The following is a 144179-nucleotide window of genomic DNA, read 5'->3' on the forward strand; positions in this document are numbered from 1 at the left end:
TTATATCACCAAATCACAGCTAATCATCTCAAGGGAATTTACTAAGAAAATTGATTCAGTCTAATCATCCATTCTAAAAGATTCTACTTATTAAACAATGCAATCAAGTTCGGTTTATTGTTCTTATTGGTCAAAATAAATAAATAACGTCTGAGTAAAGCCCACAGATTGCTAGTCAGTAGTGATGTTACGTGATGAGCCGAGGCTTCGAGGCGTGTGTCGAGTAATGGAGGGGGCGTTTCCGTAAAGCGCGTATCGAGGCTTGCTTCATTTAGGGGAGGAGCCGAAAACGATGACGTCCGAAGCCTCGCTGCCCGGCTGTACCACGTGACTGCTTCGGGAAGTGGCTCAGATTTTGGCGCGGGGTTTATAAACCCCACAGGCTCCATTCAAAATGTGGGTTGTTGTAGTCGAGTTGCGGAGAGTGGATAGAGTTTTGATAGTTTGGATTGTGGTTATTTAGTTTGAGACAGGTAGGGAGAATAAATAAATAAACACTACAACTTCCCCCACCCAATAGGGCAGTTTCACTAGGAAGTCATAGGAAAGCACGGGCCGCCGCACGTCGTCCACAACTCCTCGTCCTCTGAGAGAGAGATAGAGAGAGAGAGAGAGAGAGACAGAAACAGACAGAGAGACACAGATACAGAAAGGGGGAGAGAAAAAAGACACAGGCAAAGAGAGAGAGAAAGATATATAGATCTAGAGATAGAGAGAAACAGAAAAATAAAAAATAGATATTTACAGAGAGAAAGAGATAGATACATACAGACAGATAAAGAGAGAGAAAGAGAGAGAAAGATATATAGAGATAGAGAGAAAAAAATATATATATACAGAGAGAGAGGGAGACACAGAGAAAGGAAAAAAGAGAAAATCCTATCCTGTCCCACAGCTATCCTATTTTTAATTTTAATTTTAATTCTAATATTAAGGATACGTGAGTTTTCACCACTTGATTTAACTTGAGTTACCTTGAACTCCAATACCATCATCACACAAATCATAAGCAGATTTGCTCTGGAATAAGCAAGGTATTGATCTAAATGAATTTTTCCCCCCTTCCCCCTTTATTTATTTTTCTGGGATTAATATTTAATGTTTTTAGACTTTATTATTTCAGGACTTATAATTGGGTTATTTATTTAATTTGAGCTTTTTACTAATAATCTCACTATTATAAATAGGATTGGTTAGTTAGTTTTAAAGTTCTTAATTTTTATATTAGGATTTTTAAGATAGCTGTGGGACAGGAAAGGATTGTTTTGTATATATATTTCTCTCTATCTCTATCTCTATACATCTCTTTCTCTCTCTCTTTGTCTCTTTTTTTCTTCACCTTTTGTGAAGTCATTCCCAAGAGCCATAATAGACAAAAATTCAATTCATCACACGTGTTAAGATACAGCTGGTTGTGATTATACACCTGGCCAGTAGGTGGTTTCGTGTGCACATGAAGCCTCAAGAAATGAACCCTTTCTCGAACCAGTTGGCTCAAGTGGTTCAATGCCTCATGAGGCTTCATCTCACCATCACTACTAGTCAGGATATCTGTAGCAACATTTGAAAATCATTGTATAAATGGTGGTGCACATGCACAAAAACTAAACCAAACTTGTTTACTGACAATATCAAACTACATCACATCAAAACTCACCTAAATATTGTTCAGCAATTGACACGTTTCCAGTTATTTAGACCCCCGTCGACAACTTAATGCATGGGGTTCAGGAGTGAGGGCCTTGTTCGCTACAGTTTTAGGTTTTTCAGGTTTGATGTTCGTTTGCCCAGGGAATTATGCGATTAGAAATAAGTCATTGCTGTAGTCGATTAGCTACCAGGTAGATTAAATACCACAATCTTCCACTGCTGTGGTAGATTTGTTGATTTAAATACCTTCACCTCTGCAGCGATCGGCTGCTGCTCAGTTCTCCTGAAGAATGAGACCAAGAGAAGTACAGGAGAAGAAGAGCAACTGGTTTTTATCTATTCCTGAGCTGCTCCCTCTAAGGAGTTTCCTTGTGTGTGTGTCTGTGTGTGTGTCTGTGTGTATGTCTGTGTGTGCATGCGTGCGTGTGTGTCCTTCTTATCTATGTGTGGCTCCAAGGACTTAGTGGTGTGTGGGTAAGTTGCAGCAATTTGTGTGCTGAGCAAGAGAAGAAAGTAAAGGATCTAAACAGAACAAGCAAGCATGCAAGGTCGTTTAATGTATGTTTGGAAATTAATAGACCTTTGTGAATTGAAAGCATTTCCATTCCATAAAAGTGAAACTTTGAGGAGAAGTATTTGTTTTCCAGGCATGTAGTGCCATCCTACAGCATAATCTAGAAACTATGCTAACCTTACATAGAAAAATTATGTATACGTCAAATATGACTTGAAAGAAAATTGACTTCCTAATTTAATGCCTTGAAATTGGGCATCTGTCTCTTTAAAAACTCCTACTCTTTCTGAAACTCCGCCGGTGTTGCAGAGTAGCTGCTATACAGCTCAGATGATGTTTCACCAGGTGTTTGCTAATTGCTGCTGGCTAGTCTGAAGGAGCTGAGTGGGAGAGTCGTAGTGGAGGACTAATCTGTGAGGCCGAAGCACTGAAGACTTCAAGCTCTGGGAAGGAGCTGGGTCTCGAAGGTGGTGCAAGGTCCAGCCGGGTGTTTTGGACCGCTATTAAGATTAAAGCATTTTTACAAACATGCATAAAAGAATAAAGGCAAAACTCCAGGCATGTTACTGATAAGGGAATCACATTATAGCTCGATGTAGAGCTCAAAAAGTTGACTTTGCACAATACTAACCCTTTAAAATGTAATTCTTAAAACTCTTGACTCTGGGGCTTGGATACTTTTACACACCACACTTTTCAGTTTTTTTGTTTTATTTTTATTTGCAAAAAATGTTTTGAATCATGTATAATTGTCTTTCTACTTCACAATTGCATAGCACTCTGTGTTGTTCTTCCACATTCGATTCCAATGAAACAGATTTATATGTCTGCGGTTGTAATGTGGCAAAACATGGGAAAGTTCAAGCGGTGTGAAAACTGTCTGCTGATCATCAAGGAGAGTAAACCACTCAGAGCTGGATGAATGGACTTAGCCTCTATATGGTCTATTAAGTTTGTTTTTGCATCTATATTTAGCACACTAGAACAAACAGGTGGAAACTGGCATGCAAAAATGCTTCACTATAGGATGAGAAGGATACACAAGAGAGTCTGCTTCTCAAAATATTTGGAGCATTTACAAAGTATTTATTTAAAAAAAAAAAAGATGAGAAATATCCTCCAGTAATGCCAATTTTAAGCTGCAGATTATTTGATTCCAGTGCGCTTATGGCCCAACACTGTTGTCTGGATCCCTATAAGGTCATGCAGATTATGTTTGCTGCATGTTTAAAAAAAAAAAGTGCAGGCAAAATAATGTTTGCATAAAACAGATTAACGCAGCCGGACTGCTGATAATCTTTATGCAGTTAAGTCAAAAATGAAAAACACCTTGATTAAACTTAAATATTTTGCCATGTAATTTAGAAACAGAATACAAAATGGATCATTGGCAGTCAGCAGTAACAGGAAACTGTCACTGGCTAAAAGGATACGGAAGATAAAACCATTTAAAGAAAAACTGTCCTGTGCTCCTTATTCATTCACGTTGCAGTAAAATATTAACAGCATTTAAATCATTACACTATAAATCAGAATTTAAGTTTAAATTTACCAAAGGAGAATCGAGAGGAAACATTTCAGGTCAGAAGGAAAAAATAAATGCTTTCCCTTTTTTTCCCCACTAAATCAGGCTGTTTGTAATTTTCAACAAGTCATTCTACGGTCCTATTTTTGGCTGAAGGAAAAATATAAATATTTGCTCATCCTTTTGGATATGTTGAAACCGTACTATGCCAGTTGACGAGCTGCCCAGACAAAGAGCTTATTTCTGCAACATTTAACAGCAGCTGAAAATGAAAGCAGACCCTTTTCTCCTCGACTGAAGGAGGACAAAAACAACCGTCTTTATTCTCCAACGTTCAAGACTCTGTTTGCTTGAATTTCTTGCATATAATTCAGGACATTTATTTAAAAAAAAAAAAAAAAAAAAAAAAATATTATTATTAAATACATAAGTGTGTTTTGTGAAGCAACATCGTGTGGGGCAGATGGGGGGCTGGGGTTGCAGAAAGGGACTCCCCCCCTCACACACTCAGCCCCCTTCCACCTCCTTATCTCATGCCGACAGTTGTCAGGAATCGCAAGCAGAGGCCTGAGTTAGAGAGGCAGGCCTGGGGATATGGATCAAAGAGACAGAACTGGAAAACCAAAGCAGCTCTGATCCCCTACAACACTATCCTCGCTCACTGGTTCCCACTCTCACACCAGCATTATGCAGGAAGTGCAAAAGCTCGACTCCACAGATGTAGACTAAACTGTCCTCTCACAACATTCCACGGTGAAGGCGTGACTGTGACAGGAGTACCACGTCTTTTTATTATTCTGTGATTAGCTGAGGTCATATATGGGATAATAGTAATTCATAGTTATAGATTTGCTGGCTGTGTGATTGAGGAGAGATGGGGGGATTTTTTCCCCAGTGAGATGGATGCGGTGTAGGTTGTTGTCGGTGGAGGGAGTTGCTTTAAGCTAAAGGCTTTAAGTGAATTTATCCAAATAAGTTCACTTTGCATCTTTAAAGAGCACAGCGAGAACTTTAAATGCAAAGCTTAAGCTGCTCTATTTGTAACAAAAATACATTGGCAGGGGCAACATTTAAGACTCTGTCCCTCTGGCAGTGAAACTCCAAACAATTTATTAGTGAGAAGTCGAACTATGACTAAACTTTGGTACACATGTCCAGGGTTATAGTGATGTCTGTGTCAGGATCTTTGCTTGTTTGAGTTTGTTTTTGGGTTTTGTTATTATTTATGCTCCAGTTTCTTCTCCCTTTTAATTCTGCCTGGCTTCTGTTTTCACTCCAGCTCCTTCTCAGAGATTGTAGTTATGTTTATTTATCGTGTCTAGTCCTTTCTTAGTTACTCTGGTTATGTTTCTTTGTCTAGTTAACTGCTCCAACAACAAGCCCTACACTGAACAGCTGCTGAGAACAAGTGGATAACCACAGAGTTGCAGTGAACATTTAAATAAGCATTCCTGTTGAGAGAATTTCTATTTCAAGTTACAATTAAATAATTTGTTGCTATACGACCAGGCCTGGCGACCTTTGCCTCATGTCTTCCCCTTCTCTCATTGCTCTACTTCCTGTCAATTTACTCTTAAATAAAGGCCACCAGAGCCAATAAAACCTTTAAAAAAACTGCATGCACACACTGACACCTAAGGAGAAAGAGTTAAGCCAAAAGAACATCTCTTCTGCGTTCAGGTCTTCAACAGACTGACAGAAGAAAATATGCTGCCATCTAGTGAAGGTATGGTGCAATTGAAAATATTGACCAGACACAAGTAAAATGCTCGTTGCCCCTAAAAATATTTGGCAGGGCTTTGAAATATGCATTTAAAAATGCATAAATCACAATAAAATTTTATTCATTTATTATTCCTCCATGTTTATTAATTATTCTTTTCGACTTAAAACTGTAGAATCTACCTAAAGTGCATGAGTGTCACATATAACTAAACTTTTAATTATGTTAAATCTTAGTTTAACTAAGTGGTCTTAGTTAATACCATGCAAAAATATTTAAAAAAAAATTTAAATGCCTGTAAAAGAAGATCATCTAACATTCATGAAACAGAAGTTTACATATTGCAAAATTGAACAACATCATTACAATAAATCTAAATTTCATAATTAAAACAGCAAAGCCGGTTAAATAATCCATCCATCCATTTTCTAACACCCTTTGTCCCTAATGGGTTCAGGAGGCGCTGGTTCCTATCTCCAGCTAACGTTCCGGACGAGAGGAGGGATCACCCTGGACAGGTCGCCAGTCTGTCGCAGGGCAACACGGAAACACACACACACACACACACACACACACACACACACACACACACATACACACAGGGAGAATTTAGAGAGACTAATTAACTTTATGTTTTTGTCATGTGGGAGGAAGCCACCATGCACAGGGAGAACATGCAAACTCCATGCAGAAAGACCCCGAGTTCAAATTTGTATTTGATCCCCCGCTGACGTTAACATTTTTTATACTGTACAAAAAAAAAGAAACATCTCATAATTTTGTGCCTGCTTTATTTTAACAGTGGCACTAAAGGAAAACTGAAAAAATTACGAAAAATAAGAGAGAAATAAATTTTTTATTTCATAGAAGGAAATAAGTATTTGCGGTGCCCTGACCGAGGCGGGGAAGTTTTCATCCAGGATGTTGCCGCACATGGCTCCGTTCATCTTCCTGTTGATGCGGTGAAGTTACATTTTTGGGCAAATCCAATAAAAAGAATAAAATGACAAGAAAAGCAGAGAATGTGGGAAATCATCTGCAATGTTGATATCAATACATTTAAAGATATATTTTGTGATATCATTCACTGACAACATTGCTCAGCCCTACTCTCTGCAGTAGGTTAGCATGGCTGGTTAGCATGGCCACCGATGGCAGCAGAGGAGAAATGTTCCTGTAACAGTAAGTTGTCTCTCTGTCATTGGCAAATCGAGCGGCGCTAAGATCTTTCTCCCGGTTCTGATTGGTTGATATAGATATATATATATATATATATATATATATATATATATATATATATATATATATATATATATATATATAACAGATATACACTGCAGCTCTAAAGCTGTTCTTTTCCACTTCTACATGATATACTGGAGTCACCATTTAACAAAATCAACTTCAATTCTAATCTTTGGATGAATCTGACTGAATGTGATTGAGGCCCGTTTCATTTTGTGTAAACTGAAGGCTCTTTGTAATTCAGGTCAATATAAAAATTGTAAGTAAAGGCTTCATTTTGTTACCCTAATCTTTTACTGGTGTTAAAAAAAAAGAGAGACAATTAGAATTCAGTTTGTGTAATAAGTGGTCTTAGTTAATACAACCACCAACCATTAATTAAAGCATAAAACATATGGTCGCGCCAACAAACAATAAGAAAATCAAATAAAAGCAATGACTTTGAATCCAAAACATGTATAGTTTGGACAAGACTTCAACATCTAGACAACAGGAGGGACACTGTGCTGCCGTCTGCTGCTGTCGGCTCCTCTGAACAGAAATGGGAGTAAGACGTCAGCCACTTCACTGGGCAGTCTCTGAAAACACAAAGTGTGAAAGAGGTGTGACGAATTCTACAAGGTTGCAACGTATTCCAGTAAACTGCAAAAGAAATCCTGCAATATTTTTACCGGTGATATTTTTGCCCCTTCCTTCTCTGGTACTCTGTTTCATCCACCGTCCACACAGCTCCCTTTTCCCCTTCCACTCGCACAAAGCACTTGTGAAGGCTGAGATTGTGACGTATTGCATTCTGGGAAGATAAGCAAGGAAAAGGGCCTTTTTTTTTATTTTTTATTTTGGCTATAGATAACATTTTGATTCTGTTAGGGAGATGAAAAGTGTGCAGAAAGAATACACTTAAATTGTTTAAACCTTCCATGTTGCTGTGTTGTGTCTGAAGTAGAAGAACATGGTAGTGAACCAGTTGTAAATCTCATTTAGATTCCTCTGTTTGTCTGGAGACTCCAAGATCGACTACAAAATAAAGGTCACAGATAAGAGCAACTTGTTACCAGAAAGTATCGACTGTCCTCACACTCATACTAAGCCAACAACTGACTTGCACTTGCAATAAAACTGCAGCGTTCTCAACCTTGAGGTCATAAAAAAAAAAAAAAATAAAAAAAAATAATAATAATAATAATAATAATAATAATAATAATAATAATAATAATAATAATAATAATAATAATAATAATCTATTTGCAAATCTTATGTAAACTTGGATGTACTTACCCATCTTATCAGGTAAGCATAGGTGTATGGAGGCCTGATGTTGTTGTATTTGTAGCATTCAATACCTGGAAACAAATCTGCAAAATAACCAACAAGCTGGTGAAGAAATACAAAGGCAAATCAAATAATTTGTTAAACTTTGGTGACAAGTTAGGAAACAGAACAGTCCACAGCAACACAATGGTGACCAGCATCTGAATCTGAATCATGAGCAGGTTGTCAGCTAGGAGGGAGCAAAGGGAAACTTACACCGTCACACACGTATACAAGTACAAGCGAATACGCTCAGGGGTCATATCGATATGCAAACAGCTGCTGGCATAATGACTATGACAGCTTCTAAAATAACTTTGAAACTTTTTTCTCTTGTAAAAAGTAGCTAACTGAGTTTTTTTTCTTCACCAAACGCCAATGGTTTGAAGAGCACACAGCTCTCTGTGATAAGTGGCTAAACAAAGACAACTTTCTCTCTCTAATATCACACCTGAGCATATATGTGTGGGTGTGTGTGTGTGTCTGTGTGCGTGTGTGGGTGTGTGCGTGTGTGTGTGGTCAATGTGTTCACCAGGTTACCTGGCAGAAGGTGTGTGGAGGCTTTAGCTGTCCAGTCCTGTTGGAGTGTCTGATTTTTGAGTTCCCCCAGTTGGATTCTGTCTCCGTTGATTACCTGAGCCTGGAGCAGCAACAGAAAATAAACTAATCACTCCATGTTCTTATTCTACAAGACAGAAATTAAGATTTAACAGTGACATCCTGATTTATTTTGTTTTTTATTTTATTTTAACTTTTTCAGGTTTTGTCAACTCTAGTGGCCTTCAATCAATAATGGAAAAGGAAAGTGGGTTGTGATGTAGAGGGAAGAGATGCAGCAAAGACCCCCAAGCCAGGACCTGAACCCTCTATGGCCGCGCCACATGGGCCGGGCCCCACTCCTGCCCCACGGCCACTCGCCCTTCTTCGATTTTAAGATTTTTATTTAGACTTTCCACTGATTGTGGTTACAGAGCAAATGTAAACAAGCAAACATTCTCTTTAGTGTTCAAACATACAACGACGAAACATCTTGCTGTCTACAAAACGATCTTACATACCAGGTTAGAGTAACTGTTCTCTGACAGATGAAGCTGCATTGCGAGAAGTTTTTGTTTTTCCAGGACAAGCTGAAAAATACAGAACATGTCGGGTCACATCAGGTTGTGATCAAGTTGGTCATGTTCTGCAGCATTCCAAAGTGACAGAAGAGTGATGTGTGGAGTTCAGACTCTGCAGTCGATTAAGGAAAGATGCTACGATGTTTTGCATTTGGTTTCTCCAGCAGACTTGTGAAGTGTAAATGTTGCATTGTAAAACCAGTCTGCTTAGCGACTGAAAATGTAAAACATGACGAAGGGACACTCATGTTAGTGGAAAAACTCAGCCTCTCTCAGTATTCTTTCATTTTCCCTTCTAGCTGCGCTGCTCTTAAACCTCGACTGGTGCCTCTGCGTTACACTACAAGCACTATGTAGAGGCAAAAAGACATTTTCCAATGAGTTATAGGTCCATGCATTACAGTCTGTGACGCCACATGCCTGAATACTTTTATATTTAAAATATCTCAAGCATCTTAGAACTTAAAAAATGTGAATTCGGTTTTGGTTAAGGTTAGGAATGTACTAGCAATGATTAGAGTCAGGGAAAATATCTGAGTTAAGCATGAACGTAGTTACTGAATTGAATGGAAGTCAATACAAAGTCCTAATATGGACAGAAATACAAAACTGTGTGGGAGAGAAAAAGACACAGAGAGAAAGAGAGAGAGAAAAAAAAACGTTCCAGTAAACCAAAATTAAAGATTTATGGACATGAGAAAATTAATTTGTTTAACCTAAAACAACCTGCCACGTCGGACATCACCAACAAATATATTATTTTGTGAAGAACCTAAGATTAAGTCTCACCTGACGTTCCATGTACTGGACGATATCCTGCTGCACCCTCCACTGAGCAATGCTTTTGTCGTTGTGTCTGTGTTCAGAGTGGAGGTGCCTGAAACACAAAATAATTCAGAGTTTTCTAAGCATTTCCTCAGCATCCTAAAAACTTTATTTTTGAAATACAGCTTCGGCCTACTCCTTGTGAAGCTCCCCTGAATTCCTGAATGGATTTTGCTTGGCAAAAGGTTGTAAGATATGACTCTGATGTAAAGTCAGATTTCTTATCTTATTTTGCATGTATAACATTTTCATAACAACAGAAGGTAATATAATAGCTATATTACGCTTAATAGTCTTAGTAGTGGGTCAGAAAAATATCTGCTCGGGGCTGTCAACATCTACGTTGGCCAGCGGCATTATGGGATGTTGTTAGGATTCTGTTTAGGAACTGACTTACTTTAAGAAAGTGGAGAAATTTTCCGATACGACTCCACAGCCTGGCCAGCGGCAAAGACCACTCACAAACAGTGCACTCATCCCTTCTGGGACCCTGGGAGAAATAGAAAGGTCTCTTGTCATTCTCAGTGTTGACCAACAGCAGAAAATCTCTTCTCATCAAAGAAGTTATTACATTTTGTTTCTTCCTTGCTTTTCTGACAACCACAAGAACCAACTTGAAAAACATGGCCACCATACAAGAAGCACCAAAGTGGTGTATTGAAAGTACACCAGTGAGTCATTATGTTTTCACACCTGACAGACGAAAATTGCTGCGTTTGTTACGTTTTCAGCTGGTGTGGTTCGTGTCCACACTGCGCTGTGTCAGACGATCCAAACCTGTTCATCTTCTCGCCTGTGATGAGGCTGCACCAACGACTGCTGAAGGAAACGACACAAAAACCTCCCAAGAAGACCAGCGCAGCTTCCTTCTTCACAAAACGTAAGCAGAACCGGAGTGGCATCAGATTTTAGCGGTTGTAGGATTTCTCTTTTGTCTCTAGTAAAAGACCACAAACCATTTCCCCCGGTGGTGCTAGACTCACACATTTGTTGCAGATGTATGTGCCCAGAATGTGCTGTGCTATAGTTCGCTTCCTGCTTTTGGAGAGGACTCCGGCCCACTTGCATCCACACACAACCGCACCTGAGTTCGCTTCGACCGAACCGAGACCGAGAGGATGTTAGGCGGACTCAGAGTTGGATTATTTTGGTCCGCAGTGAGAGTTCAGTTGCACAATCACGCCTCCACAAATGGACCAGACTTTCTAGACAAATGATTAACAGTTTGACTAAACAGTACTGGTGTGGATGCATTTCATTCTAAATCTTTTTAGAAACCAACTTGTTGGTTGATGGAAACCTTATATGAACCTGACGAGTATATTTTTAATTAGCTCCCTGAATCTCTGTGAGGTTGTGCTCAACACTTCTTCTTTTTTTTATCTGTTGCTTTCAAGGGACCCACATAAACTTGATTTTCTGTCAAGGATTATGAGTTGTTCTCTTCTTTTCCTAAGTGGCTCCTTTCAGCAGGGCATTTCCTAACCATCCCTCCTATAGACCAAGAAGAAGAAATAAAGCCCGTTGTAAGATGTCACAGGTATGGCTGAAGTTTAGATCCTTTTCTACTGTTATAGAGAAGCAACACAGTTTGTATTTGTGTTCATGTTCTTGTGTTCAAAGTGTCTGAATGATGGACACCACTGCAAAGCTGCTAAAATCTGTCATAAGTCTCATCTCAGCTTCCTGCAGTATCACACTGTAGTTCACAAAATGGTAAATTATTGCACAAAGCTCATTACCTGGTCCCTTCTTTGTCGTGACTCTTCTCTGTCTAATTCAAGTCTAAACCTCTGAGAACCTTCATTCCTCTTCTTCAAGATTCAGTGAAAAAAACCCACAAAAGTCATCTGCTAAGTTTTTCCACCAGTCAGCCTTTTTCATGTTTGCTCTACCACAGTAGTGGATGTGTTTAACCAGATTGTGTACAGAAATGGTCATTAGAAAATCCCTGTTTTTGTTTTTAATTAGAGAAGTAACATCTAAAGTAGGTTGACATGTTAAAGCTTTGCATATTACTGTTTGGTATTTTGTTAAAGGTTTTGGGCAGAGCTTGTGTTCTGAATCTTGTGTGAGATTTGCTTATTACAGCACTGTGACTTAATAACATTTCCACCAATCCGGATTTTATTAAATCATTAATCTAAAGTGTTTTGCTTTATGACCTTTACTGACATGTATTGCTTTAGTCAGTCAACTACTGGACACTGAATGATCCTGCTCTGTCGTAACAGTTGTAGTAAATACATTAGGTTTGCATTTACTCACCCGTTGTTCAGGCCCATCTTGACTGAAGGTTGCTTTGGATTGTCTCCGCTCGGTGGCAGAAGATAAAGGTTTGGGTTTGGCAGCATCAGAGAGGAATTTGACCAGGAAAGATGATCTGTATCCACCTCCTCTTTACAGAGAGACCCAGATCTACTACTGTCTGAATTTTACAGCAAAAAAAAAAAAAACTTTGTTGGACTGTTATGTACAAATCGAGGCAATATGGACAGTAATATAGTACTTGAAAGACAAAACCAAAATCTGCCATTTCAAAAGACCTTGCATATCTTTTGGAACAACTCTGACGACTGATCTAAAGTCAGCACTAGATGGCATAATTGCCATGGATGCGCATTTTTGACTGGAGCAAGTCACAAAAACATTTTCCTACCTTGTTGTTGTCTGGAAGCTGCTTGTGGAACGTGACGCAGCACAGATGGCCTCCTCTGTTTATGCTTTTGTATCTCATCCATTCTGCCCCTAAACTAAAAAAAAAAAAAAAAAAAAAAAGATATGTGGCACAATAAAAATTTGAGAACCACCAAATCTGAGCATCCACGTTTCCATGGCACATCCGCAAACTACTTTATAGAGCACAGCTCTCAGGCAAAAAAAAAAAAACAAAAACAAAAAAAACAGATTTTTAAATAACTGCTAAGAAGGAGCAAGGCGGCACTTAAATCTTTTAGACATTTAAAAGATCTTTACAAATTTCCAAAGAAATATGAATTAAGTCAAAATAATTAGGCTGTATATCTTTTAAAGTAAGCTTGATTTTTCCAGTTTGTGTGCAGTTATTTAATTTACAGCATAGAAGTACTTTTAAGTGATCTGTTTACAGAACTGATACAACACATACCATGACCAGGCGAACGTGTGCAGCTACAAAATAAAAAAATGCCTGGACGAAAAATGATATTGTTCTGCCATCAATAGTTAATATTAAGTGCGATGGGAAGGAGACACTTTCAGATAGTTTGAAGTTCACATCCGGAGATCACATACAAGTTGCGTATATTTGGAAATGTGAACGACCACTTAAAAAAATGTCTGTTATGACAACTTGACATTAAACAAGAAATCATGATCTGACATTAATTTGTTGTAAAAGTATTACTGATTAAAACTTTAAAACTATGTAGCTCTATGTTATTAAAGCTAAAGTTTAATTTGGATTTAATAAAAAATAAAAAAAATCTGAATTTAGCATTAAAGTCTGCAGTGTTTGCTAATTTAATTAAAATCTAATAAACCATTCACCAACAAATCATAAGTCAATTTGTTGTTTCCATCCCTTGTACAGGATTCTATCCTTTCACTGCTGTGAGGTTAGTAATTTGCATAACTAATTGTCTGATTTAGAAGCAAATTTGTAATCACAATTTAGTTCACCTTTGAGGAGAAACACGCAATGATCCATTTGCAGCACGGCTGACTTTGCAGCACCTTGATTTACCGAGTGTGCAACAATAAACTGTGTCTGTGTGTTTTCAGTCAGGCACTCATTGGTTTTGGTGAACCAGTAGATGTGTTTTATCAGTCTCTCTGGGTGATTTCAGCAGCATTTGTGCTTTGAAAAGCTGAGAAAATGACAGAATGATTTGTTTTGTTTTAAAGGTGTATATGTGTTTAGGTTTTGTTGTTGCAGTGTTTCTACCAGCTGGGCAAATACGTTGCCCAAAGATGGGACTATGGGAAGTTTGTTGTAGGGTGTCCCCTACATCTTGCTCATTGACAACCTGTGAAGTGCAACAGCTCATCCTAGAACTTGCGTTTTGAAAAAGTGTTTTTGCTAAATTCTTATAAATAGTACATCTGTATCTGGATGCGAATGTGTGGAATATTAAAGAAACCTGTAGGGAACGTTCAGTTTGATGAAAGACAAAGGCAGGTAGTAGTACTTATTACCAAGTATATTATGCTTAAGGAGAAGAAATGGATTCAAACCTGAAAAATATAAATTCCATGAATCACAAAATCGGATGCATCTACAAATCAGCAACATGAAAGATTGTATAACACAAATAAGCCAGCAGCTGCTGGTGCCTGAGTCATGATACTGAGTGAAAGCGGCAGGAGTAGTATTTGACAGGTTCGATTTTATTGTTGCTAAGTATGGCAAGGAGTTGAAAGTGTCAAGTTAGGTGCAGGTCTAAGAGCAAGACATCACAAAATTAAATTTTATTGATCAAAAGCATCCATCATAGTTCCAGAAGCAATGACTAACTTAGAAAAAAATGTCAGCTTTATACAAACATAAGATGATCAGCACTTTTTCAAGAAGACCCTGAAGTACTTCACACCACATTCAGCCATTCACGCATTCACACACACACACACACACACACACACGGTGTCAAGGTACACTACACTGTAGCCACAGCTGCCCTGGGGCAGAAGTTTATATATTCATACCTGATGTCTGTATGTTGGAAGAGCCTGAAAACTAAAGTCAAGGTTTGATATCATACAAATTTCCACTCAGGTTTTTTTTATTCTGTGTTTTTATTCTACATAGAAAAAAATTTCCATCCTGTTTTTGCCACTAGAATACAGAGAATTGGTTCTAACTTGTGCTTAGGAAGTGGTAAAGTTTGTTCCTGCATTGTTGGGTGAAGATACATGTTGCACACCTGACTTCCTGACGTATGCGGTGAAACCACTTGCCTGATTTGAGGTGGGGGATGGTAGCACGTCTCTCAGCCTTGAACAAAAACAGTATTTTTGACTGATGTATATGTTATTTATACATGTTTATTTCATTACTTTTACACAAAAAGATATAATTCTACACTGTAAAGCAAAGAAGGGTAAAAACAGCTTTTCACCTAAAACAATGTTTACTACTCTTATATTTTCAATTTCATTTCATTTGAGGAAAGACTAAATGAAATACTTTTCCATTTAAAAATTATAAAAATTTTAAATTCAAATAAAAAAAAAAAGAAATTCTCAAATGTATTTGCAAATATTTGAGTTTGCAATATATTGTAAAATATAATACTACATTTCATGTGAGAGAATAATTTGTGCGCTGCACTGAAATGTTTTTTCTCTAATATACTGCAATATATTATTGTTTCATAAGGGCTACTAAGAACATCCATCCATCTGCATCAGCTAAAACGATCTTACATACCAGGTTAGAGTAACTGTTCTCTGACAGATGAAGCTGCATTGCGAGAAGTTTTTGTTTTTCCAGGACAAGCTGAAAAATACAGAACATGTCGGGTCACATCAGGTTGTGATCAAGTTGGTCATGTTCTGCAGCGTTCCAACGTGACAGAAGAGTGATGTGTGGAGTTCAGACTCTGCAGTCGATTAAGGAAAGATGCTACGATGTTTTGCATTTGGTTTCTCCAGCAGACTTGTGAAGTGTAAATGTTGCATTGTAAAACCAGTCTGCTTAGCGACTGAAAATGTAAAACATGATCAAGGAACACTCGTGTTGTGCGCTGCACTGAAATATTTTTCTCTAATATGCTGCAATATATTTTTGTTTCATAAGGGTTACTAAGAACATCCATCAGGATGAGCATGAGGACATGTAGTCGTTATTACGGTACTACTGTGGACGATGTTGTCCTCAGATCTGCCTCTGCTTTCACCTGTTCACCTTCGTCGTCTGCGCCGTCGCCTGGATCCTCTCTAGTCTGACGTCCTTCATATTGATGTCCATTTCCTTCAGCATAGGCGGTGTTTCTTCCATTATGGTAAATGTCTTCATTCCTGTGTCCAGAAACACTTTGAGCTGGCCATTTTTCGTCTTCAGCTGTTTGATGACTTCCCTCACCTTCTCCCTTTTCTTTTGCACCACCTAATAAATTGCACTATGAAATAAATTGTGTTCTTTTTTCCACCCTTTCTGCCATGGATATTGTTGTGCCTCTTCCTTGACTCCAAGCCATTACATTTCTCTGAGAGTTTCATAGATTCTCAGAGTAGGAATTTCACAGTCCATTCTATCCGTATTATCTTGTCTCCAGTATTCGCCACTCTTTTCTCCTTGTGAGCTCCCTTCTGACGGTTCAACAGAGTAATGACTCCGCGTAAGTTTGGCAATTAAGAAGAAACCTAGGATTATGTTCCTCTATTGATGACGACAAACACAATGTTCTGGCTTGGCAAAGGATCTCCTTTAAACAGGAATTTTCATTAACTTGAGAAAGGCTGGAAATTGGAGTATTCTGTGTGCGTGTGTGTGTGTGTGTGCGTGTGTGCGTGTGTGTGTGTGTGTTTGTTTGTTTGTTTTTCCAACCACTACTGCCAAACAATTTCCCTCTAAATGGAGTCATTAAAGGTTTTGACTGAACAGAACTGAGGGTGTTAGATAATTGTATCCAGAAATAACAAAGATTTCATGAATGATAGAACCCAATGGAGAAAATGCTAATATGTTTGTTTTACCAAAAGAATGTGATGTTTCTATGTTATTCTTAAATCAAACTTTGTGAAAATTCTATTTTGTGATAATTCATTAAATTGATCAATAAGCAACATTGGAATTTAGTTAACTACAGAATAACCCAAATCACCTAAATGCTAACACCTTTGGATCATCTAAGAAGATGAAACTTTAGCTCAGTTTTAGATTTCACAAAGTCTTGAGCACCGTATATGTGTAATGAAATTTTGCTTTGAATAGACAAAGATGCATATTTTCAATGTATGTCTAACGTGCTATTAGTCATTTTTAAGTAATTAGACAAATTTCCTGGGTATTCCTTGAAACATTCTCCTGGTGTTTACATTTATAGACACCTGCAGCATGTAAATATTTGAAATTAAAGGATAGAGTTATCTCTCTTTTGCTTATCTGAAAGCCGCATCAGGAATACAGCGTGCATTTATACAGCAACCCAAACAGCAGATACGTATCTGCAGATGCACACCCACAGACACAGGAATTCAGTAGAAAGTGAGAGCTCTCAAATGTTGTGGTTTCTCAGTGTGATTTCTTATTCTGGCTTTCATTTTTTACTTTGTGCTACAACCGAAAAAAGAGTGGAGCTTCAGTCCTGACCCTCCCGTCTCAGAGTAGTGAGCTGATCGGTTAATCTTAGTCATTGTAATCTTGTGCTCTCACATGTGTCTGCAGCACACTGATATTCTATATTGAAACTCAATATTTCCATGTGGGGATGTAGCCGGAGGCCACAGTACAGTTTGGAAAACTGCCTCACACTGGCACGACTATGAATGTGTGGGTTTACTACTCATTTCAAGTGACACGTCACGTCAACGTAAACGCGTAGAACACTCTTGTTTTCAATTATCACTAAGAAATGAGTCTTGATAGTCAGACAGTGTTAGTGTTGTCTATTTGTTGTAATGTAACTTGAACATAGATTTGTGTTACTTCTACTCAGTTAATTATACAAAAGTGAACGGTTATTGTATGTTTAAATCTTAATTTTCCTCACCACTATTACACGTTTTATCTTGTGTAATAGTAGTAGTAAACAGAGGTGGTGGTGGATGAAGAGGATGGCCGCCTAATATGAGTTTACATGAAGAAAACCTTCAAAGCCAAAAGAAGAAAATGGAAACTTGATGCAGGAAAGCCACAACCAAGTTTGAAACTGGAATCACTCTCACTGCAAAGGATTAGAAATTGGCTATTTTGGTGCATGATTTTTAGCTGATTTCTTTATTTTTATGTATTACAATCACTTTTGACAATCCATACTACAAAAACTATCTGAAGGAGCATCAGCAAAAGAATTGCTGTTGCCTGTGGAGGACAGTACAGGCACCAGCACTCCACCCAACCCTACTGGGGATGAGGATGTGAGCTGACGGACGGACGGATGGATGGACAGATAAACGGATGGATGTTGCACATAATTTTCTCCTTGTAGGTTGAGTGTGAGTCAAAGCTGAAGGATGAAGACACAATCAAAACCACAACGTACACCACCAAGCTAATTTAACTGCCTAATGATTCAGTGGAATCAAATTCACTTACACTGACATTTATCAAGAATTTGCTTAGATCTATTTTATTTCCACATTAAGGATAAAACAGACGCCAGATCATCGTTGTGTACATAATACAGGTGCATCTTGAAATCTATAAAATCCTATTTCTATCTTTCTAATATTGGTCTGAGCTTTATTTCCTGGTGGACACAGTTGACTACAATATTCTCTGAGACATGTAGATATTAAGGGAACATCACTGGGCTGGTTTAAATCTCATCTCTCTGACAGTTTCCAGTTTGTCAGTGTGAATGATAAATCTTCTTCACAATCCAGTGTGACTTGTGGAGTACCACCGGGCTCTGCGCTACTCTGTATCAGGCAGCATCAGACCAATTTTCACTCTTATGCTAATGGTATTCAGCTATATGGATCCATAAATCCTGATGAATCCAATCTATTAGGTAGATTCCAGACATGTCTTGATGACTCTAAACAACTGAATTGACTTTTAATTTATTTTATAACTTTTAACTTCTAATTCATCTTCTTTTAAATTATGTCTTGTCAGAAGTTATGGCTTTTGGACCAGAACCTTTGAAAAAGAAGCTGTTCAGTCAATCATTTGATCTGGACAGCATTAAATTTGGTTAAAAAGTAAAGAACCTGAATGTTACTTTTGACCAGGTTATGTCATTTCAATCCAATATTAATCATGTTTCTAGAAGTTACTTCTTTCATCTCCGAAACCTTCAGCTGATCCAAAACGTTGCAGCGAGAGTTCAGATGACATTTAAAAAGACACATCATATTTTTCCTGTTGTCGCTTCTCTTCAGAATTTAGGATTCTCTCCTCACATATAAAAGCTCTTAATAATCAAGCTCCACCATACATCAGAGATTGGATTGTTCCATCTGTTCCAAACGCAGCTCTTCACTGTCGGGCTGCAGGTTTACTGCTGGTTCCTAGAATTTCAAAACACAGAATGGGCCAGATCCTTCCTCGATAAATGGAGCCAGATCGGTTTGAGTGAGAAACCCGACTGCCCAAGTTCTTGATATGTTTTGTCAAAAACTTTCCATTTTGATAAAACATGTAGTTAGACTGGTTTAGGTTATCCTGTGTTATCTCTGTAGTTACGCTGCCGTAGAATTAGACGACTGCAGGACAAAACTGGCCACCTTTTCTCACTTTCTTCTTTTACTCCTCTCAGATTCGCATGATTTTCTGGTATTTTAACTGTTAACATTTTGTTTTCTCTCAGCTGTTTTTCTCTCCATAGGAGCTACACCTGGTCTGGCAGCCTGTTTGGCTGTGACTCCTTCCTGGAGGAGGGCAGCAGCTGAGGTAATGCTCCTGCCAACTAATCGTCTTTCCTCTCTTGCTATTAACTTTTTTACTTTCATGAGCATCAAAAACAATTCTGCATTCAGTTCATCAGTTTCTCCTCGCGCATTCTGCTCCGTCTTCTCGGTTGTGGCAGCTGGTGGATTGTGCTGAGCCCGGTTCTGGTTCTGCTGGAGATTACTTCCTGTTAGAGCAAAGTTTTTCCTTTCTGCTGTTAATCAGAACCAAGCCTTTTCTGTTGACTGTACATGCATGCTGCTGTACAGTCAACAACTATGAGCAGTTTTCTGCTGTCTTTGGTGCCACTTCAATCAGTTCAACAACTGACTGAAGTGGCACCAAAGACAGGGAAGCCCAAGCTAATGTTTATCTAATAATTTCATTTTCCCTTAGGATCTAAATTATTGTACAAGCTGCAGCTCTAGCCGATTATGTATAAAGCACGAGACTAATTTTATACATGTATAGACAGAGCAACATGTTGTAATGTACTTATATGTATGTGTACATGCACATTGTATATATGTGTATAGGTAACACATAAACCACATTCAGGATTAAACTTTATATTTCCCAAAATGTGCTTTATTCTCATATAAATTCTCATAAAAAGCAGATTGAATTAATACAGTTTTCTTATTACTTCACTGTTCCTTTATCAAAGTGTAATCATACCAACCCTAAGAGCTGCTGAAATCCAAAATCTCCACAGGAGACAAACTGTGTTGCGTTATCCCACCTACGTTAGAAACACACAACAGTGACGGCAATAATTCAGAATGCACGCTGTTTAAGAGACGCTATCACAGATCCCAATTTGAGACTGTTTTTAACCACATGCTGAATGACAAAATGGAGGTAAAAGGTTTACTAGAAAGAAAGAATTAGTTATTCATACATAACTACTGATAAAATGTAGAAAGTGTGGAACAGAAAAGGCTTGGTTCTGATTAACAGACTCCAGCAGGTCTGTGAAGCATTTGGAAACATGGAACCAAGTGGCCAGAATAATGGGACCATCCATGCATTTATCTTCAGTCGTATTGATTACTGTAACGGCGTCTTCACAGGTCTGTCCAACAAATCAATCAAACAGCTGCAGCTGATCCAGAATGCTGCTGCTCGTGTTCTCACTAAAACCAGGAAGATAGAGCAGATAATACCAGTTTTAAAGTCTCTCCACTGGCTCCCTGTAGCTCAAAGAATAGACTTTAAAATACTGTTGTTAGTTTATCAATCACTGAATGGTTTAGCACCACAATACATTAAAGATCTGCTATTGTTTTATCAACCTTCCAGATCTCTCAGGTCTTCTGGTTCTGGTTCTGCTCTGCATCCCCAGAACCAGAACCAAACGAGGAGAAGCAACATTTAGCATCTATGCACCAAAAATCTGGAACAAACTTCCAGAAAACTGTAAAACAGCTGAAACACTGACTTCCTTTAAATCTCAACTAAAAACCCATTTGTTTAGAGTTGTATTCGAAACGTAATCAATTGCAAATTTATTAACGGAATTTGACTTGATGTTGTGTTTTTATTGTTGATTCTATGTTGCATTATATTTTTGTGTTTGATTTGATGTAAAGCACTTTGAAATGCCTTGCTGCTGAAATGTGCTATACAAATAAAGTTTGATTGATTGATTGATTGTTCAGCTCATCTGGAGTTCTGTGACAAAGATGGTGGTAGGCCAAAGTAAAGCACAGCAGCTGCAGAAAAACAATTTATAACACTGGACAACAACCCGAAAACCTTTGTCAGGACAACAAACTCAAGCACCAGAAGCCACAGCAGCAGATGGAGGAACGATCATCCACTGACATCACATGGAGAACAAAAGCAGGCAGATGGGTCACCGGATGACACGCTAGAAATCATCAGACTATTCTAAAACCTCAAGTTACTCTTAAAGGATTTAAGTGTTTTAAAAGTAATTAGAAATTACTTAAAATTTTAAAATTGCTCCCAGTTTTTAGTAAATATTTCATTTAAATATATGTCTTTAGATATTTAAGTCAGATATTTAAGACATATTTCACTTAATCCTTCAAGTTTAAAAAGGGGGGAAAATTAAACTGAGAAAATACATTAAAGACTTTTATTCATTTGTAATTTAAAAAAAGCTGAAAAAGGTCTCATATGGTCACATTGTTAATGACTGCTATTTAGTTTTCTAAACACAGCTGAGAAAATAAGTTCAATTAATGCTTATCTGACCGAGTCAGATTAAAATGACAGTGATTTCAGTCCTGGTTTACATTACAACTGGTTGCAGTAACTTCTATCTTCAACAACATGTCAGTTTTACTTTGTGAAAGTTTTCCTTGAAAATATCCAATTGAAAAGAGAGTCTGTGTATGAACTAAACCTCACTTAACAGTAAAGTCACTTTGAATCAGGGAGCATCTTTTTGCCACTCATTAAAATGTGCTGCCTCACCTGTTAACGCATGAATGTTGTCACGTCTTGGATGTGAACGCAGCAATGCTCTCACTAACTAGCGTACTTTCTCAGTTGCCCACTGTTCTCTTCGTTTTCGACATTGTCTAAGAGTTTTAACTTTTAAAGTCAAGCAGTGAGGTTTGCTCTTACCGTGCGCAGAATCTCCCGCCTGCCACTGCCTTCGTTTTCTGCCCTGACAGAAAGCAGATTGAAGACGTATTCCACAGGAAATCTATTTTTACCTGAAGAAGAATCCACAATGTGTGTGTTAAGAAGACGACCAGAAGGCTTGTCTAAATAAAACAACCCTAGTCAGAGTTTAAGTTGTGTAATATAGTTTTCTATCTACATTTATTAGACAATGAAACCTTCAGACGTGGATAGGTTACATTTTACTGACATCACAATAAAACGAGAAAAGAATACACAAAAGAAACAAACCTCACTGCAGTCTGAAGAGGAAAAGGCAGCTTTGACATCTACCCTCTGTATTTATGCAAATGGCCGATTGTCAAAGGTGTTGGTCTCATCCGCGCACAGACTTAACAAACCATTCAATACTCATTTATTCTTGTTTTGTTGCTGGCATTTTGGGTTCACATTCTGAACAGTTTATTTACATCTGTTATGTTTTATGTTTTTCATTTGTTGTAAATTGGTGGTCCTGTTTTTTTTACACCTTTAGATCACGAGATGAAAAGAGCATTATAAATGAAATGCATTGTAAGTAAAATTTTGTTGCTGGGGCTCTCAGGCTTTAGGCGTGTTATTTGTACATGTATATTAATACAATTGATGTATTTGTGTCAGCATTGTTGTGATGAATGAAATTATATTTTGACTTTGTGGCTTAAAAGACCAGGAAACTCACAGAATCACAGGGACTGGAGGGTATTGAGGATGTAAAATTCAGAAACACTCGATTCAGTCAGTCTGATTAAAGAATACTTTATTACTCCCAAAGGAAAATGAAAGATGTCAGAAAGTCATTGTGACTTTTTCCGCCTTGACGGGACCATCATTATGTGGTCCTTGAGGTCTTTAGTAAGACATTAAGATACCAGTGGAAAAACAAAACATGAAACAGCTAAAGACTTACTAAATATATTACTTTTAAGATGCATATGTGTAAATAGCCAAAGCATTAAGTTGGATGATGAAAACTATCTAATTTCTAAGTTAGATATTATTTTATTTTATAGTATTTTTGCGGTGCTACTTTGATAAGATAATGAATATTGTTAAATCAAAAACTCACAGTAAGTATGTAATGACTTTTCTTCATGTGTGACAGTTGCATATAAAACGTCTTAAACGTTCGGTGTAAGAATATAAAGAACATGCAGTAAATTAGCTGATAAGTTGCTCCATTATTACAAAGATCACGAATAAGTAAGACTGTGTGAACTCTTTGTGAAAACTAATCAGTCAGCTGTTTTTAATACAAGATCCACATGGGACCAATTGAAGTCTACGTGTCTGAATCTCTGCCTTGATGTCTTGTTTCTGTTGCATTTTGCCATCTCATGTTGATTTGGGTGAGGAACGGAGGCAGCTGCCTCAAAACTGTTTCTCTTTAAAACATGCCTGCAAAATCAGGTGAGAACAATGTTTTGAAACTTGCTGACAAGGTTGCTGAGGAGCTGGAAAGATGCGTTGTCCTTTCAGTGTGTGAATCACAAAACACTGAAAAGGCACAGTTTGTGTTCTGGTTCAGACAATGATTCATCTTTTCCGTCTCAGAGATGCTGGATGTCAAATCTTACTCAGCTAATTCAGTCCAGATTAGAGACGTTGCATTTGTTTCGTGTTCAGTGTGAAGGTTATGAATTATCAAATGATGTTGTCTTTATTACCAGCTTTATTTAAAGGTACAAAGAGTCATTTAGATGGAGCGCAGTCATTCCACTTCTGTCCTAAGGAAGCTTCCAGGAACTTCTTTTGCGTTCGAGGTGCTCAGAGGCGACGTTATTGTGTAAACACCGATGGGTCACATGTTAGACTTTCTCCCTGTACAGGATTTCGTCATCATCATCATCATTTTTGTAAATCCTTACCTTTTGGTCAGCAGATCTTGTACGGCGATTGTGTTGTGGATGAACACGTTGTTCAGGGTGTGTTGGGTAAACAGGGTTGGGCTGAGCACGAAACTCAGCAGTCGTTATTATGCAGAACTTTTTCAGAGATGTAAGGTCTCCTTGGAAGAAAGATGGTTGGTCTGAGAGTGATAGTGTGGTAGTTTAATGATACGTTTTGGGGGTTCTAACCTAGAAAAGAGTGTTAATGTTTGTATTTGGTGGTTCTAGTTGAGCCACGGCCACTTGAATTCTTGTGCAGATGGATCCTTATGTAGACCTTCCTCAATAAGCAGTCTGGCGGCAGCTCAGACTGTGCTACATAATCCTCTCCAAACACACTAATCACAGGGATAAGAACAGCTAGATGACAGCAGTTATTTAGGCAAGTGATGTTTTAGAAACATTGTCGCTTACAGTCGTGGTTGCTGCTTTGGTGATGTTGACTGCCGTCAAGATTTACCTCATTGGAGAATAAAGTTGTTCAAAACCTAAAGAGGAGTCCCTTTGGCTTACAATCATCCTCATGAACTGTCAAGGTTTAGCAAAGGATGTGCCAAGCTACTCTCATGATTTAGTTTTCATTACTTTTCACGTGCTTTACTATCAGTGAGGGTTGCATGAATGATCCTTTTGTCAAGCCTCTCTTTCTGCAAAATAACTCACTGTCGATATAGGGTCTAAAAATACTTTCTATAGTTGGAAATTAAGATACAAGTAAAAAAAAAAAAGTCTCACTTTGTAATACAGCTGGCAGTAATGTGTTTCCATAAATATAAGACACGTTTGGTAAAAAAAAAAAAAAAATACAAAATTCTTCTACATGTAAAAATCTTTAAAGTACCTGTTAACACGTACTAATATTAAAATATACATTTAAGACCAAAGTTATTCACAACCCCTAGCAGGTAATGTCATCTTTAAGCTCACCAACAGGTAAAATTCTGTTGAGGAAGCAAAATGGCTAGGGGTGGAAAATACTGCCAAAAATAAATCACCAAATACCAGAGGAAATGAGCAAAACGCTGCTCAGCAATTATCAAAAGAGTTTGATTGTTGCGATGTTAAAGAGGGCACTTCCACTGGTTGTGTATCATTTTTAACATGTCATTTGATATTAAAATATAAATACAAACATCTACTTTTGTTTTCACAATGAATACTTCACTGTCATTGTTTTCCTGCCTTTTTAGAGATGTCTCATTACATGTTTCAAATCTTATCATGGACAAATGTTGTGGGATGAAGATCATTTTAAATCCAGACATGCCCTAGGTATAAATATTTTCAGTCTCGTCTCTAAATCAGTATCTTTTGTCTTTGTCAGACAACCGTGTTATAAACAGAAGCACACAATTAGATGCAAACGTGCTAATACATTTGATATTTAACAAGCATAAAAGTGCTAAACGTTCAAATTAAAAACCAAGCTTTTAGCAACTGAACTACCTAAATATTTCACTGCAACATTATCAACCTATTACAATTACTTTTTATGATGTGTTACTGCAGAGAGATACAAGGCACTCTGTCAGCAATTAGCTAAACAGTTTAGATCAATTAGCACACTGCAATATAAAACTAATGTTTTTACAAGATTTTGAACATTGCTATATTTTAAGGGGGTAATACATTCATGTCAAGAACACCTTTGTTTGGTTATTGTTCATACTTGTTCACCTAAAACCTCCTACAAATCCTGCAGTGATGATGAATTTTCACCTAAAGCTGTGCTAAGCTAACAGTTCACACTGATTAGCAACAGGCCTGTTCCTTCCCTTTAGGAAATATCTTAGAAATGAATAGAAACATCAAATGGATGGCTCTAGCTTTAAAGCTAGAGCCATCCATTGATTTGAAAGAAAAAAATTTAACTACATCTGATATCTCCAATTATCAAAATCATAATTACTCGAGGAATCTGCCTTTCCTACTGAACTAAAATCTGCCATTGTGACCCCATTTTACAAATTAGGAGATAAACATTAGTTGTTTAGAATAACTACATTTGTCTGTAGCTTTTCAAAGAAAAATGGTTGCTAAACAGCATATCCTGAAAACGAGGCTTGTTACAACCCAGGCAATTTGACTTCTGAACTAATTTTACTGGAACTGCACGTTGTTATTTTATGTAGTCAGTAAAAATGAATGTTGATACAGAAAAGAAGATGTTTTCAGACATTTTACAGTTAAACTTTGGGCTTTTGACATGTTTAATCACGTGGTGCCGTTGTCTAAATTAAAACAATAGGGTACAACTTACCAATTAATGAGATTCATCTAACTGGACGCTTCCGGTGTGCGTGAGTAAATGGTGTAAAACCATGGAGAACCCCAGAGATTGATCCTGGGGCCACTGTTGTCCAGGTTACATGCCAACGACCTCACCTTCACGTAGACTACAATGTACTGGCGACCTGTCCAGGGCGACCCCACCTCTCACCCGTTGCCCACTGGAGATAGTAACCAGGAGCCCCACGAGGGATAAGAGTGTAAGATGATGGATGGATGGAGTAAGTTATAAGAAAAATTTTAAACTAAGTATGAAACATATCTAAAAAAAATACAATGCCACACATAGAAAATGTCATAATTAGTTATATAAAAAAAGAGGAAAGATTTATCTATTTTTCCTCTTCTTGTTATTTTCCTGACATTAAAAAGCTAAACGAAGCACATCTTTTGCATTTTCTGTAACAAATCTACGTTTTTTACACCATGTCTATGTTGGAAACTGCATTTCTTCAGCCAAAGCAGTTTTTTTTTGTAAGCTCAGTTATCAGTGTAAAATGTCACACCGCTTTTTTTGAAGAGGAAACATTAACAGCAGTAAGCGCTGGGGAAGCCCATTTACATACTTTGACATTCTAACAGGTGTCAGCAGCAATTTCTGAGGTTATTTTTTCTGTAGGCAAAGGTCATCTCACCTAAGAATGCCACTGAGACAAAACTGAAGCACAACTTATTTCAAAGCTTGGGGTTTTTTTTAAAGAAAAAAAAAAAAGTTTCCTAATAAATAGGTTTAAGAACTTTAGCAGTTGTCTCAACTTCTTGTCTTCTGTAGAAAACCTAAAAACGGGACTTTGTTGAAAATGTTTAAGTGAATAACTTTTGCCAGAGAGCAGCAGGAAGAACAAACCATTTATTTATCAACAATGCAGTGCAGAGCAATTTATAAGCTTCATGTTACAACTGCATGGAGGTTCTGTGTATCACAACTTAATTTAGTTTTCTACATAAACTTAGTCTGGCTTTAATTAAGCTCAGAATGCCAAAGAGACTTTGATATTGTGAGGCTGTTCTTATAACTCGTTCATCAGTGTTTTTATCTTCTACATATTTTTGCAGTCTAAGCAAATGAAGATGAAAGAGGAAGCCAGGGATCAGGAATTAGAAAACCTAAAGACTGTCCTGTCTCAGAAGAGGCTCTGGTTCCACCAGATCACCAACCAGTTCTGAGGATGAAGCTCCACATCGTCTCCATGGTGGAAAGCTTGTTGTTTTCCCCTTAAACTGAACAGCTGGCCACATTTTTAACAGCAAAAACTGGTGTGTTACCAACGCCACTAAGTACTTAATAAACATGACTTGATTAAAAAAATTACTGGACAGTATTTATTTCCCTTGTTAATCTATCATTTCTCTTTCATACATTCCATTCATTGCTAGCTTTTACCCTGCAATGGACTGGTGACCTGTTCAGGGTGAACCCGCCTCTCACCAGTTGACTGCTGGAGATGGACACCTATATTGCTGACTGTTTTTCTACTTCTCCCATATACACATGCAGACAAAGGAGACAATCTGAAATGATTTTTTTAACCACAGGTTAAAAAAATCCCAATCATCATCACACTAGTTCTGTGTGTCAACCCCAGAAAGTCAGCAGGACCTGACAGTGTTCCTGTGTGCTGAGCAGCTGGCCGGGGTCTTTCTGTTTCCAGTCAAAGGCTGAAATCCGGCCTGAAATCCTCCATCGTTCCAGTTTATAAAAAAAATTTTTTTAAATCCATCACCTGCCTGAAGGACTACCAACCAGTGGCTCTCACCCCATTGGTAATGAAATGTTTTGAGAGGCTGGTTCAGAGTCCTGTCTTGGTGTACAATCATCTTTGATACACTGGTTTACTTATAGAGCTGTTGCCACGGTCCTGCATGCTGTCTTGTCTCACCTTGAGCAAAGAGAGAGCTACCCACACACCCTCTTCATTGATTTCAGTTCTGCATTAAATACCACCCTCCTGACAAACTGCTATGCAAACTGTCAGATCAGAGGATCCCCTCTTCCACCTATTGCTGGATTAAGGACTTTCTGACGGATCACAGACGGTCATTATGGGTCCCCATAGCTCCTCAACTATCAGTATCAGTACTGGCTCTCCTCTGGGCTGCATGCTGAGCCCTCTGCTCTTCACTCTGTACACACATGATTGTGTTTCAGTCCGTTAATGAAATGTTGCTAAATTTGCAGACAGCACAACTGTAGTGGGTCTCACCTCAGGGGGAATGAGTCTGTCTACAGGAATGAGGTGGAGCGACTGACAGCGTGGTGCACAGACAACCTGATCCTAAACAGTCAAGACCAAGGAGCTCATGGTGGAGGTCAGGTGGAAAGGATGTCAAACTTCAGTTTCCTGGGAGTTCATAACCTGATCTGGGACGTAAACACAGCAGAACTGGCAAAGGAAACCCAACAGAGACTCTATTTCCTGAGAGTCCTCAGGAGAAACAATCTTTCTGAAAAACTGCTGGAGTCCTTCTATGGATGCTCTATTGAAAGCATCGTCTGCTATCGTCTCTGTGGTTCTCCGGCTGCACAGCAGCACAGAGGAAGACTCTCCAGAGAATCAGACAATCTGCCCAGAGGACCATCAGCTGCTCTCTGCTTTCTCTTGAAGACCTGCACAGATCCCACTGCCTCAGGAAACCAGGAAGGTTTTAAAAGACTCCTCACACCCTGATCACGATTTGTTCCAACTGCTGCCATCTGGCTGCAGAAACAGGAGCATAAAAGCAACGACAAACAGACTGAAGAACCGTTTATACCTGGTAGCCATGAGGGCATTAAATGCCACCTAGTATTATTTATCAACCAATTTCATTATTGTTTATGCTATACTACGATAAAGATTTTGTCATTATTGAATATTGATTCTGATTCCACATACAAGTACTTTCTCTGTTTAACTGCTCTATTGTTCTTTTCTGTAGGTTTTTGCAAACTGCAGTAAATGGGAGTTTTCCTTCATTGTTCCTCATTGCTCTTAGAAAGGAGAAATGTCAATTAGTCTAAAGTAATACCGTGACACTGGATTAAAACAATATTCCATCCTTGGTGAAATATTTGTCATATTTCCTCTAAAGTGTACCTATTTTTATAAAAATGTTGCTAATTTTTGTTAACATATTGTCTGTAAACTTTCGACATATGCACAGTTTGCACACTTCTGTATTGGCAATCCAATCTTAAAATGTGAATATATTAAATACACTTTATTATTTTTCACGTGGAAGGTGTGTTGAAGAGGCCCTTATGCAATTCAATATTAGTAGCACAATATTTTTCCAGCATTGTAGTGAAGTATATAATGTAAAGAGTAATAAAGAACCAGAAGTGAACATCATTGGCAATAATAAACCAAAAGTATAATGGAGCATGTTGTCGTCACAATACTAGGATTTCAAAAGTATGTTTACGAATTTCTAATCTATTCAAAATACAACTTAAGTTTAATTATTTCACAATTAAACCCATTAATTGTTTCAGCCCTAATGAATATAATCCAACATGAAAAAATCAATTTTAGACAAATTTGATACGGAAACAGTCTTTCTTAAATATGCTCTTTTTTTTTTTCTTACATCCAAGCACACAGTCTCATCTTTACTACAAATATGTACAAAAGATACAAAAATATTGGATTTTCCACATCATTCTGCAAGCCAGTGTGTCTTTGACAGACATCACTGTACTTGCAACACAGCACTGGCAACATGGGCACCAACATAATAAAAATATACAATATGCATGACACGGTAAAGTTAAGGGATCCGACAACTCATTAAAAATAAACAACACACGGGTCATGAACTGAAGTTCAAACATTCATAGACTCGAGTTGTAGAAGACTATAACAACAGAACATAATGCAGCTGACAAAATAGATGAATAGTTTTTCATCATTAGTCTAGAAAAAGATAGTCCAAAGCTGTCAGAGCTCACAGGACCATCAAACCTGTGAGAGCACTATAAAAATCAAAACCCTTTCATTTATGCCTCAAATTTACCTCAATCTAAAGTCCAAGCACAAATATAAGAGCTCGTGAATTTGCACTTGAGCAAATCTGTTGACAAATGCCAAAATCAAAAACAGCTACAGCTGTTTGTCGCTGCTCTCAGAAGAACATTTATAAATGCTGCTCAGACCGACAGTCTGTAAAATTGCATTTTAATGTCGGGTTAAAGACACTCGGGTGTAATGGCAGACTAAAGTAGAAGCAAAAATTTAACCATGAACTGCAGAAGCTGCAGTTCATGGTAGAAAACAACAACACCGTATGTATTAAAACATTGCCATGGGAAAATATAAGAAGTTTTTTAAAAAACTTATATTTAAAAAAGAAAAAAAGAAAAGAAAAAAAAAAACTTCAACTCCAGCTGTCATTTCTTTTTTTTTTTAGGGCAACATTCTTTGCAGACCTCTGTCAAAACAGGTACTTTCGACAGGATTCTGATCCACAGCGACACTCCACTCGAATCCTTTTCTTTGGTGAGGTAGGGAGTCCTGCTAGACTGAAACTGGAGTCCATTTTGGTACTTTCTGTGTCCACTGGATCAACTAGAAACAAAGAAAGCAAGTCGGAGGGTTTGGGTTTTTTTTCCCAAAAGCAGACTTCAATAATCTATAATAGAACATACAAAAGTGGGTAATAATTACTTTGCATCTTGTAGTCGAATGTCAGCTCTTCTCCAGCACGAATCGCCCGTGTTGAAAATAAAGCAATTCTGGGAAGCCTCTCGTCAATGTTATCAATGAACACATTGAAGACCTGCAGGTTTGGGTTACACTACAAAAAAGAAAAGATTTTCAGGGTCAGATATAACAAGAATAAAAAGAAATGCTTTTACGTATTTTAAGAAAACCGCACTGCAGCACCCTTTTTATATATATATTTTAAAAAATAGCATATTTTTATGTAAATGGCTATTAAAATTGAACTGCAAGTTGCCCTTCACATTGAGCAGCAAAAACTATAAAATAACCACTAAAAGGGTTTAAGACTAATGAAAATGAAAATCTCAAAGCAGCCATGAACAGGCAAGCAATAATAAGTGTGATTTATTGAGCATCGCTCCAGATTTAATGAGTTGATTTGTCATTAAATCTGCTACGTATAATCCTTACAAGCACAAAGAGTACATGTGGAGCAACACAGATGCTTACAATGAGGAGAGAAAATCCCTTTGTCCACTTTTATATAAATTAGGGTTGTTGTTTTTTTTTTTATTGGTCGTACTATTTTTTTTTTTTTTTTAATGAAAATTGCTGAATTCACGCATTGCCTAAAGAAGACTGGGTTGAGGCAGTGCTGTGACAGTACTCACACAGCAGGGTTACCCCAGTGTATTACAGGCGTGGCAGCCACCATGCTTCACTAGCCCCACCGCCAGGCTGAGCCGTTCTTGTTTATGTTTTTATGAAAACAAAATAAAAACATTGCTTCTTTTTTTTTTTTTTTTTTTTTTTTAAGCCAGATTGCAAGAGTTTCTGTTGCCCTGAGCGTTTCACTGGCAGAGCAGATTTATTCCTAGAAGATGTTTACAGAACAACATCTTAGGAACCCAGACAGAGCCGAGCCCAGATTTAAATGTTAAACAATTTAAATCTTTTAATTTATTTATGGTGAAACTATTAAATCAAATTCAGCAGCATTGATGATCTGAATAAACAAATGACACATTTATGTATCTGTGTTCTGTGTTAAGATTTTAGCATTTATGGGCCCCTGAAGCCCTGGGGGGCCGTATGGAGCTGCTGACTGAATTTGGATTAAACAGAAGTGCAAACAATTGACATTCATTTTAATCGTCTTTTTTTATTTGATTTTTAAAACTAGTTGTGGGTTTAAATATCGTTTCACTGGCGATGTGGCGATCTCTGGAGAAGCATCACCAGAGATCCCTCACCCCCCGACCACCACCTCTTCTTAACCCCCAACCACCATTTCAGGGCAATAAAGACAAGAACAAACAGACTAAATAACTGTCTCTACCCGAGAGCTGTTGCTGCCCTGAGCACCACAAATTCATCCAAACCCTGAGCAATCATAATTTTCCAGCTCACAAACATCCCGAGTGTTTTTACTGCAGTTTTATATTATATTGTCGATATACTTATATGTTCTTTGCTGCACTGCCTTCAGGAGTTGACATTTTTAGGCTTTGTTCTTCTTTCTTGTACAATGACAGGAGGAATTCTAATTCAAATCAGGTAATGTCCCGACGTAGTAATTTTGATCTCATTTACTAATTTTGTTAATTATGCCCTTTGCTCTCACTTATAGTTATTCATTTGGCAGACAGAAGTACTAAAAGATGTTTGGACTCTGCGGACACTTACGCTGTGATTGACGAAGTGGGAAATGTTTCCTAAGTGAGCTGCATCCACAGTGTAAACATCTTCCACATAGTCCAGGTCAAACAGGTACGTAGAGCCCTGGCAGTCATAGAAATGGCCCCTCTTCTCTGCTTCATCTGTTGTAATGATCTGAGGAAACGATGGAACATGTAACACAACGCATAAATGCATGCCTCAACATTCACATACGTGTAAACAAGTTTCTGAAATTTACACGTTCAAAAGTGCACAAGAATAATACAGTGGGCCAGTCCCCAAAATGTGCGTGCCCGAATCACCAGCTGCAGATGCATCGCTCAACATGAGCTCATGGGTCAGCTGGCCTGCGCGTTCGACGTGCGGGATTTGCAACTGAGACGATGCGTTCAAGCCTGGTGAAAAGGTCAGATATCAGAGTATTTCCAGGTCCAGTAGCACAAAACCACTATATTAAAGACATGCACTCATATTAAAGTTAGTGGATTCTACAACTATTAGCTTTGTAGGCTGCAGTGCTGAAATATACCAATTTAAATGGGAAGGTTGTTTTTTTTTTTATAACATTTTGTGAACAAAGAATTATGTTTAGCAGTTGCTTGGTTCTGTGTCTGCGCTGCAGCTTGATAAAGTTTGTTTGTCTTCCCTGATTGGTTGGAGCGTTAGTACGCAAACGAGCACTAAAGGGCCAGCCAGCTGACAACAGCAGAGATCTGGAAAAACTTGTCATAATCAGCCTACAAATCAAATAGCCTCAACAGTCAGGAAAATGGAAGAGCTTGGTCCCTACCATCTCTCTACGGTGCTGGTCCCTAGTGCCACATAAATTAAATCTCCCCATTTGTCGCTCCAAGCTCAGTGTCGCCTCAACCCTGCACGACTCTTGCGTGTCATACAGGGCTGATCCAAGGTTGAATGGGGTCTTGAGCAGAATTTGAATAATGGGCCCCTCTTCCTGCTAAGAATATCAACATCACTAACAGTAGTATAGATTTAGTGGAATCTAGGAGAGAGGATCTAATTTAATTGACTAAGCTTAAAAGCAGTAGGTTGTAATTGTAATTTGCTGAACCAACTGAGTTCAAACACAAAGATTAAACTCATAGACTCAAATTGTAGCTATGGTAACCAAGGTTTCCCCCAGAAAACCTGCTAAGCCTGTTGGTTGGGTGGTAGGGCAGCTCACCATGTTTTTGAGTTAAAAATTATTTAAAGTTCAGAGAAGATTTTAAAATATCACTTGATAATTATGTTTTTTACAGGAAGATTAGTTGGTGTTTATAGTTGAACACCAACTGTAAAATCTTACACAATGCAAAAAAAAAACAAAAAACTCTAAGCCTGGTGGGGGCACAAGTGAAGCCTGGTGGCCCGCCAGGCTGATAATACACTGGGGAAAACCCTGGTAACAAAAGACTAACTATAGAGACTGTTCTTTGCACTTTTACAAGTTAAACTTGCCAGCTCTTTCAAATCTTAAATTCCAAAGCTAAATAATTTTAAATCTTAATTTATATTTGCTGAAACAACTAAATCAAATTTAACAGAATTGTCATTCTCAATAAACAAATGTTAACATTCTAGACCAATGGTCTGTGTTCAAATGTTAGCATTCATGTGGGCCCCTGAAAATCCGGGGGGCCTTCAGCGGCTGCTTAGTTCATTTATGGTTTGGCTTAGCTCAGAATGTGACCCGCATGTTTTAAGACCCACTGGCTGGTTACTTCATTGGAACTTAACAGAAGTGCAAAAAAGGTATTTATTATTTTAACTGTATTTTTTGTTTGTGTTATTAAGACTCTATAGTTGTGTCTTTAAGTACTGTCAATGTCTTCCAGTAACATAATAACCCAGTAATATTTTTACATTTCCTGTCAACTTACAAGTTTAAAAATAAAAAAAAATAGAAACATGGCGGGCAGCTGGTGGATCGCCCTGGCAAACCTACCACTGGGCATAGCGGCTTAGCACATTTTCTGAGGGAAACATTGAGTTTGATGACTATAGAGTATTGTTGGTTGTTATATGCTCTCACTCTCAGAAAATAAAAATCAATTACTTAAACTTTGGCTCTCTGTGGAAGCCCCAGGCCATGAGTGACACAGAACGCCAGGCAGTGACATTCATGGCATCTTTTCAGCGATCTCATAATTATGAGATCTTATTTTGTAATTATGACACATAGAGCCAGTAAAACCTTACACAAAAACTATCATGCAGAAGATGGACCACGTTATGGGTAATCTGACCCATGATGGAGGCTAAACCGTTTGCGCTGAAGATTGTGCTGCTGCTCTCGTTTAGTTTTCACTGAGTTTTTATTTTTCCAGGAAAAGAAGAACATTTTCATATAAATTGGTATATTTCAGGAGCGCAGCCTACAAAGTTAACATTTGTAGAGTCCAGTCACTTTGACGGAAGTGCATGTCGGTACTATAGTGGTTTTGTCCCACTGGGCCAAGCCAAAAATACGGAACTATTACCATTAAATCTGATAACGCTCAGATATCCAAGCCTTTCAACTGCCTTCAACGCAGCATTACAATTTCTGTTCTCAGATATCGCAGGTCTTCAACAGCCTTGACCGTGTCATCTCATTTGTGTCGTGGATTTGTATGCGCAGCTTGAAAGCTGTAAATTTGACCACAGCTGGTGATCAGAGGACTCAGTGGCACCAGTGGATGGCAGCCTCTCCTCTGTGTGTAAATGTGTGTGTGAATGGGTGAATGTAGCGTAAAGCACTTTGGGGGTCCTCTGGATTTGATGAATCGTTATACAGGCCATTTAAATTTGAGGAACTGCAGCACATATGTGGTTCTTGAGGTGCACACTTTATGAATCGCTATACACATTTGTGAATTATGATGTGCACTTACAAACGTTGTTGTAGCCCTGTGAATCTTATTGCATACATATATCTTTGAGACTAATTTAGTTCCATAGGCTTCACATACATTTGATTGATTTTAAAGATCTTTTGGTTTTAAGGCTCTGCAGGGCTTTGCTTCTTTCTGAGCTGCTGCACCATTATCCGTCCTCCTGCTCCCTGCTGATCAGCTGTTCCTCAGTCTAACACAAAACAGAAGCTTAGGAAGGATCTGCCTTTGCTATGACAGGTCTTAAAATGTGGGATAAGTTACCAGAGAACTGATTTTTAATCCCTTCTTAAAACTCTTTTCTTTGTCCTAGCCTTTTGACACCGCGCAAGATTTTGATATTATCTTCTGTGTATTTTTGTAGGCTTTTATTGCATTGATGGGAATGCATTTTTAGACTATTTTCTATTTCTCTGTTTTATGTTTCTGTGTCTTTATAATGGCATTTGCATTGTTTTTATGTATTCTGTACAGCACTTTGGTCCTTTTGGGGCACAGTGTCCTGCATGTTGTAGATCAGGGGTGGCCAAAGTGGGTCCTGGAGGGCCGGCATCCTGCATGTTTCAGTTCTCCCCCTGGTGGTAGGAACAACCTCTTCAGCAGGTCAATGTTCTTCTTAGGCCTTCTAACGAGCCGTCATTGGATCCAGGTGCGTTAAACCACGGAGAGAACTAAAACATGCAGGATGCCGGCCCTCCAGGACCCACTTTGGGCACCCCTGCTGTAGATGTTTCTTCGTTTTAAACACGTGATTCAGTGCAGTACTGTTGTGTGGAAGCAGGGAAACACCTACAACATGCAAGGCAGTGTGCCTTGATGACCAGGGTTGGGAAACACTGACCTTACATAAATAAGCATTCCATATTGCGCAGAACACTGCAGGTCTCTTCACCGCAACACGAACAGGAAACTAAACACCAACCTAGTTTTGTTGAGCTACATCTGTTGACAAAACAGCTCTTTTTAGAATACCTTAATTTCATCACATCAAGAATATAATTATTAGCTGAGCTGTACTTAGTGAGCCACACACAGGGCACAGATTTACCTAAAAAAAAAAATTTTTTTTTTTTTTAAAATAGACCCCAGTTTACTAAAAGACTATAACAACATTTGAGCAGGTCTCACCTCTCCAACATACTCCATGACAAATGTGTTCTTCTTGATGTGCTGCAGCGTGCGGACGCCCCAGCCACGGCCGTTCTCCGTCTTAAAGATGCACAGGTCGAACTGGATTCCTTTCTGCACCACTCTGTTGGCGCAGTCGGGGCCACAGTTGCATCTGGAGTTGCACTCGTAGATGGGCTGTCCTGGCCGGATCCGTACTTGACCCTTGTCGTTGTAGGCCATTCGATGGAGCGAGGCCCCCGGGCAGCAGCCATTCACCGGCTCGTTCACGCAGTCCGTGCATTCGCAGCCGACAGCCATTTCGTTGATCACAATACCTGGCCCGACTTTGTAATTGTTAATGTAGGTGAAGTGTTTCGGAGGGCCATCTAGGTCCACTTCGTTTATGACAAAAATGCGACCCGGGTGATTGCGAGTCTTGTTTAAATGGATTTCCCACTGGTGCAGACTCTGACGAAGTTTGGCTTTCTGAATCAGGATCAAGACAGTTTCTTTATCCAACCTCTTGGGGAGGCCACGCCCCTTTTGGCGCTTCAGTATTTGATCCAGGTCCAGGTGGAATAGTTTCATTAGTTTTGGACATTTGAGGTTCCTTTTGGGTTCCCACGTATTGACAGATTCAGGGAAACCTTTCCACTTAACAAAGTAGAACTCTTCTCCCTGAAACACATAAAAACTTTAGTCCTCCCAAAGACTGATCTACACATCCTTCACCAAGTTAAAGAGAGATGACTCAATTAAATGTTTCAGTATATTTATATGCTGCCAGTTCACAACAAATGTCTTGAAGCACTTTACATAAACACAGATTGAGCTGTGCCCATCATAGCAGCTGTTTTGTTTGCTTTTTTTTTTTTAACTCATAGTGGCCAACTTTTTATTATCCCCATCTCGATTTGAACCACCACGGTGGGATTATTCCTCCAGTGACGATAATGTTTGCAGTCTTGTTGACTTCTGATCACTTCAATTGGTGAAATGTTAACTTTCAAAACTTTGTCACTCCAGAGAGAACGTTAAATGTGTTCAGCTTGATGATGGATTGTCTGTTCAGCTGTCGTTTTAAAATGTATGTAAAAAAAAGATTAGGATTACATTTTGTTTGGCAGTCAAAATGATGGACACCAGAAATGCCTAGTGCCACCTCTGCTCCAAACTATTGACATTTTCACCCCCTCCTGCCATCAGATTTCTCATTTCTTCTTCTTTATTTAGGAGGATCAACAAATAACTTATTGTTTTACCACCATAACCTGGTATGCGGTGTGGTTTAGTGAGCTGCACTGCAGTGTAAAGTGGTATCAGGTCGGAGTATGATTACTTAATGCTGGTAGCGTGACACCGCAAATGTTTGCTCATGAAAAGTATAAGGTGTAGGGCCATTTTACTTTCCAATGCCGACAAGAAAACTATAAACATATTTGACAAGTTGAAACTTTGGAAAGGGTCTAAAATAATATGAAAGGAGTTGTTTTATCCAATTAGAATGTGTTTCTATCATTCTAAAGGATATTTTAAAAGCAGTCCTCTGATAAAAACAGATCTTACAAAGTGAAATCAACAGTATTTTTTTAGCCTACTTGCATGCAAACATAGACGTTGTGGAATTTCAGCACTGCTCAATTATTTATTGTTCCAATAGCTTGTTTTTTGAAACTGCTGCTTTACAGCATAGCTAAGCTCAGTCAAAGTGTACTGTTGTAATAACTGACAGTATGCTTTTCTACACTGGTTTCAAAATAAAAGGTGTGGAAAAGATAACAGACAGATCTTCAGAAAATAAACTGAAGTCGTTATTTCCATGCACACTTCTAAATTACCCGTTGTTGTGTTTTTTTTCCCCAAGACACTTTAGCAATAAGCCTGGTGAAACTTGAGACAATATTTGCAGTTTCATGTGTTGGTTTTCTGGGAAATAAAAAAGGGAACGCATGCATAAGCAAAACCTGGCTAAACTATTTCTTCTGTAAATCAGTTAATGAAAAAATATATATATTAAGAGAATGCATCTTATTTCTCGACATAAAAAAACTGAAAATTTTACAGAACCAGTTATATTCATTGCTAAAATAATAAGACCTTACCTCCTTGGTCCTCTTGTAATCACAGAGAAACTCCACTTCGTAGTCATTGACATTGGCTCTGTTGACATTAAGCTCTTGACAGTACAGCCTCTCCCCACGGCAAAGCGTCTCTAGCTCATCCAAAGTTATCTTGCAAGGTACGCAGCAATCTGGCCATGCAAAAATCAAAAAGATGTACTTAAATGCAGACGGCAACGCAAAATGCAAGGTTTTAGTCTAATTCAAAAGCGCAAATTAGAACAATCACAGAACCCTTGGGACATAATTTATTGATGTTTTTGAACATGTGTCCGCATAAACCAAGAAACTGCTGGCTTTTAGGGGGGGGAAAACAACACATCGCTCATTATTTAGAAAAGGATTGGGAGAAATATTTGCTCTTACTGTTCTGGCAGCGCTAACTTGACTAATTTTCAAACACAGATCAAAATGCAACTTCTCGTAAGTCTAAATGTGAAGCCGGATACGTCTAAGTACAGATCCACAGACATTTAATCGTTTTCAAGGCGCTGCTTCCCGCGTGGAGCTCTCCGTTCTCTCAGGCCGTTCTGTCCCTCTTCCTTTCACATCAGTCTTCCACACTAACATTCCACACACAAGGCAACATGCTTCTCTAAACACACACCTTAAATTGTATTAAAACTTGACAACCGAATTCATGAAGAAGCGCAAGTAATTTGAATTGTCCAGCAGTCGCGATAAAGAAGATACTCTGCATAGCAAAAACAAAGTTGACAGTAAAGTTCTGTCACAAAGTTGACCCGTGGATTAGCAGAATAACAATAATTCTCATGTTGCAACTTCCTAACGAAGGATACCCCGAAAACACAGTTAAACAACACTCTCGATACAGTACCTTTCAAAATTTGCGCCATGTTTTCCGCATAACCGCCAAAATACATTAAAACGCCAGCGGCTAAGACCGCCCTCCACCTCGGATCTTAGCAGTTGCTGATTGGATGAGCTGCATCTCTTAGCCAAATCATTGGTGCAAAAGCAGAGGGACAGGAAAGACGCTCTGCTATTGGCTCGTTCGAGATAAACGAAGGAAAAGGTAGGTTGAGAGCAAGCCAGTGGAAATGTATTGGTCGTACCGAAGCGACCTCGTAGCTCAGCAGAGGAAGACATATATCAGTCAGTAGCAAGCCATTTTAACATAAATTCGGTTTCGTCTGACTATCCGTAATTACTTTCTAGATATCTAAAAATGCATCTTGACTAGACAAAATTACAGTTTGACTATTCGGAATGGTAATGTAAGATATTTGCATTTACATTCTGACTAGTAAGAATAATAATCCAAGATATCTTCAATTACATTTTGACGAGTAAAAATTCCTCTCAAGACATCTCAAATTACGACACTGGATCCGTCATTTGACGGGACACATCCGTAATTACAATTTAAGATATCTTGAACTTAATTATGACAAGTCAAAATTAGAATTTTGGATTTCTGAATTAAGAATTGCGCGGAAGCCCCTTTACGCTGTCCAAACAGTTGCCTGCAGAATTTTATGTTTCCTGCATAAAATTGTCAGGAAATGCCACACCGTAGAACAGGGGTGTCAAACTCCAGTCCTCAAGGGCCGCTGTCCTGCAGTTTTTAGATGTGCCACAGGTACAAAACACCCGAATGAAATGGCTTAATTACCTCCTCCTTGAGTAGATCAGTTCTCCAGAGCCTTGCTAATTACCTAATTATTCTATACAGGTGTGGTGCAGCAGAGGCACATCTAAATGTTGCAGGACACCGGCCCTTGAGGACTGGAGTTTGACACCCCTGCCGTAGAAAGAGCTCGGCAATGTTGGATATGCACAGAACGGAAAACCTCATCAACTATAAGACTGCTTCTCAGATATGCAAAGAATTTCCTGTTAATTCATTTACGACAAACCAAATGCACTTAAAAACAGCTATGAAAAGCTAAAATTGCTGTTGTCAAAGCATTTTCAACAGGAAAATTGTGCATTTTCAAACATCTTTTTGTCGTTCTTTTTATTTTTCATTGTTTTTTTTTTACTTTCAAATTGCCACGTAAGTCAGGGACGTTTTGACTATACATAATACATATTCAAGATATCAGTAATGTCATTCTGACTAGTGAGAATGTTAATTTAAGATATCTTAAAAAGAAAAGCTGTATGGCAAGCCTTTTAACATAAATTCGGTTTCCCCTTTCAACTCTGTGGTAAATCTGACGTAATTTCGACTAGTCAGAATGTAGAGATATCTGAAATAGGTATTTTATCTAGTCAAGATATAATTAGAGATATCTTAAATCGCTAAAAACGTCTAGTCATAAAACAATTTGAGATATCTGGAACCTAAACCGAATTTAGGTTAAAACGGCTTGCCACAGTGGCATACATAAAAGCAGAAAAGTTTCTCCATTATTTCCTTCACTCTGTAAAATATGCTGGGTGGAGCACATTGCTGGACAGTGACAGACTCTTTGTCAAAATACAAAATGAGTTTGTATTTTACATTGCTTCATTGGGCATTAAATCTCTTTATACATAACTAATAATCTGCTTATTTCTTAATGAACGAGTGAATAGAACTTGTTTCTGGTCTCACCTGGAATAAATTCTTCGGCTTATGCTGAATAAAACACAACAGACTTGACTATTGAAAATGTGTCTATATTTTTCTTAGATTTTTATAAGCATCCTATTCTGTTGAACATACATTTATGTCTAATACATTTACTAATTTGGGATCTGGAGATGTTGTTCTTTGCTGGAAACTCATTCTTACTCAGAATTTGACATGGCATAATACTCCTGCATAAACTATGGTAAACGGTACATTCTGAGTGATAGAAAATCTATTTTTACTGACGAGTGGTACTCAAATAATTGTGGGCTGTTGCCCATTTTATGGACAGCAAAAATAAAAACCTTTGACAACATCAGGATTTCTATAAAAAAAAATCAAATCCATGAAAAAATATAACCAAATTTTAAACACTATCCCATTACTTTAGCAGGATATGATTAGTCAAGACATATACTCTGATATTACTGACAATTTAAAACAACTTGAGATACTATCTAGTGAGCACCGAATACTTTCTTGTGCACATGAGAAAGCATCTTGGCACAAGTTGGTATGTAGTGAGTATTGCAGCAGAAAGTTCTTTTTCCTTTTTCCTTCATTGTCCCTTTGGGTTCTCCATAGATTATACTTGACTTTCAGATGTGGATTCATCCCAAAGGGATCCAACTACCTGCTTTCAGTTCAAGATAAATCCAATTTAGTGAGTTTGATAATAGCAAATATGGTGTAAATTTTCTGATTATATTAGGTAAAAACTATTTACATACATGCCGGGTCTTTAAATATGACACACTGGAAAAATGTGCTACTCTTATGCAAAATATATATGGTTTGTAACAGAAATAAAACTTTGGTCAATTTCTTACTTTTTTAAGTCAATTCTAAGTGTTAGAGAAGAATTGATACCTTTTTGTACTGTAATTTGTTGAGAATTTTGGGGAGAAATTGCAGTATCTCAGAGTACCTATCTCATTATGATGATTAAAAAAAATTAATCAGTGGCAGAAATGGGCTTCCATACACTACGTATCTTCAAATTATTACTCAAGACCTACCTGTTTAACCTTGTCTATCCACCACCACCGTGTGTTTAGTTATTTTTCTCTTGTAAACCATCTTTTAGTGTCCTAAAAGCGCTCTAAAAATTGCATATATGTATTGTTATTATTATTATTATTAATAAATGACTCTATATGAATAATGTTAACTAAAGAGCAAAAAAAGAATGTGAACACTTTCACAGGACACTTTTATTGTTTACATTTTGTTCAAAGACTGAACATTTACAGAAATACTTATGGACTAAAACTTACAACAACAACAAAAAGTAAACATAATATGCAAAATATAATAAAAGAAACATGCAAATATAGTGACCAGGTCCAGTTTAAGAAAATAAACTGACGACATGATGAAGGATTTGCAAGTTTAGCCCATTACTATTTACAGTAGTTTTAAAAACTTAACATATCTGTATGTTAAGTTTTTGTGTAGTTTAGATGTGAACAACACAATTCATTACAGAACCATGTTTTTATTGTTTATTTCAGTCACATGGATGCATGTTGATACAAAAAAAAACAATCAAACTTCAAGGAAATATTTTGTGTAAAAAAAGTTTTAATGACGGACATTTTTTTTTAAATCTACTACAACAAGTTCACTGAATTAAACGATAGAAAACCCAGCAAGCAAAAACGATCCAGTGGCTCGCCCAGTTCAGTTCAGACCACCTCTGAATGGTATGGATCGCTGCGTAACCCTTAAACAGAAATAACAAAGATTACGGTTTTATTCAGATCTCAACCTTTTTCTCCAAGGGGTAGAAAACTCTTGTGTTTTCATTCTGTGTACAAATCAACTACGTCTGAAAAAGAGTAAATACACTTGATTGACCTGGTGTTCCATGTAGATCTCACATAGTACGAGTTTGTATTAAAAAAAATGACCTTGTGTTTTTTTTCCCTCAGCAATTCTAAAGTATGTTAACAAAAAGCTGACTTGTCACCATCATCAAGATCCCATGCAAATCTAATAGAATTGTTTACCTCTTCCACTTCCTGTTCGTCAGATCCAGGATCAAACATGGAGCCCAAGTAGGTGAGATGGAAGACGACTAGCAAGCTGAACACTAGATTCAGCAACAGCACCCACACTTTCTAAAGAGGAGAGCAAAAACTGGAAATAAGAATCACTGATCAAAATTCAGCAGTAAAAATCCAAATAGCTACAGCCAGCGCCCAAAGTGGGCCAGTGCACTGAATCTATGTTTAATACCAGCATCTTAATTCATGAACAACGGAAATATCACCAACTGTAAACTAAGTCTAAGTGCTATAAATAATATATACTTCTGTGTGTGCATGCCGCTGAAACCAGAAATAAAACAAGTTTTTTATACTCTTTCTTCTCTTCCACAGATCAAACGTCTCTTGTTTTACGTTAGTTAGAAACACTAAAATTATTTCTAATTGCTAAACGCCAGAAAACTTAACAATAGATGTTTTTTTAAGATTATTTTTGTACCTTCAATTTCAGAAATTTACGTACATTTGGTCAGTTTAAAAAGATTAACTGTTGTGCTTTCATTCTGTGTACACAAAAGCTTTTCACAATAAGTGTTTCTCACACTGTGAATAAAAAGTGTTGCTGTGAATACAGAATGAAAGCACAATAGTCCATCTTTAAATCATGTAAGTGGTTTTATCGTGTCAGTGACACTTCAAACATTCATTTTGTTGTCCTTAAGCCGCATTATAGCCACTCTGGCTGTATGCTTACTTGACGATTTATCCAGATTATCTAAATCGTTTAATTATATTATGGAGCGCAGATGATGAAATCCCATAATTACTTGCAATTGTACACTGAGAAATGCTGTTCCTAAACTATTCCTAAACAGAACTACATCAATTCTAAAAAGCAAAAGTCACAACCTAATAAACTGACTTCAGGAAAATACCTTAACGTTTGGTAAAATTGTCTCTCACCCCCGCTAATCATCTTCTGTCATCTCCTGATCATCTTCTCTCAGGTATCGTCTCGCTTTATGAGCTAAATTTATTCCTACACCCCTACTAGCTGTGAAGTGGAAATGTTTAAAGCATTGTCCATTTCAGGCACTTCAGCTGTCAGTGTTTATTATTCAATTGTCAAATAAACCATGGTAACTTTCTGAAAATGTAAAACTCCTGAACACAAGATAATTTTATAATCTTTTTAAGGAAAAATGATGCTGCTTAAAAGGCAGCATCAGTATAATGTACCAATATTGTATTCTTCCCGTTTAGGTTATCTAGTAAAGAAGGAAGGATAGCACTGCATGTTGATAAATGGAACTGCTTTCTTTAGTCAATTTAACAGCAATAATAAAAACAATAGGGCCGCACCTTCTTGTGTCGATGGCTGCAGTCAGATGCACAGGGCCTGGACAGAATGCAGGCACTAAGGATGTGTGCAAGCTTCTTTCTCAGAACTGACGACAGGCAAAAAAGGTAATCGTTAATTAATCAATTAGCTAAAAAGAAATGACATTTTATTTATGCAAAAGAATGTGCTGGACTTTAGGAAAAGGAAAAACGTGTAATATCAGAATACATAGAAGTAATTATTACATTTAATACTAATTTGAGTATAGAAAGGTGATGAATGTTGAAGTGGCAGAGAGGTAGAGGAAGCGAGTGGTGATGAAAGTTTAAGAAAAATGCTTAACAAAAACTTACAAAAATCGCAGGGAAAGCAGGGAGCCAGAGCAGAACAAAACAACAAAAAATGCTAGCAGGGTGAAAAGGGAAGTAATGGGATTAAACAGGAGGATCAATCAAGGAGGAATGAGAGAACAATGAATCAATACTGGGAGTGTGAATACTGGAACAAAGGATTAACTGGCTAACAGGTTGTAGGTGTGAGGGGAAAGGGCAGATGGCAGGCTGAGGAGAGAGAGAAAAATGGCACCAAAATAGAAAAAGGCTTATCTAATCAAAATAAAGAGACTAAGGAACAAAAAAATAATAAACAAGCCCCAAAACAACTCAACAACCCCAAATCCAGACAGTGTCTTTGTGTCATAAGTATTTCTTCCTGTACGCAGAAGTTCATTTCAGATGAAGACGATTAGTGTTTCCTGCATTCATGAGGCTGTCAAAGTCACCTACTGCACAGGCAGAGATGATTACATACCATGTTCAACATATGTGATGAATCCCAGTGTGAGCAGAACAGCTCCCAGGTGAAAACTCAGGCCCTGAAGAAAACAGCAGCACAAAACAGCCTCAACTATTCAGCAATTTCCTTGAAGAAACAAATAGACTAAAGTTTTATTATGCTTCTTTATTTTTGTCATTCTTATATGTGCTTTTTTTTTTCAATTGACAACAAAAAAGGACTAGCCAGCATATTTACTTCCTTCTCGTAACTAAGTTACTAACTCTCGTAGCTAATTTGTTGTTGGAATTAAGATAGTTTTTGGTTTCTTTTGACTGCTGGAGATAGGCACCTGCCACTTCCAAAATCCCTGCAAGGACAGGACGGCATGTCCGTACTTACATACGTACAGACGGACGGACCTAAACTTTAAAATACATGAAACTGGAATGAAATTGACTAAACAGAAGATTCTGGTCTGCTAACATACAAAAATAAAAAATACATTCGAAGAAAGGTTCAGTTTTTAACCATTTAATCCAAAAGGAATCCATGAGCAAACTGGAGTTAAAAATTATGTACTGTTTCAGAAATTATTTAATGTTTCACATTCTAATTCGGAGTGAAGGCTCCTGCTAATCCCAGTAAAATTAGCCAGTCCAGTAAAACGACAAAAAACTAAAGTATGGGAATTACAGTACAGTCCAGACATATACACACACACACACGCACACACACACAGAGACACAAACATCCATAGTTTTATGTTTTCACAAATTTGAAGTTTCGCCCATCTCGTACACCAGAGACTTGTGAACAAAGAAAAATGACTGACATGCAGGAGGGCGCTGGCTGTATATGTCACAAGGATTGCAGGGAAGGTTCCTAGTTTCATGGAGGTTTTAAACACATCTGAAAAAGACAGAGAAAAGAACACGTTCAAACCAATTATTTAACATGCACAGCTCTTTGTTTGCCTTCCAAGAGATGTGGATTCTAACTCTGAGACAAACGAGAAGCTATTAAGCGATTCAGCAGTATAAGAGCCATCTTAATCCTTGGTCAAGATAGTTGATCAAAGATTAGCTATCTTGATTAACTATCGAAATCAAGATAGTTAAACCATGAAGCCAAACATATTCACCATTGTATTGGTTTGAAAAATGTTGGGTGTATTTGACTACAATAATATCTAGTAATAGTGAATGAGGGAGGCCAGGACCCACAGGTTTTTAACCACTGAGACATTGGGATGTTCCAGGATATCACGACCAGCACCATGGAGCGAGGCATTTCCACACTCAGGGGCTTCACTATCCTCATATTCCTGCACAAAAAATACAAAGAGTGATTAGAAATAAACATATTCTACATTTACCCAGTTTGCCTTTTCACAAATACTCCACTATAAATTAGATAAGTCCAGTAGCTAAGCTCAGTGAAAGTTACCATTGGATGTTGTCTTTTTCTTCTGTGAAACCCACTCCGGCCAACATGCTGGTGCCTTCACTGAGATGACCCACGAAGTAATTACTGAAGTGGAAGGACACTGCATTCTCATAAGCACGCAGCCACCTGTACGGCACACATACATTCAGCTGGCCTTCTTCTTCCTCAACGTCAAACACTTGACACTTTGAACTGAAAATAAACTTAATGAAGCACAGAAAATCTTACAATACTTTCATTTCAAACAATGTTTCGGCAGAAGTAAAATAGTTAAGAAAAACACTAAGGTCATCTATTCTAAAAAAAAAAAGAAAAGAAGAAAAATAGCCAAAAAATAGTGCTAATGTAATCCCCAGCACCAATAATGTTTTTTTTAACTTGCTTTTAATAATCTGGTTTGTTTTTGTAGTTGTTGTGAAGAGGACAAAAAATCCAGGAGTAAAAAGAGGGAGGAAAACACAGAAATCTGGAATGGATTAAGAAGATAAATGCTTGATTTTTAATAAAAGAAAGGTTTCTCTTTTTATATATTGTCATGTTGTAGGTCCTGGTGGACGACCCAAATGCAGTGAGGCAGAGACGGCAAGATGATAAAGTATTTAAAAAAATAATGAAGACAGAAAACGTACAAAAAATCACAGGGAACGCAGCGAGCCGCAGCAGAGCAAAGAAATATAAATATTGGAGAGCAGAAACAAAACAAAAAAAACTTTCCCAACCAGGGTGGGCGGAAGGAACCTCCAAAGGAAAAAACTAGAACTCCATTAAGTTCACAATGCCCACAGCAAGCTCCCCGCCAATAAAGGAGCAGAGAGGCTGGAGGCCGGCAACGAGGGAGCAAGAACCCTGGAGGAACCCATGAAGAGAACCTCGGGGTTGACCTTTCGGCCAGTGGAACCCCGAGGTTTGAAGATCCAACAGCGCAGGAGTTTGGGAGCAACAGAAATTTGGGGCCTGCAGGACTGTGGCACTCAAGGAGCTTGATGCCCACAGAACCGTGGCAGAGCCAATTCTCTGAAGGTTGGCATCGGAGGAGCTTGAAGCTTGCAGGCCGGCGTCAGCTAAAGGTTCTTGAAGTCCCGTTGAATCCTGGGGAGTACAGCTCAGCTGACTTTAACACACATAGAGGCTAGGGAGCTGGGGAAGACGACCCACATAGAGGCGCTGGGGACCCACGGAGTGACACTGGAGTCAAGAGAGACCCACGGAGGGTCTCTGAAAATGAGGAAGCCCCACACAGGAGCTTTGACTGTGGGGAAGAAGACCCACATCCCAACAACTAACCACCTCAACATATCAAGGGATAGGGGAATGTGAAACTACCAAAATACAAAATGAAGGGAAACCAAAAAGTACCACAATGTGCATCCACAACTCCAGTAAGCACAAGAAACTTTACCCTTAATATAAAATTAACATCACAAGGAAAACGTTAGCTTGGCGCTACAGGCTATACAGAGTGAACAATTAAAAGAAGAAATTAAAGAAGACATAAACTCTGCGTTGAAGGAAATACAAAGTGAAATCTACCGGAATATATCCACTAACACTGAGAAAATCAAAAAAAGCCAATGGGAGTCAAAGCACAGGGAGCCAAGACAGAGATACTGAGGTTAGCAATGAAGGATGCTCTGGTAAAAGTAATGGAAAGCCATAAGGAGATACAAAGAAGGTTAACATTTCTAGAAGGAACAACATGGTGTCTTTTATGACTTTGTGTTTTTATGATGTAAATACCTCTGAACTGCTTTGTTGCTGAAATTTGCTACACAGATAAGCTTGATTGACTGCTTGCTTACTGGATTGGTCAGCGAGTTCAGGCGCCATTCCTATGCATTGTTCATAAAACCATCCCATTCTGATGCAGGGCGAGCATGACTCTGTCACAAAAATGGTTGTAGTGTCCTTATTTCTTATCTGACTTCTGTCAAATATGGCTCAAAATAAGGCTGAGAAAATTGCCAATACTTGGATTCGTAAAGTGTGTTTTCTCCCTTGATAGAAATCTATAAACACATTGGTCCTGTTCACTTCTATGAAAATGTGAGTCAGGACTAAATACATTTCTTTTTTCATATTGGAGATGTCGTTTGTTAACTGCTTTATGATAATTTTTCCTATTTGATGGTTGTTATACCCTGATGTTCAACAAATCAAAGAGGCAGTGCAGTTTAATGAACCGTCAGAAATTAAAGTGCACCACGGCAAAGGGAACATAATGCTGACAAACAGGTGAAGAACAACTAATAACCACTTATATTATTTTCTCTATCTCCGCATGTCGCCTTTATTCCACACACACACGCACACACACACACACACAGCCGTTGTCATGGCAACCAACACTTGTCTTTGTTAAGAATGTTTCACTGAACTGCGAAATGAGATTCCTTTGGACAATGATGTCTTGTCGTCATAGTGTCAAACTGAACGAAAATTAAAAGCAATTGAATATGTCATGTTGGAGCCTTACCCTGTTCAATTGCATCTTGGAAGCAGAAAGAGACAGACAGAGTGTTCCTTAAAAAATAGAGATTTTTAAGGCTATTGCTTTGGACAAGGCCAACAGGATTTGTATAAATCCATTACTTACTTTTGTGTGACAGAGTTCCCATATAATGGCAGGAACAAAGGGAAAAGATATGGAGCGATGCAGGTTGACACCAGCAGACAAATCTGACTTTTTACGAGGCTGACGAGGGAACCGGACAGCCACAAGTAGCTCTGAGAGATGAACCATTCAGTCGTCACCAAATATGACAATTAATAACATAAACGGAGATGTAAAGAAGAATAAGAAAAAAAAACTCACCAGTTTCGGACCATCAAGTGCATTTTTGTAACTTGACAAGCTGATCCATGGGCCAAACACAACAGTACCCACAAAGAAGACATAGCCAAGGAACTCAGCAGGGCCTGGCAGGTTATTGTCTTTTCTTCTGTCGAGCTCGAAGGCCAGCGAGATGACCTTCATGGCCACCACCATCTGAGAACCTGACACAAACACACTCTCAGAATTACTCTCCTTTCGCACCAGAATGAACTGTTTTACAAACTGGCTTTTCCACAATTTAGCAAAAACTGATAGAGATGGGAACCTGTACTCTGGTAGTGGAGGTTTCCTATGTAACTTAATTATGTCAAAAAGATTTACTTAGGATTTGGATGTTTGCTGGCTTAATGTAAACAGTAAAAGTGGCCCGAGATCTGGACTTATCTGGACCTAACACCTACTTTGGATTATTAGGCTGATGAAATAATTAGAGCCGAGCCATCAGACAAATGTGACTCTAGAAAGACTTTGTTAAACAGAAGATCAAATGGTCCATCAATGAAAGCAAGGCCACAGTGTCGCTTTCATTGAACATCTGTAAATTGTTCCCAAAGATAAACCAGACTTGTGCAGCAACACCACATTCTTCCTGATGTCTTGGCTGATTTCTTTGGACCTTCTTATCATGTCAAATAAGATATTATATATATATATATATATATATATATATATATATATATATATATATATATATATATATATATATATATATATATATATATATATATAGACAGCTATCCCGACACTGACCACATTTATGTAAACTTTTGAATTCAAGGAAAAATTTATTCTAAAATAATCTTTTGAAACGTTTTCTGGCATTTAGGAAATAATTTGGGTAATTCTAACTACCATAAAACAAGAGATGTTTGATCAGATTTAACTTCAGACGAGGAGGAAAAAATGTATACGTGTCTTTTTAATCAGTGTATATAAATATCTTGTTTCAACTGTCTACTTATAATGAAACATTATAATAAAAGAAAGTCAGGTTCAAATTAGAATTGTACTTACAGGTTAATGACAAATATAGTGTAAAAATTTTTATTATTTTACTTTGAGATTGGAAGGCCTCATTGCCATCACCGTAAACTGAAGTTTCTCACCCGTTCTCTGTGAGATTCAGTTCTGGACTGTGGCTCTGTGTTTCACTGGATCAGTCAGAAGAAACATTGACAAATCACTTTGAACCTACAGTTCTCACGGATATGAGTAATTTGGTACTTACCTCGTATTTTATTCCAGGTTCCCATGTCAAAAAAATGCAACTCTCTGAAATAAATCAAGAAGACAATTCTTACAAACTTTCAAGGTAATCTCTATTCTACATATTGCACTTTAAACTTCAGACAATTTATTTCTGAAGTTTAAAGAAACTTCAGAAATAAAGTTTCTAAAGGCTAAGTAGCCTTTAGAAAAGTATGCAAGTTGAAAGCTTAATTTGTAATATCTCATAAACGAAAAGCTGCCCAAAAGACAATTTTAATGGTAACTTAGCTGATTAACATCTGGATGACTTAAAAAAAATTTTTTTTAATATCTCAGATACCAAAGCAGCACAAACGGAGCACTAACCACTCAGTCTATTTGCTGAAACCCTTCACATGGGTGGGCTGTCAGCTTCACTCAGCTACAGACAGAGAGACCACAGAAAAACAGTTGCAATATTGGCTATATAATTATTCATAGCCAAAATTGGACTCCTACTAAAGCACAAAGAGGTCAAGCAGTGCTTTAACCAAAAAAAAGCCGTGTTGTTTTGTGCACTGTTCTCTCACCCAATGAGAAGGTAGATGAGGATAATGCCTGAGAGGAAGAGGCCTTTGTTGCTAGAGTGTCTGCAGAGCAGGAGACCGAGGTAACAGATAATACTGAGCAGCAGCACCCACACCATGTGCAGCTCCAGGAACAGGAACAGGCCATACATTCCGATCAACGTGGACGCGACGTGCTTCACCGCTGATCCGACTCCTGGGTGATGGAAACAGCAAAGCAATAACACAAGACTTCATTCTAAGTAACCCATAGAGATTCCAGATATTAGATTTGTTACATAATTAAAATGCAAAGAATTGTACAATGCTGCTCAAATAAAGGCAAGATGTACTGGTTGAGCATCTTTCCTTTCATTGTTTTCAGTCTTGACAGAAACAAGACAAATCAAGACGATAAATATGGAATTTCAAAGGATCCTTGTTTATGTGTTACACAGAGGGGCAAAGAAGGAACAGGTGTGGAAAAGGCAAATTAAAAGCAAAATGTGTGTAATTACACAAACATTGACATAGGAACCAGTAATACCAACCTAGCCTGAAGCAGACTCTGCAGATGAGACAGAGAAGAAGCAGCCTCCACACCTGCTGCAGGCTCTGATGTAACGTAGTGAAGCCACAGCTCACAGCCAGCTCCTGCCACATCATTACCCTGGTGCTTAAGTCCATCCTTTACCCAAACACACACACACACATATTAACATTCTATCTTCACAAAGATTTTGCATTGACTTTTCCAAACCCTGAACCTGACCTGAAATTCACCTAATCAAGATCATCATAATTAGGTCAAGTGGGTCAGAGATGGAGTCTGTGACTCTTTTCTCACAGCGTTGAGGTTTAGATGATGTCACCATATGACCACAAAATGTCAAATTTATTAAGATTCACCAAAGTGCTGTACAGAAATAAATAAATAAATAAACTATTTCTTAAAAAAATAATCAATTTTAAAAAATCATTATAAAAGACTCATATTTATTATTCTAGATCTTTATGTAAATGTGTATGCTATTATGGAACTAAAACAGTGTCAATATTCACAAATGCGCAGAAAGAGATTCACAGAAGACCTACCATCATTAATTGACACATGCTGCCCAAAGGTTTGCAACCAGCTCCTATTGCCCTGACCGTGAGAAAGTAGTGACCTCCTCCCAGTGTCAGAATCTCACTGAAAAAAGAATTGCATTTTTTTTCTGTCGCTTCAATATGTCTGCTGTAACTGATGCATATAAAATAAGTCAATAGAGTTTCATTTATATCTTTGTGTCATGCGATTTTCTCTCGGGCAGCTGGTGAGAGAAAAAGTAGCTCTTGGTCTCAGAAAGTTTGAGAGTTTTAAAGGAATAGCTTTTCTAAGCTATTCCTTAAAAAAAAAAAAAAAAAAAAAAAAGACTTTATTTTAGTATTTTTTGTTATACATTTTATCCTATTTCTACTTAGCCTCCATTTCTATCCTATTTCTTCACAAATGCATTCTTAGGTTTTCAGAATTTCTTCTAACTTATAAGACTTTGAATTTCACGTACAAAATGATATCATCTTCAAAGAATTGGAAAGTGTTGCTGGCAGTGAATTTTTGTAGGCTCCCGTGTTCAAGATAGTGGTTTTGTACAACCTGTTAAACCTTTTTTCCTGTTATAATCTTCAATAATTGTCACGTATCTACCCTTATTTCTCCTATGTTTTGTGCCCTTGTCAGATCTGTCTCGACTGTTTAGTAATTCGCTGATGTTAACAATATAGTGTTCGTTACAAATAAAGTTCGGAGGTGAAAAAAGAACAAGACTCGCCTCTCTTCTCTGGAAGGGAAACTCCAAGGTTTCCCCTAAAGCACGGGATAACTCTCGACCATAAGGTCAAACCAGATGTTCCCAGCGGTCTCGATGAAACCTACGAAGTTAGATATTCCTCTGCGCTCACACTTATAAGAGTTTTGCATAAGCCTCCTTTTCGGAGCATCCCGAATGGCTGCGGCGGGACGAACAACTCAATGTTTCGTGGGTTCATGGATCCGCACCAAATCATGGTGCGAATCTTCACCGGAAATAACGTGATTTTCCATCACAGGAAAGACGTCATCTATGTTTTGGGAGAAGAGATGTCATGAAAATTCACCCATTCGGTATGTGCCGGACAGCGCAGGAGAAAGTGTAGCGATGGCCTCCGGGCAGGGTGTGAAAAGCCGCATTCTGTTAGCGCCAGAGTATTCTGCATTGTGCCTCACTAGTTTTGTTGACGCTGTCTATGCGTCAACGCGAGCGCCATATTGTGAGTGGCAATGGCCGCCTTTGAAACAATACAACGTGCCAATAGAAGGGGTTTTCTGAAAAAAATGAAACTAAAATACATTTTCTTATCGAGTTTTTCTCGGTTGTTTACACACAATTACTGGTTCTTGAGACACATTGACCACAGAATACAACTCATACAACTATCCCCTGAAGTTCTGCTAAACTTCAAGGACTATTTCTGCTTTATATTGAAATTGCAGTTCTAAAACACTTTTTTTCCCTAATACACACAACTTTCTGCATTTAGACCAATGTTCATGAGGAAAATCTTTTGTTTTCACAAGGAACACACTGCCAGATTCTCAGTGATCTACTCTGCACACTGATCCATCACATGGACTAGCTGTCACAAACGCATGCCCCTTCTCCAAGCTGTGGAAGATGCATGTGGAGTTAGAGCAGATGATGCTTTTCATGGCTGGATTGGCTCCTAAATGTGCTAAAAATATAACACATTTGTTTTAAGAGTGTATAGACCGTAGACTCTACATACCTGGACTAGATAATTCCCAACTAAAAGCTGAATATTTAAAACCAAGTTTGTGATTTGTGAAACCTTTATTTGATTTGTGAGACTTCAATAAAGAGCGATTTCAGCCCATTTTATGCATCTGCACCACATGTGAACTGAACTCCTTCTCTGAAGTTTACACTTTTTGCTGTTAGTTCCACTTTTAACATTCTATTTTTTCTTTTTCTTTTATCTTCAGTGTAGCGAGATTTGGTCTTCTGTTCTGGTTTTTTCTCTGATACCTTCATGAAGGGGGGCATCAATTGAGATAATGCTTCCAACAGCTTAATGTTCTCTTCATTCTGGTTCATATTGAGATTTTATCTAATTATAATGACATTTTCTACTTATAATGAGATAGCTATCTCATTATATTGCCATACTATCCCATTATATTGATATACTATCTCATTTTATTGCCCTATAGTGGTGACCGGCAGAACTCCATCTCCGCCAACCAGTCGCCATCATCATGTTCTTGAGCCGTTCCTGCACCAGTCCATTAGGACCCTATAGCCACCAGCCAGCGTTGAGAAAAGGATTAGTCTCATATTTTTCTATGTCAATAAACACAGGCGTAGATCTGTATGAATTGTAGAGCTAAAGGAAGAGAACCAGCAGGCTTCCTGTTCAAAGAAGGCGAGGCTAAGGTGATGTCATGAACTGACCATGTGAATATGATGAGTGCTGGTCAGCTAAGACAGAGCTAAAGTCTCAGGCAGGTTGGAGCTTGTGTGTGCAAGTCATTTCACCTTGATGTTTTATGGCAAAGGGTTCAAGATTCAAGGTTTGGCCATGCCAACATGCTTTTATGTACTCAAAGGAATTTGATAACTTTTGACCTTTTTAGTGATTATGAAGCCTGCATCTCAAAAGATGTTGGAAGAGTTTGCTGATAGACAACATTTAAAAGAGACAAAATGGTTGCTTTGATTCAAAATGGATGATTCTTGTGGGGTTTGGACCATGATGTAAGGCAAAATGTTCTCAAAAACTGCACACCGCCGTCAACGTAGTTTTCTCAGCCGGACCCCATCCGCCCAGTGCTGGATGGCTCTTTAAATACTGACATGACGTCACAGACTGGGCAGGGGAAGTCCCAACCACGCCAGTCCTGCATCTTTCCTATCCGCCTGCAGGGGGCAGTAGAATCAGCCCTCTGTCCGTGGTGCTGAAAGCAGAATCGGCTCTGTCCAGGGTGCTGGAAGGCTCATGGGGCCTGGACCTCATCCGTGGACACCACTGGAGAATTCAAAGTTTTGTGCTGTGTTCAGGTGCTTTGCTTTTGTAGGGTTTTTTTGTTGTTGTTGTTGCGTGGAACATCGTTACCGAGGGCGACAGTCCGCCTCCCTAGATATGTCAAGGCGGAGGGGGAGGGGAGGATTGTAGTGTGAGTAAGGTAAGGCTTTGGTTCACCAACAAAGAGCTCTTTTATTCTCTGTTCTTATCTGCACTCTAACAGTAGAGATGATGTTGGATTTCATAACGCGCAGGGCGGAGGTGACACTAAACGGAATCATGCGTTTTCCGCCCAGTTTTGTTTTTGAGAGCCGACAAGGCTCGATCCAAATATGCGTACGGTCATTGCTTTCAAAAGCGTTTTACTATTGGATGGTCTTTATACTCTGCTTACTGTTTTGGTCTACCGCTAACACAAAACGTGGGGGGGGGAAAAAAACAAAAAACTGTAAAATGCCGCGATTGAAATATTTGTTCAGAATGACAGATTAGCAGAGGGAAAGGCCTGAGCAGGCCTTCACGTCTCTGTTGTCAACGCGCTGAACGCCTTCACTCTGCATGTGCGTTTCTCATGTTTCCTTTTGTGTCACAGCGCATCAGGCAGCAGGCTACCCGCAGTCAGGTGCCGTCAAGCAGCCGCTTTTCATCCAACTGCATTTAGAATGTGTTTTTTTTTGTTTTTGTTTTGTTTGTTTGCTTGTTTGTTTTTTCATCTATTATCGATTCTGGGAAAATTCAGCTTGGTTTATTCGTCATGGTTTTTTAAATTATTATAGATATATTATTATTTTTATGCTTTTACATTTTCTTCACCTTTGATTTGATTACATAATAATTGTTGAGCTGCTTATCAACCCAGTTTCCTGTCGCAGTTCTTTACTCCTCCGTTTTGTCCCAGTCACTTTTTTTTTAATTCGTAAACAAACCATTTCACATCGTTGTACTTTAAACACGATGTTCTCCCATATAATTTACCGTATGTAATTTACTAAATACTTAAAATCATGCCATACTGTCTAGCGGGTGCTTGTTACTTCAGCTCTAACTTTGCACTTTTACCGTTTTGTAGCCGACTTTTTAATACAAAGAGCTTGCCCCTCAAAGTTACGTTGATATATCAGATGTCATAAAAGTTCGCCTCCACAAAGCTGCAGACAGCAGAAGTAAGACACGAGTCGAAGACATGAAATAAGATTTTTATTTTGTTGTGTATATATATATATATATATATGTGTGTGTGTGTGTGTGTGTGTGTGTGTGTGTGTGTGTGTGTGTGTGTTCTGTATTCTTTAGTTTCTTCTTAGATCCCTCTAACAAAGACATCACTTATTTCTGTTTTACTTTAGTTCAGTCCTTCCTTAGTAATTCTAGTTTATTATGTTTATTTCTTGTGAAGTTAATCTTTGTTACTCTAGTTTAATCATGTTTCTTATTACTAGTTATTCTTTAGTGTTAAATTCATTTCCTAGTCCTTGTGTACTCTCCCACGCTCCCTGCACCACTTTATCACACTCTCTTTCTCCTCAGTCTGTCTTCTGCTCTCTCCCCTCACACACCTGCAGTCAGTTAGCTAATCAGGCCAGGTCCATCCATCCATCCATCCATCCATCCATCCATCCATCCATCCATCCATCCATCCATCCATCCATCCATCCATCCATCCATCCATCCATCCATTATCTTACACGCTTATCCCTAGTGGGGTCCTGAGGTGTCCAGAGGTCAACAGGAGAGAGGCGGGATCACCCTACAGGTCACCAGTCCATCGCAGGGCAATGGACACAGACAGACAGGACAAACAACCATGCACACACGCCCACACCTGAGGAGAATTTAGAGAGACCATTTAACCTGACAGTCATGTTTTTGGACTGTGGGAAGAAGCTGGAGAACCCGGAGAGAACCCACCATGCACAGGGAGAACAAACAGAAAGACCCCGGGCCGGGAATCGAATCCAGAACCTTCTTGCTGCAAGGCCACAGTTCCCATCCAGGACCATTGTATTCACTCTCCCAGTGCTTATATGCCTCCTTTCACTCCTTGCCAGTTCCTCTCATCTACTCCCATCGTATCCTGTTGTTCTTCCCCTCTGTTCTCTGCTGTCTTTCCCTTGGATTTTTGGTTTTTGTCTTTCTCTGGATTCAATGCTTTATTTTGATTTTTGTGAGATTTCTTTAATTTTCCTTAGATCTTCAGCATAGCTTGACGTTTCTAGCCTGCTGCACTTCGGTCCATCCACTAACCCTTATGACAATAGGGGAGTTTCAATTGCATCTCTATAGAAGTTCTTGAGCAACTGAGCAGGGAGTTCAACCATTTTCAGTTTCCTGAGGATAAAGAGTCCATGTTGAGCCTTCATCACCAAGAAAGGCTTGTTCACCAACCAGGTCAGATCCGAGGTGTTGCAGATGCCCAAGAATTTGAATTGTGCACACACTCCACCACATAATCCTTGAATTGTAATAGGTGGGTACACTGTCCTCCTGCATCTCCTGTAGACCACTATGACCTTGTTGGTTTTGCTGGTGTTGAGTACCAGGTTGTTCAGTGAACATCACTGGGACAGGTTCTGGGTCTGGTCATTGTTTGTTATTAGACCCACTACAGTAGCATCGTCTGAACCCTGTTGGAGCAGTGGAGAGCTGCACAATGTTGGGTGAATAGTGTCAAAAGAACTGGGCTAAGCACACAGCCCTGTGGTGAGTCTGTATTCAGGGCCAGGATGGAGGATGTTCGACCCCCTGTTGTCACCACCTGAGACCGGTTGTTGAGAAATTCCCTGATCCAAAGACAAATTGCTGTTTGAAGTTCCAGATTATGGAGCTTCGCTATCAGTTTTCTCAGGATGGTGGGATTAAATGATGAACTGAAGTTCAGCATACGTGTCAGGATGCTGCAAGTCTCTAAGGGCTGTGTGTAGTGCAATGGAGGTGCCCCATTCTGTGGCATCCCTAATGTGTGATCCTCTTACATCGTTTTGTAATGACTGGGGTTAACTTGATCGGGCGGTAGACATTCATGCAGGTCACAACATATTCTACTGGCACAACCACAAAGATGGAGCAATGGAGGAAGACCGGGACAGCTGAAAACTGCAGATTGAAAATGTCAACGGGTCACCACATGATCTCAGAGTCCTCCCCAACACTTTGTCAGCCCCTGGGACTTTGTTGGGGTTAATGCTCTTCAGAGAAGAAGTCACCTGGTTGAGCTGCAGGGTCAGAGGCTGATGCTGCTCCAGGAGGAAGGGAGCATTGTGTTAGTTTGAATGAAGGAGTTTGATCTGTAGGTCAGTGGCCTTTATGCCTACACAGAGCTATCAGCATACCTATTGATAGGCATTGATAGGTATGCCTGTACCTGTATGCCGTTTTGAAATATTTAATTATCACCATGACTTACCAGAAACTTCAAAGACAATTATACTGATACATATGTTTGTAGAAATATTTTAATTTATTTCCAAATATTTCCTAAATACTAACTTGGCGTTAACAACTGCCGTTTCCCAGTGTTGAAACTAACAGTGTAATCTGTGATTATTTTTAGTTGATGGTCCAATGAGAAAGAAAAGAAACAAGTCAAACGCGTAACATTTCTTGAGGTTTAATAGAAAATGTTGCTTTTTAGAGGCAGCAAATCAGAGTCTGCTCTTTAGCATGTTTCTGTTTGTATCTGTTATGTTTAAAGTTACCTGTGAGATCAAATAGCCAAACTTGTTCTTTTTTTTCTGGATCACTCTGATCTCATAGAACCCAGTAAAGTTAGCATTTTCGTTCAGGAAGGCAGAATGTAGATTTGCTCTTCTTAAGAGCAAACTCAAAGCTTTATCCGAGCTGATTTCCTATTTTGTGTCCAGCTCTAGGCATAAATGAGTTCAAAGATAGATGAAAGTAAGTGACAAAGATTTTTTTGTTGTTTTTTCCCTCCCTGTCTGCTTTCTCTGTCTGTCTGTCTGTCTGGCCATCTCTCCTGTGTCTGTTTCACCCAACCCTCTGTCACATAGATGAGTCAAGACACAGAGACAAGAACACGAGCTCGCTCCAAAGCCATCCGGGGTGAGTGTGAGCACTGACAAGCCTGCATGCAGAAACGAGAACAGAAAGTGAGACTTGATTCCCAAAGATCTGCTCTCCTCACTCTGTCTCACTTCTCATTCATGTTCTAAAAAACCCAGTCCAGTCACATCAAGAGTGACCAGCACATTGCATCAGATATTTTCTTCTGTTCATTTTTGGTTTATTAAATCAATCATTTGTCCTTCCAGCCAATCAGAAATTATAAATAAGTGGATTGCTGACACCAAAAAAGCTCCAAAAAGGATAAAATTGTGATAAAGTTCAAATTTTCTTTTGACTCATTTCCGAAAGTGAAACTTATGTGATTCATTACACAGAGAAAAATATTGAAATCCTTTATATCTCAGAATTTTGATGATTGTGGTTTACAGACTATTACAGATTTGAATGTTAACATCAGACCAATGAACAGGATGTTTTAATCATAAGTGTCAGGCTTTTGAAGAGCGTGTTTACCTCTACGCTCTCAGTATTTGGTTGGGACTGTGTTCGCCCTGTTGGAAAATAAAAATCAGCATCTTCATAGAGCTTGTGAGCAGATTGAAGTACAAAATTTACTGATGTATGACTACATTTATCATAAATCTTTCCATGTACTTCAGAAAACAGTGAATGAGCACCGACAGATGACAGGGCACCCCAGATTATCACCCACTGGAACCTTCACTCTGGATTTGGATTCTGTTATAAAACCCATTTCACATCAGCTAAGGAAGTTGGGGAAAATAAAGCCAGTTGGTTTTAGTAAGCAATTTGACATCTTCATGCTTTCATTAATGCTTGACCAGATTCTTGAAATGCACTTTGTATGGGGTGCAGTGGTTCCAGCTACAGAAAATTCAAACTGCTGTGGCAGGTCTTCAATCTGGAGGAAACAGCTACAACCACATTTTCCACATTCTTGTCTTACTCCTCTGGCTTCCCATATATTTAAGGATTATTTTCACTTCTCAAAACTCTTTTGACACCAGGTGAAATAGGGATTTTAGTTTGTGCTTCTCCTATACATTTTCATTGTATGTCTAATTTTTAAGGTATTTTCTATTTTAGTATTCTATGTTTTGGGGGGGGGGGGGGTTGTTTACAAATGAAATGAAAAATCTTCTTGTATTCTCATTCTACTTCTGTGAATCTCCTTCAAATTCTTGAATGGATTTTACTTGGCAGTCATCATATAGTTGTGATTATCCCTGTTAGGTGGTGCACCTTTTGGTATAACACATTTTCCTTCCACTCAACTTTCTATGAATGTAATAGGATTTCTTTTAGCGTACACTAATTATATGAGACACAGAATTTTGGGTTTTGTTTTCTGTAACACATACTCATCAAAATTAGAATAAATAAAAACTTGGATTTATCTCATTCAATGTAAATTGAATTATTTTACTTTCTGAAATGAGAAAAAAAAAATCTAAAATTTTTAACATCAAAAAATTGTTTAGCTTGAAAGAAAAGTCCCCCCATTGGTTTTCAGTCATATACATAATAAAAGTGTATCTTGACAAAATCAGACGCATGGATTTAATTTTGCAAAGTTATTTGATTTAAATCTAGTTGGAACAGTTGTTTTTGTAAAACATTACAATTAGGTTTGAAGTTTGAAAATATATCCAGAAACTTTTCCTTTCTTAAATGCTAATTCATTTGCAACATCAAACCCACTCTGTTACATTGTTGTCATCACGCAGTTTAAGCTTTTAAGGTTATGATCCAAACGTACACTGGCTCTTTTCATCAGAAAAGTTACTCCATTTGGAACATCCACTAAGTCCTGTGATCAGTCATTAAAAAAAAATAAAATAAAAAATGAGTGTAAGGTATTTTTAAGATGAACCAGAACAGTGACCTCTATTCTGTCCCCATATATGGACAGCTAGCAGGTAGTAGATGGCTTTTTGCTGTGGACATCAGAAAACACAGTGGACTAATTTCTGATGAGTCAAAACTTTAGTTATTTTGACTAATCAAAATAAAACAAATTGAAACATGTTTTGCAAGATTTCAACTTTTTAAAATCATTGATGGTAAATGGTAATAATGTGGTTTGAATTGACTGCTGGCTGCTGGTAGTTGTGGAGCTGTTCTCTCTTTTTGCTAATCGGATTGCTCGCGAAGAACGGCAGCTTTGAATCACGCAACCCCATGAATGCATATTTGTGAAAAGACAGACATGAAGACATTCAACAGAACTGAAGATGACGAATTAATAACTGTTCTTTCTATTCTGTTACAAGACGTGTAACGTGAGATATTTGTTTGTGTTCTCGGGTAACGCGGTGAACTCTACTCTCTGTCAGCGGAACAAGTTGGACAAGCGATGAAGCTGGAAATGAGGTGAAGTATTCTTGTCCTGAACGGCTCTCAAATCAAGCAGTGCGATGTGTTTGAAATGTCGGTTTTTCTTGGTTTCTGCCAGCAGCAGCTGTCCCACCCCTGGATGTGATGGCAAAGGTCACGTCAGTGGAAGATATTCGAGACACAGAAGGTGGGAACCAGCAGAAATGATGAGTAATCATTTGAGAGCAGGACTTATCATCAACAATGTAAATGTGTCATAGTATTCAAAATCTGCCTGACGATTCACTTCTGTAGATGATGGACTTTCTGTTTTTGTAGGGCAAACAGAGACGTCCATGTTATGAATTTTGGTCGCTAAAATATTTATTGACTTAAAAGTTTCCTGTATTCAAGAGGAAACCATTTTGTTTTTCCTTGGCTCCTTTTAGGGTGACATTGTTTTGCTGATGAATAGCCCACAGGTTCCCAGCTGTTGGCCTATTTCATGAGGCAGACAAAGTCATCCCTCCAGCGTCTCTGAAGCTTTCCTAAACAGCATCATTTAACAGATCGTATTTACAAGAGAGATTTGGAAATTTAATTTGCTTCATCGTATGCAGAAAGCACCTCCTTCAGGTCTTCATCCGTTTGTTTTCTTTGTCCCATGAATTCCTACAAACCCCACTGGGCGAATTACAGCTCTAAAATATGGAGACAATAATAGAGAACTTTTATCAGATTTGTTGTGAAAGCAACTTTCTACACGGTTGTGATACTGCTCCGTTATCAGTGTGCTTGCATCATTTCGACTTTAACCACATAATTTATTTGACTAAGCATTCATTTCTAGTCAAATTAACGCATGATATAGTTCTGCTGCCCGAGTGTGATGCAACATAACAGTTCTTTTGTTTTGTCCATCTGGATCTCAGCGCGCTCGGGTGCCCAATTGTAAAGAAAAGGAAGCTCCAGGAGGCTGAGATCGAAGAGAACCCGCTGTCGCCCAGGAAGAGGACCCCGCCTACCAAGCAGGCCGATGAGGACAGCGACATGGCAGAAGAGGAGGAGCAGAATGAGGAAGATGGAGAGGAAAAAGATGGGATCAAAGACAAAAAGAAAAAAGAAACAAAGAGCGAGACTGGAAAAGGTGTGTAACTCAATCTTTCACACATTTCTCGGATTTCTTTCAGCTCAAAAATGTGAATGTGAGCGTAAATGTGAACAATTTTCGTTGTTGCTTAGACCAACCACACAAATCTGTTGCCGATCTTTTTACTGATGGATGCAGACAAGATTACAAATGAGCAACATAGCAGCTCTGACGTTTTTGTGCACTTCGGTTCCACAGTTGAACGTACCTCGGTGACCACAGACAGCCCAGAACAACCTTGCCCTTCACCTGATGATAAGAGCAGAAGTATCAAATCAGAGACTGAGAACAAAGTAGAGACAGAAAACTTTAGTGAGGAGGTAACATGTGTGATAATCACAGAGGAAGAGGAGGTTCCGTCGGCCTCCGCGTGCCTCCCACGACAGCTCCCAGCAGAAGAAACAACTGTCCCTTGGCATGGAGAGACAAAAGATGAGGAAGAAGGTAAAGCAAAAAAAGCAAACCTGGAGGAGGAGGAACTGGAAAGTCAGAGGAATGTTGCAGAAGAGATGGAGATAAGAAGACAGATGATCAGGCAGGAAAATTCTGATCACCAGTATTCAAGTGGAGATTACAAAAATCAGGCCAAAGAGTCAAAACCGATAGAGAATAATGAGACTGAAGAAGAGGAGGAGGACGAGGAGGACGCAGAGGAGGAAGATGAGGAGGAAGAGGAAGAGGACGAAGACTATGGAGCTGTGAGGCAAGTTGAGACATTTTTCATTCAGTAATCTGAAGCGACTGTGTCACTCAGGGAAGAGCAGGACACCCTCAGGGCCGAGGAAGAAGCAGCAGAGGAGAAGCAAAGCAGCAAAGCTGGTGAAGTAGAGCAAGAAGAAGAAGAAGAAGACGAGGAAGAAGAAGATGAAGAAGATGATGAGGAAGAAGAAGGACACTCAAGCAAAGCCTCTCCGAGCACAGTCATCATCGAAGTTCACGCAGAGGAGGAGGAACACGAGGAGGACGAGGAGGAAGAGGAGGAAGAGGAAGACGACGAGGAACTGGAGGAGGAGGAAGAAGAGGAGGAAGAGGAGGAGGACAGGGGAGAGGAATTGGATCGCGTCTCCGAGGGATCGGGCGTCACGGACGACTCTGAAAACTGGGACATGACTCGAGGGAATCTGGGGCTGCTGGAGCAGGCCATCGCTCTGAAGGCAGAGGAGGTCCAGGGAGGTCAGGAGAGCAGCAGTTCTGTTGACTACCAACCCAGCAACGCCTCCATGAAGAACTCTGACGGTTCTGCTGGAGCCCGCCGCTCCACCCACTGTAGCAAAGGTACACAGTCTGCCAATGACATAGAGTTGTGGGTGTCAAACTCAAGGCCCTGAGGGCCAAATCTATGGCTATCCGCCAAAGCTTTTTACGCGGGCCTAGAACCGTCAAAAAAGATAACGGTTATTTTTTCAATCAAATCAAAGCAGTTTTTATCTATTCACTGCTAAATCACATCAATCAGTCTCACCACTTTTCTGCAAATTATTGTGTAAATTCTCGTAAAATCAACAAAGCCCTGCATTTTTTTATTTTTTTTATTTTTGCACTGAACCATAATTGTGAGTTTATTGTAGATTTTTGGCAAAAATGGTGAAAAATATTGGATCTAAGGCACTGTTTATTCCCACCTCCATGTGTCTCTTACTTCTACTAAACATCTGCCTCAGCCTTACTTTATGTATAATCCATAACAATACAGCGAGTAATAAAATGTCCTATTTCCCATCATGCAAAAGTGCAAGTATTTCAAATTTAGAGCCACAAACATGTCAATTTTTATTGCAAAAAATCCCAAAGACAGTTGCAAAATCCTGGAGGGACTGAAAAGATGTTCAGGATTATTTAATTTTAAGAATTTGTTTATGTTTCAACAATTCATTGACGGGTTTTAGCAATAGATTCTGGCACAACTGGCCCTTTAAGAACATTCATGATCTTGATTTGGTCCAAAACTAAATTGAGTTTGACATAGAGCAACACGTCTAACTTTAAGCCCTGCTGTCTTCTTATTGCAATTAATGTGACCAAGATTTGACGTTTTGATCATAATGTTTAATGTTGAAGAAATTAAGTTTGTGTCAAACTGAAAAAAAAAAAATGCAATATGTATGGATTGTTTGGTGTCTCCCATGTTGGACTTCAGAAAAAAATAATTTTCCCGTAATCAGTTAAAATACAAGCAAAATTTACTTTTTTTTTCCATAAGGCTCTTGTGTTTTGATGACATTTAATTAAGCTTCTTCACAACTTTTCAGAAAAGAAGGAAGTAAAGTGTCCAACTCCAGGTTGTGACGGAACAGGCCACATCACTGGGTTGTATCCTCACCACCGCAGTCTTTCTGGATGTCCACACAAAGACAGAATACCTCCAGAGAGTGAGTACATCGCCCAGTGGTACCCAAACTTTTCACCCTACGACTGGTGTCGGTGGAAGTTAAACAATTTCCCTCATAGAACAATAAAAGGAGGGAATGAAAACACAGACGGATCGACCAAACAGCTGTGTCATGCTATTTTTAAAAGTATATATATATATATTATCACTTCAAAAATGTATTGAATTCAGTGTGACAATGTAAAAGTACCGACTTGACATTTCACCACCCTCAATGTATCTGATCACAACTTTGGGAACGACTGCAATGAGTGAAAGGTGGTGCAGGCATTTTAGATGAGAAGAAAAACTGTTTCTGTCATCTTTCTGTCTAGAAGTCTTCACTAGCACTTGTAACAAAATCAGTTCAACTAACACTACTACTGAAGCCTGACTAATACTGTTGTAGCAAGTGCTTTCTTTAGCTCACAGTCACTGTGTGTGCTCAGAGTACACATCCTATTCTAAACATGCTGACCTTAGTGTACTTCTGCTGTCTGTAGTTTTGGCCATGCACGAAAATGTCTTGAAGTGTCCCACTCCCGGCTGCACCGGCCAAGGTCATGTGAACAGTAACCGCAACACACACCGCAGGTTGTTAAAACACACACACACACACACACACACACACACACACACACAGAAAAAGGCATGCACACAGCAGGTCATTTCATGCTTTAGTATAATCTCTCTTTATTATTTATTTCAAAATATAGCATGAGGACTGATTTTAAAGATACATTTAGAAAATAAGCAGCAGAAAATTAAGACAAATTAATGTCCTCTAATAGAACTAACACATGTTTGATCAAATCACCTAAGATAAAAAATCTCGATGTTTGCTTTGCTAATTAAAAATTCGTGTTTGGATCTTCCACCCCTTTCAGCCTGTCCGGTTGCCCCATAGCAGCAGCAGCTAAGCTGAACAAGAGCCAGGACAAGCAGGTTCATCTGCAAGCTTCATCCAGTGAGCCAACTTCAAACTCTGACAGAGTGCTGAGGCAAGACAAGAAACAAACGTTTTGTTTCCTCTTCACCCCTATGGAAGTCCATGTCTGCTGATGCATTTTGGTCGAACCTATGGTTTTTCTTGCAGGCCAATGTGTTTTGTGAAACAGCTGGAGATCCCTCAGTACGGCAGCTACCGGCCCAACACAGTGACAACCACACCTCGAGCTAACCTTGCCAAGGAGCTGGAGAAATACTCCAAGGTTTCTTTTGACTATGCAAGCTTTGATGTCCAAGTGTTTGGAAAGCGTATGATCGTTCCAAAGACGCCCGACACTACTGACACATCCACTAAAGTTTTCAAATGTAAGTCTAACTCCTGTTCTAGATTTAGCCACAAAGCTAATCTTGCATGTTTACAGCGGGTTCTGTGGTGGCACAGCGTGAAGGACTAAGCACTAAGGGGCCCTTCGTGCTTGACGCGGCCCTCACAGGTTTGAGTCCCGGCCCGATGACCTTTGCTGCATAAAGCATCATGTTTTTTTCACGCAACTCTGTATCAGCTGGAGAAACGATATTGCACACAAAACAATAAACACCCATTTGAGCTTGATGTAATTTGATTCACAATTCAAAAAAAACTTTATTCTACCCAGCAAGTGAACATAAAATCAAAAAAAGTCAGAAAATTAAGTCCACTTACATTCAGGTAAGAAGAGTAAACATCTAAAGTGGGCAAAGTTCAGATGCTTAGATTGTCATACTGCAAGTAATGTACAAATTATTGCACGAAAACGATGTTAATTAATTAATTAAACAGATCCCTTTCGATCCCTTCTGTTTAATGAACTATCATGCTGACGCCAGTGTCACCAGTGTCCTCATGAACCCACTCACCTGATTGTTTTGGTGGTGACAGTTAAAGGGTTGATAAAATGATCATTTGTTAGTCAAAATAAACAATATTTATAAATGTTGAATTCATTACAAAACTAAAAGCCCTCTTTTGCTGGTGTGATTACATTCAGAAATGCTATGAAAATCAGTAATGCAATTTCTGGTGTGGCAGTGAGCAAGAGCTGAGGTGTTGGTAGGCATAAACTCTCAGGCCGCCTTTCTCCCCAGTCCTCCCAGTCCGCCTCACCTGAGCCAGATCCTCCGACCAGCTGATAAACATAGTCCCTCCTGCATGTCCCTGGGTCTCCTTCCCCCAGACACCTCCACTAACCACTCCTGATGTGGAGGAGTTCCTGCTGGAAAACTGACCTTCTCAGTTTTGTTGCCTCAAAGGGAGAGCCCAGAAAACCCTGGAGGAAACTCATTAAAGCCACCGGACTTTACAGTCTCGTTTTTTAGGTCACTACCTAGAGCTTGTGAGCACAGATGAGGGTGGAACATAAATGAATTGGTAAATGAGAGCTCACATAATCGAAGACGCCATATCAGTCAATCTATTAACCTAAGTGTTTATTTTTGTGCCATTTGCACACAGCTAAACCATTTTCCAAGGCGTCCTCCCCAAGCCATGGTACATCAGGAGGTTTCGCCAAGAACACCCCGTCCTCTAGTGGTTATGACTACAGCCAGGATGCAGAGGCAGCCCATATGGCAGCAACAGCAATCCTCAACCTGTCCACCCGCTGCTGGGAGAGACCGGAAACCTGCAGCACTAAACTCCGGGAGCCTTGCACCAAGGTATGCAGATCTACTGCGATGGATACTAAAGAATACAAGAATGCTTTAGCTAAAGCCGCTTACTGTACAATTGCACCTGAGGACAACGTCAGTGACGCTGATATGTCTGTCGTGTGGCTCACAGCCAGTTTAGGATGTGAACATTGGCTTTTCCAGTTACGTCCAACATCCATCCCATACTTCACTTTCACCATTTATTTTAACACTGCAGGAGGTCGCGATTGAGGTGGATGAGAATGGCACCTTAGACCTCAGCATGAAAAAGACCAAGAGAGAGGACATACAGTCTGCAGAGACTGCATGTTCTTTGCCTTCCTCCTCTCAACTTGTGGATGCCACGTTGTCTCAGGACCATCCTCAGTCAGATTGGGACGGTCCACTAGATTTCACCAAACCCAGTGAAGACAAGGAGGAAGACCATGAAGAGGTAATGAATTTTTCCACTGACAGGACATTTTGGGACAAAACAAAAGCTCAAGGAAAAGAAGAAATATCAGTGTCCCGTGCCTGTAGCAACTGTATATGCATTAAAACAATTTTAAAGTTGGAAACAGACTTTGATTAGATAAACTTTTTCGAAAGTATCTTAGCCATTTATGCTCCATTTTTACTTCTGACTAGATGGAATACACAGCTCCTTCATATACATCATCTGATGATGAGGAAGAGAACCAAGAAAACTCAGAAGACCGGAAATACCCCGGTGAAGTCACTACCGGCAGTTTTAAAGTCAAGTTTCAGCCCAAAGACAACAAAAAAGAAGTCATTGTGTAAGTTTAAGACCTTCCCATTTTAAAACTTGTGAAAATAGGGCTTGTGACGCAACAGGTGATCTTCAGTTCACTGTTTGATAATAGCTAGAAGTGTCAGATCTAAATCAAGAGTTAACTGCAAATATTGTATTTCTTATCAAACGGCTGTGTGAAAACAAAATGCTGAATCCATTTGCTGGTTTGCGGGAGAATCTTAAGAGATGGAGAAAGACGTGTTGATAAATTAAAACTAGCTGAAATATTAAAATACAGTGTTTAATTAAATCTATCAAAGATTTGCAGCAGTAGAATGTCAAGTAGCAGAATCTACAGTGAGAATTGTAGCTGTAAAGCTTAAAGTGAACCAGGATTAGGTGAACATGTTGAGCTAAATATGTTGTAATCTTTGTTTTAACTGAGAAATTGCTGTTTCCGATACAGTTTTGGGGGTTTTGGCGATTATGAAACCACCAAAACTCATTATTACTTCAAAAATGTGCATCTTGTGTTAGAACTTCCACCGACGGAGGTCTCCAATTTTAAACCTGCTGGGTTTTGGTCCATCCTGTACTGGAGTTTATAGAGTAAACACATGAAGGCCAACTTTACCTGAGTAGTTGTTTATCATATTGCGTTTGACTGGTGTAATTTTTGATAATGCCACACTGTGTTACAATTGGCTGTAATAAAAAAAATAAAATAAAAAAAACAGTGAGGGGAATCTGGATAATTTCCCACATGAAAAAAAGGAGAGCACAGTGGGAGAGAGCCGGAGCATAACACAACTTCTGCAGGACCTATATAATTTGTGCCCTCAACATTTCTCTCCAGAGGACTTTGTAGGAGCAAAACCCACCAAGGCTCTGACAGGTGATCTTTACCTTCGCGAGCTAAAAATAAATGCCGCGCTGCCAGTGTTGAGACGGTCAGAACTGGAAGCTCTTTGAAGTGCTAACGGAGCTGTACTGCCGGCAGTACTGAATATGAAACCGTGGATCTGACTGGACCAATACCAGACTCTAAACAGCTGTTACTGGAATGGACACAGAGCTACAGACGCTGGGAGAAACATCAGAGACAAGCAGTGCTACTTGAAATGCTAACAGAGCTACATTACTGGCAATACTGAATGTGAAACCACCAATCCGACCAGCAGCAAAACACCAGCTTCTTTAGCCAATGCTGTCTCTTCCTCTGTTTGGTCCTCCTCATCTTCATTACCTCTTGTGACTTCATCACTGTTTTGGCTGGACGGAGCTAGCACAGTTGGACCTTTAGATGTCATTTACTCCAGAAAGCGCTTCAGAGTGAACAACATGGCGACTTTCATGTGACTATATTGTATTAAAATTTATAGAAACTAAACAACCTACATTATTATTACTGTAATGTTTTTACATATAAAATAAATACTTCTAAGATAAAGTCTGTTGTTACAACTAATCATAATAGTTGTAACTAATACAATTAATTACAGCTATCACAATAGTTGTAACTAATTACGGTACTATTATCCCTTTAAGAGTAATTTCTGGTGCAATGCAGTTTTATGCCAAAAGATGGCGGTAGTGGCGCACAAGAGAGACTGACTTCCAAGCCTTATACAGAAGAAGCTCAGTGTAAACAAATCTACTGGCGGAACAGTCGTCAGTATCACAGCAAAGCCACTATTAAAGCATCTGGTTTCTGGTTTCACAGAATAGAGACTGTTTTACCCACAAACCAGTGCGTCTGCCGTCACACGTGCAACGTAATTGTTATACACGTAACTCTACCTTATGATAGATGCTGGCTGTAAGAAATCTTTTGAAGATTTTGTTTTGTGTAATTTCATTTCAGTTCATTTTGGTTCATTTAGATAGTATGTAGTCACAACACGTCATCTTTCAACACCGGCAGCCCACGACACTTCTCAACTTGCTTTACAAAAGAGAAGAGAAAATCAAGTCAATCAAATTATACATCCATCTCAACCGACGCTTGATATCAAAAAGTTTAGCTTGTGATTTAAACCTAGCTGCTATCATAGAGTCGCTGACTCGCAGCCTTGTTGCAACAGAAAGAAACCCACAGCAGAACCTGACTCAGGTCTAATCCATGATTATTATTTTCTGTGATTTAGATGTCCAACACCAGGCTGTGATGGCAGTGGGCATATCACTGGCAATTATGCATCACATCGAAGGTAAGAACTTGAGTGTGTATTACGAAAGTGTTTATTATTATTATTATTATTATTATTATTATTATTATTATTATTATTATTATTATTATTATTATTATCATCATCATCATGTTAAGCCATTAATTTTTGTCAGTATATTTGTTAATTTAACTGACAAATAAATGACTGAACACTGAGGCTATAGTTATGAACTTACCTTTAGTAATTTTTAACAGTCCTACGTTTTCCTCATAAGTTACTTATGACCATGAATATAAATATATAATAGCCTACATCAGTGGTGATCAGTGGTCTTGTAAATTTCGAATAAATTTATTTTCTAAAGTTATCAAAGATTAAATAAATTTAACATGAGGCTGACAATAATAGTCAAGTAAATTCAACATACTTCTTAGGTTATTTTCAAAATATTTGTAGCAAAATTTAAGAACACACCAATTTCAGAAAACCCCTTTTATTAATAAGAATCTTCTTATCTTCTTATAGTAGCTTCTTCACACGCGTGTGCAAAACTGTTGGCAACACTTTGTGACCTAAAAGCCCCCAATGGTCCCTGAAATAAATTAAAATTGACAAAAGTAATACATAGCATTTATAGAAATTGACCAATGAAAATCCACATTGCTTTTGAAATGTGGTTGAATACAATCATTTTAAAAAGCAAACGAATGAAGCAGGCTTGGACAAAAAACAATACCTGTAACTTAATATTTTGTTGTGCAACCTTTTGAGACAATCACTGCAATCAAATAATTTATGCATCTGTTAATACGACTTCTGTACCTGTCCAAGTGTATTTTGGTCCAGTACTAGTGAACAAACTCCTCCAGCTGTCATAAGTTTGAAGGGTGAATTTCTTCAAGAGGCCTCTTTCAGCTCCTTCTATGTTCAATACACTTTAGAGCCACTTCTTTGCCCATATGGGACCTATATTCTGATTTTTCACCTCCCAAAAAATATGATTTGTGCCACTTGTACTTGAACTAATTCTGATACGTATCCAAATGTTTTCAAAGCGTCTGCAATCTGCATGGTCAAGTCACATTTTTCCATCTTTTATGACATTGATGTCATAATTTTACACCAGAAAAAGCCAAATACAGTAAAATCAGGATGTAAAGAATAGAATAAAATAGAAAGTATTCTTTATCATATACACCTAAGTGTTTTGTATGTGATTTAAATATGATGTTATATAAAATAACAAGAGTTGACATGAAAACGTGTTAATCTATAAATAGTCTACAAATGAGTCCAGAGAAAATTAGATTTAATGGCTGAAAACTATGCTTATTAACTTTTGAAACAAGTCTGTCACAGAAGGTCATCACATCACAATCAGACCAGTCCTGGGTCTGACTATGGATCCAGATGGGCTTCTGTGCAGAAATTGCAGTAAATGCGTCACAAAAATCCATTGCTATTAGTTGTCCTTTTGTTATTACCTCCCTTCGTGTTGCCGTGGTCTTGTGACAATAATGTCGGCTCCCGTTGCTGAATAAACTTTGAAACATAAACGATTCCATCTAGGGTTACTTCTGTAACCAGCTTGGCTCATACTTTGGTACAAAATAGGAGACTCCACAGACAAACCACAACTTGCTCAAATGTCTTCATAAAAAAACTGTTCACTGTGAAAAGAAGAGATAATTATATCAATATCAGATGTCAGAATATCAGATATAATTATCTGCTTACTGAAAAGATTGAATAACCCAGAAACAAAAAAAAGACAGCTATAAACAAAAACATTATCAGTCTGCCAGCCTCCCGGAGCGAGACAGAAAACAGAGAGGGACCTAACCACTGTGTTCAATCCACCTTTATACCTGTCACACCCACCTCTCAGGTGCAACTGGGGCTGTAATGAGCTAACATAGTCACCACATTATACGGAGGAACCAACATGTCAAACATAAGGTTCTCAGACCAGCGGTGTGCGACTCCAATGTTCTTCTTCTGCTCATGTGGGTCGCTCTGCGGATATAAACAGTTCACACAGCAGTCTGACTGCAGTTGGGTGTAACTACTAGTATGAATGACCTGCAGGGAAAAAAATTGGATTTCAGTAAAAAAAAAAATGGAATTGAGCATAAAGGTTTGTTTAGAGGCTTGATGAGTATTTCACAATCATTAATGCGATTACTATCTGCCATAGCAGTGGTTGATTGGCTAGAGTAAGCATCTGCTCTACCGATGATCTGAGTTGGTGTTTCAGTTTTTTAACTGAGCTGAAAACACCAAAAACACACCAAGCACATCTACATGTTATGGTTGTCAAAGTCAAGCTGTCATAAATGACCTGCTTCTTCTCTCTCTCGTTATTTCATGTTTTAAATTCAAACTTTTTCCCCACATTGTTATCTTGTTGTAGTGTTGACAATTAGTAGCAAAGCGCTGCGTCTCTTTTCTTTTGCACATGCATTTAAGATTTAGCGCATTAGCAGCTGGACAACTAAAACCAGCTTTTTGCCCTCCATCAGGGAGCTTGTCGAGTTTATTTCTAAGTTTATTTATTTTTTGTTTTTCGTTGTACATTATTCTGAACAGGTACAGTGATACTACAGTCCTGATACTATTATTCATTATTAATGTCCATATTGTCCGGTTGTGAAAGTGGTGTCTTCCTTGGTTCTATAGTCATTAAATATTTTCCATTTTCCAACAAATTGACCGACTTGCAATCTCAGTTTATATGAGAGTTTTTACATCACAGATATCTCCTCCATAATGCACAGCCATTGCTCCACAATCGGTTCCTCTTTATGGCATAATCTTGTGATGGCTTTCTGACATGCTGAAGTTAATATTTTTACCAGGTATTTGTCTTCTTTTTGTAGTACGTCATGTGTAAGATACCCCAAATAGATTGTCCCACATGTTCTGGGTATTCCATATTCTATGTTTTTTTTTTTTTTTCACTTTTATGTTCTTTAAGTTCCTTTTGCCATTTTTTAAATATAGTAGATGTTTTCCTCCCTGCCATCAGTCCCTGGTGCAGTGCTGAAATTACTCTGCATTTTCCCCTTGTAATTTTTCTGAAATATCTCAATTTTACTTATGTTGTTTTGTATCTCTTTCTCACAGTAATCTCTTATCTATAAATATCAATATCGATCTTAGTTGTCTAGTCCAAATTTTGTCTTTTTGTTATAAACTCAGCAGCTTAAATCCCTAAACTCGAGGTCCTAGCAAACCAACTCAACCTCCTGGTTTCTTTCTCTAATTTATAATTATTAGTTTCAACTGTAGTATTAGTTTTTAAACCCAACTAACTACTTAACTTATTTATACCAATAGTCCTTTGTTGGCTGTTTCTTTTCTTAATTCCATATCTTTTCTACCAATTTTCAGAATTTTCCATTTTGAAACATTCATCATTGCACCAACCTATCAGAGGTCTAATTTGGTTGTGGCAATGAAGCCACAAACTTTCACTTCCACTTCTTCTCACGCGATGGGAATAGGGTTTGATCTTACCCTATTTCTCCTGAAATCTATAACCATAAGCAAGCTGGCGGACAAAGCGGTAAAACCAGCTTTAGATTATTGTCCAACTGTGATACATTCAATAACTGCAGAGTCATCCGAGCATTTCTGCAGATGACAGAAGTCGGACTTGTGCTGGACGTTTGAAGTGCAGAGAGTGAATAGGAATGGTGAGAGTACAGAGCCTTGTGGTGCTCCTGTGTTGCTGACCACCTGGTTAGACACGCAGACCTTCAGTGGTCTAATGGTCTGTTTCTCAGATCCTGTGTCTTCTAGAGTTTCTGACAAAGCAGATCGGGCTGCATTGTGTTAAAGGCACTGGAGAAATCAAAGAACGTGATCCTCACAGTGCTGCCTGCCCTGTCCAGATGACAGTGGGCTTGTTGAGGCAGATGTATGATGGCATCTTCAACTCCTTGGCAATAACAAGCAAACTGCAGGGAGTCCTGGTATGTGCCTGTATGCTAACTCAAGAGGGCTAGCAGGAGTCTCCCCAGGACCTTTATGATGTGGGGAGTCAGGGCAGCGAGTCTGTAGTCGTTAATGACTGATGGGTGAGTCGGAACCGGAACCAAGCGGGATGTCTTCTACAACAACAGAACCTTCTGTTGGGTCAAGCTGCTGCAGAATCCCACAGAGCTGCTCTGCTCTGCACAGGCCTTTGGGACTCTGGGGCTGACAGCATCCAGACCTTCAGCCTTGTTCTGGTCCAGTCTCTTCAGCTGCCTCTTCACCCGACTTCTAGATACAGAAAAATGGGAGGCGGGGTCAAAGGGAGCAGCAGCATCTCCTGATGTGGTCAAAGACAAACTTGTGGAAGCAGAAGAGTCCATGACTGAGGTGGAAGACAGAGCGTCTGAAAGCCGTGGGTCAAAGCAGGGTGGGATGAGCTTGTGCCAGAACTGAAGCTATTGAACAATGTGTTCAACTCATTTGCTCTGTCAAGACTTTTCATCTGTCCGATCCTCCGTTTGCTTGAAGCCTGTGATCTTCTTCATCCCTGACCACACATCTGTGATATTGTTCCTGTGGTTATCATAGCAGCGCATGCAGTCGCAGCGACTTAAGGCTCTCTACTTCAGCCCTCTTTTCTCTTTCTCTTTTTTTTTTTTTTTGGAAATTTTTGTGTTCTGGACTCTTTGTTGGTCGTTCATATTAACCTTCTCTTCAATTTGAAGGACTGAATGATCTTTGTTGTCTTAGCAGCTGTAACAGTTTTTGTCCACATGCATAGTCTGTAATTTGAAGGTTATGTCATCTACAGACGAAACGCTGTGGCGTCATCTGGTCCCTGTGTATTCTATCTAATTTAGGCAGCTTGTGAGTTTTCAATTTGAAATTTGAACAAACCTATTCAGGAGCAAGCAACATTGTTTACACTGCACATGGTGATTTATATTTTTTGTTTTTCTAACAATTACACTGCTCAGGTAGATAATGCATCAAATCTCTTCTCATGGGTGCAACCCAGTTCTGACTTGACTTCCGTTCTGGTTGAGCTTGTGTCCTGGCTCTTTCCATCTGTTCTAACTTCTGTTTTCTGACTCTCTCCTTCTACTTTTTCAGTCTGTCAGGCTGTCCTCTTGCTGATAAATCACTTCGGACCCTCATGGCTGCCCACACAGCTGAACTGAAGTATGTGTGTTTTATTGAGTTAATTGTTTCCTGACTAAACCTCAACAAGTTTACTGAAAGCTCTGCAGCTACGGCTTGGTCCATTTTCCCATCTCTATGCTTCAATTCGATTAAAAGATGAAAACAGCAAATAAGGGTGGTGGATATCTAGCTGGAAGCATACAACAGAAACTATTAGGTGCATAGTGAGAAAAATAAAAATAATAATAATAATAGTAGAAGTGTGCTGAAAGCCTGCCTACATGTGTCTCAGGTGTCCGACTCCAGGCTGTGATGGATCGGGTCACATCACTGGAAACTATGCGTCACACAGGAGGTGGGAGCTCCTCACATTTGCATTTTGATCCATATATGAGATGCCGTCTTAATAATAATGAACATTATTAATTGCACTTTAATTATTTGGCCTCCTTACTTCACAAAAGTGTTGACATTTCACGTGTGACTCTGCCAGTTTGTCTGGATGTCCACGGGCCAAGAAAGGAGGAGTCAAATCAGCGCCTTCCAAAGACGACAAGGAAGAATCTGAGCTGCTGAGGTAAGTGACTGTATCTTAGCATCGTTCCTGTTTCTGTTTTCTATTAGACTAGCAGTTCATGAATAATGCTGGGAGGACAGACTTATAAAGCATTCTTAAAATATCCGTAGACAGAACCGCGAAGTTGTCTTAAAGGCTGATTATCCTGAAACATACCAAGCCAAGACTCTGTCTTGGTTAATAGATTTTTATATTGTTTTACTGTTACTCTACTGTGTTAATACCATCTACAGGAAAGAAAAGCTTTAATGCTGTTAGGACTTCTTTTCAAACAAGAAGTTAGGGATAGGCAAAAATAAAACAATCAACTATTGCAAACATTTAAGAACAATTTTAGGAGTAAATAAGGATTCTAAGGGTTAAATCGAAGGCAGCTGATCATTTCTTCTTGTTTATGGAAAAGGCTTTTCAGTTCTCGTCATGGGTTTGAAGTATCAATCACAACAGTCACATTCACCGATCTGACTACGTTTTCTGGTCCATTGTTGTTCAGTGCTAGCATGCTTGTTTGGTCTTAGCGTGTGAATATAAGTGTGTTGGGAGACGAGTCAGGGCTGCAGAGTAAATGTTAGAATTATGAAATCTGACGACACTGAACCTCTTTTGCTATTGTTTACTTATTTTGACCTGGATGGCTCACAATACCTGTCTTCCCTGTCACAAAAACCAGTGCCCCTTGTCCATGAGATGCAAATGAACTGCTAAGTTTTGATCAAAAGTGTGTTGGACTATTTGTGTGTGTAGCTGCTGTTTAGTTTCTCCAGTATTGAAGTCTGAGCATTTCTCCCTACACTGGACTGTACCACACCACTAAGCTGGTGTTTGGGTGTTTTTTTTGTTCATTTGTTTGTTTGTTTTGTTATTTTTACTCCGGTTGCACCTGTTCCTGTCGATTTGCCGGCCTCTAGATGGGGCTCTGAGTGAGATTCAGACGGTGGATGGAATGTTATGGTTGGGTAAAGTCGCTTCCTTCAATGATCAACGTCACATTGACAAATAAACATTAGCAAACACCTGATGAATTTTGCATTATTGTGCTGTCCACACTTTATAGTTAGGCAAAAAAAAAAAAAACAGCTTGTAATGTTTCTGCAGACTAGAGCATCTACCTCAACAGAACACACTGTAGAGTCAAAGTCACCTGTGGTCTACATCCAATAGAGCCTTTTCACTTTCACCACCACAGGCAGCAGTGAGTTTCATGACTGATGAGGTATGGTTTCTCTAGAGTCAGTTGTTCAAATCCAAAATGCAACATAGAAGCCAATCATCCAGCCAACGGTCCTCTGAATGGTCTCAACAACCCTCTGAAGCCTCACTCTGTATGCAACAGTGCAGCTGCCGTACCATAGAGCGATGCAGCGTGTCAGCAGGCGGTCAATGGATGAGCTGTAGAAGGTCAATAGCGGCTTGGAGTTCAGCTCGTGCTTCTTGACGATTCTCAGGAAGCGTAGCTGCTGCTGAGCCTCCGTGATCACTGCTGCAATGTATTTAGAGGTCGGTGGAGATGAGGACGCCAAGAAACCTGAAGGTTTGGACTCTCTCCACACTCTCGCCGTGGTATAGAGAGAGTACCTGGGTCGGTGCTGAGCTTCCTGAAGTACATGGTGACCTCCTTTGGTTTTCTTGGTGGTCAGAGTGAGGTTATTGTCTGAACACTCTCTCTGCTTCATCACCCTGTGAGATGAGTCTGAGCACCGTGGTGTCGTCAGCAAATTAACAATGCGCTTGTCGTTGTGGGCCAGACAGTCGTTTGTGTCAACCTACAATAACCGATTTTAAACAACAATCAGATCAAACTGCAAAGGCCGTAGTTTTTGTGCAATTCTTAAACATTTTACCTTGCCAACATGCATTCACCAAAAAATGTATTGAATGGAACATGAAGAAAGCGTTTAGTCAAATTAGGATTTCTGCTTATCTCCAGGTGTCCAGTTCCTGGCTGTGACAGTCTTGGACACATCAGTGGAAAGTATGCTACCCACCGTAGTGCCTATGGCTGTCCACTTGCAGCAAAGCGACAGAGGGAAGGTCTACTAAATGGCACTCCTTTCTCTTGGAAGGCCTTTAAGACCGAAGGCCCGACCTGCCCAACACCAGGCTGTGATGGTTCTGGTCACGCTAATGGCAGTTTCTTGACACACCGCAGGTATCCTGCTTTTTGTAGAAAATGTTGGTTTTGGTGTCTTGCCCAAGTACATTTGGAAGTGTGGAGCGACTGGATGTTGAACGCTGTTCTTTATTGACCAATGTAGCTTTAAAAGAATTATATTTGTAACTATTCTAATGGCACAAAAGTGAAACAGTTTACAAACGTACTCGTTATGAAGTCGAGATTTCTGCAGTAATTACAACTTTTAAAAAATGCATTTCGATTCCTAAGCTGGTCTATTAGTACCACAGTTTTTTGTTGCTGTTGTTGTTTCTTTTTTTTTTCCTGTTTGCTTTCTCTATGCCGTATCCCACAAGAACATGCAGAAATAAACAAGCAGGCATTTCAGTAAAAATTTTAATTGTACAGTACAGTGTGACAAAAAATTATCTTACACTAAAATGATTCAATTTAACTATGCAGTGGATGTGGCAGGTTCACACTGATGCAACACTCTGGCAAAGGAAAATTATAAATCTAAGGCAAGGCAACTTTATGTATACAGCATCCGTCAGCCAGAGACAATTGAAAGTCCTTGTACAAAGAAGTTAAAAACACACCTAAGCAGAAAAAAATGTGTCAAATAGATTAAAATTAGACCGATAAAATGTAAAAATATAAGACCATAAACTGAAATAAGTGAATAACATAAAAACAGCCAAAAGGAAAAGAAAAGTTTTTCATCTTGGGCTGAGCATTTTAGCTGTCAGGACATTTCAGTTTGTCCTGATATGACTACAAAAAAGAAATTTTTGATGAAGTCATTTCTTCTTTTCTTTCCTTGAGGCTCCAAAATCTGTTGAGCCAGCTATAAAAATCATGACAAGAATCTTCTTTAGTCTCTCAGGTTGTCCCAGAGCTCCAGCCAGCAAGAAGAAAGTCAGGCTTCCTGGAGACGAATATATAACAGCAAAGTTCAGAGCCAGCGACGGTAAGATGAACACAGTAACGATGTTTGCCATGTATTTGCACTGTTTTATTTAGATTATTTTAGGCATAATCAGAAAAAAAACATTCAGATTTCTATTACTAGTCTATTTGCTTTTTTTTTTTTTTTTTTCATTTTGGGTCTCGTTCCTTTGCTCGTTGGTAAACAAATTGCAATTATCGTGGTCAGTGATGTGTAGAATATAAAATGAGTTTGTTTATGACACACAGATGACACCCATTCAAGCGCTAAATGCAGTCATAGAACAAACCAAAGTGAGGATGTACCACAGCTTTCTTCAGCTGAATGAGAACAAAACTGAAGAAATTATTTTATGGCTAAAGGAGGAAAACAATCGAGAGTCAGAACCCAAAATCTGGGTATCGCGATGAACTCTCAGATTCACTAAAGGGCAATTGCAAATTTGGCCTTCTGTCACCTGAAATATATTTACAAGATCTTGAAAAACCCAAATATGCTGTGGTGGCCTTTATTTAACAGTGGCCTGGCCCAATGTCAGACACTCTTAATAAAGGCAAGGAAAAAAAAGGGGCCCAGTGTAGGAAGGGTGTTTTGTAGCAGTGGAGGAGGAAGGCCACAGGGGGCGCCACACAGCTGGTACAAGACACACACTTCTCTTGACAAGAGGAAGAGACAGGGTTGTGTTGGACGTGCAAACTTGATCAGGATCCTAGCATGTACAGCTTATTGACATTTGAGATCTAATTTATTCCACAAAGAAGTTAGCAAAATCATTATGCACCTTATGTAATGGTTGCAAATGTTTACATTTAAAACCAGGTGAAGTCTTCTATAAACAACACAAGTGTAGCGACTACTTGTCCATGAAAACTAAAAGGCTTAGAACTTAAAGGCGATCCAAGTCAAAGTGAATGTAACTCAAATAGTCACTTGATGCACCATGGGTTTCTGGTTTACATAAGGCCAAAAAAAGGTCCAAAAACCCTCAGAAATGCACTTCATTGTTGGTTTGTTCCGAGTTTGTAGGCAAACAACATGGTACAACATTTCACAAGATGCCTCTCCTGATCTATTTCTTGCCTTTGCCTGAATGCCTCATCTGCTCACCCACCAACTGGCCTCACTTTTAAAACTTTGCACATTTTTGCAAGCTTGTAACCTGCGCATTCAAACCCCTTATGTTCACTTCGACTGAGTGCACATTTCATAGAGGGTCATAGGGTGCAGTGTAAATATTGGGACTGGGCCACTAAGTGGTTGACCGACTGACGAAAAATCACAAGACCACCCATGTGCACACAGAGCTCCTTAAAGCCTATCTATTATACGTGAAACACCCATGTCCTAAATAAACATTAATTAATTAATTAATTTAATTACCAACCAGCAAATTGATTAAACAAAAAACAAATATACTCATTATCCATCAATCAAAAAATAAGCAAATTAACAAAAAAAAATAATCAAAATTTTTAGATTTAACCCATCAAATAGAGAAATGGCTCCTATAACAAAAGTCATACAAGTTGGCATTAATAATCCTGGAAAAATAACTAGTTTTGGAAATCTTTACAGCTCTGTAATGACAATTCCTACTTTCCTCTAGTGCTTCAAATGAGACGTGAAGCCAGTCCTTTACCCACTTCCTTTCTGTCCTCCTGCATTCCCCTCTGATGACCCGAATGTCGTCATCAAATCAATCAGTCAATTCAGAACCTCAATTTGGGAACAGCTGGAGATTAAACGCGTCCCAAACCTCTGCGTGCACCCTCACAAAGTCAATACCAAAACATGCAGCTCCATCCCAGGAAGGAAGCTGTTACTGCAACACGTGACAGGCAGAAATAATATGCTTACACATCGTGTGTGATTCTGTCAACCAGTTCTGGATAATGATGAAGATATCAAGCAGCTGAACAAGGACATCAGTGAACTGAATGAGTCCAACGCAGAGATGGAGGCTGACATGATGAATTTGCACACTCAGGTGAGGTTAAAGCAAGTTCTGTCATTTTCAGACGCTCTGCAGTCGTTGGGTGCAGTTTAGCTGCCTCTCTAATTATACTCAACTTAAACTTGGAAACATGTCTATCAAAGAACCAGGGTTGAACATTTCTGCCTAACCCAATGCAGAACTTTTTCTCTTTCTGATGCAGATTTCTTCAATGGAGAAGAACCTGAAGAACATGGAGGAGGAAAACAAACAGATAGAGGAGAAGAATGAAGCTTTGTTCTTGGAGCTCTCTGGTCTGAGTCAGGTGTTAATTCGCAGCCTGGCCAACATCCGCCTGCCTACCATGGTGAGACGTTTCAAGGTTCAAACTAAGAAATAAAACAAGCAAATTCATATTATTTCTCTTTTTTTTTTTGTAATTAAGATTACACTTCCTCCTAAGATTACACTTTTTTATGTTTTTGTTTTGGTTTTTTTATCGGGGTGTAAAAATGTAGAAACTACAATCCAACAACATAATACTTTTTAAACAGCATGTGCAGAAGATTTCTTTTGAATACTTTGATTGAGTTTGTTATGCATCTGTGACACAAGCATGACTTTCCAGAATTTTTTTTTTTTTTCCTGATGTGAAACAACCCTTACCTGGAGAAAAACTAAACCCGCTTTGCCTCTGGCAGAGTTGTCTGGATGTATCTTTATGGATGCACTGCAGTCATAGAGATTTGGTGGGAAATAATCGGAAGAAATGGTTAAATGTTGTCAGTGGGGAACACAGTTTACCGAAAGCAATTGGAGGGCAGGGAAGAGTTTATACCGTTTCCAAAACCCCAATTTAGTCTGGAAAATGTAAAAGATTTACACGTCTGGATACAAACAGTGATCAAAGGTATAACTATATGTTTGTCTATTTGAAGGCAACTAAATCTTTACATTACATCGCATGCTTAATGCATCCAGCTGTCTAAAACACTGTGTGTTGTGGCTACAAAATGGATACGGTTTCTTTGTTGAGCTGTAACTTTTCAGGCACGTGGTACAAATATTCACACACAGCCTGAAAAACGTGATCGAAAACACAGCTCAGATTTTCACAAGATTATTTACAAACTATTAACCACTGACTCGCCTGCTTTTCCCGAGTGCACATTGTGTCAGAGAAAGATGGAAAAAAACATTTCTAGCCAAATGTTTGTAAGATTGATAAATAAATAGATGATAAATATCTCCCAGCATGCCACTTTTGAACAGCTTAAAACTACTTAACAGTACCAGCATAACGTTATGCGACAGTACTATTATGTCTGGCTGTCCTGGCTCTAGAGACCAGTAATGGTGGTGCAGATGATATTTATCTGCTGGATGATACACAAATTGCACAGGCAAAGGATGTCAGATAAGGACAGATTAGTGCAGCCGGACTACTGACAATAGTTATGCAATGAAACTGAAACAACAACAACAAAAAAGACCATGATTAAACTTTAATATTCTGCCGTGTTATTTAACAAACAAAAATGAACATTGACTCCAAACAGAGACCAGGAAACCCATTACACGGCCAAAGGGATATTAAAGGTAAAGCAAATAAAAAGAATCCTCCCTCCTCCCTAAGTCCATCTGAATCGATTACATCCAGAATCAGAGATTTTTGTTTCAAATTTTATTGATTCCATCACATTTATTTGACAATCTGTTGAAGAACTGAAATATAGCAAATAGAACAGGTAGTACTGTAAATATAAACTAAAATAAAACCAAATAACAACTTAAGAAAACAAAAATCTAATCTTCAATGGTATTATTTATTTTTTTATTATTATTGATGGTCATTCCCTCCTCCATCCAAAAGAGCAACACATTTGTGAGATCTTTAAATGTTTGCTGATTGATTTCTAGTTGAAGGTTTCTGTGGCGTGTGAAACAGGTGATTTCATGTTGATCCATGTAGCTTCTAACATTTAGGAGCAAGTGATTTCAGTTTGGTTTGCCGCATGTAGAACGATGGAGTTTGAGCTGCTTTAATGACATTCGGGTAAACTGTTCTGCACAAGGAGTGAAGAAAATGCGTCGGTCCAGTGAAAACAACTTTAGACATATGAAAGAAGAGCCTTCTGCTCTGCTGAAATAGTGATGATGAAAACGGAGTGGATCCCAGGTCAAAGCAATCAAGACAAACTGTGAAATTGGAGCGAGGTGGGAGAAGGAAACAAGTTTTTGTCCTGCAGCATCCCAAGCTTGCAGCAGCGTCTCCACGGAGATCACTCAGGATAATTTAACTGCTTAGCATTCAGAGGGACAGAGTCAGGGCCTCTCGTGGTTTTACTGGTAGCTCAGTTAAGTGTTACTTGCTTAGTGAGTTTGTTAAAGTATTTTAACTGGAAGGTGGAGTTATTTTTGTTGTTGTTGTTTTGTTTGATAATTTATATTAAAGAGAAGTTCTCTATGTTTATTCCATACCAGCGTAGTGCTGTTTGAAACATCAATGCTGGACTTATTCCTTTATATATTGTGAATTAATCAAATAAATTAGGGCCTGACTTACATGGCTGTCTGATGTTGAGAATAAATAATTTTGTGTTTTTCTTTTGATCTCTTTTAGCTGGTTGCAAAGCTAAAGCTAAAGGAAATGACCTGTTAGGAAACACCCTCAAAGCTAAGGGTAGAGGATACGACACACTAGGGAATTCCCTCTCTATGGCGTAGCTTAGATAGAGGCTAACAAAGGGAATGGAAAACTTTTGTTTGATGCCTCTTTGTCCTGCGAACTCCTAAAGGTAGCATGAGAAATGGTATTTTACTGTATTTTAATATTAGTAATAATAAATACAATTCATGAATTCAACTCACCGACTCTTCTTCAACCTCATACATCAAGAACTCAGCATGGAGAACAGATTAATTCTCCACACTGACGATCCAAATCAACTCTACAAATTTATGAATTTATCCCGACTACTAATCTTGACTTCTGAACTCGTGTTTTCAGCAGGAACCAGTGTCCGAGCAGAACTTCGATAATTACGTGGAGACTCTGACCTACATGTTCACCAATAAAGACTGCTACCAAAACCCCGACACCCGGGCCCTGCTGGAGTCCATCAGTCAAGCAGTAAAAGGAATAGAGGTATGATGCAAGACGACGACAAAACAAGCAGCTGCCACATTTCTTCTGAGTTCTTACATATTGTATGTGATCATTCTTCTTACTCGGTTACTTAATAACTCCACTAGTTGTTTGTTTGTTTTTTTTAGCATGTTGTTGGATGACATATGAGCCAGAACAGACGACTGCATGTCGAGTGTGTGTGTGTCACCGCACTGGCATCCAAAGGTCACTTTAAGTCAGGAAGACAAAGTGCATAACCAGGAAATGTGTGCAGAACAAAATAAAAAAAAAAGAGAAGAAAATAGCCTGAGCTTAAGTGACTCTTAGTTATTACCATATCCCAAGAAATCTGATAGTACTCTACATTAGATTAGTGTTGTTGCACCTCCAATACCTAGTTTGTAGGTTTATTTTGCTATTGTTGTGTAACTATTTGTGTCCTGTGCAATTGTTAGTTGAATAACTAACTACTCAGATTTGCTGCATTATTTCTAGCTATTTATTATTATTTATCTGCTTTTTAAGTTATTTCAAAAAAAATCCAAATTTAAAATATTCCAACACAATGAGAGACAAATGGTCGTTTCCTTCCTGGCTGAACAAAGAGGAAATATTTTAAGATATCAACTATGAATTATTTTCTATATTTATTGTTTATTTATGTACTGGGATCTTTTTATGTGCAAAAATTTTGTATCTACAGGTTTTTAAATAATTTTGTAAAGATTTTTGTGCTTCTGTACTTTTGCCTTTTATTTCCCCAAACTATTTTGAATACACTGCTATACAGTAAAGAAAAGGAGGCGGAGTTGTGCATATTTGGTATTTATTTGGTTATATATAAAAAAAAAAGTGATGGTGAATATTTATTTTTTATTGTCTATGTGCTAATGATGGTTGTAAATTGATTAGCCTTTACCTTCATCTTGAAATAAAAGTAAAGCTACCATAAATCTGTTGTACTCTTCAGGTATTCTGACACCACTGCTCTTGTTTAAGCAACACACCAGAAAAGCTCCATGGTACAAAGACAATGTTTACTGTATAAAACATTAAAACACTGTGCCTATGAAAAACAATGTCATCCCCTTGAATGTTTTACTTCGCTTTTACAATCAAATCAAAATAATTTGACTTTTTTTTTTTTTCAAATCCCCCACTTCTTTTTAGTTTCAAAGTATAAAAAAAAACTACTTCTGCAAAAGAATGGCAATATCATATAAACATGTAACATAAAATAAGTGACTGCATGAATAAGTCACCCGTTGAAGTCAGTATTTAAGTCTGCGCTGTGATTGAAGCATAAGCTTGCCCATCCAGACACAACAGTTTTACTATTTTTTTCTTCCTTGATAAACTGTTGAAGCTCCGTCAGGTTGTGTGGGGATCGCCCGCGAGCTGGGCTGTTCAAGTCCACAGCGATATTCAGCTCTCTCACGTTTACCTTAATAGGAAGAGTCTGAAACCGGAGCGAGGTGCTGCCACCAGCCGACAGCTCTGTGTGCGAGAGCCGAGAGCAGACGGGCGACATTGCAGAGCAGATGGTAGTAAAAAAGAAAGGATGCCTTTATTTCTTCTACCATCTTCAACGTGGAGCCTTTAAAACCATACAATAAAATCTGTGGTTTTAAATAAAATCTGAATGTTATACATCTGAATAATTTGTCTAAAAAAAAAAAAAAAAAAAAAAACCCTGGTGCTTTGAGCGTTAAGCTTAAATTATGATATTTTCCAGATGAAATATTCATTATTTCTACCTATAGATAGATATAGAGATATCTAAATCTAGATAGATATAGATCTATCTAGATCTAGAGCTAGATCTATCTAGACGACTCACAAAAAATGTGGTGCAGATCGGTCCATTTACGGCGGAGATATAGCTGATGGATTAACCTAGGGGGCGCAGTGGAGTCAAATTACATTTCAAAACATTTGAGCTCTTTAAAGGTTACCATAGGTCTTACATTTCGAGTTTGGTGCCAATCGGATCATCCATGTGTGATTTAAAGACGCACGTATACGGAAGAGTGTGGTCCAGTCACTTACGAATCAGAGAGTTAAGAACCTCAATGCTGGTTCAAGATCGTGTTATCCCTGATATGGCATTGACAGTGACATTGATAAGAGTTTTCCTTTTAATAAATAGGAGTTCAAATTAACGAGAACAAACACAGGGGCATCGAGACACGGAGGCTGCATTGACCAGTGTACATTGCTCTTTGTTGGCTCTTGGGTGGATGTACACGAAAGTGAATATCTGGGGAAGTTCCTAGGGGAAGCAGAGTGGGACACTGTTGCCTTGCAGCAAGAAGATCCTGGGTTTGAAACCCAGACTGGGGCTTTTCTGCGCGGAGTTTGCATGTTCACCCTTTACACAGGTGGGTTCTCTCCAGCTTCCTCTCACAGTCCAAAAACAAAAACCTTTCCTTAGGTATGAGTGTGTGTGTGTGTGTGTGTGTGTGTGTGTGTGTGTGTGTGTGTGTGTGTGTGTGTGTGTGTGTGTGTGTGCGTGCGTGTGTGTGTGTGTGTGTGTGCGTGCGTGCGTGTGTGCGTGTGGGCATGTGCGTGTGTGCGTGCATGCGCGATCAAGTTGTATTGATCTATTTATTGTGGTTTAAATAGAGGAGTGGCCAGCTGACTCTGCTGAGGAAGGGAAATCAGTGCAGATGTCCGTCAGACAGCAACTGGCGCATTGCTCCACCGTTCCGCTCCAATTAGTCACTCATCTCACATGATAAATGACAGATATACAATATATAGCTACACTGCTACTTGTGGTCTAAAAACTAAACCAGTAAAAACTTTACTGAAATAATATATCGGATCCCTCAAAAATGTTTTACTTAAATACGGGTAGAATTATTCAACATATTTTTACTCTAGTAAAAATAATTAGTAGTCATCCAAGAATTAACTCAAGTCAGAGTAAAAAAGTATTTGGTAACATGTCAACTCCAGTGCCGAGTAATTGATCAAATTATCATTTTATATTTAAAAACTACATCGGACGGACCAAAAATTCGAAGTCAAGCAAAAATTTTGTTATTTTAAGGAGCAAAACAACAATTCGTATGAGTAAAACAAAAACAAAATCGGGCAAAGGAAACAGTTTTCAAACTCAGTTTCTTTCAATATAAAATGTATGAAACGTTAACAGAAACTGCAGGTGTGTTTCTGTGTCTGGTGAATTTTTGGTTAAAACATGTTTGTTTTTCCTTCAGTGGGTAGATAATCCAGAAATCTTACACAAGAGTAGCGAGACTTTATAATAAAATTATTCAAGTATGGGCGTGCTGTGGTGGCGTACGGGATAGCGCGACCCACATATGGAGGCCTTCAGTCCTCGACGCGGCCGTCGCGGGTTCGATTCCTAGTCCCGTATGTCTTCCCCCCTCTCCTTCCCTCTTTCCTGTCATATAAGGGACACTAGAGCCCACAAAAAGACACCCTGGTGGGGAAAATAATAATAATAATAATTACTCAGTATGAGCAAAAAGTACAGTGTAGTAAAATAGTCCTAAAAGTACTTTTTTGAAAAGCCACTCAAGTAAATGTAGTTACTTCCAACTGGGGGGTGCATGGTCCTCCTCAGCGTCCTGTCACCGCAGCTGCTCAGGTCACGCAGATGATCCCGCCGTTTGCGGCTTCGTCTTGGAAATGAATATTTTCATAGCGCCAAAGGTACAACTCTTTGGAATTTAGTGAGGTTACTAAGTTCCGACTTCACAGTCTGTCTGTGAGCAATTTGGGAAAACTGTCTAGCTGAAGGATGGAGGAAGATTTTGCAGAAACACAATGCAGCCAAGATCCAAACCAGGGAATTAAACTCAACTCCCAGCGAGTGAAACGACTCGTTCGGTTTGTTCCAGCTGTTCAATCGCAGTCAGTGTCTTTTGTTCTCTTCCTCTCTTTTCGTAGTTTATCACATTTGAATTCAGGCGTAATATTTCTTCATAACTTGTTTTCCTTTTCAGAGTGTGTGAGTGTTTGTTCCAGAACATTGGGTCACAGTCTGGACCCGATGTAAACCTTCGTAGTCAGAGAGTTGTACTCCTAACTGGGTAAACAATTCAATCAGGGGACAGGCTGTACTGAAATGAAATCTTGTTGCGCTTCTATACAATGACAGAAGCGCATTCTGATCAAATCTTACTAAATGTTTAATGTTTTATTGCATCTTCTTGTCACTGCATTTTGGATAAACTCCACAGGTCATAGGGCAGAATATTTCCGTTTTCTGATTTATTCCGTCTGGGTCAGAAAACGAAAATATTTACATCTTTGCATTCCCATTCAGATCAAGTTTCAATTTGTTACCTTTCTTAATCATTACAACATGCACATATTAATAGATACACACCAAAGTTTTGAGGTAAATAAACTTGCATTTAAGATTTCTATTTGTGATCCAAACGTTCAGATAAACTCCAGGCCGATATTTCATCCCTTCTAATGTAAAATTCTTCTAAAATCAACTGTGTGAGCATTGACTCATCTGAAGAGTTTGCCAAGTTTCAGTCCAAATCAAAAGTTAAATCCTCATTAATGACATTATAATTTAAGAAAAAAAAAAAAAATTATATATATATATATATAAAAGATCTGACCTACAAAATTCACGACTTAAATGTGTCCTTAAAGTTTGAAATCAATAATTTTCAGTTTGTTCTAGATGACTGGATTTCTGAAAATTTCTCCCTGGATGTAATCTGTACCTTTTCTCAAAAACCATACGAAATCCGTGAGCCACCAGTAAAAAATTTTTTATACATCTTAGAAATATTATTGATAGCAAATGGAATATCTTCAGGGCTATTCAGATTTTTTTTAAAGGGATAGTAAAATGTAAAAGACTTTTTTTGAGCTTCACTGGGCTACTTCTCAAATCAGCTCATTAAGTATTTTAACGGCTTTACTTCTGCACGTTTTCATTGCGCTGGATTGAATCCAGAGAGATCAAACTGATGAGATTGCTTTTTTATTCCATGTTATAGAAAACACACGTTTTTGATGCTTTGATTCTTCCATGCATGTTTGAGAAATCCCTTAATCTCCTGTGGCAACCATAAAGGTGTGCAAAACGCTTGGTGAAACCGAGCGCCACCTCGGCGGTTGTGGTAACTTTCTGGAGCCAAAGCGCTGGAAAGAGCAGGACTTTCTTAAAGAGACGGAGGCCCAATTTAAAGGTGTTCAATTACAACGTCAAATTTCTTTGAAGTCATATTTGATATACTGTACACAGAAAGTAACAATCACTTTAGCGCTATAAAATGATACAATGTGGCTGGAAAACATAACACTTTCCAATAACAATAATTCCTTCATATGTCAAATGTATTTAAATCTGAGCCTAGTTGGAGATAATTACAGCATGAGTCAAATAAGGTGACATTTTATTTACTTGTTTTAATGAATAAAAAAATATTTCTTTGGACATACAGTCAGTTCCTATTTGCGGAGCAAATAAGACATAAAAAAAAAAAACAGTGACCTCCAAATGATGTAAAATGGAGCAAGACAATGAGGTAAATGGCAAGATTTACAGTTAGGCATGCCCCAGATTCACAACAATAATATATAAATCAAGACACCTAGAAGAAAAAAAACAAAAACAAAACAAAAAAACCTCACAAAATCTGCAACAAGAAAAGAAACTTTTTTTTTTACAAGACACGTTTTGGCAGTCTGGATTGCCCTGTGTTCTCTAGCCTCATTAGGCTTCAGTACACTCCAAAGCTGCCCAATAATGCTGCTGGTATTTTACAGACTGCAATTCTACAGTGCACAGAGACTAGAACACATTATCTGACCACCAAGCACGAAACACAGAGTTTGGAAGGTCCAATGCAATCATCATGGCAAAAAGCACCACAGCCTTGGCACATGATCATGGCTTTGAGGCGACATGAGCACTTAAGTGCTACTTCTTCAGCTGTAGTGTCTGTAAAAGCTTGAATACTGAGTGTGGCGTGGCTGGAGGCCAAGCGGGGATGCAGCTGGAGTACGCCATCAGCCATACCGCGGGAGAAACCACCGTTATCCATCATTGACACATTAGCTGTGTAACTTACTACTCCACCACTTCCACCTTGTTTAGGCAACTTTCCATATATTTGGAAGGGAAGGGAGGATGATGAAGACGAGGGTAAAGGAGAAAGAGGGGAGGGGAACTGGATGAACAGGGAGTTTTGCTGTGCTCTTTCTTTGATATCCTTGTCAATGTCATCTCCATGTTGAGAAGTCCCTCCATTGCTCCTCCGGTTAAATATCCATCAGTGGAGTTCCCTGGCTCCTTTTTAGTCACACCAGGTACGGTAGATACAGACTTGGCAATGGCCTGGCAGGAAGGCCGTGGACCAATTTCGTTTTTCACACCAGGTGCAGGAGACGGCTTTCTCTGATGAGAGTGGGGATGCTGAGACTGTGAAAGCTGAATGTTAAACTTAGTACTGGCCATTGCTTCAGCATGGTAGGTTTCAGCAGGAGTAGAGGGGTTGTTGGACATGATTTGATCAGATTGTTGAACTCTGTCTGGAGTGTTCCTCTGTGAACGTTGATGACCACAATACTCTTTAATAACTCTAGATTCTAGAGCAGCCAGAGAGACACCTTCTGACTTGCCTTTGGATGACAAAGAAGCTGAAGAAATGGGCAGAGAGGTAATGACAGGGACAGCCCCAACAACTAGTTGGGGCTGGAGCTGAGGTGCATCTTGGGCACCTGTGAAACATGAGACCGGACTGTCTGTGGGTGACTTCGGAAGGTTATGAGTTAAATCTGAAGTAGGACACTGGACAGAAAACTCAGACCTATGGCCAGCTTCAAGATTCCTTGGTTCTGGTGGTCTTGTTGGTTGACCAGGTAATATGCTAAAAGCAAGCCTATTTGCAGAATGTGATGGTAAAACCTTTTCAAGAGGCAGACTGCCTTGTAGTAACTGTGTGACCAAAGGGTTGTTGGCTTCTACGGAGGACACAGGCCTGGCCGAGCTTGTCAGTTTTTTGGAGGCCACTAAGCCATTTGGCTGAGTGACAGGAGACTTTAAAGATCCACAACATTCCCCTTCAGTATAGGTTTCCTTAGAGCTCTGACAGTCTTCTCCAATTTCCACTTTTAAAGCAATGCTTTCTTTTTTTCCTTGTGAACAAGTACTAAAAGAGTGGTGGTCTTGGGAATGAGGCTGATTGTCATGCAGTTGAGGCAGACCTTTGGGGAAGCAGGGCTGGATGACCGTCTGACCTTTGTGGCTAGACAAGTAGCCCTGAATCACTGGCTGCTGCTTTTGAGAAGAAAGGCTACAGATTACCAACTGGCCATTTCGTTGGTTGCTCAGCTGCGAGCTCCAGTTGGGGTCAGAATACTGCTGCTGCTGCTGCTCATCCTCCTGAGTCTCATTTTCACAGTCTGAAGCAGTTTCTGTTGAATCGCTGTGCACGCCCTCTTCGTCATCCTTCTGTCTGAAAACGTCAACCATCTCTGCATGTTTTGGAGAAGATACCGTTTTTGGCCATGTGGCTAAATGAGAAAATTCTTCCCGTGGGTCTAAATGATGTGAACTGTGATGGATAACGCCACCCAGTCCAACCTCCTTTCCCTTTTCTTGTCCTTTGGTCCCCAGTGTTTGAATAACGTCCACGCCATGAGCCCCAAACCTGGGAAAGGAATCCGGGATTGAAGTTTGGGTTAAGGTAAGTTTTACACAACCTGGATCTGCCACTTCTGAAAAGGGAGCAGTAGACTCAGGTATTGGGCTGTTTCTGTCTGACTTGGTGGCTGATGACACCGACTTGGAGTCAGGCTCTGGGGGAACTGTAAAATCCCCTTCTGTTAACTCATTACAGGATCTCAGGGGTTTGGCTGACGTTTCCCCTATATCCACTTGAACCTTTGCTGCCATGCCTGGTCTGTGTTGATGAGGACTTGCAACTTGTGGTGACATGGAAGCTGATGTATTTGACAATGAAGGAGATGAGTGGGATGTAGCTTCTACATCGAGAAGCTGTAGTTGTGTTCCAGACGAATTAGGTTCTGAAGAAAATTCCTGCTCTTCAATCTCACCATCTCCTCCTCCTCCTCCTCCTCCTCCTCCTCCTCCGGGCTCGATTGGTCCTGGGTGCTCTCTTGTTCTTCGTTGGCTGCTGCTATCCGATAACCCAGTAGAAGACCACAGCCGGACACTGGTCGCCCCTGGCCCCTCGCTAGAGGCCGCAACAGCAGCCTCGCGTTGGGCACGGGCTTGCTGAGCGCGGGCCTTGATGTCTGCAAGGGTCCGCGCGCCGCCCGTACCCGACCTCCGCGAGCATTCGGTCTGGGGCACGATCCTGGGGCAGATCTGGTAGGTGGGGTGCCCTTTGACCCAGGGAGGTTTGATTCTGGAAAGTTGAATCTAGTACAACAGACAAAACAGCAAATCAGTATTTCTCCAGATAATTTTAAGGATTTTGTACTTTTGTACATAAAATATTTCTTAGCTTTGCAACCAAGTCTTACCCGGATAGGTGGCACCTTGGGTTCTTCGGTTGTCGGCAGCGGCTTCTCTGAACAGACACTGTCAATTGTGGTACGAAAGGACCGACGGTCATTAAGACGTGCCCTTTTTTCGGGAAAGCTGCAGAAAGCGTCAACCTCATCTTGCCTTCTCTTCTGTTCCTTGAGCTGAGTAATGAGCATGGGGGTGGTAGCTGGACTAGCCGACGGACTGCTCTCACGGCTGCTAGTGACGGTCCCTCCTGTGATAGAGGTGACCACAGAGGCTGTATCATCCAAGGGATCAGCAGGAACGGTGGCACTGGAAGATCCTGAAGAGGATGACGAATCCAGACCTGTGGTAAAAGCTCCCTGTTGTTCAGAAGAAGAGGGTGATGAGGCAGGTGAGGAGGCAGGTGAAGAGGAAGAACTGGATGAGGAAGATGGTGAGGTGGTGGAAGCTAGAACAGGTGCAGCTTCCTTAGGGAGCAAAGAGGGAGTAATTTCAGTCTCTTCGTTTGCACTGGTGGATGCTGTGCTGGGACTAGGACTTGGAAGAGGAGTAGGAACTGCCAATGTCATTGGCTCTGGAGCGGGAGAGGCCTTAGGCTCTGTCACAGTACTCTCAAGAGGGAGCTCCACACCACAGTCCACATGGAGAACTACCTCTCCTTGAACAACTGTGTTGTTGGATGTAGGAGAGTCGATGGACACTGCTGCTATGTCCAAAACAGCAGTAGTGTCATCACTAGTGTCTTTTGATTGCAGAGCTGGACCCGTCTTGCAAAGGGTACGGCGGGCCCTACGACGCAAGTCAGCCCGTGTGCGTCTCCTCATCCTGCCGTCTCTCCTTCGCCGACCCACACTGCGTCTTTTCGGGACACCGGCTGAGACGACGTCAGCATCACTTTCCAGCACAGTTCCTGCAACTTCACTAGCTTCACTCATGAGTTTTAGAGACTCATCTCGTGTTAAGCCAGACCTAGAGGTGGACACGGTGAGTTTTAGCAAATTGTGGAATTATATGACCAATATATGACAAAATGTCAGTGATGATAAAAACATGCAAAACATAAACACAAATTAAATTGTAAACTTATGCAAAACACAAATCCGTATTTCAATAAAATGAATATGATCTTACTTTTGCCCATGGTATTCTTCAAAAAATTTCTCTTTCCAAGCCTCTACTTTTTTCTCTTTCTCCTTTTCCTGTCGGAATCGGACTTGCATTTCATGGGTGAATTCACCTAAAAAATTTTTTTTAAAAATCAAACACATTTAAAGGTGTTTAATGTAAATTGGGCATATTTCTTGCAAAGTCTTGGCCTACCTGCCTTTTATTGTTAAATCAAAAATTACTTTGAAAGAATGAAAGCGTTTCAAGCATTTTAAACAAAAAGAAAAATTCAATTCAGTTTATTTATATAGTTCCAATTAACAAATGTCATCTAATGCTTCTGAATCGAATTGTCATCCTAAAATTAGCAAGTGAACCACTAGACATTTTAACTAGATATTTGGCTCCTTAGTGCTCTCTTTCTTTTGTGCACTTTAAAAAAATTCTTAATTTCCAGTAGGAAAATTAATGCAATATTGTACACGTACTGTATTAATAACGTACTGTATGCTACAAGCCTCAAAACAGTATGTCATTATTGACAAAAACAAGTCAGTCGGAGCCACCATAATGAACATTTCCTACTTTTCAAACTTCGATTGACCTCAATGTCGCTTCCTAGTGACTCAATTGAAGCTTTACAAGGCGTAAACCTGGAATTGATATACATCTTTTTAAAATTTGTGTCTGCCTTTAACATCAACGGTAAATTCGGTTGTCATAAAATCTCACTAGCGGAGCCTGAATTGTTTGTAAGTAATTAAGTTACCTTCAGCAAGCCTTTCTTTCCAACTCTGAGAGGCATGGGTGAAGAACTCATTGTTAAGAGCTGAAGTACTTAGGCGGGTCATACCGTCAGGCCCAATCTAAAAGCAGGAAAAAAAAAAAAAAAAAAAAAAAAAAAGTCAATCAATGTTCACTTTTTTGTCTGACCAAGATAGTAAGACACTTACAGAAATGCTTAAAATGAAATAAGTGTAAAATGGAATATTAAGAATGTATTTGCTACATGTCAATTTATTTAATAAAATAATTGAAAATCATCAAGTTTTTCATATAAAATCTTTCTTGCCTAATAAACAAGTGTATAGTGCATTGGTATAAGGTCTAAAATAATTGTGCTGTGACAGTGTGCAAGTTGAAGGTAAACAGTACATATCCTCATAAATATTAATATTTTAACACAGACCACAGATGTACAAATGCAACATTTGTTTATTGAGATTATCAATACTGCCAAATATGATTTTATGGTTTCAGCATAGATAAATTAGAAGATTTTAAATAGTTTTATCTTTGAACTTTTACAAACTAAATTTGCCAGCTCCTTAAAATCTTAAATTTAAAGAAGAATCTGTGAAGAACAATCTTCACAGATTGTTTTGTTACCATAGCTATAATCTGATGCTGTCCGTTTAATTTTTGAGTTTGAGCTCTAGATTGGCCAATTAAACTACTCCCTTCTCCCAGAATTTACTTAATCCATGTTGAAATACTGTTAGTGGTGCTGACGTTCTTAGCAGGAAGAGGGGCCCCTAAATCAAATTCTGCTCAAGGCCCCGGCCCTGTATGACAAGCTACATCCGCTGCACTTTCTGTTGGATACAGAGGGACAAACTGGAAATTTAATTCATGTGGCTTTAGCAGCTCTTCCGTTTTGTGTCTGTTGAGTTTTTAATAAGGACCACAGAAACCATTTCGGTTGCCTGAGCTTTACGGGTCAAGAGTTTTTGATCTCCGGCTGACTAAGTGGACAAAACATTTGATATGGTCTGATGCAAAATGTAACCAGGAAAATAATGAAAATAATAATAAAATAAAACCAATGTGATGCTGAGTACGAGGCGAACGTGAAAGTCAAGGTCCCTCAACGTAACAACACGGGGCAGGTAAAGCCTGGTAGGCCACCAAGTTTATGATACACTGGGGAAACCCTGTACAGTTATGCTGCGTGACAACCCATTTGCTTTGTTTGTTTTTTTTTCCCCTCAATAGTTTAGTTATTTTTGAAGTCCATGTCTCCCTGTCTTTTCTGATGGCTCACTGAGCTCACTGAGCCAGGTCTTAACACATGTAGAATTCATGCAGCAGAGGGAGCAGGTGATCCAATGAGTGACCATCCTAGGCATATGAGTAGCTTCTCCAATGCCAATGCAAGTAAGTAGTCTCCTCATTTACCAGTGGCGCTAACCCTAACCCAGTTATGGCCTATCAATGAGACCAGTATAAAGCCTCCTGTGACTGGGAGATACCCACTGCTGGGTGTGCAGTAGTCTCTCATACCTTGCTGTAATTTTCACCTTTTTACTAAATCACAGAAAAAGGACAGAGAGAGATCTTGTATTTTGTCAGAGGAAACTCTACACTAAATGAACAAAAACACAGTAACCTACTTGTCGATCCACCTCAGGCAACAGCTGCAGTAGCTGCTGCTGTGAATGCGAGGGAAAAGCTGAAAAGGTCCGAACATTGATGAGTGCTCTAATGTTGGTGTTGACCAGGATGGACCCAGGCGTTTCAAAGTCTATGTCTACACCTCCGCGACTCTTTTTCATGGGCCCTGAGACAAAAAATTAAAAATAGAAGAAGAAAAAGGAATGAGCTCAACTTGGAATACATTCAACAGAATCCAAATGCAAACAAATGACATCCTTACACTTTACAAGACAAACTGGTCCAGTTAAATAGAATCAGCACAAATTCTCTGTACAGTCCACACAGGAAGTATTCACAGCACATCACTTTTTTCACATTTTGTTATGCGGTATGAATGGTATGAATCTTTTCGCAAATTTCCACTCTGGGTGCCACTGGTCAAATGTGGGTAAATGTGTGAAGTGGTGTGTGATTTTGAACAACACCAGCCATCTTGGGCGGTTTGCAACTTAAACAAAAAAAAATAATAATAATAATTGTGTTAAGTTTGTATTCCTGTCCAAGGCTCGACTTCCCATCTGGTGTACTGGACAATACCGAGTGGGTTGATGCACACTTTAACCAAAAAGGTGTAACAAAAATAATTTTCACCGACTGCAGCGGCCCATTGGTTGATTTTCTCGAAGGACATTGGGTTAATCCAATGAAAACCCTCAGTCCTTCTTGGTCTGCCACTCGATTCTTTTGAACGGCTTTATGTCATGAATAGTAGGACTGCAGCCTGCAGCACAAATGTCAACAACTACTGTTGTTTTTATTTAATTTTAAAGTATTTAATCAGCAATACACTATAAGATTGCAATTGATAGAAATGGGTGGATCATTTTTATATTTCATGGTGGGTTTTTTTAAATATTCATCAGATTTTTAAATGGAATGGGTGAGTTCAATTCTGCTTTGTTGCAATTTTTTTCTATTGCTAAAATATTTTCAGTAAAAAAAAAAAAAATAATAAATGAAACACAGCATTAGTTACAGAAGAGCAAAGTCATTGACCACAACCGTGACAATATTTTCTGAAAAATAATGATAATTTGAGAAATATGTCCTATTCGGCCCCATCTTCTGACTCGGGCAATCTGTAATACATTCTCTATATTTAAAAATACAGTTTTCAAGTAATGTTTAATTTAGCAAGCCGAAACAGAATTTCATTACACAGTTTACGCTTTTCACATCTTTACCTGTAGACACATGTTCTCCGTTGACTTTAAGTGGCGTGAGGACAACACGGGGCATCATGACAGCCTTCTTCCTTTGTCTTCCTGACTGTAGAAAGCAGGGAAAACAGAAGATGTCAGAACTTCTATCCTTTGTGCACACACATTAGGCAAGTGAGCATTTTAACCAAAAACATGTTTCAGATTTTTCAGCTCCAAGCTGCAAAAACTATGCTTTGGATGTGAAAGTAAAAGGACAACTTAAACCTCAACCCCACTAAGCTAGTAATGCTATAAGTTCCTTCAACTAAGAAAATGTTAAATTGCAAAGTTCATTCCAAATATTACAGCAAATGTTATGGTGCCACTGAGAATAAGGGCTGTTGTGCTATGGAGCAATACGTAGGTGCAACATCCTACCTTGAAGATACATACAGCAACACCAAAATAAAGAAATGGGTTCACAAACAGCCAGAATATATCTGAGATGCATGGAACCCATTCCAACAAAATGTCATGTTACTATAACCGAGCATAACAGGTCACAGACATTTTACTGGGTGAGAAGTCAAACAAAAAAACATAAGTAGCCTTCAGGCCAGTGTAGTCTGAAACTGAATGACATTTGATGTCTTTGTGCAGAGTGCTCACCTGTCTTGAACGGCTCAGTCTAGTCTGAGCGTGTTGGCTTTGCTGAGGATCCGTGCGTCCCTGCTGTCCTGTTGCCCTGCTGAGACGTGTCTGAGGGTGGGTGGTGGGAGTCTGCAGCTCTGTGGAGCAGGAGGCACTGGATGAATTCTCATCCACTGATGCTATAACCCAGGAAAAATAATATTAAATTAAGCAAGTATTATTTGACACAATATCTATAATAGTTTCTAAACAACCAAGTGACAGCACCAAACCTGTGGAAATTCTGGTGAAGTTAGCAGTTTAAAAGGAACAAACATACCAGTAGGTGGGTCTGTTCCACTTCCCCAAGTTTGACTCACAAGTGATATTATTTGGACAGTGTTGACTGCAACCATTGCAATATTCATACTTGTGAGTTTGTGGGATTTGGAAAGACTGTCAATGTTGGCTGTAATATAAAAAAGTGTTACTTTATTCTTAACAGACAGTATGTTATGATTAGAGCTAGGTAACAAAACAAAGGCAATACATATTGCAAAACAATTTTTTCCTCAATAGATATGAGAAAGGGTAGATTTAGGGATGGGAATCAAGAAACGGTTCTTTTAGAGAACCCAGTTCAGTTCCTGGGAATAGTTAAGCTGCTTGCTTAACAATCCTACTCATCGGTTCCATTACATGTGACACGTTTGCGTGATGACGTATTGCACATGCTCTGTATTTTGCTTTAGAAAATATCCAAGACATGGTTATATTTCACAAAAAAAAAAGATGTTACTAAGGCCAGTTGCAAAATGTCTTGGGGCCTCATGCTTAAAGCGTGTGTGTGCACAAAAAATGTGCGGCGCCATATTTTACGCACAAGTCGGCATGCATAAAAATTTACTTTGCGTCAAAGTCTGCGTAAATATTTTCATGCCAGCACTTTTTCGTGCGGCAGCCACGCAAACTTTTTCTGTGGACAACATCAAACTACAAAGCGGCAAAACTCAAATAAATACACTAAAATCTGACTACCGTATTTCCCACACTATAAGGCGCACCTAAAAACCTTCAATTTTCTCAAAAGCCGACAGTGCGCCTTATAATCCGGCGTGCCTTATATGTGGACCAACAGGTCTCCCAACTACAGTAAGCAGCCGCCGACTTCATTTTCCCCCGTAGAAGAAGGAGCGCGCGGTGCATGCTGGGATATATGACTGCGCGAAGCGTGCCGTTTCATTTACATTGGTGCGTTTGTGTAAAGACCCCAAAATGGCTCCTTTTAAGAGACACGCTTACGACGCAGTTTAAACTCAAGGCGATCAATCGTGCAGTAGAACACGGGAATAAAGCAGCAGAGAGTTGTCAGAACGCTGGTTTGTGATCCATTACGGTAATAAAGTTTGACTGACCTATCTGACTGATGTTGACATTCCCTTTAACGCAGCTCCATTTAATGGATGTATAACGCAACCCCAGCCTCTACTGTAGCGTCTCTTCTATGCGCCTTATATGAAAAATGTTTTAAAAAAGGCCATTCATTAAAGGTGCGCCTTATAATGGAATGCTTATAGTGCGGAAAATGCGGTACATTCAGTGTTATCTAGACCAAGAAGTATCGAACTCGATGTTTTAGGTTTTTTTTTTTAATGATTTTAATATCTTATTGTTTAAACTAAACAACAAAACTGAACCACATTTGTCCTCGGAAAATAAGCTAAAACACACAAAAAATAAAGAAAGCTAAAGTAAAAGGATGCAAAAACCTCACTAGAATGCAAAAAATATATTATTGGTCTGTGCGAAATGCATCTCTGGGGTAATTTCATTCTCACTAAAAAGACAATAAAACATGGTTGGATCAGCAGATTAACTCCAAACAGGTTTATGTTTAAGGTTGATGGAGGTGTGGAGACAATCACACATATATAAGTAGCAGCATAAAGGTGAGCTGCTAACTGTGGAACGCTTTGGCTCTGATGGAGAACATCAGCCACTGGAAGGATTCAGAGGGAGCGATTGATCATATTGATCTGCTGGGAAATGTTGATGGTTTATTAGTGTTTAGATTAATCCAGATGAAACTTATAGAAGGAGCCGTGCGGTACCGGTCCAGCTGCAGTCATCCTTCAGTGGAACAGCCAGCTTTGCACCTTTACGGACCGAAAGCATCTCTTTTCTGTAAATTTACAACTGATGCACAAAAGTGCATAAGTTGATTCCACTACTTATAATAAACATCCACATTCCCCACACAAATGACTGTCTGTCTTTAAAACCCAGCTGGACGCTCTGCTGTTCAAACAGGCATTTGCACCATCTCTTTATTTACTTATTATTATTATTTGGATTTTTTTTCTTTTGTAAAAATGTATTATTTTTATTTTTGTGAGGCTACCTTATGTTCCCTGAAAGAACCTTTTAAATAATATATATAATTACTATTATAAATACTTATACTGCTACAAACAAGGACGTTGCCATGGTTATTGTTTCATGTGGCGGCAGACTTCCGGGTATTTATACTAATTTACATTCTATATGTATTTATGGAGGCGACGGGGTGGACCAGCAGCTGCGCTCTATTTCCAGCAAATCTGGATGTATAAAGGAAAGGTGTTCTGTTCTATGCACTTTTAAGACGTAAACTTGCCATCTTCATAAAATCTTAAATTTAATTTGTCGTTTTTAAGACCATAGTTGAGTGTTTAAGGATTGTTGGAACGTCTTCTAGTAACATATAATTACCCACCAACATTTTTAATTACATAATTACAACGTCATAAAACCGGTAAATCCCCACTGAAGGGCTGAGGTACTATGGTCCGTCACTAATGAATAGGTAGTATTTACTTATTGAATTTATAGGTAATATTTACTGAGCACTAATATGTTATTAGATAACACAAAGTTATTGCTAAAAAAAGGCAGTTTTTATCAACATATTTGACTACCTGTTATGAAATCTTTCCATTGAACCAGTTCTGATAAGTTAAAATATCCTCACTTCAAAAGTATCCAAAACTAAGTAAATTAAACTGAAGATCAACTATGGAAAATATAGATTCACTGCATATGTTTTCAGGTGTATGAAAAAGTTCAAGACTGTTAAAGACTCAACACAAAAACATGAATTAATGATGTGTGTATTATTGAGTTACCATCATTGTCTATGATGGCTGCTACAATCGTTTCTGAGGAGTCACAGCTCTCCTGTTCAATGGTTTCACTGGAGTCAACAAGGGCAACAGCAGAACCCGCCACTGAGGTACTGCAGCTTGAAGTTGGATGCGCAACATTTCCCACTGGCTCTGGTGGAACCTCCGACTCTGAAGTTGGTTTTGTCCACTGGAGGGCATTTTTCTGCAGAAAAATGACACAAAAGTGAGGTAGCACTGTAGAAACACAAGTGATACAAAACTTGACTTTAAAAGGGCTTTTGGGACAAGTAAAAGAGCTTTAGCTACTGGTCACATGCTAGTGGCTAAACTGGCGATTTGTGACCAAGATTGTAAGCTAAAACTACCTGCAGCAGCAATGCAAACCAATGCATTACTTCCATGTTAGGTTGTTAGAGTTACTTCATTTGAAAATAGTTGTAATTCCATGTTATTTTAACTTAAGCAGGTAAAACAATTTCAGACTGAAGTACCTTGAGAGTGAACAAGCTCATTCGTCCAGGGAGCTTGAAGAAAATGCTGTTCTTGACCCGGTCTCCCCTCACTTGAGAGTGTAGCATGGTGACCAGGCAGGCCAGAGGAGCGGTGCCACTGCAGCCACACACACACAAATCAACTTTTAGACTTTGCAGAGATGGTAGAGTACGTTTATGTTTCCACCATTATCTTTTCATAATATATCAAGTCCTTTTAAAATGTAAAAAGCAAATTTGAAACTATTCCACATTTTGTTTGATAAATCTTGTTTGGTTTGGGTAATAAATTACATAGTGCCATTTACACTTTATGGATGAGCATGCAACTTATTTTCCTTTGGCTTTAGTGCCAAAAGAATCCTCTTTTTGAGGGAGAACTGTGCAACGGCTTTAAATTGGAGCTGGCCATTTATCGCATCATTCATCATTTATCAAGATAACTTTCAGCTTTGACAGTTTTACTATTTTCTCCAGTGTTTGTTCAATAAAAGCATCTGTAAATAAATGTGAAAATACAGTTACTGTATTTAGTGATATAAATCACACTTGTTTACATGTCCTAAATAAACTTATTATAAATAGGAATGCTATTCAAGAGCAGCAGTGGTGGGACATAACATTTTGTTACCGTTTTATAAATCAGAATTTTTGCATGGAAAGTGGCATTTGCAAGTTTCAGGCCAGGTTTTGTGTACAAGCTTTATAAATACAACCTCTAGTCCTTATAGTATTTACCAAATGTGCATTTGGTCTGTCCCAGTTTATTTCTTTTTTTTTCTTCTCTGAAATTCTGACACAAAAACGATGTTTGTAGCTGAAATATTAGCACTTCTAACTTAGTAATGTTGTCTTGGACTAAACAGGATTGTGTTCTGGAAGAGAAACTTTTATATAAAGAAATACTTGAGTTTTATAATGGTGTATGAACCAAAAAGCAAAACTCTTATGTTGTTAAAATACCACCTAAATGTGGCTTTCATACTTGGTCAACAAGTTGCACTTGTCGAGCGCGAGAAATTAACAAAGTCCAAACCTTGTTAAAAAGAGAACAAAACACAGCTTTATTTCATCTGCAGACGGAGAACCCAGAACAGAGACCTGACTAGACAAAGGAATCACTTCTCTATATATACTGTTTAATGCCCTTCGCACACAGACAGGGTGTCAAAAAGGAAATGTTATAGGTAATAAAAGAAAAAAACTGCTCCAATTTCAACATTTACTTGAAAACTATGAACGTACCTTCTGTTTATAGTTGGCAGCAATCGAAGAAGTTCATGGAGACAGAAAGAAAGTCAGTTATTAACAACACAAAAATTTCAACAAAAAAAAATTTGGGACAAAATTCCTGTCCCAAGTCAAATAAATCTGAAAAATTTTGACATGTTTGAGCATGATATTTGAGGTCGCTCAATTGTTCAATTAGATGACTTTATCATACTTTCACACAGAAGAATATGTGGTTTAAAGATCCACCATGGCAATTACGTCTTAAAAATGACTTGCAATTAGTGAAGCAGATTCTGATTTGCCACTATAAGCTAAGTGCACAATGTTTACCTTCCAAGACAATCAAGAGCCTTGATTTGACACCTGCTCACTTAAAGGAGACTAGACAATTGTAGTCTGAAAGCACTTAGTAAAGTCTGAAGTTAATCCATCCAGCAAAACTGTGATCCTGTGCATTTGTGTCTGACCTCATTTCCTTCAGCCCCTTGGTCTGGATGACATGGAGGATTTGTTTGGGAGTCATGGGTGCATCAGAGAAGTTCTCCAGGACCTGGAAGATAAATTTTTTGAAGAACACAGTTTAAAAAAATTTAAACTGTGTGCAGTCCAGAGGAGGACTCCGAAGGACATCTCTATCAGACCTCTATGATGTAACACAAGGCTGTCCAAAATCAGGCCTATGGGCCAGTCACTTGAATGTATTAAAGGCTTCCATGTTTTAGCACATTTGACTCAAACAAATGGGTAGTCGGCAGGTTTCAGTAGAATTTGATAACATGCCGAGGGGCTAATTAAGCCATTTGAATCTGCTAGGTTGGAGCAAGAACACAGCTAAAATCGCAGGACATCTGGCATTGGCGTTGAGGATGCCCGATTTCACATATACATAAACAAAAATACATACAAAACGAACCTTAAGCACAGGTCAGAAGCAGGTGTTTTGATGAGCAGACAAATCCTTCCATCTCTATATTGTTCAGTATGGTAAATAGATCAACATGTCCATCCAGAGAAGTACTGACATAATGATGAACACCTTAAAATGAACTAGTTACTACTTCAGGATGCACACGTATTACACAGCAGTGACGGGTCGGTCGGGAATATTTCACTGGATTTGAGATAGACTGTTCCATATATTTTCCCCTAGTTGCTGCTCAGCTCTCACTCTGTGACTCGGCTCAGGGCAGAGCTTTGTTTTGATTAGCAAGGTGGCCTTGTGGCCAGTCATGTGTGAGGATATGGGACCAGACCGTTATGCGAGAACAGAAAGTGGAACAGACAACAGTGGTGAGGAGAAGAGTGCAGCATCTGGTTGCAGTTTAATTATATAATAATTGTGAATTATGGGTCTGATCATTAGACTTGCTTCCAGTGATTTTTTTTCCTTTCGTTTTGTGATAAAAATGTAAAGTTTGATTAAAATATTATACAAAAATCTTTTTAAAATCCTGCTTTTCTAACAGAACAAACATTTAAAATTAAGCAAGTAAAGGCTTCTTTTATAGGGCACACAGAATGCAAAATGATTTATCACGCAAAACATATCTAGCCCAGTCAAGCTAAAATATGGGTCTGCAGACAATAAAGTGAGACGTTTGGGAGCCAAAAAAAGCCAGCTCTTCTTTGGGAGCCGTGTCACAACAACCACAGGGTTTCCCCCAGTGTATTATCTCCACTTTCAAGCAAGACATAAGGTCATATAATCGACCACTGCATGCGAGAGTGAGTAGCACCTCACCATATGATCAGAAATGCGCGCCTCGCTAACAGAGAACACGACAAGTTATACATTAAGGATACAAGTGAACGTACTTTGAATCCATCTTGGGTCAAAGCATGTTTTATTTTGAACTTATGGGATAAGTTTCACTGTATGTTTATTTTAAATCTCAGATTAGTTCAGGAGGATTTGATTTTTTAATAATGCACCTTAATTAAACAGATAATTTGAAATACAAAGAGTCAATAAGCTGTTATTGGGATAGCCCAGCTTTCCTCCTCACTTTACGCTGCCCTCTGAAAGTGACAGAAAAGACAAACTAAGCTAGGTTTATAGTTGATGCATTGAACTGGGCAAGAGCAGCATCAATTGAGCTGCACCTGCCCGTTTGCTTCACCCGCTATTGTTTTGTGATAAGGGTGCACCGATTTATCGGTCAGCCAATTTATCGTGAAGTCGATCTTATCCACCGTTCTCATCTACCTTGGTGAAAAATCGGAATCGGCAGGTTAAGCTTTTTAAAAGATCGGTTATCAGCGATCGGCCAGAAAACTACAATTAGTGCACCCCCATTTTCTAACTTATGATGCTTGCTCGTGCACCTCAAGATTTTTGTGACTAACATTTTTTAACGTGGAAAAAATGATGGGTTGTTAGTGGACTGCCCCAATGCCTCTAACACAGCACTTAGCAAGTCCTCTGGGGGAAATCCTTGCACTGGTTTCTCAAAATGCTTCATCACAAATGATTTACATTGGAGAAAACATTTTTATCATTTCTCAAGTTTCTCTAGCAGTACTGTCAAACAGTCAGTCACCAATCTTTATTATTTGACTCCTTCAGCACACAAGAGGGAAACAACCACTTAGCTACTTCAGTTCTTAATTAATTTTTTTTTTTAAGCATGGATTCACAGGTTGTGCTCATCATCACAACTTGTAATTCCTTCACTAGTAAGATACTGACAGCAGCTGGATAAAGGTCCACCATAATGAGTCCTTGAACAAGCTAGCATAGGTGTGTGGCCTACAAAACACATTCATTACATTTTTTTTTTTTTTTCCCCTACCAGGGGGTCTTTTGTGGGCTCTAGTGTCCCTTATTTGAAAGCAGACTGACAGGAAGGGGGAAAGAGAGGGGGGAAGACATGCGGCAAACGCTGGCCGGGTCCAGAATCGAACCCGCGACTGCCGCGTCAAGGACTGAAGGCCTCCAAATGTGGTTCGCCCTGTCCCCTACACCACCACAGCACGCCCACGTTCATTACATTTAATATACAAAATCATTCTCAGACATTGAGATCTCATTTAGGACCGTGCGTTTAGGGCTACGTCACATGTATGTACCATAATTTCCGGACTTTAAGACACGACTTTTGTCTCACGCTTCGACCCCTGCGGCTTATACAACGATGCGGCTTATTTATGAATTTTTTCTAACGGCCAGTAGTGGCGCTGGAGCAGAAAAGGTAAGCGTGAGACAGCTGGAATATATCTGTAGAGGAAGACTAATGTAACATCGTGCTTTCTGCATGAATAAAATTAGCTTGAACAGACCCTCATCATGGAGAATGCAAGAAGAAATGCATATGATGCAGCTTTCAAGTTAAAAGCAATCGAGTTGGCCGATAAAGAAGGAAACAGACACTGAGGAAGAAGACTTCCATGGTTTCAGTGCACAAGAGGAAGAGGATGACTCTCCGTGACTTTTAACCGTATGTTATTTAAACCAGCCCTGTTAGTGTTGTTTTGCTACATTGCTGCTGTTCAGAAAGAAAAGCTACGGCATATTATTAAAACTTTAAAAACACTTTCTGTGCACCGTCTTTCTTTGTAAATATCTCATGTTTCAATGTAGGCACATGCGGCTTATACACCGGTGCAGCTTATGTATGTACAAAATGGGTTTCCTTTAAAAATGTAGGGGGTTGCGGCTTATAATCAGGTGCGCTCTATAGTCCGGAAATTACTAAGTTACTGTTGGTCATGCACTCCTAACTCGGTGTTTACATTAGCACTTCAGACTAGTGAAAAAGGCAAGAAGCAGACACGTAGTGGCACAAACATCCATCTTTGACCCTGAAGCAGAAGAAGCGCAGAACCCTGAACAAATCTTCAAGCCACAACCACTGAAGGATTAAACATTGCATATCTGAGACACATATATGTTATTAATTCAAACTCTGGGGATTCTGCTTCAGGGCAGTGTGTGTCATGACATCCAGCAGCTGACATCAGCACAAGAATTTGGCACAAAGACTATTTTTGCCATCTTTATTTAAAATATACGTTTGCAAGGTTAGAGGAGAAACATTTCTCTCAACATGTTAAAAAACAAAAACAAAAAAAAAACGCCAGAGTGTCTGACATGTTTTAACAAACACGACATCTTTTCAATGTAGACCATCACTTTCAGTTTACTACAATTTCGACAGAAAATCGGCAGATATTGTGGGTAATATGACATGAGACACAGGACTAGTGGAAGCTAACGTTCAGCATTATCTTGTGCTAAGTGACAAATTAATGTACATGCCGGACAACAATACAAAGCACAACACAAGATATTATTATGTGCTTACAACACCATAATTTGGAGACTTTTTGTGGACAGTAGGGACAGAAACTTCCTTCAGTCCAAGTATTTTGGCAAATCCTGCCATGTAGGTTTCAAAGAACTCCTTCCTAAACCGAACAGCGCAAACTACAACTTTCTATGGTAATATCGCAGGAACATTACAAGCAAAGATAAAATGAAGCCACACAATTCTATTTTCTCTGAGTGGGACAAAATTCATAGACAAATGCTCTCTTTTTGAAAACAAAACATTTTCCTATTTCGTCAGCCATTGTGCAGCATAAATCCACGGCAGAACACACTGCATCTCTTGTAATGATGTGGGAGGAGCTCCACTTGGGTTGCCAGGTGAGGGGCTGCGCTTGGTTTGGGGTTAGAGATGTACCAATATGATATCAATATCTGTGAAAAAAATTTTAGATTGTGTATCGGTGGCAATGTGCCTGAGGCATAAGGGTTGATCTATTCAATCCAATTTTATACTTTGTGCTCAGGAGGTGTAATTAATAGGCACAGCACAAATAAAAGCCCCAAACTTTCAGAATTAAGTTTATTACCATTTATGTTAAAACAATGTGAACATATGTATGCCCTATATTTGCACACTTATACTAGCGATCATCAGAGTTTTACATAAATTTAAATGTCATGAAATATTTACTTTATTTGAAAAACCAACCTCACCCATGCGTTTTCCCTGCCAATGGCCGAGTTATAGTCACGCTTTTGAAAGTTTGCATTGTGCGTGCGTGAGCCAAAACAGGGGTACGGCATTTAGAGTCAAGGCGATCGTTGGAGCTATATACTCATAAAATTAACCTTCATAGAGGGTTTATATAAATGACACTGCAAGGGGACCGGCTCTGCAAGAGCACCTTCCAAATCGTCCAGTTTGTGTGAAACTTGGCTGTGATCTACGTCAATTTACAAAGATTTAGAGGGGCCCAACCAGTCACAGGAAGTGACTGGTTGGGCCCCCAAATCTACTCTGTTTGTACTTATGCCTCTGGCAACTGTGCCCATTTCCTTTATTTTGGGAGATCAGTAATCAGCTAATACTTGCATGTGATTCTGATCTTATCTACCTGAGCAAAAGTCTAAAAATTAACCACTCTCCTCTTCTGCTCTCCCATGAAAGAAGTTTGACTGACAGACCCACCCACCAGGTCATGTCTGCACATTTGCAGTTAGCAGTAGTCACCCCACTGTTAGCAAATTGGTTGCTACATTTAGGACGTTTCAGACAAAACAAATTGGCAACAGCCAAAATCATAATCAACATGTCGGACTTTTTAAAGATTGGTCATTGGCAATCGGCCAGAAAACTGCACCCTTATTTGTAATCAAAGAATAGTTTGAAGACCATAAAGTGAAAACTTGTATTTATCTATGTATTTGAAAAACATGTCACTATTTAGAAAACAATGTCTACAAGAGCATGTGTGGTGTCTGTTACTTTAAATAAAACCCAACCAATAGCAATATTAATTTTGCAGCTATGCTAAACTAATACAGGCCTTAACCTGACCACAAATCTACTGTGTTTGTACTTATGTGTCTGGCAACTGAAAATTTTCAATTACAACCTTTTATGCACCTCCTCAAAACTGCTTTGCTTTTTTCTTTTTTTTAATTGGGTGTTGCTTTACACGAAGGTTACATTGAATCCAGCTCTGGTGCTCTATTAACAGCAAGAGTAAATTCTCAAGACACTTGAAGACGTTAACCTTGATAATGGTAAAATAGCTTTGCCCTCAAAATGTTATTTCCAAAAAACAAAATTGCTTCACATACACCCATAAATATGTGTTTATACCAAATTACTTTGGTATTTGAGTCGCGTTGTGTGCCTGTTTGTGCTATATTTGCGCATTGAGGCTGTTCAGATGCTCAAAAGCGTCGAGCTACTGGCTAACTAGCTAGCTAACTAGCTGCCTAGCAAACAAAGACCTGAATAAGAAGCGGCTATTTTGTTACCAAGCTTTAGGGGTTTCACTACGTCGCATTTTAATACATTATACAAGACACGTTTTACGCAAACAACAATCGTAAAAGAGAAGTAGCGTTCGTGCTAAACACAAAGTATTTGTTGGCAAGATTAATTCTCGCATTAATATGATTAAGCTGCTAGCTGCTAATAGTTGGCTAACTAAACACCAGAAGCTAGGATGTGGTCGTGAGTGGAATGTCCACAGGCAGCAACGTGTCTGGATTAAAATCGTTTCTTTTCTAAAACATTCATGGTTTACATGCAAATAAAGTCTTATTTCTTACCATTCGAGCTGCTTCAGCCCAGGTCCGCTCCTTCTTTCTCTTTTGCTTGTCCTTCATTTCTTTAGCGTTCGCCTCTGCTGGGTGGCTACTAAGCAACCTAAAAGCAATCGCGACTGAACTGTTCAGCAGCGGCTAAGTGTAGTCGAAGAATAGGCTCTTTTCGACGCAAGGCAACGCTATTGTGCAGTAGTTGCTGGTGTGTCTGCTGCCGAGTTTAAACCAACACTACAAACACATCTTCCTGTCGAGGCAGAGTTACAGTGTTAGCAGCCGTAGTGTTGCAGGACAAGCTAAGTTCAGAGGTCAAATCCTCTGCAGGAATGCAACAAAGCCTATCCGCCTCCAGGAAATAGGCTGTTTATACTGTTGCACTTTATAACAGAGCAATGGAGTCTGCTTATTCTATAAAATACTGTTTACAATTTAAAACGTAACAGATTTAAATGTGAATTACATCGGAACAATTAGACAGGAAGCAGAAATACAATTGGGACAAATTAATTCTAGAACATGTTGATAATTAATGAACAGTAGGCAATTAGAAATTAGGTAATTTCTAATAATTGGATGATACAAGCAAAGATTATTGAGATATTATGTCATAATTATGGTCTCGGGATAACGAGATACTATCACAAAATTGTGACTTGCTGGACTCCCCATTTTTTAGGAATAAATTATTCAGCAACAAAGCAAAGTAGCTGACCTGCCACACAGGACAGTGACAAATTATAATCACATAGAGAATATGGAATAAAAATCTGAATCATCAGTCACTGTGTGCAATTATGCCACTACATACAAAGATGGCACACCACATGAGAAACAGACCTCTGATGTTTAAATGAACCATCAGCTCTTCTCTTTAAGCCATTTGGTAAGCTAGTTCACATTTCTTCTACTTTGTAGACAGTAAATGTACTTTCAGTCAGTCAAAGGGGTTAGGAACTGTGTGTTTGAACTTTTAATTTCTGCAACAAGGTATGATGAAGTAGTATTGGCCAAAATTTTACCAAGAATATTTTGTCTCATTTCTAGTCCAAACAATTTCTTTACACTTAAAATTATTGCAATATCAACAAAGTGTTTTGCAAATTGGGGTAGCTGATTAACATCACAAAAGCTCAAATAATACCTCAACTACAAAAAAGAGGTTCTATGGACCTGAAGAAGGACCAAAATTGAGGGTAGAGGGAGGAAGTTCAAACCGTCTCTTCCATCGATGGAAATGGAAGAGACATCAACGGATCGTCTCTTCCATTGATTTCCAGAGGGTCCAGAGAATCCAGCTTGTCTGGATTCTCTGGACCCTCTGGAAATAACTGGACAAACAATTCTTCATCAAATAAAGAACATTACGGACAACCATAAGGAGCCCCCTGGGGGACGTTGCATACGTACTGATCAGTTCATGCAGCATCTTGAATACTGAAAGTCATTCTACTGCAATTTAAGGTTTTTGTAAAGTTTTTCCATGTCTGTTAATGTCTGGTTAGTGAAATATCTGCAGTTTTATGTATTCTTCTTTAAGATACAAATGCACCATAAACATATGTGCAAAATCCAAACATGGGCTTTCTATCTCTTTCTCTTCTAAGAAATAAACAGAAACTTTATATAAGAAGAAAATAAAGAAAGAATACATTCAAACTATGTTTGAGTTATTTTTTTTACAGGATAATAAAGTCATCTGACAACTTTGACAATGTTTTTTGAGTTAGTCTGGTCATTAAAGGGCCGTTTTCATGCGCAGTCCTATCTCAAACTTACACAAACATTCATCAAAGACTTAAGGATTTATAAGCACGTTTTCACTGCGTCTCTTTAAGGTATTTGCAATTTTAAGTCAACATTTGTCATCACTGTGATTGTGTACAAAATAGGCCAGGGTATATTAGCAAATTTATTGCGAGGGAATCCAATATGTATTGCGACAGTAATACATATTGGTTTATAATCGATAGTATATATAAGGTGTTTGTTTTATGCTGGGATAGCATTGCTCTTGGTTTAACAACTATTCATGAAATTATAAATTATTTTTTTAATTAATTTGATTGCATTTTTAGCAAAGTTTTTTTTTAATTCACAAGTGTAAATTCAATAGAAAATTCCCTTGCTTTGTGACTTTTAAATTTCTATCTTTTCAACTACTTTCAGTTACTATCTCAATTAAAAAAACTGTAAGGCGATTAAAACATATTATGAGTGTATTTTCCAAATTTAGTTAATGTACATGATGTTGTTATAACCCCTGTCTCACGTTGTGACTACTATAATATCGCACACTGTTCTTTGTATACTTGTTGTACTTAATCCTTTAATAAAGAAGGAAGACGAAATAGGAGCAGCTAAATATTTTCTCGTGTTTAATGTCTACAGGAAAGTCGCCCTCCCCGTTGTTACGTCACTCTCCCAGAATGCCTGGGTTCCAGCGCGGTGTCCCACTGTCCAGGCCCAAACTCCAAGAAACAGCTTTCAAACTTATCCCACTATGTCGTCGTGAAGCGCAAAACGAAAGCTGGGCAGAAAGCTGGAAAGACATGCATCCGGTGAGTACAGTTGTGTTTTCGTCTGCCTAAAGAACCAAAGCTGTGTGCCTGGTCTGTTTCCCACAAGAAAACTGGATAATTGAAGTCACAACAACCTTCGACAGAAGTTTTCAAGCGTTCATCTTTTGTTTATGAATAATCCTCCTACTCTGGACCAAGGTCTTCCGTTTGTCAAAGACACGCTAGTTGTTCTTTGGAAACACCTTGAGAGAAACCTGGCGTATTACGTCTAAACAGACGAGTTAGAAATACGTTTGTACAAAGTTAGTTTCCGCAAGCAGGCTAGCTGTGAAACTTAGCCTGGGACTGGGCTTCACAGTCAAAGATTCGGCCGAGAGTCTACGCCGTAGCAGCGCATCAGTTTAATAACAAGCTTTGAATAGTCTGACTTTGTCTTCTGGAAACTCTATAGGGACTAAAGGTTTGCTAATGTTACTACGTCACTCACAGTTGTGATCATAAGTGTGCATACTCTGGCGGAATTATTTATTTATTTATTTGGCTATTCTTCTAGAGGACATGAATAACATAAAAAACGTACTTTTCAGTCATGGTTACTGGTTGGGTGAAGCCATTTACTGTTAAACAACTTTGTTTACTAGTCTTAAAATCATAACGACCACAGGAACTTCCCAAATGACCATAACCAAAAGTTTATATTTCCTGTGGATTTTGACCCAATCCACACAAGTTGACACAAATAGGTCTGAATGTTTGTGAAATAAAACAGTTCTCAGCAGGCCCTTTCCAAAAAATTTGAATATAATTCATAAATTGTTTAATTCCCATAATTCCATTCAAAAAGTTAAGCTTTCATATAGGTTATAGATTCAGGGCCCACAGTTTAAACGATTTAAAGTATTTGTTTGTTTATTGTTACATAATTTGGGCTTCCAGCTCATAAAACCCACGAAAACAGGAATTCAAAAAATTAGAATACTCTGAAGAAATCAGCCCAAATTTTACAGGGACTCCATAAATCCTAATATTTTAACTTAAGTGAAGTTCTGCCCACAATAAGACAAAGCTATTTAAAGCAGTCAAACACCTGGCAAAGTGGCAAGCTCTCTCAACAAAGAATCAGGCTTATCTTGTCTCAGGAAGTGGTGGATTTAAAAGGGAGGCCTCATCTGGGATTGGAGGAGTAGATTGTGCAAATGCCAGCATGTGTATGTAAATACTAAACAGCTGCTGAGAGGAACAATCTCCTAAAACGCTGTTCTGTGCATTTTGAATGCAGCAGTCTGTTACTGAAGGAGCGCTCAAGTTCAGCAGCAGCAGCTGCATGCACTGGGTGGGAGACATTATCCATCAGTTTCCCACTGAAGACTCGCGAAGCCCAGTGGTAAAGGCGTTAGGGATGCTCACCAGTGGCCCATTGTGTTTTCTTGTTAAAAATATTAAAAGTTACAAAAATTTTGAGGTGCAGAAGCAAGCATTGTTACTTAGAAATACCAGCATGTGAAGCAAACGGGCAGGTGCAGGGACAGCACAGTTGGTACGCATGCCCTCATGCCCAGTTCAGTGCATCAACTATAAACCTAGCTTAATCTGTCTTTCCTGTCACTGGTACTGCTGTGTATAAAAAACCCTATTTAAAATAAATGACATTTAGCCTGGTGGGGGGGGACAAGTAAAACCTGGTGGCTTATAATACACTGTGGGAAACCCTGGTAATAGTATTTTAGTCCTTCTGTCTCCCACCAATGGGTCAAGGGACCATTCAAGCACAGAAGTGGCTTTCCAGATGAGCTTATCTGGCCACTTCATCTCAGCTGTAGATAAGCTGTTGCTTCAACAGATAACACCATTGAAGATGAGTGACGCTGCTTTAGTCAGAGAAGGTCTTCGGTGCGTCATCCACCCTAATGCTAGACTGTAGGCAAACTGCGGTGGATCAAAAAAAAACAAAACAACGTCACTAGGAAGCGTAGATGGTTGAGGACCAACTTTGCCAGGGTTCTTCATTAGATGCAACCAGCCTCTGGGTGCTGATGTCCTCTGGAAGCTTGGACTTTTGAACACAAGACATCTTCCACAGTTATGGTACTTTCCCCATAACTGTGGGGCTAAAGTTGAACATAAACCCCATGATGTCAGACCGTCGATCTGTGCAGCACCTCAGGACCCTGAGGTTCTTGAGGTGCTGTCTAAATCTGCAGCCTTTGGCATCTTGATCTTTCATAGCTTGTTCGTCACCTGAAGTTTCGAAAGAGACGAGATGGATGTGGGAGAGGAAGGTTGTGGGATGAAGTCTTTTGAAGTAGGACTGGGTGGTATATTCTTGTTCATCTGGATTGACTGGAATAATGCTTGTAATTTCCCCTCCGGTATGAATTAGTGCTGCAAAGTCACGATCATTCCGCTGCAAAACTTAACGCAGTGGAATGTTCCTGGCGCTGCCCCTGATTAAACACATAATTACTCCTCAGTACTAAGCAGCTCTTGCATGTCCGCAGACCACAGCTAAACTATAATGTTGTGGTGGAGTTTTCAGTGACCTAAATCATGAGCCAATCAATGAATACGGTCACTTGTCAATCGGTGCCTTACCTGGCTTGGTCCTGCTAATACTATCCCAGAAATAGGTTCCAAAATCTGAGGACAGCCACGCCTGTAAAAGAAAAGGAATCTGGCCAAGGCGAACCGGGACCATACTGGTTAGAGGGTATCTGGTGGAAAAGCAGGACCGAGCCAGGTACTGCACAATTTCATTGACTGACATATAATCTCTCCATGCCGTTGTGCGCATCTATCCAAGATGAGCATATCCAATCATCAGTACCAGCTGGTGTTCGGGAAAAAAAAAAAAGTCAGACTCAATTTCGTGCAACTTTTTTGGACCACCTCTGCTCCTCTGTCAGACGCTATGTGGTAATGCTTCCCAGCCGCCATTAAAACACAAAAGGAGCTGGTGAGCTTGTCCACAGACAGAACTGGAATGAATTTTACAGAATTAGCTTTGTGATATAAAGTAGCGTTGTTCCCGCTGCAGCTCCCATACCCGATGTGCTCCTGTACACACCAACAGAATAAAGGGGTCAGCCATGCAAAAACACTTTTTGAAACACAAACTTCTTCCCCAAAAAACAAGTAGCTCGTAGCTTGAGCATTTTTAAATGTGTATATAAATGCATATAGATATATATTGCATGTGCATCTGCAAATTAAGTTAACTGATTCCACTGGTTCCATGATTCTGTAGTGATTCACATTTCTACTTGTCTTATCTTTTGTTGCACCATTTACTGGTGATTTTAACATTTAGTGACGTTGTTTGTCTTTTTGTGTTCACTTTTCAGGTTTGTAGTGACAATGGACTACCCAGGTGATTTGGCAGCTGGCACTGTCTGTTTTCAGATCTTTTCGGTCCTAAAATAGACTGGAGGCCAGCACAACTGCCCTTTTCAAAAAACACCTAACTGAGCCATCCTCTGAAAACATCTCATGACTGCAGCCCTTTTGGGGTTGCTATGGCATCTTTTTTAGCACAATTAAAATTCTGGACTTTCCCCATTAATAGTAATCAGATCATTTTTGCATTCCTGCAGAAGAACAACAAACTTTAAAAAAAAAAACATGGTTCCTACCAAAACGTATTCATTCTGGAGTTGAGAAAATAACCACAATTCTAGTGACTAATGGTTATTTCTCCTCATGACTCTTGTTTGTATCTGCTTGGGCTCTTGTTCAGCGTCCTGCGCAGCTGCGGAGCCACCAATTTCCATGTAATTAGACCATGTTTCACCAGGATAATCTCAAAGGGCATGTTTATGAGGACCTCCCAGCCAGTAGGCAGCTTTTCCAATGCCAGGATTGTGGAAAACAATATAACACTCAATTGGGTTACAAACGCCACCTGGTTGCCTTCCACAGCACTACGGCGGGCCAGCAATGCATGAAGGAGTCTGCAGCTATGTTGGAGAACCTGGGTGAACATAGTGACACACCTCTCTCAACAGAGGGAAGCCCTAATGTGCCATTGAGAGAGGAAGTACTCATGTGAACGATGCGACGGCGGCGGTTTTATACCCGCAAGGATGTACGCCGTCATGCTGTGGTGCATACTGGTCGCCGTGACTTCCTTTGCCCGTGCTGCGCACAACGATTTGGCCGCAGAGACCACCTGACCCGCCATTTGAAAAAGAGCCATGCACAGGAGTCTGGTTTGATGCCACCATCTACTCCCAGCACTCATGTAGCTCCTCAGACCTCAGCCAACCCCTGTCCAGTCAAAGAAGAGCCCAGTCCAGAGTCTTCTATGATTAGTTCTGCCTCTAAGGATACCTCTGAAGCTTTTACCAGGGAAATGAGCCCTTCCTACACATTGACAAATCTAATCCCTGCTATGGGGCATCCTCATGGACTCGTCCAAGGGTCCTTGTCCTCGAGCATGGGTGTAGGACATCATCTGACTACACATTCTTCCCACTCACTTCGCCATGGTCTTCAGCCACCAGCAGCATCACAGCAGCAACCCTATAGTAACATGTCACAGTATCAGTACGGACCTTCCTCATATCCGCGCTCTGACATGGAGAGCTTCCTGCTGGACTTTCAGAGTAACCCTTCACCTCAACTAAGCACGATGAATTCCTCCGTTTCTGCTTCACCCCAGAAGCAAATTTTGGGTGACGGGCTGGATGTCGGTGGGGACACGCATGCATTACCTAGGACTCCTGCTGTCTCTAATGATTTGCCGTGTAACACTAACGTGGACCTTGGGTCGCTGCTTAGCTTTCTGCCTTTCAGCCTGCCACCTTATAACCCTCACATGGGGTTAGTGATGGGTTATCCACCCTCCTCCTCCCCCACTTCTTCTCCATCGTCTTCATCAGGGTTCTCCTCCCAAGCACCAGGGCCTTTCACTTTTTTCCAACCCCCCCAGTCTCATGCACCACAAGGCTCAGGAGTTTTTAACCACAGCCAGCTACCTCAGTCATATAGTCCTGCTGTAAGCAATTCCAGCTCCCTACCTCACTATTACCATGCTTTTCAGCAGTAAACAGCTCTTTTCCTGAAGTATTGTCATATGCACTTGTTGTATATATTGTTGTACATATTATTTGAAAACGAGCATCCAAGCAACAAGTCACCTCATTAGTATTACCTCATAACTGAAAAGATTTGAATGTTTTAGAAAAATTCAGCTGAGATTCACTACCTTCCCAACCCTCAAAATCCCTCCACTTTTAACATGGACAATGTTTTAATGTTTGAATGCAGATATGTAACCTCTTAAAAAAAAAAAAAAGTCACCTTTTCTAAATGTATATATCTAGAAAAGATGGCTTTATTTTCTGATCGTCTGTGCCTTTCTGACAAAAGTGTTGATGGAATTTTCTTAGGATGTTTCTCATCTGCTGCTTTAATGTGGATTTAGGAAGCTGTGGTAATATTACTTGTGTTCAGTTGCTGAAAATATCTGGAAACATTTGTCACATCAAATGGGTATCTACCAAAGTTTCTGATTTGCAATGAAATTAACTAAATAGTATCAAAACCTCCGCTTGTTCGGAAACGATGTCTTCAATAAGCACATTAGTTGCAAGACATCTACCATATCAATCTAGAAAAACATATTAAAGGAGAAGAACTTTTAAAAATGAAAATATAAACTTATGGCAGTCTAAACTAGTGGTCTCAATCTCATGTCCTTAAGGGTCAGTGTCTTGCAACTTTTAGATGTCTCTGTGTTTCAGCACTCCTGGCTCCGGTGTTAGTTCATGAGCAGAACTCTGTAGAGCTTGACTGGATCCTAGGAAGGCTGGTTTAATTCAAGTGTGTAGGAGAAGGGACTCATCTAAAAGCTGCAGGACTCTGGTGCTTTAGGACTGCAGCTGGACACTACTGGTCTAACGGTATGTGCCCAGAATTCGAAGGCATGTTTTCCTGCATAAAGCAGTTCAATGTATGAATGTGTGATCGTCCACCTCTGAAGGGGGTCTGAAGGACTTCCTCTTAGTCATTGTATTTTGTCCTAGAAACCACTGACCTGCTGTACATACGTTACTCTAAATTAATGCTGAAGTCTAATTTAATGACATTTTCAGGCACTTCTCCAATTTGCTGTTTTTTATCATATGTTTGATATTGACCAACTGTTTTGCTACAAAATGTCTAGAAAGGCAGAAGGAAGCAGATACTTTACATACGGAGTCCATGTTTTCCTGCTCCAAGGAATTAAAATATATTAAGGAACTGTTACGAGTTCCTTTCAGCTTTGTGTGGAAAAATTAGGTGAAATTTGAAAAATTGATGCCATGAGAGGTTGGTAGATTTTTCTCCTAGTATTAATTTTGTATGCGTTGTTTTTTTTGTTTTGTTTTGGGTTTTTTTAAAAGAAACTTTATGAAACTTATTCTTATTTTCATAGTGTTGCCCCAGGATCTTAATCTGCTACTGTAGTCCAGACTAGATTAAAGCACTTACAGTAGTTACAAGAGGATGTATCAAACACATGTGGATGTGTAGTTGCTCCTTACGTACTAGTTGCCTCTAGATTAAAAGCTTAAAGTCAGCTAATGGACAATCCCTGATTGCTGGCAGTAACTGTTGCTTCTGTTGGGTTATGTCCTTCACGTATATCCGCTGTACCAGCAAAATGCCAAAATAGCTACTTTTCTTGAGGTTCTCATGTCTATGATGACTTGGTGGTGGATGTAGTCTATGATGACTACATCCATCTTGCCAGGAGCAGCTCTGCTTCTTAACTCCCATGGATACAATAAGGGTAGACTTTTACTATCCACTGCTTCTGGGTTTTGGATATATTTAAATAATCTTGTTCATCTGAGGTTGACTAATTTTTATTTTATTTTATTTTTTTTTATTGTTAATATGTAGGACCTTCTAGGAACCAGAGCAGCTTCCAATTTCTCTTCTAATTTGTTAAACCTTACATTAGAGTGAATACTGTGACTGTATGTTCATACACATGTGTGTAAATGTATGTGAAAGTCTATGAGACTACCTCTGCCTTATCATATTTTGATGTATAACGTTTCTATTATGGACAATGGAAATATGTGTAGAGTACTTGTTAAAAAAAAAAGGCTCACACCTCCTGATAAATTATGTTCTATATTTTGATTATTTTCTACATGGAGATTGTGTGGGAACAGAAAGACTTTCAATTAACTTTTAGTGAACCTTTATTTTATCTGCACCTTTCTATCTTTTTCTTTTACATATTTCTTTCACTAATGTTTTTCCTTCGGAGGACCCAACCATGGTAAACGTTTGTCTGGTGCTTTTCTTTTTCCAGTTTGCAATCCAACAATCTTCTTCTTTATTGCTGATTTTCTTCATCAGTGTCACTCACAAAACCATCCACTGACAGCTTTCCAGAAGCGATGGGAGGTGTACCCAAACGTTTAACTGGTACTTTGTAATGATAGTGTGCCGACATGGCTCAGTTATAGTGGAATTCTTAGATTTTTTTATTTGATTTTTTTTAACAAACATTTTAATTCCATTAAAATTACTACCTCAAGCTGCAGCAAAACATCTTCAGTAGAGTTCTGTTTTTTGCAACAAATCTAACTTGTGGTTCTGCAGTTTTCTTTTAAATCAACCCATTTGAAAATTGTGCATATGATGCTTGTAAGTTGAACACTGCATTTACAGGTACATTTAAAGAAGAATATTGTGAAAAAATGAAATATCTTTATTTCAGAAATTCAATTCAGTTTACTTATACAGTGCCACTCCACAACATATGTCATCTTGAGGCACTTTACAAAAAAATCAATTCAATCACACATACATTCTATCCTTGTCAAACCGTTCCCTAGCTTAGTTAATTATTTAAAGTAGTTTAACAATTTTCTATAGAGACACTATCAGTGAATCGTGCATAGAATGCAGAGTGAAATATTTCCAGCCTTCGTAGTGCATCTGAAAAGTATTCTCAGTGCTAAAGCCTTATTTCTTATTCTCTTTCCTGACAGTTCATTATGACAATGTGAAACATTTTTATTTATTTCTGCAAATTTATTACAATGGAAAACTAAGAAAACATGTTTACATAACCATTAAGAGCTTTGTTGATCCAGCCTTTACAACCTTCAGTCTTTTTGAATATTTTGCCACACAGGCTTAGCACATCTGTCTTTAGGCTAATTTCTTGGCAGTACTTTTTAAACTCCATCAGATTTTATGGGAGATGTCTGGGCAGCCATTTTCAGATTTCAACAGAAATGCTCAAACCCGGGGCCTTGTGTATGAGTGCGCAGTTTTCATACTAAAACTTGGCGTACGGACAAATTTAGAAAAGTGCGGCGCACAAAGAAATCCGGATGTATAAAGCCGTGCGCACGCACATGGCCGCGCACCTTTTCTTTATACATCCCAATTTGCGTGAAATAGAGCGCAGCTGATGGCCCGCCCTGTCGCCACCCTTAAATATATACAGTAGCCTATGTAAATTAGTAAAAATACCCGGAAGTGTGTCACCACGTGAAGCAATAACCATGGCAACGTCCTTGTTTGAAGCAGTATAGATATTTATAATAATTATATATTTTATTTAATAGGTGCTTTGAGGGCACAAAATAAAAATAATACATTTTAAAAGGGGGAAAACAATCCAAATTTAAAAAGAAAATAAAGAGAACATGCCTGTCTGAACAGTAGCGAGTTCAGCCGGGACAGTCCCCACTCAAAGGACTTTGAGTGGGGACTGTGGACGTTTATTCTAAATAGTAGAATCATGTGCATAAGTTGTACATTTACAGAATAGAGATGCTTTCTGTCCAGAAATGCGCATTCATTCACAAAGCGGACATGGCTCGACTGAAGGCAGTTGCACCGGTACCGGTACCGCACGGCTCCTTTAAGTTTTGCTCAGAGCTCCAGGATGATCAGTCCGGGCAATCTAAACGCTAATAAACCATCATCAAGAGCAGCAGATCGGTGTGATCTCTGATGAAATGCTCCCTCTGAATCCTTCTATTGGCGATGTTCTTCACCAGAGTGCTCCAAAATTACGTTGTGTGCCGCGCAATTGTGGCACTCAACTCTTTCTTAAACCTGTGATTGTACAAACTTTAGTAACGCACGAAACAGGTCAATGTGACGGACTTCCATCTCGCTCTTGGTGTCACAGAGTAGAAGTATGGCGCTAAGATTCCTGGGGAAATAACAGGAAATCAACTCCCGTTTACTGCTACAGTGAGGTGAGATCCTGGGTTCAGTGGGCTGTCTGTGTATCCACACTTGAAGACAAGTGCGGAGGTAGATGGCAAGAGAGCAAAGACTCGCATCTCTCCACAAGTACTTATTTGAACATCAGAAATAATGTGCCACTATCACCACACGTTACTGGGAAGCACACCAGCCTGTAGGAATCCATCAGAAAGAATCCACAACGAAGAATACAGGTGACCTACAAATCAAACGCAACCTACCGGTCTAAAAACTTGCCTTGATCAAAATCAAGGCAAGTAGTTCCACCATGTGGTGATATATTGTATTGCAGTAGCAGGTGCATAATCCCAAGTGGTGAGAAAAAGGTTAGCGTCACTTACACCGCTGAAAGAGCGACAGACCGTCCATCATCATGTTTCATAATATCCTAATATTTCCCATGTCTCCTCCTTCTCAGCTCGGGTTGCTCGGTGGGATGCAGTACATCAGACCTACCAGAAGCTAGCAGCTAATCCCTGGTATAAACACGCAGTCTCTGAACAAAAAGCTCGTAAAAAACGAAAACAAAAACAGGGTTGACCAGAAGTCATCTATACTGTAAGCTAAGTATTAATTAGCACATTACACATAAAATATAGAAGCGTTTTGAAGGAAATGGAAAAAGGGGGGTAGAGTACAGCAGAGAGCAAAGGGAGGGTAACACCGGCGAATACACGACAGTGATTGACGACTCTGTTTCTGGTCAAGCTTTCTATTTCTGCAGTTGCTTCTGGGGGCACTGGGAGAAGACAAGAGGAGCTCAATGTTTCACAGATTATCTCAACATAATTTCAACAAATATGTAAAAAATAGTTTTTCATAAAATTTGCAGACTGCAGCTTTAAGTGGGCCTCAGACAAACTGTTAAAAAAGCACAAGGGCATTTTTTCCCAAATAGGGATAAGGTGCTATTAATAAAGCAATAACATAAGTTGTAGATGAGCGAGACTTACCAAAGTTAATCATTTTTGCCAAGTACCAGAATAACGAGAAAGGAAAAAATGTTTATTTGTTAGCACGTACAAGAACAGTGTAATCATTTTGTTGGAAATAATGTTTGCCAATTGTTGAAGAGGGAAATACATTGACAAAATAAACTGTTTTTACATTTATACAAGACCTCAACAAAAACAAACATCATACATCTGAACTTGTTAATTTGGCTCAAATATATGGTCAATAAATTAGGTTACAAACTGAATATAAAATGGCTCTGGATGAATTGGTTTTTAGCCGTACATGCGTCAAAAGGTTTCTGTTGATGGAAGCCTTTGACCAATTTGAATGATGAATAAACTTTACTGCTTTGCTTTATAAATAGGATCAAATTGAAACGATTTTGTACTTGACTTGGTGTCTGTCTGTTCAGACAGAGACTATTGTATATTTTGTACACAAACAGGATCCGTTTATTTAAAAAGTGCTTTGAAAATAGGGCTGCACGATATTAGAAAATCTTGTAATGGCGATAACTTTGGTAAATATTTTGTCGACAATATCAGTTTCTCCTTTCCTTCCTGACCTCTGCTTCTATCACTCTCTGACCTTTAGCATTTTATCTAAAATAATTAGTGTTTAGCATCTGCCGCCATGAGACTATCAAACTGGCTAATCATAATAGCATTAAAAAAAATCTAAGTTCATTACAATTGAATTAGCCAACAATTGCTGCACTCTAAACAGTCCTGTGTAATGAATATCGCATACAGTTTATATTGTGACGACAAATTGTTTGCGATAAAATTGTGCAACCCTACTTGAAACGTTTGTTGCTGAATCAGAGCTATAAAGCAAACTGATTTGAACTGACGTAACTCCAAAAGCAGAAGTACATTGAAGCCTTTTACACACTGGTTGAGAACATCCACAAGTTACGATGCTGACAGTGAATAAGTGAGAACAAAGTGTGTTACTTTTTAAGTTAAAATACAACTTATTCTACAAACGTGACACTGAAATTCCTTAGATGTACCAAATTTGCCCATGTGAGGATGAAATGACGCACATGGAGATGTACAGAGAGGAATATTTACTTCTGTTGTCATTCAAATAGGCTTTGCATGACATGCATACTGCACAGTTTATCTCTATAGAAACACATGGCAATCACCACAGAGCTCTGTTGACTTGTGTTAGCCGTGTCTTCTGAACAGAACATTACAATTACATCATAAATTAGCCATGCAAGCATTTTACATGTTCCCCTGATGATGCTCAGTCTCAAAGGAAGAGCCTGGGTCACTTGCTCTGCTGGAGGTACTGCTGGGTGAACATATTGAGCTCACTGTCCAACCAACCTGCCTTGTTCCTAAAGAGAAAGAAAAAGGAGACAGAATTCAGATCTGCATCTGGGCATCGGAGTGTCTGACAGGGTAAAATAAATACTAACAAAAGGTCAAAGTCCAGTTTTCTAAGAAGGGCTTAATTATAATTTACAGTAAAGCTATGACTAGAACAGACACAAGGTGGAATATTGGGGGACATTGAGTACACTAAATCCACTAAGCCATAGGGTCCTTAGGGTCTGACTCAATACAGTCTGCTGGATTTCCTTAGGGTCTGACCACACAGCAATGTTTGGGGTTTTTTTTTCTAAAATGGTAAGGTTTTTGACTACCATATTTTTCGGACTATAAGCCGCTACTTTCCCCATGCTGTGAACCATACGGGTTATAACCCGTGCGGCTTTTCTGTGGATTTTCCTTCAACCACCAGGGGGCTCTTTAGCAGGCAGTGAGTCATTGGAAGTCAGAATTGAAAATCAAAGAAGAAAGTGCTGATTTTCATTTTTAACAAGCACATGCTAGCAGCAGGCACAACGGAGAAATGTTTTCTGGGTGCACTCTATAGTCCGGAAAATACGGTATTTGTGCCCCACACCCACAAGGAAATATTAGAAAACACCCAAAACAGTTTTCTTTAAACAGGTTTCAGTAAAATCTTCAGTGCTACAGCCAAAAAATAAATAAAACGTCACTGAAATGGCTTCAACCTGACCCCACCGATGCTAAAGGTCTGGCTGAAACTGATGGAGGAAACACACAAATGGAAAAGAAGGCGTTTATATGCTGAGACCACAGGCGGATCTTTACAAAAAGAGATGGAGCAAATGGACAAGATTTCTGGAGAATAGCTGAATCAGGTCTTTATTCTTTGACATTATATATGCTGCTCTAAAACTGGAAAGTAAATCTGAATGCTGATTCACACTGTAACTGTTTATCTTCACAGAACGCAAGTAATTTCTCTTGCCGACAGCTATTCGGTTCTTTGTTTTGTATGTGATTGATAAATGTAAAACAATCAATAAACACAAAGTTTAAAAGAGTCAATAAAACAGGTCTCAAAATCCTGCCCTTCCTAGTCATGTGGACAGTAAGACACAGACACGTAGCCCATCCTGTAACTCCAAACACATCATACTGCGATCATGTGTCTTACCGTAGAAGTTTAGCCTTGCTCTGTAGATTGTCCAAGAGCTCAATCTTCCTGTTAATTTCATTGACTTCATCATCGAGGTTCTGACGGGTGACGTCTACCTGCAGCACAGCTGTGCAAACACGCTTGTCAGCTCTCTGTCAAAGACGAGAGACCGAAACACAACAAGTTTAAGGGGCCGAGGAACCTGCTTTTTACTGTCGAAACATATAATCTGATTATTGTATCCTTTGACGCCATGACTGAAACTCACTGCTGGACTTGGTGGCTGCAGTTGGATCCAGTGTAGCTGACAATTAGCTGCAGCTTCTCACTGGCGAGTCCACAAACTGTCGCTTGAAGGCTCTCTCTTTGGCCTTGGTAGTCCATCGCTCGAGACGAGAGAAGCCCATAAAGACCCAGTGATAACGCTATCAGGCGCCATCCCACTGCCTTCCAAATCTGCATACAGTAGCAAAAGCCTCAAGTTATCTTAACCGCTTTGGCATCAAAACATACTGAAGAAAATTGTGCGTAATTATCACTCCCACAGCCTTGTCTGTAGCCCCTATTGATCTTTATTGTTTTAGAGATATTCCTATTTGTCATTATTTCAGCTGAGGGATTGCTGTATAATATTTCGACCCATTTCATTGAAATTATTCCAGAACCTGAAAAAGATGTAATCAGTGAACCCTATCGATGTCAGCGTCTAATGATAAGAGAGCAGAGTCTTTAGAGCGCCTTTGATATAATGAAAGATATTTTAATGAACTATTCAGGCAGTGTGACATGTGAAATGAAGTGATGTTATTGGGGGATTTTAATATAAATCGGAACAGTAAAGACAAGAGAAGGAAATGAAATAATATACTGAGTAGGATTTTAAACAGATAATTGAAGGATCAACTAGGATTACCAAACTAGATTTTCACAAATCTAGGTCAATTCTGACAGTCCTGTAACTAGATTACAGGACTGTCAGATTAGTGATCAGTGATGGACTCTGACCATTAGTGTAATAGTGACTCAATTGGAAGGGAATTATTGATTGTTGTAGAATGTTTTAATGACTACACACATTTGGAAAGATTTCAAAAAATGAATTTGACCCTGTAATTAACTCACCACACCGACCACAAGGACACCCATGGAAGTGTGATGTAAGAGATGCAAGACCTGTCACCATGGTTACCATGAGCTCTTCCTGAGTCACAGAACTTTGTGGGAATGGAGGCATGCTGGTGCTGACTGGTGTTTGGGCCATGGGCCGAGGAACCTGCAAGTTTAGCAGCAAAAAAAAAAAAAAAAAAAAAGCAAAGATCTCTTTTATTCAGGCTTTATTATAGGTCATGCTTCTACAGCACCACAACCTTTCTTGTAGTAATTAAACATGTAAAATACAGTGAATTATTGACCAAAAATAAGCAGTTTCTTTTTCCAAATCCTGGGAAAGATTACCTGGTCGTTAGCCATGAGGGCCCGTCCCGGGTGTTCTTGGCCCTAGAAACCAGTTGACGAGCATGGTCCAACCAAGGGAAAAGTGGAAGCTGATATCCTCTTGAAAATCACTACAAGCTTGTCACAGGCCAGGTCATATGTAAGGTTGAAGTACTGACGAGGAATGATCTTGTTGGCCTGCTCTCTGATCGGATTTGGCAGCAGAGGCTTCAGGCCCTCTATAATAAAAATGATTTAAAAAATCAGTTGAGATCAATTTACATTTACCGAGACAGAACCATCCATAAGATGACGACAAAAAGAAGCATAAAGCGTGCAGCAATATGTAAATGGCACAAACCAAACATGAGACTGTGTAGAGACAACAGACAAGAAGTATTAGTATTTAGCTGCATGATATTTTACCGATCATCTCCATTTGTGTGGCCTGCAGGGGCGTGTGATGGAGCTGGAGCACCTGTCAGACATGGTCTTACCCAGACCGTCCTCAATGTACCGATGGAGTTCCTAAAACACAAAACGATCTTGTTGTTTGTCATCAAAATTGGACAACTGTTTGGGAGTTTAGCAAAGACTCAGACTGTGTAATTCAAACTGAGGAACCAAAATAAAACATCCAATAAGTCTGTTGGTTTAAAACTCAGAATACAATTAACTGCAGGGAATATACATCTCACACTCTCTACAGTTACCTCTCCAAACCAGTTTGACTTCATGATAGGTTGCTGACAAAATTAAGCAAAATAAAGAAATAAAATAGTTGCACAGTCATCAAGTGACCAAAAGACTATTGCTTGAGTTTGTAAAGGTCACACCAGTAGTGACTGGTTTGTTCATTATTATTTAAAATAATAGTTGGTGGGTGCGGCTTATATTCAGGTGGTTTGAAGATTGGTATTTAGTATTCAAAGTAACTAGTATAAATTCTTCATTAGTTTCTTTGCTTAAAGGGGCATTATCATGTGAAAAAGATTCAGAGGCTCAATTTCAAGGCGTTAAATTATGAAGTCATATTTCATTTATACAGCCTTTTATAGTAATCTAGCAACCAATCAAGTTATCAAATAAATCTTTGAAACTTCTTTTGTTTTGGCTAGGTGCAAACTTAAATATTACACCTTTGACATTTTATTTCCATATGTCATCATTCATTAAGATTAATCATTTTTTACTCTTTTTTTTCAGTTTTTTCTTAACCAAAGAAATTGTGAGTTTATTTTCTGTTTTGATTCCTTACATTTACATAACAAAAGGGAAATTAGCCATTTGAGTTTGGTAGTTCTTGTTGCTAAAAGAATATATGTTGACCCCAAAGTGCACCAAACAAAGTAAAGCACAAAAGGACTCATTTTCTCCCCTTTTTTTAAAAATTCTTTGATATGCACAGACTAATGAATTAATCATTTTAGAAACTACCAAGGGAAACTCACATTTTTGTAGACCTTGAGGACCACAGGTGATGGGTGGAAGTCCATGTGGAAGTCATCCACTAGGACATGAAGCTTCCTTATTTCCTCTGCCATAGTGTTGGTTACCTGGACAGGACCACAAACACACCACATTAATTAGCAAATGTTCATAAATCATTTGTGACATTCTAATTCGCAGCCAATTGCTTTTATTTTCTGTCGTTTTGTTAAACCAAGCTAACAATGGACAAAAGATTTACTGTCAGTTAAAATAGACCTTTCTTTCAATGATAAAACGGCCATATACACATTTTGTTTAATGTTTCTTAAACTGAGTTGGATTTTCAACCCTAATGCCATTCTGTTAACCTTTACTTCTGCCATTGAAAATATATAAAATGAAAGCCACAATTTATTGAAGTTTTCATTTAATATGGATTTAATGAACTAAAATACAGTAATATTAAGCAAATTTTAACAGTCAAGCGCCGCCATTATTTTTAAAACAAATACTAAACGTGATAACACGTAATCACAGAGACTGTGACGCCACATTTTGCATTTTTACATGGATCTCACCTGTCTCCACCTCCTCTGTAATCCTCTTGATCTTAGCCTTGCAGTCCATAGTTAACAGATCCAGTTGTTTCTCTATAAACTCCAGCCGTTGTTGACGCATCCTCTTTGTCTCCAAGCAGTAGAGTCTGAGGAACATGCACAAAAGTACAAACTCATTAAGCTGAAGAAAGGAGTTTGATTATAACCTGTTGTAAAGATATATTTAAAAAAGTGGTACTCAGGGTACCGTGACATAGACAGACTTTCTCCTATTGGGGCTAATATCTGGAAAGGGGTTTCAAAAAATAAGACGCGTATCTTTTAAAATCCTACCAAAAGAAAACTATAAGCTGGTCTATAACCTGGAGACTCCCACCCCAGTTGGACCATTGGCAAGGAATGACAGGAGATTCACTATAGACAAGCTGACATATCTTCAACGCATCAAAGTACACTCTTTCAACAAACGCTCTTCTAAATGATTTACATATAAGAGCAGGGAAGCATAATTAGATCCAACACTTTGTAGTATTGTTTTTCCCTCTGCACTACAAATCAGTCCCCAAAATCAAAATTAAACATTATTAAAATATGTCTTATTTTAATAATGAAAACTTTCATACTTTTAGTCACAGGTGGTAAATGATTTTAGTCATTTACCACCACCAAATCATTAGTACAACTTCAGTTTGTCAGAGCTGTACCCCACTGTGACAGTGCTCATATGTTTAGTGTGGACAGTACAACACACACTCACCTCTGTTCTTGGGCAGCTACATGTACCACGTCCATAATGCGCCAGAGAGCTTCAGATATTTGCTTTGCTCTTACTGTGTGCTGTCAACTTGGTCTTCACCGCAGACTGAGATATGCACTCCTAAATACAGCAAACTGATTAAACAGACAGTCAAGAAATCTGGACATCAATGCAAAATGTGAATGTCTTGAAAAACCTGCAACCTGCTCCTATGAAAACCGTCATTTTGAAACGTGTAAGTGTTTATGAATGATATGAAGAAATTAGCAAAAGCACAATAAAAGGAATGGAAATATTTTATGATGCTGCACAGTAAAGTGTCTTACTTCAAATCGCCTCTCAAAGTTTTGAACTCAAACATTCTGGCTTGAAATCCTTCAGCCAGAGCTCCACCTGGAACAACGGCAAGAATACAGTCTTCAAGATCCCACACACTGTCACATTACATATTTATTAACAAGACAGACTTTACATATCGGACAGATAGATTATATATATATATATATATATACACACACACCTACCTAAAAACCTATATACAATCTTTACTATAAACCTAGTAAAAAATAACACCTATTTGACAATTACATTTTTTAAGTAAGAACATACTGTTGTTGTATTTTGCAACCTTTCAACAAATATTAATTTGATAGATTATTTGACTTTTTGGGAATTCCAAAACTATAGTAGAGATAAAATGGCTTTTTTTTTAAATGGCTTGTTGTAAATGTTCAAAATGGATCCTTTAATGGCTCTTAAAGTAAACGGACCTTTAAGATTTGGTTCTCATAAACTCCATTATTGGTTGACAGTCATTGGTAGGGGGATTATTGCAAGGTAATGTAAATGATCAGCCTTTGTTTCTGTGTCATTCTTTTGTTCTGTTCCCAAATAAAAACAAAACACTCTCCCCACCCTGGCTCCCTGCCACAAAGCCTGTTAAACACCACAAGCAATTGGAATCCAATCAACCTGATTCAGGCATTCCTTTCTGCACACGAGCCTGAAGCACTTCTTTAGCTGAGACGAAGAAGATGCGGTCGCTGGCCTGGGCTCTGTCAACAACGCCCAACTCATCCACAAGAAAATTAGTGCAGCGATCCATGTGCTGTCTCATAACCTGTCGAGTTAAACTTACGTTGTAAGAAACGCAACAGATTTGGGTACAACGGCTCTGAACTGACCGGGTGCTCATGTGCAAACGCTTCCATGCAGTTTACCATCAACATAAAATTCTCCAGGACTGAGACTTTCTTTCCCAGCAAGCAGAGAAGATCCTGCAAGCCATTTTTAATAGTCTTTAAAATATGACACTGGATGTTCAAAGGAGATATTTAAGGTTGTAATTGTAAGGTATTCAAAAGCAAGTGCATCTTAGTTTCATCTGATGTGTTGACATTTCCTACAAAAATGAAATGCTTGGGCGTGCTCGGTGGCGTGAGGGTAATGACATTTGCTGCATGTCTTCCCCTCTACTTCTCCCTTTCCTGTCAGCCTACTGTCATATAAGGGACACTAGAGCCCACAAAAGACCCCCTGGTGGGGAAAAAAAATTAAAAAAATGAAATGCTTGTCAGGCAACTAGGTACCCTAGTGTCAGAAGCTGATGCTACTAAACTGTGGCAGCTACCAAAACTATCTATGCCATGAATTGAGCTTGACCCTGCTGTCTTTGTCTTGAGGTAACAGTAGTGCTGTTTTGCCAGTCTGTCTCGTTTTCATTCTAAAAATTACTTTTTTAGCAACAAGTATAACTGTCGGAAAAAAAATTGTGTGCACACTTTTACCGATAAATTTGACTAACCTCCTCCATGTATTCTGGCTCTGAGGCAGAGGCATCCCAACGGTTGTTGAGGATAAAAACATTAGGACTGGAGAGACGCTGATTGACTTTATGAAAGAAGGACTTCTCCTGCAGAAAGTAAAGATACGCTTTTAAAACGGATCACTGAAACACAGTTATCTGCGCTTACATAATTTACATCAAACAAGCAATTGCACAATTCCCAGTTACTTTAGCTTTATCTGGTAAAATACTTGATTCAGCTGCTTCTGTAGAATAAAGCTTTTGGGTCTCACTGTTTGCATGAGCGTGGATTCGGAGTTTGCTACTAGGACAAACACATCTGCATCAAGACAGAACTTGTCGATCCAGCTGTCCAATTCGGTGGTGACGTCGATGCCTGGGCTGGAGAGGAGAATGAGGCAGTGTCAGCTTTTGTGAAAGAAAGGATTAAATGGAAATGATCAGTTACATTTTTCTTCAAAACTGAGTATCAACACTCCAGTTAAAGCTAAAAACCAACTTTCAGCTAACCTGTCCAAAAGCACCAAATCATCTCTTAGTAAAGCACACTTTGCTTTAGGCCACATGACACAGACCAGACTGCCCGCGTCCAGATCCACATCCTGAAGAAGAGCGTGGGCCAGCTGGTTCACCGTCTGATCAGAGACATCCATGGGTCAACCTTTACTCACAAACAGCATTCTACCACTTATTTAACGTACTCTGGTAGCTACACTGGTAACTGGAGCTGTTGGTAAGGTCACTAACCGTTATGCTTTTCCTATCCTCAGAGCCTTCAGTGAGGAGGAAGCCTTCATTGCCATCTGTGCCCTCCACCCTCAGGAAACAGTTGGTTGTGTGTCCGATTCCAGATGGCAGAACTTTATCACATAACATGGCATTGATCACAGAACTCTTCCCATTACTCGTTCTGTGAAAGAACAAATCAGTCATTAGCATGTAAAGCCAGTTAAACCTGCAGTAATTTCAGGAACCTACCCTTTTATGTAAAATGTTTGATATTTTGAGACAAGCAAAAACTCTGCTGCTACGTTTAAATTTGTATGTGTATCCTACTCCGTCATCGATTCTCATACGCGCTGAGTGAGGTGCACTCGCACACGGATGAACACGCGATCCGACCACACAGTCGCAAAAAACAGGAAGGCAAGCAAAGGATATCTGCATCTTTCCGACCTTCCTGCGCTCTTAGGGCTACGCTCGGGTGGAGCACAGCAGATGTCATGGTCGGACAGTGGGGAGGCGGAGGGGTTGTCCCGTCAAATTCAAACTCCATATTCACAAATACTTTATTGGTCCCATAGGGAAATCAAATAGGCCGTCAGTTTCCAAAACCGCACAAAAGAAACTTCTGTACAAGAGTAAATGGGGTCATTGTGACTCCACCACACCGCGCACCAAGTAAAAAAACCAAAACACTTGTGGGGTCCAAATGACCCCGTCACTTAAGACTGCAGGAAGTTTAAACGTGCAAAGTGTTGTTTTAATGGTTGCAGCTTGCTCTCCTGTCAGTAACAGCAGGAATAAGTGTTGTTATTGATGTTGTAAAAGATGGTAGGCTTTTTAATCACCAATAATTAAAAAGCCTGATTGATTTTGGCCTACACCGATTTGTTTCTGTGCTAAACTTGCATCTGTGATGCAAACTTGCAAAGTTGGCAACAGAAGGCAAACTATTGGGAAACATTGCCCCTCCCTCTGACTCTTGTGGTAGTAGAAAAGATGGGTGGATAAAATCGGTTTCACGTGTCGGTGTCTAATCGATCGTCGATCACACAAAATTAAAGAAGTCGGTGCAATCAGTGCACCTCTAAAGTTTACCCACCCAAGACCAAGACCCAAGGGAAACACTGAAGTCCACCACAGAAAGTCCTTTCTGTCCACAGCCATCACCGTAACTTGAGTTACAACATTTACTTTGCATTTGGGATTAATAAAGAGAATTGAATCGAGTTTGAATGTTTGTGGGGAAGAAACAAAACAGTTCAACTTATTCATAAAAGTTTGTGTGAGAATAAATACACAATTACCAGAGTGGTAAGCTCTAAACTGAAAGAAAATGTCATTTAATTTACCTTCCAAAGAAAACCACCTTCATATGCCTCCGCGCAAGCACTTCTCCTATTCCTGCCACCTTGGACAGGTAACTGCAGACCTCCTGAACTTGTTCCTCAGTGGTCAGTGGGTCCAGCTGCTCATTTTTGTAAGTATCTAAATGGTGAGAGACACAGTGGTTAGTCGCTTAATGATCCGTCTTATCCTTGAAAAAAGGCATCCTGTTTTGTATAATATCAGACTATGAAAACTATAGAGCCAGTCAGTGTTTTACCCACTGTAAATTATCAGACTGTTACACTCACAAGGTCACAGACTACTTACTAAAACTCGAAAAAGGACACTCTATGCATATATGATCTTCCAAAGGCAAAATGCAGGAGCAAAATGTTAGATTATGAGATCTATCATAAGCAAATCCAATAAGTTATCTAAAAGAGGGATTGTTGTATTTACATGAAGATATTTTAATGGTTAAACTGGAGCAAAACATCTTTTTATATTCTAATTACCGGTATAGAGAAGTGAGAGAAATCTTAAGGTGGGAGCCGATCGTTTCTGTTTGAGCAAATAAGGACAACTTGGGACTCAAGATTTAAAAATGCTGACTTGCATAGTTATATGGTGGCAAAATGTTACATATTTAGTATATAAATGTCTATTTTTGCCCATGTGAAAGTTTAGTTTGAGGATTTCTCCAACGTTGAAGACATTTAAGTTAAATTTTAGGTTGTTTTCCTGCTTCATGTCTGTTTTAAATAGTTTAACTCTGCAGCCATTTCAATGTTTTCCTGTCAACAGGCTCAATGTTTGCTTCATAATTTCAAAGTGCCTGAATCTCTGCCGTCAGAGCATTGCTAAATATCTGGTTACCAGAATTGTGAATGTGCTACAGCAGGGTCCCCAGTTTGACCTATTTTAGCCAATCTCTACATGAAGGAGTTGTGAGACAGGGCACCAAACTCCTACTCAACACCTACCATCTAGTTGAGCTATAAGAAAAACACCTGGGTCAAAATCCAAATCAAAGAAGAGTAAGCCATTACTGAACTCAAGTCAGTGGACAACCACATCAATTTCATATGATGCTAAAGACAACAAGCTACATTTACTGGTAGAAAGTCTGGTGTACTTTGAGAGAGATGGAAATGTCACCACTGGAGGGTAGACAAAACTCCCACACCAGTCAGTTTTAACTTTCTGAATCTCACCACCTCCTGAAATAAACTGTCAGGTCATCAACATCCTGCAGCATCAAGCCAAACGGATCGCTGCAAGGACAGGAGTCAGGTCTGAGGAGAAACACACCTTAAGACATCACTGCAAACCTGCAAACGCAGACGCCTAGGCCTATGATTAGGATGTCAAGAAAGCACTCATGTCAGTCCACTGAAGAAATATATATGTTTAGTTGAAGAATGTAGTCACTTCACTAGGAATATATTACAGGAATTATATTCTGCTGCATTTTAAATTCAACAAGGTGATGCCCAGGATAAAACTCCTCAACACATTGTTTTTTTTAATATAAATGTTAGATTTTTTTTTATTATTATTGTATTTGATTATCAGACTTCAGTTGTTTTCTTCATAGACCACACACATAAAACTTTCAGGGTTTTGCTCTTGATTCAAACACTTTCACAAAGGGGAAGTTCGCTCCCATCTTACAGTAGATCTGTGGAGATTAGGCATTGGCTGGTTATGGGTTTCAACGTATAATCCCGTCTAAACGCATAAAATTTGCTATTCTTTTGCTCCCATGAGAAGACAGATGGCAACTTAGGACAGAGGATGCTTATTAAAAACTCTACAGTCAGAAAACGGAAAAGCTTTGTCTCTACTAGTGCCTCATAAATAAAATTTAGGAACATTTGATAGATATAAAGGGGCATTATGAATAAAATCTATTATTATTATTATTATTATTATTGTAGCGGCTAAAATCCTGTATTTTAGGCTACCGGTTGTTGACTGTTGAAGCGTTGGTCTTACGTGGTGCTCTATTAAGAATTCTGGATGCCAGTCTTTGTTTTGATTTATAATAAAGTCGTTTATTGTTTGCATGCTGTCCATCGTTGCTATTTCCATTGCAATTCACCTACATTCTGACATCAAACCTTAACCAAAAACACATTCGAAAACTGTTGCCCCTTCCTATCAACAACACCTGAACATAATCATGCTTGTCCTTAAATAACCCATCCCCATTAGACACAGAACTCAAAATGAAATACGCCCCTGGTGGCGGTAAACACAAAAAGGCTAAATGGCTCTAATTATTATTATTGCTCTGACAGCAACAGGTAATGTTATAGGATGAAGATCAGCTAAGCATTCACATCAAAGCATGTAAAAAAATATATATATAGAAGCAAAATCACACATTTAGACCATAAAAATAATACTGTGAGAACAGTATTATAATAAAACAGTGACATTTTACCAGAGGTTATCAGTGGTGATAATTTTATATGAAAATACCTTCCAGAAAGGCGCTTTCCTTGATGTAGGTCCCAAGTTGTTCAAATATTCCATTGATCTTCTTCTTTGCAGTGACAAAATGCTTCAGTGGTGACACATTTACTTCAGCCATTGTTCTGTTTTTCTTCTTGCATTGAAACTGGAGAGGGCTGGGTCTTGGGACAGATATAGACATGGCACTGCAGAAATCAGAATAAAGGTTACCCAAACATTTATAGTAAAAGTAATCCACGTACATAAATCTCGCTGTCTTGACATCCTGAAGACCCTTAACTGCTTTAATCGAGATCCTTAACAAAACCGTCTGAGACGTTCACGGATTTGTAAGCTCACAAAAGCAAATATTCTAAAGCAGAAGTTACAAGACAATTCCAACACCTCTCTTTCCCTCATTTTGTAAGTCAGCTCAGTTATGTAAAAAAAAAATGTGTATACAGCCAGGATTTCATCAGCAGGCTTGAGGCCCAAAAAAGGTAGTTAATTAATATTAGCGAAACCTCTCAACAGACAAATAGGGGTGAAGCGATAAACCGGTCCCAATTTCATTACATTTGCGATATTTACATATGAAGCCGATCTCATCCACCAACCTTCTCCACATATCAACCAGCCACTGTCCTCTTTTGCCCTTCAGTGAGAGAGGTTGAATGACAGGCCTACACATCAGGCCACGTCTGTACATTTGCAGTCAACAATGGTCACCCCTATTGTTGGCAATTCAGCAACTTTCTTGCTGTACTTTGCAGCATTTCAGACAAAAAAAATGTATTGGCCAAATGCGGCAACGGCAAGTCAGGCTTGTCAAAGATCGGTGGTTGGAAATTGGTCAGAAAACTGCAATCGGTGCACCCCTAAAAACAAAGAGACTTTAAATATACTTTAAAATAGAAAAGTAGTACTAATGGAAGAAAAGAAAATAGTTTAATCATGTTTCATTTAGGTACAAACTACAAAGCTTTTCTAGAACATTTTATTCACCTATTAAAAGGTAACTTTCTTCAGAAAGTCTATATAAATTTTGTAATTATAGACAAATTTTACTTAGCAAGATGGTTCCGAGGCGTGCTGACACCTCGAAAAGCAGTTATTCCGTAAACAAAACCCAATTTTCTTATTATCCGTCTGCTTGATGTGCTATGAGACATTTTCGTGAGATGCTACTTATAATGATTTTTCAAAGGTCTTGCATTTATGGTTATTCCAATTTATCGTTAAAAAAATGTCTCATAGAATAAAACAATCCGGGAGTTTTCGTCTCGACTGCAGAGGCGCAGGCAAATGTTAAAAACTAAAAACATAGTTAAGCTACTTGCCTTGGATCAGGGTGTTTTCACGAACAGACTCCTTGCATCGTTGGTTAGGACAGGGTCGGTATCCTTGCATGCACACGGGCTGCGAAGGTTAGTGTGTGACCATCCGAGCTGTCAGACGAGAATAAAAACCCGTCACGCCGCAAGCATTTCTGGCGACACTGCAATCTTAACAGCTTCTGTTCGTAATATTATAAATATCAGTTATGCTGTTGGGTTAAAGCCACAAGCCCAGAAGCTGCACAGGCTCAGCGCCGTTCCTATTAGCTTGATCTCGTCCTGTCCCTTCTCTCCAGACAGACAGCTGAGCTCTGCAGGAAACGGAAACAGAAGCACATCCGCTAAAGACAGAAGCTTGACTTCTTCTTCTCGGTTGACAGACCAAGAATAAAGTTGGATTATCGCCACTAACTGGACTGGAGTTTGGAAATTATTTTATTTTCTAAAAAACGATTAGATTTTTTTTTCTAGAAGATTTTTACTTTTCAAAAATGACATGTCTTGAGCTATTATTTTAATTACTTTGCTTCCAAAAAGATTTTCTTTTGTGTATTTAATTAATTCAGTCCTTGTTTGAGCCCCTTTGTGGTTCACATGTGATGCACCTTCGTGAGTATGGAGGACCAAAACTGACATAATAAAAAATAAAACCATAAATGTTTATTTTGTTTTTCCTGGTCTTCCATACAAGAAAACATTCAGGACAAATTCAAATAAACTCCAATTAGGGTGTTTACCCTGATGAAGGTTTTCTAAAGATTTTGATGAATTTAGGTTTGTTAAAGCCTAGGTTTTAAGTTGTTGTTGTGAATGGTCAGGCAAGTTAACATGGATAAACAGTTTTCCTGAAAGCATAAGGTGTTTCTACTCCATTCCACTTTGAGCAGCACACACTCTTGATTGACAGTGCTAAGATCCTCCTCTTGACTGATTATTTTTGACCAGGAGAGGTTCATTTCTTCAGACAGTAGTAGTAGCTCTTTATCTGTCTCCTATTACACTATGACAACCTGGTGACAGTTTTAACATCCATCCATCCATCCATCCATTTTCTTTACACCCTTCTTCCCTAATGGGGTCGGGAGGGTTGCTGGTGTCTATCTCCAGCTGCGTTCCAGGCGAGAGGCGGGGTTCACCCTGGACAGGTCGCCAGTCTGTCGCAGGGCAACAAGACAAACAACACACTCACACACACACTCACACCTAGGGAGAATTTAGAGAAACCAATTAACCTGACAGTCATGTTTTTGGACTGTGGGAGGAAGCCGGAGAACCCGGAGAGAATCCACGCATGCACAGGGAGAACATGCAAACTCCATGCAGAAAGATCCCCGGCCGGGAATCGAACCCAGGACCTTCTTGCTGCAAGACAACAGCTCTACCAACTGCGCCACTGTGCAGCCCACAGTTTTAACAAATATGTTAAAAATATATATTTTATTAAAGTCACACACTGCAGCTTTAAGACTTGCATTAAACTGTATTCTGGCGTGTCATAACTGACTCTTGTTTTCTGTTTTTTCTTCTTGCATGTCCTACAAATATTTGGGGCCTGCGCATAGCAATGCATAAGGAGAGCAGTGGCTGACTTGCGAAGCAAGTCAGTCACTGCCTCCATGCATTGCATGGCAGGCACCTATTGTTCTACACCCAATAGAATGTCTCTTTATTTATTGGGGTTTGCCCATAGCAATGCATAAGGAGAGCAGTGACTGACTTGGCGGCAAGTCAGTCACTGCCTCCATGCATTGCATGGCAGGCACCTATTGTTCTACACCCAATAGAATGTCTCTTTATTAGTATATGGGCCTGCCCCATAGCAATGCATAAGGAGGCAGTGACTGACTGCAAAGCAAGTCAGTCACTGCCTCATGCATTGCATGGCAGGCACCTATTGTTCTACACCCAATAGAATGTCTCTTTATATCTTTATTGGGGTTTGCCCATAGCAATGCATAAGGAGAGCAGTGACAGACTTGGGCAAGTCAGTCACTGCCTCCATGCATTGCATGGCAGGCACATATTATTCTACACCCAATAGAACTACTCTTTATTGGGGCCTGCCCATAGCAATGCATAAGGAGAGCAGTGACTGACTTGCTTCGCAAGTCAGTCACTGCCTCCATGCATTGCATGGCAGGCACCTATTGTTCTACACCCAATAGAATGTCTCTTTATTTATTGGGGCCTGCCCATAGCAATGCATAAGGAGAGCAGTGACTGACTTGGCGGCAAGTCAGTCACTGCCTCCATGCATTGCATGGCAGGCACCTATTGTTCTACACCCAATAGAATGTCTCTTTATATCTTATTGGGGTTTCTGCCCATAGCAATGCATAAGGAGAGCAGTGACAGACTTGCGGCTAAGTCAGTCACTGCCTCCATGCATTGCATGGCAGGCACCTATTGTTCTACACCCAATAGAATGTCTCTTTATTGGGGTTTGCCCATAGCAATGCATAGGAGAGCAGTGACTGACTCGGGCAAGTCAGTCACTGCCTCCATGCATTGCATGGCAGGCACCTATTGTTCTACACCCAATAGAATGCCTCTTTATTATTTATTTTTCTTCCGCTCCGAATGCGGCTCGATGCTATGAGCCCACCCACAAAAGTGGTATCAAAACGCATGCTCGAACCCGCATTGGAGCTATTACTTTTGGTGGATTTGGAGTTACCATGGCGACGTAAAAGCAAAAAACGACCCCAAAATCACTAACGAGCTCACCAGGTGCCGTCAAGGGGACGAGGCAACCAGTAAATCCTGAAAATACCCTATTTTTGAGGATTTTCTGTGTCGCCATAACTTTATGTAGAAACGCCATTCAAACTTCATTTTGTAGATACGTCCGTGATCTCTTTTAAAGTGAAGACAGCACGTCAATATGTATTATGGTTTGTCCACAACTTCTTTCTAAGCGACCCAAAGTTTTTCATTTTTGGAAAAATCAGAGTGTGAAGGTCCGCCCGCTAGAGTGAGAGTCAGAGCGACATTTAGACCCCAAATCATTTTTAACTCGCCTCACGCCACAAATATTGCATGATTGGTATCAAACTTGGTCATGACATTGATACGCTGTGCCTGCTCCGTCAAATGTTTTCAAAAATTATCTAGCGCTTACAGTTTTCTCTCAGGTGCTTCAGAGCAAAGTCATCCAGGGTAGCAGACAGATCTCACTGATTCACTTCCATGTATTTCTGATAATTTTCAGACCTTGGCACACACTTTTTTTATCTCATCGCTGTTAATACTGTGAGTGAGGTAGAGATATGAATGGCGGGACTATGTGAGACGACAAATAGCCGTCTCATATGCTTCAAACGGTTTTCGAATATGTATTACGGTTCTGAACGGGAAACAGTTGTTTGCAATGCTTTTTTTAGTCAAACTGGCTGGCTCAAACAGAGAATTGTCTCCCCCTGGATGTCTCACTCACAGCTGGCAGAGAGGATTATTTACCATGGCAACGGAACCCAGAGCAGGGAGAGCTGCTTAGGACTACAAATACGCATCACTGTAGTTCGAAATAGTAGTTCAGTTAAAACAGAGGACTGAGCTGGCCTTTAGAACAACTTGCTGCTATGGGCTGTATATAACTCATTTAACCCTGTCACTGTTACACATGGGATGAGTCTAGCCCTTCAAAATGAAGCTTACTGAAAATTTCAAAATAAAAGCCCTTGAACATTTTTACATCAGGTCATTGCTTTTTTGAGCGTTATATGACTGATTTAATCCAATGACTGTTACACATGGGATGACTTTGACCCTTTCAAATGAAGCTTAACAAAAATTTCAAAATAAAAGCTTTGGCAATTTTTACATCATATATTTGCTCATTTTTGCTTGACGTGACTGGTTTATCCAAAGCACTCTTAGACACTGGATTAGTGTGGGCATTTAATATGAAGCTTACTGCAAATTTCAAAATAAAAGCCTCAATATGCCCCTCTGGACAGTGCACCGCCGGAGGCGGTGCAGTGATATCATTCCGCATTATCTGTTTATCCGAGGTTAGGGAACTGCCTTGCACAGCAAGGCAGTTCATTAGCATTAGCCTTTTAGCTTAAATAAGCTATTTTCTATTTTTCAGACTTATCTATTTTTTGACTTATTAGCCATGTTTAGTATACTTAATGGTGTAAGTCAAGTATAGACAACATGCTAGTGAGCTGATTATCATGCTGAATCGTGCATGTCCATGTTAGTCAACATTCTTGTGATTCTCCACATGGTTCTTTGGAAGTTTTTAAGCTTAGCATTGATGCTAATTGTTAGCATCAGAACGCTGGGTCCAAACCGACGGGCACACTTTGGCAGGCCCCAGTTAAATTTCTTCAGGAATTTTTAGTTGGGGTTGCCCATAGTAATGCATAAGGAGAGTAGTGACTGACTTGCAAGTCAGTCACTGCCTCCATGCATTGCATGGCAGGCACCTATTGTTCTACACCCAATAGAATGTTTTTTATTCTTAACTTATTCATCCGCCACGGAATGCGGCTCGCATCCATGAGCCCACCCACAAAAGTGGTATCAAACGCGGCTCGATCCCGGAGGTGTGCTATTATTTTTGGTGGGATTTGGAGTTACCATGGCGACGTAAAAAGCAAAAAACGACCCCAAAATCACTAACGAGCTCACCAGGTGCATCTCTCGTCAAGGGGACGAGGCAACCAGTAAATCCTGAAAATACCCTATTTTTGAGGATTTTCTGTGTCGTCATAACATGTAGAAACGCCATTCAAACTTCATTTTGTAGATACGTCCGTGATCTCTTTAAAGTGAAGACAGCACGTCAATATGTATTATGGTTTGTCCACAACTTCTGTTTAAGCGACCAAAGTTTTTGATTTTTGGAAAAATCAGAGGTGAAGGTTGCCGCTCCGCTTAGAGTGAGAGTCAGAGCGACATTTTGACCCCAAATCATTTTTAACTCGCCTCACGCCACAAATATTGCATGATTGGTATCAAACTTGGTCATGACATTGATACGCGTGCCTGCTCCGTCAAATGTTTTCAAAATTATCTAGCGCTTACAGTTTTCTCTCCAGGTGCTTCAGAGCAAAGTCATGCGCCAGGGTAGCAGACAGATCTCACTGATTCACTTCCATGTATTTCTGAAAAATTTCAGACCTTGGCACACACTTTTTTTATCTCATTGCTGTTAATACTGTGAGTGAGGTAGAGATATGAATGGCGGGACTATGTGAGACAACAAATAGCCCTCTCATATGCTTCAAACGGTTTTCGAATATGTATTACGGTTCTTTAACGGGAAACAGTTGTTTGCAATGCTTTTTTTAGTCAAACTGGCTGGCTCAAACAGAGAATTGTCTCCCCCTGGATGTCTCACTCACAGCTGGCAGAGAGGATTATTTACCATGGCAACGGAACCCAGAGCAGGGAGAGCTGCTGAGGACTACAACACGCATCACTGTAGTTCTAACTAGTAGTTCAGTTAAAACAGAGGAGGACTGAGCTGGCCTTTAGAACACTTGCTGCTATGGGCTGTATATAACTCATTTAACCCTGTCACTGTTACACATGGATGAGTCTAGCCCTTTGAAATGAAGCTTACTGAAAATTTCAAAATAAAAGCCCTTGAAAATTTTTACATCAGGTCATTGCTTTTTGAGCGTTATATGACTGATTTAATCCAATGACTGTTACACATGGGATGACTTTGACCCTTTCAAATGAAGCTTAACAAAAATTTCAAAATAAAAGCCTTGGGAATTTTTACATCATGTAATTGCTCTTTTTGGCTTTATGTGATTGGTTTATCCAAAGCACTCTTACACATTGGATTAGTGTGGGCATTTAATATGAAGTTACTGCAAATTTCAAAATAAAAGCCTCAATATGCTCTGAAGTATCACGAGGGGAATGATATCATTCTGCATTATCTGTTTATCCGAGTTAGGGAACTGCCTTGCACAGCAAGGCAGTTCATTAGCATTAGCCTTTTAGCTTAAATAAGCTATTTTCTATTTTTCAGACTTATTAGCCATGTTTAGTATACTTAATGGAGTAAGTAAATTACAGTAAACATTCTAATGATACCCCACATGCTACTGAAAGTATTCATGCTTACATTAGCATATTTGCTCATTTTAGCTAATACACTTGCTTTATCATACTGAATATTGCATGTCCAGCTTACTTAACATTCTTGTGATTCTCCACATGCTATTGATTACATCTTTAGCATTGATGCTAGATTCTTAGCATCAGAATGGGCCCCAGTTAAATTTCTTCAGGAATTGCTTTTTAGAGTGAGAATTTAAGAGGATTTCTGAACCCAAAACAATTTTTATCGATGTCAAACTCGGTCATGACATTGTAAAATGTGTTAGCATTTACGGTTTTCTGTCAAGGTGCTTCAGAGTGAAATTATGGGACAGTGACGCTCCTGATTCACTTCCATGTATTTCTGAAAAGTTTCTGCACAATTTTTTGTCTCATCACTGCAATTCCTGTGAATGAGGTAAAAATATGAATGACAAATAGCCCTCTCATACGCTTCAAACGGTTTTCAAATATGTATTACGGTTCCTGAACGGCAAAGGTTTGTTCGGAGTGCTTTTTCCATATTAATTGGCTGGGTGTCTCACAAAGATAGAATTTTTTTCCCCCCTTTCTGTCTCACACACAAATGACAGTTAGCAGCTGATCCATTACCATAGCAACGGAACACATGGGGCCAGAGCAGCTGATTTATGGGAGGACACTCTGGAATGAGCTGGCCTTTAGAACTACTTGTGTTTTGGGCATTTTATAATTGATTTTTACAAACCATTGTTACACACAGGATTAATGTGTCAATTTTAAATAAAGCTTAATGGAAATTTCCCAATAAAAGCCCCAATATCTCTGTCAGGTGAGTGCAGCGCTGCAAAAATCTCTGCCTATATTATCTTTTCCTCTCAGGTTATGGCACTGGCTTTTGGCAAGCCAGTTAATGGCATTAACCTTTGACCTAATGATATTAATTAGGACAATCAGAACAATAATGCATCGCCGTAAGGCGATGCAATAATATTAGAATGCTTTATTAGTCTTATCTTAAATAAACTATTAGCTATTTTTCTTACTTATTAGTCATTTTAAATATACTGAATGGAGTAAATCAATTACAGAAAACATTCTAATGATGCAATGGCATTAACCTTTGACCTAATGATAATAAATAGGACG

The 144179-nt window shown here is 39.1% G+C and overlaps 5 protein-coding genes and 2 pseudogenes across 8 annotated transcripts; 2 read left to right on the forward strand and 5 right to left on the reverse strand.

The window, feature by feature from the left end:
- Nucleotides 1-6249: 6249 nt before the first annotated feature.
- Nucleotides 6250-22383, reverse strand: LOC122836989 (forkhead box protein P3-like). Of its 4 annotated transcripts, none has more exons than XM_044127059.1 (12): nt 22336-22383; nt 21892-22136; nt 12571-12664; nt 12180-12339; nt 10309-10401; nt 9876-9963; nt 9027-9095; nt 8509-8608; nt 7936-8000; nt 7573-7674; nt 7329-7450; nt 6250-7235 (listed from the first exon to the last, which is right to left on the reverse strand). In XM_044127059.1, the coding sequence occupies exons 3-12, from the start codon at nt 12650-12652 to the stop codon at nt 7133-7135; spliced, it is 984 nt and encodes a 327-aa protein (XP_043982994.1). In that variant the 5' UTR covers nt 12653-12664; nt 21892-22136; nt 22336-22383; the 3' UTR covers nt 6250-7132. The 4 variants fall into 4 exon arrangements, with proteins under 4 accessions (XP_043982994.1, XP_043982970.1, XP_043982978.1 ...); XM_044127035.1 differs by having other exon boundaries at nt 6748-7235; nt 7936-8012; nt 22045-22136; XM_044127043.1 differs by lacking the exon at nt 22336-22383 and having other exon boundaries at nt 6748-7235; nt 7936-8012; nt 21892-21972.
- Nucleotides 22384-29799: 7416 nt separating this feature from the next.
- On the reverse strand, nt 29800-39622 carry LOC122837012 (histone-lysine N-methyltransferase SUV39H1-like). Its single transcript, XM_044127068.1, has 6 exons — nt 39529-39622; nt 38673-38821; nt 36589-37248; nt 32591-32737; nt 30908-31037; nt 29800-30808 (listed from the first exon to the last, which is right to left on the reverse strand). The coding sequence occupies exons 1-6, from the start codon at nt 39572-39574 to the stop codon at nt 30675-30677; spliced, it is 1266 nt and encodes a 421-aa protein (XP_043983003.1). The 5' UTR covers nt 39575-39622; the 3' UTR covers nt 29800-30674.
- Nucleotides 39623-42879: 3257 nt separating this feature from the next.
- Nucleotides 42880-53562, reverse strand: LOC122837021 (protein-serine O-palmitoleoyltransferase porcupine-like). The gene is made up of 13 exons (XM_044127079.1): nt 53229-53562; nt 51966-52102; nt 51439-51631; nt 50889-50932; nt 49640-49821; nt 49421-49551; nt 46828-46953; nt 46605-46705; nt 46214-46290; nt 45415-45478; nt 44625-44710; nt 43284-43394; nt 42880-42997 (listed from the first exon to the last, which is right to left on the reverse strand). The coding sequence occupies exons 2-13, from the start codon at nt 52099-52101 to the stop codon at nt 42896-42898; spliced, it is 1353 nt and encodes a 450-aa protein (XP_043983014.1). The 5' UTR covers nt 52102; nt 53229-53562; the 3' UTR covers nt 42880-42895.
- A 1829-nt stretch (nt 53563-55391) lies between these two features.
- LOC122837030 (myelin transcription factor 1-like) lies at nt 55392-85805 on the forward strand. Its single transcript, XM_044127093.1, is given in 23 exon segments — nt 55392-55639; nt 59487-59538; nt 61860-61896; nt 61979-62047; nt 62772-62986; nt 63188-64264; nt 65239-65358; nt 65861-65951; nt 66245-66358; nt 66454-66671; nt 67798-68000; nt 68212-68427; nt 68622-68770; nt 70875-70937; nt 75993-76061; nt 76315-76377; nt 76516-76599; nt 78527-78748; nt 79591-79682; nt 81545-81648; nt 81818-81961; nt 84605-84742; nt 84871-85805. Coding segments are annotated over 22 exon segments (3555 nt in total). The 5' UTR covers nt 55392-55639; the 3' UTR covers nt 84886-85805.
- A 4308-nt stretch (nt 85806-90113) lies between these two features.
- On the reverse strand, nt 90114-110316 carry LOC122837036 (polycomb group protein ASXL1-like). Its single transcript, XM_044127106.1, is given in 13 exon segments — nt 90114-90893; nt 90896-93113; nt 93218-94175; nt 94338-94443; nt 95083-95179; nt 96707-96873; nt 97934-98018; nt 98561-98679; nt 101686-101887; nt 102177-102294; nt 103422-103424; nt 103877-103959; nt 109984-110316. Coding segments are annotated over 13 exon segments (4578 nt in total). The 5' UTR covers nt 110041-110316; the 3' UTR covers nt 90114-90528.
- Nucleotides 110317-112387: 2071 nt separating this feature from the next.
- On the forward strand, nt 112388-118814 carry LOC122837046 (annotated as a pseudogene).
- Nucleotides 118815-122708: 3894 nt separating this feature from the next.
- Nucleotides 122709-137309, reverse strand: LOC122837057 (annotated as a pseudogene).
- Between the last annotated feature and the right edge of the window lie 6870 nt (nt 137310-144179).

The sequence above is a fragment of the Gambusia affinis genome, linkage group LG01 (genome assembly GCF_019740435.1).
Source record: "Gambusia affinis linkage group LG01, SWU_Gaff_1.0, whole genome shotgun sequence".
Lineage (NCBI taxonomy): Eukaryota > Metazoa > Chordata > Actinopteri > Cyprinodontiformes > Poeciliidae > Gambusia > Gambusia affinis.

Coding starts and splice junctions, on each gene's coding strand:
- LOC122836989 (XM_044127035.1), bottom strand. CDS start 12,652: ATGGATGAGATACAAAAGCATAAACAGAGGAGGCCATCTGTGCTGCGT. Junction 8,609..9,026: donor AGAACAGTTACTCTAACCTG/GTATGTAAGATC, acceptor TTGCTGCTCCAG/GCTCAGGTAATCAACGGAGA. Junction 7,675..7,935: donor ATGCTTACCTGATAAGATGG/GTAAGTACATCC, acceptor TTTATTTTGTAG/TCGATCTTGGAGTCTCCAGA.
- LOC122837012 (XM_044127068.1), bottom strand. CDS start 39,574: ATGTATTTTGGCGGTTATGCGGAAAACATGGCGCAAATTTTGAAAG. Junction 32,738..36,588: donor TCATGGAGTATGTTGGAGAG/GTGAGACCTGCT, acceptor TCGTTTCCTCAG/ATCATTACAACAGATGAAGC. Junction 30,809..30,907: donor ATTCGACTACAAGATGCAAA/GTAATTATTACC, acceptor CTTTGTTTCTAG/TTGATCCAGTGGACACAGAA.
- LOC122837021 (XM_044127079.1), bottom strand. CDS start 52,101: ATGGACTTAAGCACCAGGGTAATGATGTGGCAGGAGCTGGCTGTGAGC. Junction 51,632..51,965: donor CAGAGTCTGCTTCAGGCTAG/GTTGGTATTACT, acceptor TCCATCACCCAG/GAGTCGGATCAGCGGTGAAG. Junction 49,552..49,639: donor CACTTGATGGTCCGAAACTG/GTGAGTTTTTTT, acceptor TTCATCTCTCAG/AGCTACTTGTGGCTGTCCGG.